Source organism: Haliotis rubra, unplaced genomic scaffold (genome assembly GCF_003918875.1).
Source record: "Haliotis rubra isolate DU_JTF1 unplaced genomic scaffold, ASM391887v1 Scf158, whole genome shotgun sequence".
Classification (NCBI taxonomy): domain Eukaryota; kingdom Metazoa; phylum Mollusca; class Gastropoda; order Lepetellida; family Haliotidae; genus Haliotis; species Haliotis rubra.
This window is the reverse complement of record NW_025765536.1, coordinates 165732-309910: the sequence shown is the minus strand read 5'-3', so window position 1 is coordinate 309910 and position 144179 is coordinate 165732. Positions and strand designations below refer to the sequence as shown.

At 39.5% G+C, this 144179-nt stretch overlaps 3 protein-coding genes across 4 annotated transcripts; 2 read left to right on the top strand and 1 right to left on the bottom strand.

Moving 5' to 3' along the window:
• Window positions 1–44423: 44423 nt before the first annotated feature.
• LOC124271143 (tigger transposable element-derived protein 4-like) lies at window positions 44424–45341 on the bottom strand. Its single transcript, XM_046706209.1, has one exon. It carries the CDS (start codon window positions 45327–45329, stop codon window positions 44424–44426), a length of 906 nt encoding a protein of 301 aa, XP_046562165.1. The 5' UTR covers window positions 45330–45341.
• A 9587-nt stretch (window positions 45342–54928) lies between these two features.
• LOC124271150 (gelsolin-like protein 2) lies at window positions 54929–92244 on the top strand. The gene is made up of 14 exons (XM_046706220.1): window positions 54929–55082; window positions 72493–72517; window positions 80274–80354; window positions 82815–82888; window positions 83079–83153; window positions 83789–83860; window positions 84812–84939; window positions 86044–86152; window positions 86556–86666; window positions 87717–87797; window positions 88999–89087; window positions 89831–89912; window positions 91198–91293; window positions 91506–92244. Exons 2-14 carry the CDS (start codon window positions 72511–72513, stop codon window positions 91608–91610), a joined length of 1110 nt encoding a protein of 369 aa, XP_046562176.1. The 5' UTR covers window positions 54929–55082; window positions 72493–72510; the 3' UTR covers window positions 91611–92244.
• An 11893-nt stretch (window positions 92245–104137) lies between these two features.
• On the top strand, window positions 104138–140191 carry LOC124271149 (gelsolin-like protein 2). 2 transcript variants are annotated; one of them, XM_046706218.1, is made up of 14 exons: window positions 104138–104271; window positions 122598–122619; window positions 122832–122912; window positions 124033–124106; window positions 124798–124872; window positions 125448–125519; window positions 125738–125865; window positions 126620–126728; window positions 127248–127358; window positions 128104–128190; window positions 131588–131670; window positions 132948–133026; window positions 135132–135227; window positions 136700–140191. In XM_046706218.1, exons 2-14 carry the CDS (start codon window positions 122613–122615, stop codon window positions 136793–136795), a joined length of 1098 nt encoding a protein of 365 aa, XP_046562174.1. In that variant the 5' UTR covers window positions 104138–104271; window positions 122598–122612; the 3' UTR covers window positions 136796–140191. The 2 variants fall into 2 exon arrangements, with proteins under 2 accessions (XP_046562174.1, XP_046562175.1); XM_046706219.1 differs by lacking the exon at window positions 104138–104271 and adding an exon at window positions 104468–104486.
• The last annotated feature ends 3988 nt before the right edge of the window (window positions 140192–144179 follow it).

Sequence of the window (144179 nt, the reverse complement as noted above, 5' to 3'; positions counted from 1 at the left end):
TTTGGTATGACGCGCCGGTGGATGGAACCATTGACCCTGCGCTATCTAGGAAGGCGTTCCATCTTCAAGACCAAGGAGGCAGTCACGCGTTCATATGAAAACAATTCAACTTAGGATGTGTTATTAATGACTAATTGCCAGATAACCTCACTTTGCATCATAACCTTTACTTTAGTTCATATGTCGTTAATTATAACCAGTTGGGTGCAATATAGAACGTCATAATTATTCGTGGATACAATATAGAACGTCATAATTATTCGTGGATACAATATAGAACGTCATAATTATTCGTGGATACAATGTAGAACGTCATAATTATTCGTGAATACAATGTAGAACGCCATAATTAATCGTGGATACAAGGTAGAACGTCATAATTATTCGTGGATACAATATAGAACGTCATAATTATTCGTGGATACAATGTACAACGTCAAAATTATTCATGGATACAATGTAGATGGTCATAATTATTCGTGGATACAATGTAGAAGGTCATAATTATTCGTGGATACAGTATAGAACGTCATAATTATTCGTGGATACAATGTAGAACGTCATAATTATTCGTGTTTACAATACAGAACGTACAATATATAACAAGTTTTATGGATACAACTTCTTTGAACGTCATTATTCGTCTAATTATACGTCATAATTACGTGGATACAATATAGAACGTCATAATTAATTATTCGTGGATACAATGTAGAACGTCATAATTATTCGTGGATACAATATAGAACGTCATAATTATTCGTGGATATAATGTAGAACGTCATAATTATTCGTGGATACAATGTAGAACGTCATAATTATTCGTGGATACAATGTAGAACGTCATAATTATTTAATATAGAACGTCATAATTATTCGTGGATAATGTATTCATAATTATTGGATACAATGTAGAACGTCATAATTATTCGTGGATACAATGTAGAACGTCATAATTATTCGTGGATACAATTATTATTGGATACAATATAGAACGTCATAATTATTCGTGGATACAATGTAGAACGTCATAATTATTCGTGGATACAATGTAGAACGTCATAATTATTCGTGGATACAATGTAGAACGTCATAATTATTCGTGGATACAATGTAGAACGTCATAATTATTCGTGGATACAATGTAGAACGTCATAATTATTCGTAGGATTATTCAATGTAGTACGTCATAATTATTCGTGGATACAATGTAGAACGTCATAATTATTCGTGGATACAATGTAGAACGTCATAATTATTCGTGGATACGTCATAATTATTCGTGGATGTAGAACGTCATAATTATTCGTGGATACAATGTAGAACGTCATAATTATTCGTGGATACAATGTAGAACGTCATAATTATGGATACAATGTAGAACGTCATAATTATTCGTGGATACAATGTAGAACGTCATAATTATTCGTGGATACAATATAGAACGTCATAATTATTCGTGGATACAATGTAGAACGTCATAATTATTCGTGGATACAATGTAGAACGTCATAATTATTCGTGGATACAATGTAGAACGTCATAATTATTCGTGGATATTAATGTAGAACGTCATAATTATTCGTGGATACAATGTAGAACGTCATAATTATTCGTGGATACAATGTAGAACGTCATAATTATTCGTGGATACAATGTAGAACGTCATAATTATTCGTGGATACAATGTAGAACGTCATAATTATTCATATTACGTCATAATTATTCGTGCAATATAGAACGTCATAATTATTCGTGGATACAATGTAGAACTTAAAAATTATTCGTGGATACAATGTAGAACGTCATGATTATTCGTGGATACAATATAGAACGTCATAATTATTCGTGGATACAATATAGAACGTCATAATTATTCGTGGATACAATGTAGAACGTCATAATTATTCGTGGATACAATGTAGAACGTCATAATTATTCGTGGATACAATATAGAACGTCATAATTATTCGTGGATACAATGTAGAACGTCATAATTATTCGTGGATACAATGTAGAACGTCATAATTATTCGTGGATACAATATGTAGAACGTCATAATTATTCGTGGATACAATATAGAACGTCATAATTATTCGTGGATACAATGTAGAACGTCATAATTATTCGTGGATACAATATAGAACGTCATAATTATTCGTGGATACAATGTAGAACGTCATAATTATTCGTGGATACAATGTAGAACGTCATAATTATTCGTGGATACAATGTAGAACGTCATAATTATTCGTGGATACAATGTAGAACGTCATAATTATTCGTGGATACAATATAGAACGTCATAATTATTCGTGGATACAATGTAGAACGTCATAATTATTCGTGGATACAATATAGAACGTCATAATTATTCGTGGATACAATGTAGAACGTCATAATTATTCGTGGATACAATGTAGAACGTCATAATTATTCGTGGATACAATATAGAACGTCATAATTATTCGTGGATACAATATAGAAGGTTATAATTATTCGTGGATACAATGTAGAACGTCATAATTATTCGTGGATACAGTATAGAACGTCATAATTATTCGTGGATACAACATAGAACGTCATACAGAATATGTGGATGAAATATAAAACGTCATAAAAATACGTGGATGCAAGACATCCCTTTGTGTTTTGTTAAAGAAATGAAAGGACTTTCCGTCAAATTATACGAAGGCAAACTGTTTGGAAAAGAGCTGTGATATCAGAAGGGACTTGACCAAATCCCTCCCATGTCTTATCAAGTGAATTATAAAATGGCCTTAGCGTTGATTTACTTTACAGAGCACAAGGTAATGCCTCAATCAGATTCTTGAAAAGATGCAGTTAGCGAGAATCTCTAAGAGAGTTCTAAGTATTTGTTCTCCCGCAAAATACGTTTGGTGCCTTGCTTGACAAATGCGGCGGTAAGACTGACTTATGGGCGAAAACCCTGTGGACTTATGATTGATCGAGGTTGTGCCTTTTTGCTATCTAGATGCACATTTCGACGTAACAAGTTAACAAAAATGGTTTTTCTTATTGATTGATATGAAAAGGTGTAAATGGAAGCTGTCCCGAGACGGTTTAGGCCCGAGTTGTGACGAATACATCGCTGTTTAGCGCTGCCCCAAGTAAATCTAGGGCTCGTAACGCGTCGCAAGGGACATCGGGGTAGGAGCGAAAATGCCAGTCCTAATTTGTGAGCACACACACTCGTGATCTGAGGGAGATGAAAATGATATAGCGATAGTAATTCTCATATGGGGCTTTGAAAGCTTTATGCTCAAACAAGCACTTTTACGATAACTGATTGGTTTATTTATCTTGTTTGAAACAGAGCAATCGCGCCTCGAGAGGGCACCGCCGGGAGAGGGCGCTTTATTCAACAGACTTCCGGCGCCAGCTTGCTGGCTTCGTAAAGCAGCAGACGACATCGAAACTGAAGAATATTTGCTCAAGTTGGTGCCACCTTTCATGGTAAAGCTACAAAGTGGTCAACATGCTTTGTCCAGGCCGTCAGGGATAACCTGGATTAAAGTCAATGAATAACAGATCAGGCCATTTCAACAAACAGCGGACGGAGAAGACAAACGAAGATCAAACAGTTCCACAGCTGTGTCTCCTTGTACATTTATGATTCAAATTCAAATATGACAATCCTGTGAATAATGTATCAGTGACTTTCTGCTGGTTTTTTATCCCGTTTGTGCTTATGCAGTACTTTTACTGAATAACCCCATGTTAATAATAGCAAAATAATAATAGTGATAATATAGACGATGATGATGATGATGATGATGATGATGATGATGATGATGATGATGATGATGACGACGAAACAAACTATGATGATATTATTAAACTCACCTTTACACTTTCGACATCAGAATGATTTTGTTTTATTTGTCTTAAATACATCTATGGGACTATAATTAATTGTGTCTCTACTCTGTAATTAATTCTTTTATAACTTCTGCTCCTTAAGTGCAGCATTAGAGACGGTTTCATCATATGACATGATGGGCCTTGAGGAGTGTTGCTAATAATTTTATCCATTTGTGGATCGTGAAGTTTATTTGAGCAATCTTAAGAAGCTTCAATTACCCACGCATATTTCAACCTTTATTGTCTTTTTCCTTCGTTTCATCTGTGCCCCAACAAAAGGTACGGAGATGAACTAGGCGCCCTTGAGTTTCTAAGATGATTATACACGTTTATGCACTAACAACATAATTATTGTTTCCTTTGTCTGCTTTTCTAAACACCACGGCTTTATACTTTCTTCTTTCTATCTGTTTTGTTCCTCTCCTTCAACATTCTCTCTCCCTCCTATCCCATCGGTTCTTCCTCTCGGCTCCTTGCACTGCACCTTCTAAATACATGCCTCATAAAAGACACCTCTCAGCCGCTAATGTGTGTTTTATAGAGCCTTTACCACAGCTAATGCTCCTAGCTTGTAATGTTCTTTTATTGAGGACGCCATCAAAGGAGACTTGTGAGAGCCCTAGTCCTTACCTTCCCCTTAAAGCACCCTTGTATAGTCGACACGAAAAACCTATCTCGCCAAACTTGCCCGGTATAATGACTGTTGAAAGATGTGCATCTGAAGAGCCCCATATGACGGTGAAATCCCCCAAGGAACAAAACGCCGTTTGTCCGCTCTGGTCTTTTGAGTGACACGGTGTGTACCTGTGTTAGACCTTAGCGAGTCATTGGAGTGGGAATCGGTAGTAACACACTGGCGCAATCAGGAGTTAAGCAGCGTAACAATCTCCACACAGGGAAATCAGACCCTGCTGAGAGTCGTTGTAGCCTTCTTAGGACCGAGATCGCTTTGTTTTCACGTTCAAACAAAACGGTAGAATTGATGGCGCTCACTTGCTTCGAGAGCGTGCACAAGTTGATGGTTTTTACGGACAAGGGTTAATAAAAGTGCATTAAAGACTAAATAGTTTATGGACATTGGAAGTGTACGTGAGGACTATGTTCGCCTTTACAACATCACCAGCGAACGTATGACCGCTTCCGGCGGCCTTTGGTACCGTGTGCAACAACCCTAAGATCCTGACATCTTCAAAGTTCGCATGGTGGCAAAACCATACACAATATGCCACAAGACAAAGGTGAAAATCGATACAACATAGATGGGACATATTTAATTGCCTGGAGCTTTCCCAGGTCCGCACATCAAGTAATTGTGACCTGAGCACGCCCACACTCGTGTGTTTTGCTCGCGCAGCTCGCTGAAGCACCTCTAAACTTAGCAATAGGTTATAAACTCGGATGGGTACTTAGGTTTCAAGTAGCGACATTGTACTTGTGTTTTCACTGTGTGACTCTGACTGTAAGACAAGCGGTCTCAGATCGGCCTCGCTTCCTTTCTCACCGTGACGGTTTGTGGTATTTGAAAAAGAGTATGGAAATGTTTATCGTAGATCGAAGGCATCTTGACACATCCATTAACCTGAGGACGGCTACAATGAAGGCAAAGCCGGCGGGTACTCCGAGAACGACATCATAACACGAGTGCCATAAGGTGGTATGGAGGGGGCAGTAAACGAAAACAACGCGCATCTAAAGACTATCAATTAGAAACAACTTTACCGTCCAAAACATCATAACGCCATAACCGCGCATTTGAAGATCCAGAAAGGCGAGTCTGGTTTGTCATCTTTTCTTGCTCAAGAAATATATTTTTTTTAATGCTTGAGTTCAGCGGCTACTTGAGGACACAGCAAATAGATTCAGGTTCTTCACTCTGTTTGAGAATTACATTCAAACTGGAAATATTCGCCACGTTTTACTCTGTTAGTGTTTTTTCAGTGCATTTGCCCAGACTTGTTTGAAAATCTGTTGCTAAAGGCCACGTCCAATAATACTCATTTACGGTCTCTAAATACATAATGATGCATAGGTTGATGTGCTGTAAACGCAATAGGCACCGAATAGTTTAATATTGGGTATGTAGGTGTGAAATATGACATGTATGTAAATCAGTGTGAAGACACGCAATTGGGCAATTACAAATCATATCTGTGCCATCGCTGTTTTCACACGCCTTTAAAAAGGATATTTGTGTTGTCTTGAAGAAAATCATAGTCATTTAACAACAATGAAAGTAAATAATAAAAATCTTAATCTCATCATGTATTTTGTATTCTCACTGAATATATGTAAAGTTATTTTATTAACAGATCAATGTTTGACATAATTTGATTGGCAACATCCACTTTTCATAGTAACAGTAAGTAGACAATCTTGTTGAATATTGAGTCAGTCGGAAAAAGTTGCAGATTATGCAGCAGAGGATGACGTTGGGTAAAGCACTGCACGGCCATGTAAGGCAGCCTGTTGTTGCCGTCGACACGTTACTGTGGTTGGTCTTGCCACGGGTTCGTAATGCGTTCAGGGAAGTTTCCGAGGGCAATTTGACCGATCCTGCTGGAGGTTCCGGTGTATTTAACAGTCTTAACGTCACTTCTGTCACTGAGAGGTCGATCCCTAGTGCTTTTGGTGGCATTAAATCTCGTCTACAGGGGATAGAGAGTAAAGAAAAACACATATAATGCGAAAGTCACGTTACGAACGTTTCCACCGCCAAAAAGCCGACCACTGGGTTTTCGTTGTCAAATGTCGTGTGATACGCGCATTATAGATTATAATGAGCCCTTAAATACATTACTTGGAAGTAGGTGTCGGGCATCTTGTGACCAATGAATATCATGCTGAAATATTTATAACATTTCAGTGCAATATTTGGAGTCCAGAGCAAGTAGTCTTTCACAATTAAGATTGTATCAGTAAACGGGACTATTTGAACGATTGGAAACAATTCTGAAAACCAAAATATACTTATATTATGTACCAACATGTATCATTTGCGTTTCTTTTGTCGTTCAGTATACTTGATACGTTTTCTGAATATCTCTTAATATAAAGCTTAATATACTCTGGTGTTGCATGTTGGTTCCGGACAAAGGTGACCCTGAAGTTGTTGGTACTGGTCTCTTGAAATGTGGATGGGATGGGTACAAAGTCTGGCCAAGTCAGTCAATCAATGATATTCTAATCCAGATTTCATACCTTACATATCCGTCGTCAAACACTGCACTATTCCTGACTGTGGACTGAAAACACGTTTCATTCAAACACATTTAACAATCAAAACCTGCTTCACATAAATACAACCACACTGTTTCCCTCGTTATCCCATGTTGTTTGTTTGTTGTTAATCCTGCACTCAGCAATATTCTCGTTTATAAGCTTTCAGTAGTTATAATGGCCATTTCCAAAATCTCTTCTTTTTCCCTGGAAACTAACCATAATTCATTTTAAATTGTATTTTTACTTCAGTTCCTCCTTCAAAATGTTATTTGAGAAGAAAAACATTTTGAGTTGTACCATCACAAATCTCTTTCGACAGATTTGCCTTACACGTGTTTGTTAGCTCTGATGATTTGTTTGTTTTGTTTGTTGTTTAACGCTGCATTCAGCTAAGCCACGACGAAAACCACACTTAATGTCTAAATGTCAGCTCCCTCAATGTATAGGACGACTACATTTTGAAAAGCTCAACATGTGATCAGGTCATACCCAGAATATGATGGAGTTTCTCCTTCCTTATCACACCCTACTATTATCCGCTACGAATATATACCAATCTTTTACTTTGTACCAAAAATGGCGCAGCCCACTCACTAACCCTAGACCTAGTGTATACCATACTACAGTGCTCCTGCCTTAATGACCACTCACGACCCAAAATATTAGATAATAGCGAACCAATACGCCCTCATTATGCGCTCCATCAAACTCAAAGTGATAGCAATAGCGCCACAAACGGGAGCCCTGTTCCGAGCTTCCCTATCGCTCGTAAACGGAAGTACTTCTCCTTTGGCCAAAAAGCATCTGTCCAAGGCGATGTTCAAATGCATTGTTTCCAAGCACAAATATTTAGTCTATCACCAACGTCCTCTTCTCATGCGCGTTCCGTGTTTTCCTTCATGCAAGACTCTCGTAAACCTCCATTTAGTGTCCATTATCTTATTAGCCGGGTAATGTTCCCGTCACTCTCGGCCTCGTTTTCGTTTCAGTCCGCCACGACACTTCCGAGCAGCGAGTCTAAATCAGCAAACTCCATGCAGTGCTTTTTTCTTCGGAGTTGTCATTGTTTGTATGGCTAATCGTCCGATTACGACATCCATTTCATGCCCCGGGGTCACAACACTTGTTTGTGGATGAGTTCCGTTCATATAAAGCTCAAGCAAGTTTATCTGTCAATTCGCAGACTAATCACTTCAGATAGAACATGCGGGCTCTGACACTGGGCCGACAACTTTGTCGGTGTAGGGAGTAAATTGACGGCACGCGAACACGAATGTCTGTAATCACCCAGCGATATTTTTAACACATGTCTGCGTAACTGTCTGTCAAAAATGGCTTTTGACAAGCGGGTTAGAAGCAGATAATTTCTAACTACATTTCCTGATCTGTACATCCACGGAAACACCGTGAATAAGCTGGCCTTTTATTTATCTGTCTGTTAAGACAAGACAGTAAATCTCCGCCATATCTTCATTATTTATTAGTATATGGCTGGAGCAGTGTACACATGACTGACTGACTGAGTTTGGTTTTACGCCGCTTTTAGCAATATTCCAGCAACATCACGGCGGGGGACACCAGAAATGGGCTTCACACTTTGTACCCACAGTGTACACATGCATCTTGATGGTTGAAATGTTGTTTTATGCCGCTATCACCAATATTGCAGCCGCATCTCAAGGACTTATCAGTGCCAGAGCTTGGACCAAACTAGTGGTTGATAGCATGAACAATCATACACGCTGCGGGGCACGATGACACACAATAATGCATCACGACCCAAGCCCCATTTAGTCGGTTCTTTCACGCATAGGACCCAGTTTGATGGGTTATCTATATTATGTATATATTTCCCTTGTGGTAAACGACGATTGAACTCAAAGCCTTCATTTCATAAACATACCAATTGACATACCAGAATCATGGGCGGTGGGGGTAGCCTAGTGATTAAAGCGTCCGCTCGTCGCGCCGAAGACCCGGGTTCGATTCTCCACATGGGTGCAATGTGTGAAAGCCCATTTCTGGTGTCGCCCGCCAAGATAGTGCTGGAATATTGCTGAAAGCGGCGTAAAGCCATACCCACTCACTCACTCACCAGAATCACCTGGTCGTGGGTTTGAATCCCAAATCCCAGAATTCTGGTTCCTGGTTTGTCAGCATTATACCCGACAAACTGTAGAGGTGAAAACGCTTTGCCTTTCCTCTCAAGTTAAACAGACATACCCTGTCTGTAGATATATATGTTCAAAACACCTTTAAAACAGACTCAGACATAAAACTCACTATTTCAGTGATTGTGATATGGGATATTTGCAAGGTGTTCGTATTGATCATTGCCATTTTGGTGTTGGAAACGCTATGGTTGTCGTGGCATCAAGTGAGGTGGACAGGTGAAATTGGGTTAAACGTCGTGCTTGAGAAATATTTCGCTCATATGACGACGTGCATGCGTGTGTATGTGTATGCGCGGCTGCTTGTACTAGCCCAGACTTAAGCTGGTTTTATAGTGCTAGCCCACTGACATACCATGCCGCAGTGAAGCATGAATACCCCACTCAGACACATTATACTGACTCCGAGCCGACCAGTCCTTGTTGTACCCATTAATGCCGAGCGCCAGGCAGGGACCAACAAGTACCATGTTTTAACGTCTTTTGGTATGACGCGGTCGGGGATCGAACCCGTGGCATCAATTAAACACCTCCGCGGGAGTAAAGGCAAGGTACGAGGCCCCCTAGTGCTACACCTACATCTCTCTTTATTTTAAAGCGATAATATGTGGTGTGTCATAATAGCAGCTGTTCAACCCACGTCGAAACACGTGGGGCCACATTGCCCTGACACACGAAGAGGTAGACGTTTACATATAAGTGTTGTTTAAATGCGAGCTGTCTTGTTGTCACATCTGCTATTTAGGATTTATTTAGAATAAATGTAAAAAATGACGCATCACTCGCTTACTCACTCACCCGCCCACTCACACTAAAGGATACCTGGACTCGCCACGATGTACTCATATACTTATACAAATCATGGATAGGTTTCATGGAATGGCAAATGAATGAATGAATGAATGAATGAATGAACGAATGAACGTTGATGCCAGAGTCCTTGCCCCACAAAATGTACGTACACAATCCAAAGAGTGTTCTTTGCAAATACAGAATTATATATATATATATACATGTATATATTCGACGTGGACTGCAGACTCATGTCTTGTCAATTCATCATGACACACATTATTTACATAACATGAACACATTATTTCATGCATATCTTGCGAAACTTTCTGCTTGGTGCAAAATACATCTCTCGGTGCATCTGGAGTGCATATATAATAATATCATATAAAAACAAATTCGTTCTCATTCCGTTAAGAGTCAGTTAACAAAAACGTAGCCCAAACTGCTATACAAACTATGAATACCACTTTATATTTTTATATCAGTTCAGCTGTAGTTCAGTTATTTATCTTTTAAATCCCATCCACTTTAAATAAAGACTCGGCGAAAAAATGTAAGTTTCGTGTGCGAGTAGAGTTTAATTGTGCCCTATATCATGAATATGTTGCTCAGATGAATATGTTGGTAGCATAAAACGCCAACTGATGAATGGGAGAAGGGTTTTGAACAAAACACAAGTGGCCTTTTCATCAAAATGCATGCATCTGATGTACCAGCCTTAGGGCAAATGGCCTGTGTTCTGGTGTACGGAGCTACCAGGCTGAAGTGATGAGTTTAATAGTGTCAATATTTGGCCACATATATGCCGCGTATACACAAATATTTTTCAAACCTGACAAAGTTTTTTCACGAGTTTCAATGTTTAAAGTAAAGTTTTGAAATGCAAGATCGTCATGCAGTAGGCGGATGATATTTTGTTTTGAAAGATGATGCTGTTTATACATTTATGTTTTTATATCTAGAAACGTAAAAACTTTAACATGATTGATGTGAGTGACGTTAAAAAAGGTCCGTAAAATATTAGACCAACAATTTCCGTTAATGTTATAAAATGTATGTTCTATATATTTTCTGAAACTTACATAGACCCCTAGGAACAAATGCTTTAATTATGGTCAGATACGTCAACCTGAGCGAGTAAGCTAGGACCTTGTGATCATCACATCGGTTCGAATTCCAGCTCTTGGTCCATATTCTCTCCGTACAAACTCCGTGACAATTGGTTTCGCTGAAATTTTGAATATTTCCAAACTCTGGTGTTTCCTCAAATTTAATTTAAAGCAGTTTCAAACTGACCAATCAGGGACGCGGTGTGATGAGGGAAATTAGTGTCAACTGTATCCGCGCAGTTTCAGGAATTATCAAAACGTTCTGTAAGCTTTGTGGCGTTTTCACATGACAGGGAGTAACTAAGACTTTGTTCAAATCAAAGCGTGCATGTTTTAATCTTATAAAAACTTTAAATGAGAAGACAATGCTGAAGGGGATATACAAGGACGATTTATGAAATTTTCAGAAAATATTTTGATAAATAATTGAGCATTAGCAAATCAGATAACGGACTTGGTCTCCAATAGAATTTGTCTTGAACTGCCTTTATCACACATTTTAGAAACCCATTCTTGATCATAACCATAAATCCCACACTTGCAAGTTTTTAAGGTAATATAGTCGTTTAATTTAATCTAGCCATCTTGCTAATGTGTCTGATTATTCATGGTATAGAAAAGTATTTCTGAATTCAAACTTAAACATTTGACATTTCCATCAGCAAAAATCGGATCGTTATCCCCGCTCGTCAGTTTGTTATCAACTGAGGTGCAAAAGAAAGTATATCGAATTTGTTAGTACTTGTAATATTGAAATTGAAAGTACTGTTGCTAACTTCGATGTTGTCTATGTAACTCATTAATACAAGAGTTTGTAAAAAGTAATCTGAAGCTGGTAATTTTGTGTAAACTAAGACAAAATGGTTCACTGAAGACTGAGAGAAGAAATATAACCGAGAGCATATGACACACACCATGCTTAAAATGTATATTTGCGCTAAAAAACAAATATAATGTTGCTTATGGTCAAAGGTACGATGTCTAAAATAACCCTCAGAAGTTCTGTAGCATGTGATTTTTATATTCTTAAAATAATAAGAATGGATGTATATAGCGCCTAGTATCCTTCAATAGGTGCTCACTGGCGCTTACAAATTGTTAAATCCAATTATATTGCAAAATTTAAAGCCATTTAAAAGTATTTGGGGTATGCTAAGTTTGATATACCATATAACTAACTTCAGATCAAAGTCTAGACATACCGTGAAATATTTTCATCTTAGGTTTATAAATGTTGATAGGGACATTTTCAAATTCCTAACTGATATCGCGTGAGACGGTTTAAATCAATCATGCATCTATCACTTTGATCGTTATCACCAAATAAATTACACCAATGCAAATAAATTTCACAGTCCGCCGAAACGCTTATCATGATCCTCCATAACGGGCAGAGATGGGCGTGCCCCGTCATGGAAACATTTCGCTGAGCCGGGAAGACAGAAGTCAGGTTTTGGGTAGCGACTGGGTCCCAGATTAGGGGATTGGAGATAATCGGGTAGCTCCGGGCTCTACTCGTACGGTTCCACTTAATGACGCCAGGCAACGTTAATCGGGCCAATTTAGATGTGGCAGGGATAACTTGTTCCGTGTAATCTAGCGACGGTTTCAGTTTATTTCTAGTCCTATAGAAAGAAAGGTCTCTTGTGAGCATTGTGCGAGACTTCGGGTACGGCCTTAGGCAGAAGGAAAAATTAAGGCTTTGCAATTCGTCTAACATTGGCTGTAAGAAACGGGGCTCTCAAATTAAAGACCAACCCTTCACTTATGAAAACGTTAAAGGCGAAAATTTCTAAAGTGTTGAGAATAGGAAACATCTCCACCGAAAAGGCTTAGAAATGTATTGAAAATATGAATAAGAATTTATTGCTCAAATTGGAGGCACGAGACCCCTGCCGTCTGCCATTATTGACGGACCGTTCACCTAAACACCATCGCGCTCCCAGCACTACTTCCTGCGAATGTTCTTTTCCGGCTATTTCTTGAGCATCGCTGTTGGTAACGTAATTACCGATTTTTAAGACACCCACTGCCTGGGGATGGGGCTGAGGGACGGAGGGGGGCGGGGTACACCTGAATCACGCACCTGTTTTGGCACCGAGCTGGCAACTGAATGTAGCCGACAGTTAATGACCAAGAATATAATGGCGCCTAAAGAAGCATGAGCATGGGCATGGTTAGATATTGTTGATGACGTCATCAATCTAGGTCACGCAGACTAATTTGGATGGAATATCAATACCTGTTCTGACCCTTGACCAATCAATCGATTTTCAAATGGTTTTCCCCGACATGATATCTTATCAATCATGCTTATCCCAACTCTTTTTTTATGAACTATGGGCGGGTGAGTGGGTACGCCGAACATGTGGGGGGTTGGGGTAGCCTAGTGGTTAAAGCGTTCGCTCGTCACACCGAAGTCCTGGGTTCGATTCCCCACATGGGAACAACGCGTGAAGCCCATTTCTGGTGTCCCCCACCGTGATATTGCTGGAATATTGCTAAGGTGGCGTAACACTAAATTCACTCACTCACTACGCGGAACATGTGGCATTGACAACGCCACATCTGGGTACGTTATCTCAAAACACCAAGTGTGTACTTTCTTTTATACGTCAGTTTAGATTGTTTTCTGTTAAGTATTTTTCAATATTGATCACCCAAACTGATCATTTTGATTTGTGTCGGTGCCACCGTTGTGACAGGATACGCTGACCTTCTCGCTGACTACAGTGGTTCTTAAACACGTGTTCATTATATAGTCGACCCGTGAAGATCCGCGTTAGAATTGATCTTCAGCAACCCATGCTTGTCGTAAAAGGCAACTAACGGGATCGGGTGGTCGGGCTCGCTGACTTGGTTGACACATGATCGATGCTCATGCTGTTGATCACTGGATTGTCTGGTCCAGACTCCATGATTTACAGACCGTCGTCATATAGCTGGAATATTGCTGAGTGCGTCGTAAAACTAAACTACTCACTCACTGTGATACAGTCGTGAATGTACGCATACTCATTGTAATGGGCAGGATTTTGTCGCTTTTATTTTAAAGGGGGACAGATGGTACTAGAACACATATTTTCGTATTTTCATTCACAAAGGGATACAACTCTCCTGCCGTTTAGTTTATTGAAACGATGTGTCAGAATTTAATTCCAGAATAAGTTGCGGTATAAAATTCGGACCGATGTTGACTCTCCCCTTCGACAGTTGAATGAAGTCAAGAGGCGCTGACCTCGATATTCTTTCGTAAATGCAGCGTGTCGGTAACGACAGACAACGTCTCTGAAAGAGGTGCACGGCGTTCTTCAACGTCGGCAGCTTCCCATCCAAGCATATCGAGACAAGGGCACAAGGTCTCGTCGTGACGCGATAAATCTAAAAGTGCTGTCAATTTTAATCCTCTTTCTGACCATCTCGTCAAATTTAGCATCAGCAAATTGTTGTTTTTGATCTCCGGAGTAATTTGAAATCGACACTACTTTCACCCGCTCCCTTCGGACCGGAGAACTCCTATCAGATGTGCGCGCATCCGAGCCAAGAAATCGCACATCCGGAACAAATTTACTGAAATAGGAATCAAGCATTTGGCCCGCTGAGTTTTCGGATCAGTTTTCAGTTTGCCCTTGTTTTATGAAATATTGGAATTCTTCTCTGGAATTATTAAAGGCAGTTTGGTAGAATCTTTTAGCTTCCCACTGAGAGGTGGTTCAGCTTAAAGTACTGACCCAAGCGCTTCAAAAAGTCGGCAACATGAACTTGTTGGCACACAGAATGTTTCGCGCCGTTAATTCGACTCGGACGAAATCTGGTTGTGACGTTTGTGTAGGATGTTCATCAAGCATCCTGTATTGTTGTTAAACCTTCACGCAACACTGTAGTAGACATGCTTCTCCTTACTGAACGGTAATACGTGCATTGGAGGTCATGGCACATTGATGAGTGAGTGAGTGATTGGGTTTTGACATGTTTTTCAGTAACAACCCTAAAATGGCCTCCATAGGAGCACCTGTGAAGGTCCGGGTTAGAATATTGATCTTCAGTAACCCGTGCTTGTCGTAAGAGGCGACTAACGGGATCGGGTGGTCAGGCTCGCTGACTTGGTTGACAAATGTCATCGGTTCCCAATTTGCAGAACGATGCTCATGCTGTTGATCATTGGATTATCTGGTCCAGACTCGATTATTTACAGACCGCCGCCATATAGCTGGAATATTGCTGAGTGCGGTGTAAAACTAAACTCACTCACTTCATAGGAGCTATCGCTTTGGTAGGATGAAGTAATATCTCTTCAGAGATCAGGCTGTCGGGGTTTGATGACACCGATCTACTAAGTTGCCTTGCACGGCAAGTACAGGTTGCTGGGGTCCAAATCGAGCTCAGAATCCCGAGTGGAGGTGGTGGGTGAGGTGGTAATAATTGTGGTGGTGTTGAGAAATAGTGGCAGCAGTAGTTGTTGTGGTATATCAGTTAGTAGTAGTAGTCGTAGTAGTAGTAGTAGTAGTCGTAGTAGTAGTAGTAGTCGTAGTAGTAGTAGTAGTAGTAGTAGTAGTAGTAGTAGTAGTAGTAGTAGTAGTAGTCGTCGTAGTAGTAGTAGTAGTAGTAGTGATGGTGGACTACTAGTATTTGTCGCAGGTGAAATATGATTAATTAATCCACCAGAACGGTTGCGATAGCAGGTTACCGAGTACATGTACAGATACCACCAACAGCAGCAGCAACAGCAACAGCAGAAGCAGTAGTCGTAGCAGCAGCAGGAACATAAGGAACACTTTGTTACTCTTGACTGGTTTTACGCCGCTTTAGTCAGTAGTAGTTTGTTGTGGTGGCGATAGTGGTGGCGGGAGCGGAAATGATCAAAGCAAATCTACTGCAACTACCATTTCATTAATTGTTTTGGTAAAATAAATATAAAAATCCATTCATAAAGGTGGCAGCAGTAACAGTAACACTGGCAGCCTTAAAACTTTAGTAGCAGCAGCAGACGCAACAATGGTAGTCCTAGCGACAGTATGAGCTTTACTGCCTTGGCAGTAGTAGCATCATCGGTAGCAGCAAAGGCAACACCAGACATGCCTTTAGCAGTAGTAGCAACAAACGTAGCAGCAGTAGGAGAAGTAGTACCAGCGGTCACAACATATTTTAAAGCAGTAGGAACATTGGTAATGGTAGCAACATTAGGAGCAGGTGGAACAATACCAGTAGGCACATTAACAATATCAGTGGGAACACAAGTAATAGCAGGAGGAACATTAGCGATAGGTACATTAACAATATCAGTAGGAACACTAGTAATAACAGGATGAACATTAGCAGTAGGTACATTAACAATATCAGCAGGAACACAAGTAATAGCAGGAGAACATTAGCAGTAGGTACAATAACAATATCAGTAGGAACACAAGTAATAGCAGGAGAACATTAGCAGTAGGTACAATAACAATATCAGCAGGAACACAAGTAATAGCAGGGGAACATTAGCAGTAGGTACAATAAAATATCAGCAGGAACACAAGTAATAGCAGGGGAACATTAGCAGTAGGTACAATAACAATATCAGTAGGAACACAAGTAATAGCAGGAGGAACATTAGCAGTAGGTACATTAACAATATCAGTAGGAACACTAGTAATAGCAGGAGGAACATTAGCAGTAGGTACATTAACAATATCAGTAGGAACACTAGTAATAACAGGAGGAACATTAGCAGTAGGTACATTAACAATATCAGTAGGAACACTAGTAATAACAACATGTAGGACAGAACATTAGCAGTAGGTACAATAACAATATCAGGAGGAACATTAGCAGTAAATAACAGGATCAACATTAACACAGGTACAGCATAACACACATCAGTAGGAACACAAGTAATAACAGGAGGAACATTAGCAGTAGGTACAATAACAATATCAGTAGGAACACAAGTAATAACAGGAGGAACATTAGCAGTAGGACACACAGTAGGAAACAGTAATAACAGGAGGAACATTAGCAGGTAACAATATCACAGGAACACAAGTAATAGCAGGAGGAACATTAGCAGTACAAGGAACACAATAACAAACATCAGTAGGAACACAAGTAATAACAGGAGGAACATTAGCAGTACACATTAACAATACACAGTAGGAACACTAGTAATAGCAGGAGGAACATTAGCAGTAGGAACACACATTAACAATATCAGTAGGAACACTAGTAATAACAGGAGGAACATTAGCAGTAAACACCCACACACACACAGCACAGGAACACACAGGAACACTAGTACATAACACACAGGAACATTAGCAGTACACACAGGAACACAGGAACACAAAGGAAATAGCAGTTGGCACACACACATTAACACACATTAGGAACACTAGTAGGAACAGGAGGAACATTAGCAGGGAACATTAACAGTAGGAACATTAACAGTATCAGTACACACTAGTAATAACCAGGGGAACATTAGCAGTAGGCACATTAACAATATCAGTAGGAACACTAGTAATAACAGGAGGAACATTAGCAGTAGGAACACATTAACAATATCAGTAGGAACACTAGTAATAACAGGAGGAACACAGTAGGCACATTAACAATATCAGTAGGAACACTAGTAATAGCAGGAGGAACATTAGCAGTAGGTACATTAACAATATCAGTACAATAACAGTAGGAACACAGGAACATAGTAATACAACAGGAGGAACATTACACATAGCAGTAGCAACACACAATATCAGTAGGAACAAGTAATAACAGGAGGAACATTAGCAGTAGGCACATTAACAATAACAGGAGGAACATTAGTAATAGCAGGAGGAACATTAACAGTAACACAACAATCAGTACACAGGAACACATTAGTAATAACAGGAGGAACATTAGCAGTAGGTGCATTAACAATATCAGTAGTAACAATATCAGTAGGAACACACAGTAATAACAGGAGGAACACATTAGCAGTAGGTACATTAACAATATCAGTAGGACACACAAGTAATAACAGGAGGAACATTAGCACACATTAACAATAATTAGCAGTAGGAACATTAGGAACACAGTAACAACATAACAGGACACATTACAGTAAGGTACACAACAATAGGAACATTAGCAGTAGGTACATTAACAATATCAGTAGGAACACTAGTAATAGCAGGTGGAACATTAGCAGTAGGTACATTAACAATATCAGTAGGAACACTAAATAACAGGAGGAACATTAGCAGTAGGTACATTAACAATATCAGTAGTAACATGGGAACACAAGTAATAACAGGAGGAACATTAGCAGTAGGTACATTAACAATATCAGTAGGAACACAAGTAATAACAGGAGGAACATTAGCAGTAGGTACATTAACAATATCAGTAGGAACACAAGTAATAACACAGGAGGAACATTAGCAGTAGGTACATTAACAATATCAGTAGGAACACTAGTAATAACAGGAGGAACATTAGCAGTAGGTACATTAACAATATCAGTAGGAACACAAGTAATAACAGGAGGAACATTAGCAGTAGGTACATTAACAATATCAGTAGGAACACTAGTAATAACAGGAGGAACATTAGCAGTAGGTACATTAACAATATCAGTAGGTAACACAAGTAATAACAGGAGGAACATTAGCAGTAGGTACATTAACAATATCAGTAGGAACACTAGTAATAACAGGAGGAACATTAGCAGTAGAACATTACATTAACAATATCAGTAGGAACACAAGTAATAACAGGAGGAACATTAGCAGTAGGTACATTAACAATATCAGTAGGAACACTAGTAATAACAGGAGGAACATTAGCAGTAGGGTACATTAACAATATCAGTAGGAAACACAAGTAATAACAGGAGGAACATTAGCAGTAGGTACATTAACAATATCAGTAGGAACACTAGTAATAACAGGAGGAACATTAGCAGTAGGTACATTAACAATATCAGTAGGAACACTAGTAATAACAGGAGGAACATTAGCAGTAGGTACATTAACAATATCAGTAGGAACACAAGTAATAACAGGAGGAACATTAGCAGTAGGTACATTAACAATATCAGTAGGAACACTAGTAATAACAGGAGGAACATTAGCAGTAGGAACACATTAACAATATCAGCAGAACACTAGATACAGGAGGAACTAGTAATAACAGGAGGAACATTAGCAGTAGGTACATTAACAATAACAGTAGGAACACTAGTAATAACAGGAGGAACATTAGCAGTAGGTACATTAACAATATCAGTAGGAACACTAGTAATAACAGGAGGAACATTAGTAGTAGGTACATTAACAATAACAGTAGGAACACTAGTAATAACAGGAGGAACATTAGCAGTAGGTACATTAACAATAACAGTAGGAACACTAGTAATAGCAGGAGGAACATTAGTAGTAGGTACATTAACAATAACAGTAGGAACACTAGTAATAACAGGAGGAACATTAGCAGTAGGTACATTAACAATATTAACAGTAGGAACACTAGTAATAACAGGAGGAACATTAGCAGTAGGTACATTAACAATAACAGTAGGAACACTAGTAATAACAGGAGGAACATTAGCAGTAGGTACATTAACAATAACAGTAGGAACACTAGTAATAACAGGAGGAACATTAGCAGTAGGTACATTAACAATAACAGTAGGAACACTAGTAATAACAGGAGGAACATTAGCAGTAGGTACATTAACAATATCAGTAGGAACACTAGTAATAACAGGAGGAACATTAGCAGTAGGTACATTAACAATAACAGTAGGAACACTAGTAATAACAGGAGGAACATTAGCAGTAGGTACATTAACAATAACAGTAGGAACACTAGTAATAACAGGAGGAACATTAGCAGTAGGTACATTAACAATAACAGTAGGAACACTAGTAATAACAGGAGGAACATTAGCAGTAGGTACATTAACAATAACAGTAGGAACACTAGTAATAACAGGAGGAACATTACAGCAGTAGGTACATTAACAATAACAGTAGGAACACTAGTAATAACAGGAGGAACATTAGCAGTACATTAACAATAACAGTAGGAACACTAGTAATAGCAGTAGTAACAGTAACAATAACAGTAGGAACACAAGTAATAACAGGAGGAACATTAGTAGCAGTAACAGTAGGAACACATTAAACAATAACAGTAGGAACACAATAAGGAACAATAACAGGAGGAACATTAGCAGTAGGTACATTAACAATAACAGTAGGAACACAAGTAACAGGAGGAACATTAGTAGTAGGTACATTAACAATATCAGTAACAGGTACACACTAGTAATAACAGTAGGAACACTAGTAATAACAATAGGAACTAGTAATAACAGGAGGAACATTAGCAGTACATTACATTAACATAACAGTAGGAACACTAGTAATAACAGGAGGAACATTAGCAGTAGGTACATTAACAATATCAGTAGGAACACTAGTAATAACAGGAGGAACATTAGCAGTAGGCACATTAACAATAACAGTAGGAACACTAGTAATAACAGGAGGAACATTAGCAGTAGGTACATTAACAATATCAGTAGGAACACTAGTAATAACAGGAGGAACATTAGCAGTAGGTACATTAACAATAACAGTAGGAACACTAGTAATAACAGGAGGAACATTAGCAGTAGGTACATTAACAATAACAGTAGGAACACTAGTAATAACAGGAGGAACATTAGCAGTAGGTACATTAACAATAACAGTAGGAACACTAGTAATAACAGGAGGAACATTAGCAGTAGGTACATTAACAATAATCAGTAGGAACACAAGTAATAACAGGAGGAACATTAGCAGTAGGTACATTAACAATAACAGTAGGAACACTAGTAATAACAGGAGGAACATTAGTAGTAGGTACATTAACAATATCAGTAGGAACACTAGTAATAACAGGAGGAACATTAGCAGTAGGTACATTAACAATAACAGTAGGAACACTAGTAATAACAGGAGGAACATTAGCAGTAGGTACATTAACAATAACAGTAGGAACACTAGTAATAACAGGAGGAACATTAGTAGTAGGTACATTCGTAATAAGATGAATGGCGGCAATATGAACATTTACAACAGTGGTAGTAATCTTAGTGTGAGGGGTAGCAACACTAGTAATAGTAGTACTAATGTTAGCAGTAGTAACAGCAGCAGTAGTTACAGTACTAGTAATCGTAGTGTGAGGGGTAGCAACACTAGTAATAGTAGTACTAATGTTAGCAGTAGTAACAGCAGCAGTAGTTACAGTACTAGTAATCGTAGCAAACGCAGTGATGACATAGCATTTCTTCCCCCTTTCAAAATAAATATTTGTTCAAATATATGTATCCTGAGCATTTTATTTGAATAACTGGGCTATGTTTAAATGAATAATCGAATCTCTGAAATACGATACCTAACCGCTTCAACAGCAAAACCCAAAACATCTGATTCTACAAGAGCGGGGATATGAAACTACCATTCTTTCTTTGGTAGGGCAAATGAACAATAGACTCGCAGCGCCCCCTCGCGGCAACTAATCCAGGTCGCAATAATGGACATTTGATTTGAGCTGATTAGGAAACGAAAAGATAGAGAGTCAAGCCTAATGCTCACACGAATCTGTTTGTTAGTTTACGTGATTTGTGTAGCGCCAGTCCAATTGGCGGGAAAACGTCCGTTACGGCGATTGTTTTCTCAACCCGTCGTCAGCTTCGCATGTGACCTTTGCAAGTCGCGCCGCACAATGCAGTAACCATTTAAGTAATTAGCATGTGAACACGTGTCCCCAGCCATAAGGAGCGAGCCAGTAGACCTCACGCTTTAAGGGCCATTATCTTATTAGAAAAGCCATTTTACGCTAAGTTGCTTCACTCGGGATACTAAACGCCGAGATAAAGTATTTCAATCCGAGTACTTTGCAACTCCGTCTTTGAACTAAATCTATTAGTATCCATATCCGGGGCACATCGCCAGATAAATCTCTTTGTCTCATATCAGTGCTCAGATATAACGATCATTGACTGCCTACAGGCTAATTAATTTTTTTCGATATTTATTTGTGACAATTTTCTCCCGTTTTAATTTGTTGCTATAAGACAGAGTTACTTGTACGTTGTGCGCAGATTTCCGGTAGAAGAGTGTTCGCGCATGCTTACTTCATATCTGGGAATTGTTTCCCAGAGTGTCACGTGACTCGCACGAGCCAAGAACTCGGGTACTTTTCCAATAAATCAAACGCCGTTCGTATTGATAATAACGGTTATTTGGCTGGTGGCGCGTCTGAGCCTTGCGGATGAATATCGCCCTCTCTCCTTTTCAACAAACGCTACATCCACCACGTAGAAAAACACCCCCCAACCCCCAATAATTTGAGCTCAAAATTTGAGTCCGGTCTACTATGGCTCTAAAACCCTTTTATAAACCAAGGGAGCATCGGTGTATAATTTAGTCTTGCATTTTGCTGCCGCTCCAGGCACGTACTGCTTTGTTCCTCACCGACTTGTTCCCCATATGCTATGGACGTCGCCTACACTGTCATCATGTGATCGAGATGCATTATGGGGCTTAGATGAAGCTGCCGAAAACTATTTGTGGTTTGACAGAGGTACAGCTGAGACAAAAGAAAAGAAAAAAACCAAAACATTTGAATTTGGCTTCATGGTAAAAGTAGAAGCTACTAAATTAGTTGACCCGCCGTCTAAGACTCTGTGATTCAATGTTGCGTACCTTCGTGGGTTCAAATCCTAGATTCTTCCTGACTGTTTTTCAAGTTCGTCAGCATCATGGTTTTCACCGAAATCACGCACCACGAATACGCTGTGACATTGGCGTAAAGGTTGGTGCACTGTTGGTATTGTTCATGTACTAGTGGTGTTGTCGACATGACACGGTGGCAATATGTTATTGTCGTTGTAGAAACATATTTCGACTTGACAGTGTGGCAGTATGGTATTGTCGTTGTAGACTGACTGACTGACTGAGTTTAGTTTTACGCCGCTTTTAGCAATATTCCAGCAATATCACACCGGGGACACCAGAAATGGGCTGTAGAAACATATTTGACTTGCCCATGTGGGGAATCGAACCCGGGTCTTCGGCGTGACGAGCGAACGCTTTAACCACTAGGCTACCCCACCGCCCCTTGTTGTAGAAACATATTTCTTCATGACATGGTGGGAGCAAGGTATTGTCGTTGTAGAAACAGATTACGACATGGCAATGTGGCATTGTCGTTGTAGAGTGAGTGAGTTTAGTTTTACACCGCAATCAGCAATATTCCAGCTCGATGGCGGCGGTCTGTAAACAATCGAGTCTGGACCAGACAATCCAGTAATCAATTGCATGAGCATCGATCTGTGCAATTGGGAACCGATGACACGTGTCAACCAAGTCAGCGAGCCTGACCAACCGATCCCGTTAGTCGCCACTTACAACAAGCATGGGTTACTGAAGATCAAACCTAACCCCGACCTTCACGGGTCTTATCGTTGTAGAAACAGATTTCGACTTGACAATGTGGCAGTATGGTATTGTCGTTGTAGGAACAGATTTCTACATGACACGGTGGCAGTATGGTATTGTCGTTGTAGAAACAGATTTCGACTTGACACGGTGGTAGTATGGTATTGTCGTAGTAGAAACAGATTTCTACATGACACGGTGGCAGTATGGTTTTGTCGTTGTAGAATCAGATTTCGACTTGACACGGTGGTAGTATGGTATTGTCGTTGTAGAAACAGATTTCGACATGACACGGTGGTAGTATGGTATTGTCGTTGTAGGAACAGATTTCTACATGACAATGTGGCAGTATGGCATTGTCGTTGTAGGAACAGATTTCGACTTGACAATGTGGTAGTATGGTATTATCGTTGTAGGAACAGATTTCGACTTGACACGGTGGCAGTATGGTATTGTCGTTGTAGAAACAGATTTCGACTTGACACGGTGGCAGATTTCGTATGGTATATTGTCGTTGTAGAACAGATTTCGACTTGATGTGGTAGTATGGTATTGTCGTTGTGAACAGATTTCGACTTGACACGGTGGCAGTATGGTATTGTCGTTGTAGGAACAGATTTCGACTTGACACGGTGGCATTGTCGTTGTAGTGGCATGGTATTGTCGTTGTAGGAACAGATTTCGACTTGACACGGTGGCAGTATGGTATTGTGGTTGTAGAATCAGATTACGACACGACACGGTGGCAGTATGGTATTGTCGTTGTAGGAACAGATTTTTACATGACACGGTGGCAGTATGGTATTGTCGTTGTAGGAACAGATTTCGACTTGACACGGTGGCAGTATGGTATTGTGGTTGTAGAATCAGATTACGACACGACACGGTGGCAGTATGGCGTTGTAGGAACAGATTGTCGTTGTGTGGTTGTAGGAACAGATTTCTACATGACACTGTGGCAGTATGGTATTGTCGTTGTAGGAACAGATTTCGACTTGACACGGTGGCAGTATGGTATTGTCGTTGTAGGAACAGATTTTTACTTGACACGGTGGCAGTATGGTATTGTGGTTGTAGAAACAGATTACGACACGACACGGTGGCAGTATGGTATTGTCGTTGTAGGAACAGATTTCGACATGACACGGTGGCAGTATGGTATTGTTGTTGTAGAAACAGATTTCGACACGACACGGTGGCAGTATGGTATTGTTGTTGTAGAAACAGATTTCAACATGAAACGGTGGTAGCATGGTACTGTCGTTGTCGAAACGCTGTTGTGGCGAAAACAGATTTCGACATGACACAAAATGGCAAACCGAAACATGAGTCTCATTAACCTATTCAGACAATGACCTACTTTTCAGCCGATCCGAATTTCTCGTGTGAAAGTGAAAATAGACATCACAAACAACTATGATTACACTGAATTCCAATTCCTGTTTCATAAGAAAATGGTATTTACAAATTAATTTTAATTTTAAACTTTAACAACATCGTATTTCTATATTTTATGGCGAGGTGTAGGCAGCATGACCTTAACTAAGACGTCACGGACTGCTCCAGTTTGATGAGGTCGTAAAATGATTCACAACGCATCTGGCTCACTGGTTACACCTGTTATGTGTTTTTTTGCACTTATTCAGTGTAGTTCTGTAACGCACAATATGATTGATATAATATCAAGTCCGTACCAGACCGCCAAACCTTTCTACCGGCAGAGCCTCGTTTTGAGATATCCACGATTTCCAGGTTTCATTTTGTCAGTGCTTGCTGTACGAGAGAGCACGCTGCACGACATGTTTGCAATGATAGAAAGGAGCGTAGTGTTACAATATACCAGTGCTTAGATGTATCAAACAATATTTACTGATTAATATTTATGTATCCAGTTAAATGAATTGGTCTCAAAATTCTGGACTGGTTATTGTATTAAGTTGCGCAATAGGACGGAACCCAGTCAACAGAAAACGAGACTGTAATCAATGTTTTGACTTGCATGAGTGTCTAACCTCAAGTGGTCAAGTGTCAAGCTGTAGGTACATACAGTATCAACGTTTGTAACCTCAAATGTTTTCAAAAAAGCCTCTGCTACGATCTGTATATTCGTAAACTGGTAAGATGTAAACTTGAATAGGTGCCCACGTGAAGCCGCAATAAACTTTGACCACTTCACTACGAAAACCAATGTAGGAACTAAATGGGCTTATATTTCCACGAACGCAGCAATCACGTGGAAGAAATAAATAAGAGGCAAGATTAACCCAAAATGGACAAACCGTGAAGCTATAATTTTGAACCAGAGGTCAAGGTCAAGGTCAAGCGCGGCCTCCGGAAACACCTTGAGCAGGTGCTCCCCTAACGAAGTCTGTAATAGCTGGGTTATACGTACATATGATTGCGGGCTGCCTAAACAACCTTGATCTATCGCTGACCACAATACAAGCCCAGTACACACGTACAAATTATTGCAGAGCCTGTGGTCAATTCGTCCCGAGGTTATATACAACCCGTATGCTTAATAAGGTGTAAGGATATAGGTCTGGATATTGTTTGCCAGGTCACGGTTTGAAGGGGCTGCGATTAGGGTTTCACTGCGGCTGTGCCTTTTCATAAATGGTGGTATGCTGTTTTTTACGACGTGTTGTAAGTATGGGATCAGTAACGGCGCCTTGTTACGGGTAGGAGGGGAGCGTTAACCTCAGGCTAGGTCGAGGGCTAGTAATTTGGGGTAGATATTATTGGTATAATTGAACGAGGTTTTCTGCCAAAATAAATGTCACAATTAATTTGGAAACTGCACTAATTGGAAATATTTTTTACACTGACGATGATTATAAAATATGGTTGACATATTATAAAATGATATGATTATAAAATATGGTTCACATATTTTCAAATTAAGATATGGTTATAAAATATACTTGTCAAGGCTGTAAGGAAAAGGAAAAGCCGTTCAGACGTTGTGAAATTTGGAAACAAACCCGATGTAATTACCGTTACCAAGCACTTATATTTGATTAAAGTATTATACGGGCTTCAAGCATGCTCGGCCCCTGTTATAGTCATAATGTTGTATCGTGTTCACCCGTTTCTTCTGTGTATTTGGGTGTAGAGATCTCAATGGCTTTTTCCGACAAAACCCTAGTAGGACTGTAAACATAATATTTCCTTTTGTTGATGATACATACCCTTGGTGCAACACCCTGGCATATATCTCCGCAGATTGTACAGTTCTGACTATATCATGAGTATGTGTTTGTTTGACGCCGTATTCGGCAATATTACAGCTGTAGACGCGGTATGCAAACAATCTGAACCAGACAATCCAGTGACTGACACCACGAAATACGATGACCGAGCCTGTGTTTATGAATCATGATCAAACAGTGATGATGCCAGGTGTTCGCGAAAGGTCACTTCATAAACAGACGTCAAGACTAGTCAACAGTTCACCTGAAAAACAAACAAACAAACAATCTGGAACGTATGGTACAAATCAAAATAGGGAATTGCATTGGACATCAGTTTTGTCACTGATGCATCAAATTTTGAAATGCCCTCCACATGTCCACCATAAGACGCTTTGAAAGCTTTAATGAGGCCTTGACTGTTGTAACTTTGATCCAACAACCTTTGAGCAAGAGTGATAAGACGCTCTTTAAAATGTCGGTAAACAGAGCATGCTCGATTGTATATTATAAGTTCTGAAATGTACACACCAAGAACTGAAGGAAAAATTCACTCTTGTAATGTTGAAATAATCCCTTCTTTGCCATACAACCTTGTGGGGAGTGGGTTTTTTATCACTCGGAATCTTTATGCATAGATCTAAATGTGAAACAGTTGAGGCGGTCTCACTTGTCTCCTTTGTTTCAAGTGGGTAAATCAGTGGAATGCAACTGGCTATTTGATGACGATATTAAATCATCGATACACCTGAAGCTGAAGTTAAACTTCCTGGCCAAATTACCTTGTTCTGATTTGATGCATGTGCATATTCAAGGAGGATTGGTGCCCATGGGGTTACCTGCTTCTTGTCTAAATGTTTTATCCCCGATGTTTTCAAAGAGGTCATCAAGTCCAGTATTTCACATATTGTTTTCTCAGTAAACTTCAAATGACATTTGCTTTCATTTTTGACATAGCTGTATTATTGAAGATAGGTATGTAGATGTATCTTTGTTCCCCATGTTTACGTGTATTTACAAATGACCCATAGATCAAGGAATGAAGTTTTCCCTTAACTTTGGAAACATTGGGACATTGGTGTACAGCATTGAAAATTGAAATGTTTTGACAGAACTGAACTCGGTCTGTTTCTGTGATGGTAAAAATTCAAGCATATTTTTGAGGTTTTGAGAATCCACATTTCATTAACACACACTCAGACTCAGACTCTTTACTATCGTAGATGATGGCCTATAGTACAATGACGTGCTTAATATGGGAAAATGATAATGACATGAGCGCCCGCTCATAGTTTCGCAGTGTAAACATTTTGGTCAGATAGATAGCAGTATTAAACAATACAGATTTATGAGTTTGCTCCAAACCTGTTACACTTTGTGCTTTCTACCAATGACGTCATCACACACTGACTTATCCCACTCTGAAAGACATTCTACAAGTTCCTCTTTTCTTTTGGCCCAAGAATCTCATCAGTAGTTGAAGCTGGGAGTAAATCACTTTATTGCTTTTGTTGTATTGGAATATGATAATCCCAAAGGCGACAATGTTGCATTTTTCTTGAATAATCTTGAACGCGATGAAAATCGCACGTAACCACTTCACCTCTGTTTCAACGAAACCGACCTTATACAGAATGGTTTTGGTTGGTTATTTAACACCGCACTCAGCAATATTCCAGCTCGATGGCGGTCGTCTGGAAATAATCGAGTCTGGACACACAATCCAGTGATCAACATCATGAGCATCGATGTACGTAATTGTTATACAATGATATGTGTCAACAACGTCAGCTAGCCTGACCACCCGATCCCGTTAGTCGCCTCATACGACAAGCATGGACTGTTGAAGAATTCTAGCCCGGATCTTCACGGGTCGTATACAGAATGAAAGACATTGGCATGCCACTACATCAGTACTATACATCACAGTTAAGGGTGAATCATTAACCATTTGCCGACTGAACCAACGTACTGAATTAGAGACATAAAATATAATAATAGAGATCTACACACTTTTACCGTTATCATTTTTTGGACCGAGCTAACAGGTTATTATAAGCTATTAGTTAATCAGCTATGATTAGCAAAGAACTGTGAACAAGAAATTAAATAAACCCAAGAGACTGACCATTTGATATTCTGGGGATTGGTCTGGGATTGAAACGAAAAGCAATGAAATAAATTTGCTTGAAAAAATAGTATGCTTCAGACTCTTGAAAAAGGAAATTACCAGCCCGAAATATACGTTGTTGCCAGATGTTACCAAAGCTTGGTATCTGGTTTTGCAGGCAAATCGACGTTTATATTCTCTTTCGATCGACATCCTTTCACATGCCATACAAAACGTCAGGTTACCATTTCTTCTGACACACTCCTCGACTCTTCTCTACCTCACTCCGAAGGGGCACGGTCAGTAATCTGATATTAGATAAAGCAAAAGAATAAGATTTTGATCATCAATCTGCTGTCCCAATACATTTCTCGAGTTTCAGAATATCCAGAAAAATAAGCGTATGCCCAGTTTATGATCCAAAACAATCTGCCTCATCAAGGAAACAAAACATGAAAAATATTTTTTGTTCACCACCATTGCAGTTTTATTGTCGTTATTTTGTTTTCTGATTTCGATACTTCTCTATATTTCACGTAAGGGATGAGTTGAGGCTACTCGTGTTACCCCTTTCAGAGTAATAACGCCATAATCTGGTGTGTGGTCAGTGTCACGCGAACAGGCAGAGTCACGCATCACTTCTTAGACATCAATCGTTCTCTTGATCATAACATTCAATAAAAGCTATAATATTTCACCAACAAGCGATGCGAACGAGGCATTTGGACAGCAGGTTCTCCATAACAGAAATTAATGAAAATGAAAATATATTTAACGAATTTTCCTGATAGGAAGTGATGTTGAATTAATGACTGGAGTATGGGTTCGAGATTATCTGATGCATAATGTGAAGAAACACGCCACCTAGCGACAGAGTTAGGATAGGGAGTGTGTACCATCCACCCATCGTCTTTGTCTAGCTATTCCCGCTGTGACAAGTAACCCCCACGTGACAAGATAGCAGCTGATTGGAGGGTCTCATCATATTTCACAAGCTTACATCTAACCGCACGATCTTCTAAGGGTGTTAAATTGTCGTAAAACCCGGGCTCATAAAACCCAGAGCGAGGCCATGCGAAGAGAAGCGCCCCCTAGGTGATGTCGAGGGGAGATAAATCATATAACTTGAACAAGTGTTGACACAATGTGGTTATACAGTTGATTATTGCTGACTCTATCGCCATCATTTAACACCGACTTATTACCTTCCTGTCTAAGACTCGTTCCACCGGAACTCTTTGGTGCCAAGGATAAAAGTCATACAAGATAATTCCTTCATGTGACATGAATCATGAGACAATTAATTCAACATTTGCAAATATCTTGTCTGCTTTACTTTAATAAAGCATGTTTTATGAATATATTAAAAACAACAGAAATTGTGCACAGTGTTTGATATCTGGCTTCAATCTTTTATACTAACCATCATGGTTGCGACTTGTATATCAAAGGTATTCTAGAATTACTGCCACGATGCAGTTGTTGGGCAAAACCCGTTTTACCGATTTGACGTATGAGAAATTTGTTGCTTTGTTGATGATTTAATTACATCACAAGTTCTCTTCTTTTTAAATTAAAATCTAACGCTATCGAAATTTAAAAATAAACTGAATCAGAAACGTCTTTCGTGGAGAGAAACCCCGTTAATCAGGACGATTCACCTTTTTATAATAAACGATGTATGCGTACGTGATGCACATAATCGACGACACTAGGAAAGGCACCTGGTAACTTTAAAAAAGCATTCTTTTGTGAGAATGTGCGATTAAAAGATTATAATTTTGTGTATACGTTAAATACCATGTGTTTTTGCTATTAATGTATCCTGTGGCTTAATTGCAGAATAGACTGTCTGTGTAACTTTTGGAGTGAGTGAGTGAGTATGGTTATACGCCGCTTTTAGAGATATTTCAGCAATATCACGGCGAGGGGCACCAGAAATTGACTTTACACATTGTACCCGTGTGGGGAATCGAACCCGAGCCGTCGGCGTGACGAACGAACGCTTTAACCACTTGGCTACCCCACCACCCCGTAACTTTTGGAACGTCGACGGTTGTAAAACAATTTAAAGTATGAATGTTATTGTTTCGAAGCTTGTTCTCATTTCCTGTTGATGTCATTTACAAGATTCTCAATCGTCATCACTCGATTCTTTTCGTACCGTTGACGAAGGCATTCGGCTTGTCTCGGAATGGTACGTGTTGGTCACGAATGCCATGCATCCTTGTCTTTACACGCATTAATTTCATATTTGAACCGGACCTTTAATACCAGTATAAAGTACGTTTAATGATAGAGGAGTAGTGTGTTATCATCGTGTCGTCGGGGGTTGGTCAGGAGGGGAACTGTTCATATCCAGGTACGGACGTTTAATGCCTACCTGTCATGATTCATCAAAGCACGATGTCACATGATTGAGCTAGTGACAATACAGGACTAAGAAGAAGACGATAAATCAAACTGACCGGAAAATAAATGATTTAACAAACAAATAAAGGGATTTTACCATGCAGTTGACCTGTTACACTGACGGTGGAATTAAAGCGTCTTCGCGATGACAGAGAATCCCCACACCCCCAGGGAAATGTGATACACGGGTATGGAGAGACACTGGGGCAGTTTACATGGGTGATTTAGCTCACGAGCGCGTCCCCCCAACCTAAGTCATAATTAGATGTCCAGATATGGCGCGTGCCAAGTCTTCACGCTTGTGCGAGCACGTGGCAGTCAGATAACATCTTTCACTAGCGGTGGTTACCGGCTCTGATACCTGTAATTATCTCCCTTTGCAAGCATCACCGTCCATTAGTGTCTCGGGATCTAATGAGGGGGGACTGTTAGTGAGCAGGAGGGTGGGGACAGGTCTGACAGATGAGCACAGGGGGACAAAAGGTGGGGGAGGGAGGCATGGGTGCCATGACATCGATGGACGCTCCCTATCATATCATACCCCGGGTCAGTTTCATTGGCAGTATTGGTGGCGTATGTGGGTGGCGGGGACGAGAAATATCATCCAAAACTCCTGCTGGGATGCATATTTCTATTTCCCAATTTGCCCCCAATACTCAGGGGTTTACGCCATATCTATTCCATGTCTCCTTGCGCAGAGTCCAATTTGGACATGAATTCGATATAGACTGTGGTTGGTTCGACCCAGTGGTACCTGAGGAATCAAGAAGTGACTTTGCGGGTGTCATATTTCTCTAAAATGAACAATTTACACCAACACTCACCACGTCATGTTGATAAACAGTATGGCGTACACCACCTAAATCTCCGGAGGTCGTTTCTGCAACTGACCTTGACCAAGGTCAAGGTAGCAAGAGACGTCATGAGTTTAAACACCCGTTGTTGACCAATGCGATGCGTTTTTTCGGAACACTTCGGAAAGTAGAACTTACTTGAGTAAGTTTGGGAAATTTTATATACAAGAACAAAATTATAAACCTAAAGAAATAAAATACCAAAAACACAATTTTAAATTTGCCTTTTTTGTTTTAAAGTGCGTATTTCTCATTATGTATGAAAGGAAAGACTGAATTCACGATTGTTGTCAATTAATCAGCAGACCGCAAGTAAAGCAATTGAAACCAATCCAGCTTACAAAATATGTCTGACTCAATGGTTGGAACAGGAACGAATACACATGTAAATGCATGGTTGAGGTGTACCTAAAAATGAAATCACTTTGAGTAAAATAGGGCAATACTATCGGACAAGGGAATTAACGTTTCCAGTGTTTGGGTGTAGGGTGGAAGTTAGGGGTTCTTCAGGAATTTGTATGGAGACTAGGTATTAATTTTGCAGGTACAGCGGCAAAGCAAGATATTTAGTTTTTCAAATAAGCGCTTTACTGAAAACATTGTATTTTTATGGTAGTTTGTCTTGTTTCTCAATATACTGAAGTATACTTATTTCAAGCATGTTCTGGTACAATTTACTTATTTATATAGTCCCCGCCCCCTCGATCCGCGCTGTCAGGGTACGGCTATACGCCATCAACCTAGTCAGTGAGTCTGACCACCCGACAAACTAGTGCATGAATTATTCGTTCCTATCTAATATGTCAATGAATATTTCACATCAAATAACGAAATGGCAGTACAGGTATCATATGCGGGTTACGAATCTTCAGTCTTGTGTACCTAGGGTTTGAGTGAGTACTGTTCTATATCACTCCCGGCCTTACCACAGATATAACACAGAAGCCGGAAATATGACCTAGCTAGGCAAACCAATGGTTGATAGGACGAGTCAAGGTCGACACCGTGTCATGATACATATTCAGTCAGGTACATACTGTAACCATCTAACCACATTTGTCGAGTCTAACCACCAGCGGTACTTCTTACTGGAATCCCACATGGGTTCATACGTGACAGGTCACGTGGTACTTATTCATAAAATTCATCATGGTTACCATATGACCTTTGACTAGCAATGTCGATTTGTCTGGCTCCAACACCCGATTGTGTTCACATATGACTGACGTCACACTGAGGTGGATTAGGACAAAACTGTAGGTTGGAAACCTATCCATGACTGCCTTAAGTCTGTGTGAAGGACTTGCATACAAACCAAAACAGATAATATCAACCGATCTTTTACTGAATCGTTGCTCAATACTCAAATCTGTTGATAACCGTAAATATTTGCATCAAGGGTAAAGCATCTACGCCCTCTTTGATACTGATTGATCTCTCATACAACCAAAATAGTTTGTATCAGTGTTTCATATGATGGTGTACAACTCGTCTTTCACTGACTCCTTTTCCAAATCTCAAATCTGTTAATAACCGTAAACCCAACAATAATCAGTACGAAGCAACCTTTGTTGGACTTGACAACCGCATAAGAAATACGTTAAAATATGTGAACGGATTGACAGTGGATTCATACACCACGACAGCTCGACTACAGAGCAGCCGACTCAGCAAATTTAAACATTGTCATCTTGAAGGCTCTGATATGAACCCAATGATGATGATTTGAATAACTTATATCAAGATTGAAACATAACATATTTAACAAATTTATAATTGCCCTCATTTAACCTTTGATGCAGTGGGGTAATGGTTAGGGCTCGTCCAGCCGAAGGTCTGAGTTCAGTTCTCCACATGGGAAGCATTGTTAAAACCTATTTCTGATGTCCCCTGACGTGATATTGTTATTTACGATGTGAAACCACACTCACCCACTCATGCTACTTACTTTCTGTTGTGGTTTGTTCTGTATGAATTAAACACTGGTCGCGCGAAAATTGAACAGAAAGTTTTCTTCTCTCGACACATTAAGTCCTGTACAAGATAACTAGATACAAAACATCAGATAATCCTCAATGTCTATTTACCGTAGACAATTCACAGAATCTACTTGACCTTAAATCGAGAAATCAACAACGTCGGTATCTGATGTTTTTTTAGAAAATAGTTATGGTGAATGTAATCTAGTCTATGTATCGGTACACAGACAAGCCCTCGTTGTGTACATTCTGTCTACATTAGCACGGTCAGCGTGGTGTAGACAAGCCTCATACTGTGTTAATATGTCCTGAGTGGTCGTATGCTGACCCGGACTGATAAACACGCGATAAGGTGTTTAGTACATCACTGGGAATAGCTACGAGTAAATGTCTATAGTGCTACTTGAGCTTTAACTTGTTTGTACAGTATACATTTATTTGATATATTAAGTTAATTTGAGGAATATTTGTATATTCTTTTTTCGTGTTTCCTACTTAACAAATAATGGCGTTTATAGAGATTACATTACTTCAGATGTAGGTGGATGAGGAAGGTTTAGAGACTGTAATTGTGGAAGCTGTGGAAAATAACAAAATCACAGTGTTATATGGTCATCACGAATAATGTATTTGAACAGTAACATTGTGCGTATATGCATATAATGCTTTGACAACCATCTCTCGTGAAGAGGCGAAATGACAAGAAGGTAGAGGCGAGGTCGAGCAAGTCTGAAAGGAGGAGATAAATCAGAGATAAAAAAGAGAAGGTAGAGCAGGGCTGAACAGAAAGAAGCGCATGGGTGTAAAGGAGAAGAAGTTAAAGGAGAAGGAAGAGCATGGTGAAAAGGGGAAGGTGGAGCAGGGATGAAAAGGAGAAAGTAGAGCAGGAGAAAAAGAAGGATAGGAGCAGGGATGAAAAGAGAAAGAGCAGGGATGTAAGAACAGGGATGAAAAAAGAAGGTAGAGCAGGGATGAAAAGGAGAAAGTAGAGCAGGGATGGAAAAGAGAAAGTAAAACAGGGATGAAAAAGAAGGTAGAGCAGGGATGAAAAAGAAGGTAGAGCAGGGATGAAAAAGAGAAAGTAGAGCAGGGATGAAAAAGAAAGTAGAGCAGGGATGGAAAGAAAGAGCAGGGAGAGAAGTAGGGATAGAACAGGGATGTAAAAAAAGAGAAAGTAGAGAACAGGGATGAAAAAAGAAAGTAGAGCAGGGATGAAAAAGAAAGTAGAGAGGAGGCAATGAAAAAGAAAGTAGAGCAGGGATGAAAAAGAACAAGGTAGAGCAGGGATGAAAAGGAGAAAGTAGAGCAGGGATGAAAAAGAAGGTAGAGCAGGGATGAAAAAGGGATGAAAGTAGAGCAGGGAAAGTAGAGCAGGGATAAAAAGAGAACAGGGATGAAAAAAAAAAAGTAGAGCAGGGATGAAAAAAGAGAAGGTAGAACAGGGATGAAAAAAGAAGATGAAAGAGAAGCAGGAGGGATGAAAGTAGAGCAGAGAAAAAAAAGATGAAAAAAGTAGAGCAGGGATGAAAAAAGAAGGTAGAGCAGGGATGAAAAAGAGAAAGTAGAGCAGGGATGAAAAAAAAAGCAGGAAAGGAGAGTAGAGGGGTGATGAAAAATAAGGTAGAGCAGGGATGAAAAAGAGAAAGTAGAGCAGGGATGGAAAAAGAAGGTAGAGCAGGGATGGAAAAGAGAAGGTAGAGCAGGGAGGAAAAAGAAAAAGCAGGGATGAAAAAGGTAGAGCAGGAGGAAAAAAAAGAAAGTAGAGCAGGGATGAAAAGAAGAAAGTAGAGCAGGGATGAAAAAGAAGGTAGAGCAGGGATGAAAAAGAAGGTAGAGCAGGGATGAAAAAGAGAAAGTAGAGCAGGGATGGAAATGAGAAAGTAGAGCAGGGATGGAAATGAGAAGGTAGAACAGGGATGAAAAAGAGAAAGTAGAGCAGAGATGGAAAAGAAAGTAGAGCAGGGATGGAAATGAGAAGGTAAAGCAAGGATGAAAAGGAGGTAGGATACTGGCGATTAGAGTAGAGCTATTTCCTTGACCATTTCACAGACATTGCAATAAAAACAGTGAAATCTTCTATCTTTTCTTATTTCCTTAAGCCTGTTTCTCTAGTTCTCTAGGTCTGTGTCTCAGGGTTGCTTCTACCTAATATGTGAACGAAATGTGCGGTATAATTTGGATATGAAATGTGAATTTATTAACGCTGGAAACGAGCACCTGTCTCATCATATCTATTACCCAGCGAGTAGATGCAGAATACATCCTTTGTGTGGATGTTCTGAAAAAATGTAATGTTTCATATAAAATATGACAAAAAATTGGTGTTATAGGTGTGTATTTTCTTGTTACAAACTTGCTGTAACTGCTCATTTTATGTGAAGAAAATACAAATAAAAACAAATATTATTTAAATATTTCATTCTGTATATATTTTAGTTAAAAGTGATAGGACTGGATATTTTTGCGTGAAATATACTTTCTCAAAACAAGACAGGTATATGATTTACTTTACTAGATTTGATTAAATAAAGATTAATAGTTGATAAATAAATGTCACTGTTCGTCTTACGCATGCTTACACCATGTAAAACACGTTATGCTTGGCGCACTTACACAAAGAGACCTTAGCGATAGGGCTGCTGTAAGTATTAAAGTAAGGGACGTACAATAGGCCAGTAAAAGCACTAAACACGCTTCATGCATATCGGCACTGGTTGTTTTAATGTTTTCTAAGACGATGAATTGTTCACCACCAACCACCACTTAAAACACCAACCTTGATTTATGTTAAATCATCAAGAGCCAAAATGCATTTCACTCACCCCCTCAAGATAAACTGCTTGTGTTCTCTTACCTGTACTCAGCTACACAATTACACCTGGAGTTTGAGAGGCTGGAGGGAGGGATGTTTTAAGAAACAACAAATACTTACTGGTTGACAATGAATGGTCGTACGCGTGGGGGATCAACACAAAACGACAAAAATTCATTTGAAGACACTTTTCAAAATAAATGCGGTACTTCTTTTTCTTCGGGCTAAGTGAATCGAAGAAGTGTTGGTTTAATAAGACCTGTCGTAAGAAATGTGTTAATGTTATATAAATGCGAAGTGCTATATGCCATCAGCTAGCAGTGTTGTTCTAATGGGACTTGAGAGGGTTTTGTTCAACAACAGAAGAAAGGAATGCTTGCTTTTCCGGCTCTTTGGTAAATGTGTATTCTTTGGTCTCATTCTAAAAGTTTCTGAAAGAAATGGACTTCGAGTATTCTAGACGAGCATGTGGTGCATTTGCAAGTACGGAAAGGTCTTTGCTTCACTTAACGCAGCACCACACAGAATATTTTAAGGATTGGATATGAAGATATATCCTTGAGAAATCGATAGAAACTCGGAATTGAGGTATTTGGTTTATGGTTGATTTTGTACAGATTATTAGTAATCGTAATGTTAAATATCGGTCTTTAACTGTTATGAAAACGACTAAACTGAGCCTAGAGTTTTGTCTCCTTTAGGGATGATACAAAACTCAGGTATTCAGAGAAATTATCTTGTGAATACGAAACTAATACGTTTCTACATCTTGGTAATTGGTTTTTGGTACATTTGAATTAGAGCTAATGTTACTGAAGTCCAATAAGCAAATTTGTTGCCGTTCAGGCACATGAATGGAAAATGTTTACAGCAGGTTGCATGAATGTTTGTCTCGTTTGTACATATCAGTAGCTACGTAAATGTTCGCTGTAAGTGGACATAATATCTAAGCTTAACAAAATCAAAATAATAAACAAATACTTCTCTGTATGGTCGACTGAATGAGGTGTATCAAATTACTAAGCATAACTCCACAACTCACATCCTTCGTTAACATCTGCCTTTACTCTCTGTAAATCGGGCATTTAGAAATACAGAGAATGTATACGAAAAGCAAGATTTATGGGTGTCAGCTTCTTTATTGTGAATAACACGACGTTTCGGAGTGTATGCTTGCGCCTTCATCAGGTGAAGTTGTCATAAAGAAGTTGACATTCATACATCTTGCTTTTCTTATGCATCGAACTTCTAAATGCCCTTCAAAGATTCACAGAGAATGTTCCCTTTTAGAGAAAAAGTACTCTCTTTCTCTCTCTCGCGTGCTGAAAACCCCCCCGAGCTGTTTATTCAGTAGAAGCTTACGCACAGTATATCTGCGTACACGCACAATGATAAATAATTAATAAATAAATTTGTGTATGTTAATCAAACTGAACATCGACTCGTCAATTCGGATATTACTGTTTGAACGGTTCAGATAAGTCATGTGTGACTTGATTCGCCATAGTTGAAATCAAAATGCTCGCTAACCACTGGATACACACACCGCTGTCACAACAACTTTCGTTTTTAAACACCCACCTTCAGATGAATTCAGTAAAATGCATTTTGATTAAAACGGCGATCTGCAATACATTGAGTGAATGAGTGAGTTGGGTTTAGCAACAGTCCAACAATATCATGACGGGGACACCAGAAATGGGCTTCATACATTGTACCCATGCGGGGAATCGAACCCGGGTCTTCGGTGTTACGAACGGACGCTTTAACCACCAGGGCACCCCACCGCCCCGGACCTGCAATGTAAAGTGTCGGGCACAAGAACGTATTCAGGAATATTTGAAATGATACAGACACGAATCTGTATTTGAAGGTGTATCATACGGGTATCATAGTTGTTTTTTTTACCTTAAATAAATGGAGCGGCGGGATAGCTCGTCACGCCGAAGACCCGGGTTCGATTCCCCACATGGGTACAATGGTGCGAAGCCCATTTCTGGTGTCCCCCGCCTTGATATTGCTGGAATATTGGTAAAATCGGGATAAAACCCAACTCACTCACTACTAGAGATAGACCACCGGAAACCACAGCATGCGTCTGGTCACACAGTCAGCGTATAGTGCCTTTCAACGAACACGGGGCATTCTCCCTGTTGAGTTGACAGTGTAAGGGAGACAACTCCCAGTACTAAAGCTTGACGTTAGATTCGTCCCTTTCATTGAGAACTTGCAAATGTTGATAAAGTCAAGGCTTCTCCATGACACATATATTTTAGGTTATTACAATTCTATCGACACGTGGATGATTATTCAGTCGAAATTAGTTACAGTATGACAAGTATGCTTTTCTTCGGTATTGTAAGCGCCTATTTTACACATCCCTAAATATTTCATATAAAATGTTGAATGAATATTTTTTATTATTTGTATCTTTTAAACAGAAAATATGATAAAACTGGATTTTATGCAGTTTTGAGTGCATCATTTCCGGTGTATATCCATCTTACAAATGGGTTGTTGAAAGCTTTTGTGTTATTTCTTAAACAGATTGATCATGGATAAACAATGGCATTCAGAAAGTGGTCAAATGTCATCGTATCCCAATTGCGTAGATAGGGTCACTTGCTTGTCTTAGTTACAGACCACCGCCATATAGCTGGAATATTGCTGAGTGCCGTTTTCAGAAGGGAAATAAAATCATTTCTAGTTTCATCAGCAATATGAGTAAAAGAGTTATGCCCCTTGTTATGTATTTCCCTTGCATTACTTTGGCAATCAATCACTGATAATTCAACTTTTAAATTTAATTTTGCACCAGTTAAAAGGCTCATGCAAGTAAATGACACCAGACACCTCAAACAGGTTGCCTCAAAAGGTCAAAAGGTCGGAACGTTCCTGCGGCAATTACCGGGAAGTTATGAGTTATGAGTTATGAGAGAAGTTTACTCAAAGGGTCATACATGTATTACTCAAATTATTAAAAAAATATATTCTCATTTTATTTAATGTCTCAGGATTCAGGATTCAATATTTCGTAAGCGTAGTGCGTGTGAGGTTTTTGTCATGAAGAGAATTAAAATTTAAAGCGCTGCCAATATCTCGGTTACAGTCATAAGACAAACAGATAAACATAAGCTTTCGCAAATTATCATATCTGTATTGTCATTAATGTTTTAAGGGGTTGCGAGTAGGGTGCTTGTGGGATGTCTGTAAATATGCTCGTTTTTTACTGTTCTACTCAAGTGTACATTTTTGCGCATTCCTTCAGTCTCATTTTGGAGATGATTAGTTAAACGGTGATTTGAGTTCGTAATGAAGAAATTGAAGGGCACGTAAAATATAACAATCGGCACGAACGAATATTAATCAATAGTTTTGTGCAAACACAGAATATGGCGCACAGAGTATCAGAACAGGCCATTCCATTTATAGAAGGGAAAATATATGATATTGCTTGTCAGTGTTTCTATCGACATCAAATCTATAATCTGTGTTTTGAAAACATAACAAATATACGACCGGTCTTGTTTACATTGAGTCTATTCGACTACTTGTTTTGTCGTCCCACGAGGGGCGAGTGATCATAGTATCCCGAGTTTATTGCTCATGATATCGCCCACTGGTTTCCTTGTCAAAACTCAGGCCATCATAACATGACTGTGCTACTGTTGACAGCGGCGCCAAATAACATTCACTCTTCGCGTATTCAAATTAATAAATTCACTGAAATGTACCAGTAGTGTTCACTCATAAAGTTGATATTCAAATTATCGTTACTTGAATATAATTATTTTTGTCACAATAAAATTCCATATAAGGAATTAATCTGCCGGCTGCAGAATGATAACATATGGTTTCTTAATTCCCCATGCATATCTTCATGTTGTAAATGTGACCTGTTTTACATTAAGTATATCCCGACTACAATAAGACCGACATGGTGATAAAGACTTGGTCAAGACGCTTTTGCAATAACTATTAAATATTTTGTTTTTCATCAGACTGCCCCCTAAACGTACGAAACCCGAACACACACCTCCCCTCCCCAAACAAACCCAATTCTCCCTGAGGAGCATTTTCCCCTAACCTTTGGACTTCATGTTTTATGTGCACCCCCTTTCTCCAAAATCCTGGATCCGCCCCTGAATCCCATTCATCCATATATCATAATAACAAAGAGATATACTCTAATAACCTTGACCTTAAATCTCATCCATGAACTAGCTAGCACCAGAACCTTTGTGAATCAAAGTGTTACAAATGTAAAGTCACTATACCTTTCTGTATATAGCCGACCCGTGAACATCCGGGGTAGAATAGGTCTTCAGCAGCCCATGCTTGCCACAAAAGGCGGCTATGCTTGTCGTAAGAGGCGACTAACGGGATCGGGTGGTCAGGCTCGCTGACTTGGTTGACAGCGCAATTGCGCAGATAGATGCTCATGCTGTTGATCACTGGATTGTCTGGTCCAGACTCGATTATTTACAGACCACCGCCATATAGCTGGAATATTGCTGAGTGCGACGTAAAACTAAACTCACTCACTCACTCTGTAAATAGTTAGTGTGCGAAATAGCCACTGGACCGCTAGACTGTGGCTAGTAAAAATTCAGTCGGGCCAGTAAATCTCCACAGTCACTGGCCCGACTGGGGTCATGGGGTTATTTTTAATATATCACTCTATCCGACTTCTTAAGTTATGATACACTTTTAAATCATGCATAAGCTGTAATACACTTTTGAATTATGGCCTGACAAATGATGGCATTTTACGTATTTGTTATCTTTTGCTTAATTTCTACATTCAAATTTCGGGCTAGTGAATTATTTTGTGGGCTTGTAACTTTCAAGCATAGCTAGACCGACTTGCTGGCAAAATTTGGAAACTATTTCGCACACTGTATATAGCCCCATTCATCCAGATACCATAATAACAAAGTTATATGCTCTGATAACCTTGACTTTCAATCTCACCCCTGAACTAACGCCAGAACTTTCTAAATCAAAATGGCGTTACAAAATGGAACGTCAGTATTACCATTTATAAATTTCAATCAGAAACATTCTAATAACAAGTGTTTCAAAACTGTGCATGTCCTCGACACGCGACATGTATCAATAATCAGTGAAAATATACGCTGTTTTCTGAAAAAAAACATTTCTGGGTTTTAGGCAGTTTTCAACATTATGCCTGGTGATCTTGACCTGTAAAAGCGAAATGTTAACTAATCTGAGCCTTGTATCGAAAGACCACGGTTTAAATGCGAGGAGATTTCTAAATGTATAGCTGCAAGCGCGTTGTGTTTCCATGCAGTTCTGCCCCTCCTATATCTCCAGGTTTCGCAGTACAGACATAATACACAGAACCCTGGTTCCCTGCCTGTGGAAGGATGGATCTGAAATTACCCGCCCTTGACTGATATCGTCATTTTTGCGGATCATTCATGTATCGATATAATTGGAAAGGGGGGTAACTCCTGTTGCCTAAAACCAAAGCCACTGCCAGTTCAACGGAAAACATCCATTCTATCTGAACTCTTTTGATGTCTTTATTTCGCGTGCCAGTCAGAGTTTAAACGTTAAATTACTTAATGAAAATCAAGGGCGGGTAATTTGTGAAAGCGAGTATCACACTACGGATCCTGGGGTTAGTGTCGACCATATTCTTTCTGAATCAATATAAAGAATAATGACAATTATTATGGATATACAACTTCTTTTATTCTGTGGAGGCGACGTCCACATAGGTTCTAATGTCGTTGTCAAGCAGCGATTAGAACCTATGTCGAAACGTCGCCTCCACAGAATAAAAGAAGTTGTATATCCATAATAATTGTCATTATTCTTCATCAACTCAACTTCTAAAATGCCCATCAAAGAAGTCAAATGAATCAATATGTTGCCACAAAAGGCGACTATGATTGTCGTAAGAGGCGACTAACGGGATCGGGTGGTCAGGCTCGCTGGCTAGGTTGACACATGTCATCGTATCCCAATTGCGCAGATCGATGCTCATGCTGTTGATCACTGGGTTTGTCTGGTTCAGACTCGATTATTTACAGACCGCCGCCATATAGCTGGAATATTGCTGAGTGCGGCGTAAAACTAAACTCACTCACTGAATCAATATGTACTTGCCAATGCTGTATTCATTGTCTGTTGTCAGGTACATATATGTTCATTTAGTTGTTTATGGTTTATCTTCAAATACGTTTTAGGACAAGGTTCTAAATCTTCAAACTGTGTAGCATATGGAGAATGTGGGAGAAACCCACTATGGACTGTATATATTTGCAAATGTGTAAAGTATTGGCTCCTTTTGATAACACTGCCTCCAAACAGATACCCATACCAGTTGTTTTTCGATATCAGCCCGGAGACGTAACAATTGGACAAACAACATACGGAATCTTCTATTTAGATACGGGTTCGGGCATGTATGGCTTGTCAAGAAGTAGGTAATGAAGAAATATTTATGAACATTTTCAAACAACGTTTATTAGATACCTCAGCTCAAATATGGCATGAACGTCTTGACAGCGATTCTCTAACATTTTACTCCTCTTTTAAATCCCTATTAGAGTGTAAACATTACAATATAACATGGCTAATGAGTTTTGAAATATTATATTTATTGCTTAAAAGGGGCCAACAAGCCAAAAGATTCCTTTCATTTCTGATTTGCAAAAGTAATATGTAGCTAAAAAATCAAAATGAGAATATAAATTATATTATGCTTACTTGAAGCTCTACACTTTTTGCACTACAAGTTCCAAATATAAACAGATAAATCGATTTCAATTAGATAAGGAAAATGATAATGTTATGGCATGGACATTTGAATGAAATGTTATGGTAGTGACACAACAACGGTAGTGACATTTTTAATAATAGCAAGTTTTATATGTTTACTTTAAATGATAATTTAATGAAATTTGTCAGTCAGGTATTTCAGGATGTTTGAAGAATATGTAATAGGCAAAAGATTTACTGATGGATGTCCCTGTCATGTAAAAAAAACAGGTAAAGACTGCATATTGACATTGACAGTGTGAAGGTATATAATGTCACTACCGTAACGGCCCTATCACAGCCGTTACACTACCCTGTCCTTACCGTAACAAAAGATCATACTTATAAAATCATGCTTATTGATATATATACAGTATAAACCTGATAAGTAAAATTTCAAGGGACTCGTCAAAATTGTTTACTTATCAGGTATTTTACTTATCCAAACTTATCAAAACCCGGAAATGACAACCATATGCATGTACAATGTATATGTATTCAGCAGAACAACAGACAACATTTGTAAGTAATATGACATGTTTTATTCCCTAACATTTCATTGCGTTAAGTAATACATTTATAATACAAAGTAATAAAAATCAAACATAATGAAACAAAATATTTTAGCCTAACAGTCTAACTTGATGTCATGAGGGATTGTCTCTTTGTGAAACATTTCTTCATTTCCTTTTCTGTAACATAGTTGGCCACCATGTTGTATCCTGTCATTACACTGTCTCCATCGTCTTGTGATATCACATAACGCCTGACGATTTCTAGGGCTGCTGTTGTGGCATCAAGAGTAGGTGGTAGAGGAGGGGGCACATCGTCTTCATCTTCGTCGTCACTGAGAAGCTGGGTCCTGGTCCTGGAATCAATAATGTTCTGGACGATGTCTTGCTCACTGGCAGGGCAGCTGGTTACTAAGTCATCATCCACACTGGCATACTGCGCAAGAGTGATGTTGTTGACAACTAGGGTGGCAAGGGGCACATCATCCTCAGGGTCGCTGTCAGCATTGGCTCGGGTGTTGGTCTGGTCTGAGATCTTGAAGCCTGCATGCAAGTAGCACTTGTTGATTGTCTGGGGTTGGACGCAGTCCCAAGCCTGTCGTAAATGTTGCATGGCATCAAGGACTGTTATGCTTACAGACTCCTTCTTGTCAATGGCCTTGATGAACTTGGTCATCAGCTGCTTTCTGTAGTGGACCTTTAAGTTGTTGATGATGCCTTGGTCCATCGGCTGAGTCTTGGATGTTGTGTTCGAAGGCAAAAACACAAGTCTGATGGCCTTCAGATTGTCTACATCAGGATGGGCTGGACAGTTGTCAACAATAAGCACAATTCGTCGCCGCTTCCGGTGCATTTTTTCGTCCAACTTAACTAGCCAATCTTGGAAAATGCTTGATGTCATCCAAGCCTTTTTATTTGCAGTGTACTCTGTGGGAAGAGACTTAACATTCTTGAAACAGCGAGGATTCATTGCTTTGCCTATTACAAGAAGTGGAAGTTTTTCTGTGCCTGTCATATTGGCTGCGACCATGTATGTCAACCTTTCTTTGCTACGTTTTCCCCGTGACAATGAGTATATGTGTATATATATATATATCATGTACCATATAATATACATAGATCTGATTCTTAGAGAGTCGGCTTCCGATAAACATACACTCTTCGGTTGACCTTTATAAGGGTGGGTGGCCTTCCGAATGTGAGCCTGGTTTAGTTTGGAAACACCCTCAGATAATTTTCCTCTTGCGATCCAGGATCTCCACGCAAACACCGTACTCTCACCAGGATAGCTGATTACACTACTTCGTTTATGGTAACAGTCGTGCTACAATCCCCCACTGTTGTTGACCAGGCCGGTATTGAGGTATCCTCTTCTGTAATGTATACATCCTGGCTTCATCGGTAATGATTCACAGACCACATGTCACGTGATTTCTTAAAAAACGTCACTAACAACCGACTTAGAGGAAGAGGAACAACATTGACAGAGCACGCTCTATACCCTGAATACCTTCTCTAAATAAGGTAAGTCAGTGCTGCTTCATGAGGGAAAGTCAAACATACAGTCGTGTGCTGTAAGTAACAGCACCCAGGTTACTATTTTTAACATGTGTCGAAATGAAGGACTGGCGCTTTAGCGTCAATGACGATGTTCAAAACCTTGCAAACAAACCTAGGTTTGCTGCGTACTCATGACGTCTGAAATTAACAAAATAGTGAGTGAGTTTATTTTTATATCCCAGTTATATGGCGGCGGTCTGTAAATAATCGAGTCTGGACAGGACAATCAAGTGATCAGCAGCAAGAGCATCGATCTGCGCGATTGGGAACCGATGACATGTGTCAACCAAGTCAGCGAGCCTGACCAACCGATCCCGTTAGTCGCCTCTTACGACAAGCATGGGTTACTGATATAACGGTAATGCTATTTTTCAGGGCATTATCATTTAAAGAAGCACGAGGTCTTCCATTAACTGCCCGACGAAGGAGGGCAGTTGAAAAAGACCGAGGGCTTCTGCAAATGATAATGCCCCCAAAAATAGCATTACCGTTATTATTGCTAAAATACATGGAATTTGTGTTGAAAAGAAAAAGGAAACAATGAAGGAATTTGACTGTAAGTTTACCCAAATCAACTTCTGACGGGGTTGACTGCCCGACTGCAATTACGTCATCGAACAATTCAAGTGACGTCACAACAGAAAGTGACGATATTCGACCTTGGCCTTTGACAAGACCATAGCCTGCAACATGTCAAACTATGTCAGTGTTCGGTTTTGGTCCATCAACAGCCTTAATAGTGCAATTGTTAAGGTTAGCACCAATAAGAAAGCCAATATTACCGCTAATTAAAGCGGGAATTCGGGTTGCTTTGACTTGTTTGGCCCAGAATATCTGCCTGTCGAAAGCCAATTAATGTCGAAGGAACCGTGAGCCCAACCACCTACTATGACGTCAGTTGACAACAGAACTGATAGTGGCCCGTCGTTAAGGTTGAGCGGTCCAATATCATTTGCAGCGGCCCGCAAATTTCTGATAATGGGAGGGCCGTTTCATGATACTTCCATGTATTTTAGCTATAAAGATCAATATTCTAACCCGGACATTCACGGGTATTAACAAAATAAGGTACAACACATGATATTGTATAACGTCGCAGTTAGCGATGTTGAGCCTGGCCAACTGCCATAGTGCCTGAACAACTGCCGTAGAATCTGGTTAATCGTCATAGATACTTGGCAGCCGCCATAGAGTCTGGCCAACCGACATAGAGCCAAGCCAAACGTCACAGAGCCGCACAACCTGTACAGAGACTGGTTAACCGTCCTAGAGTCTGGCTAACCACCACAGACCCTCACAGCCTCTAAAGAGACTCTTTAACCGTCCTAGAGTCTAAAGAGACTTGTTAATCATCACGGCGCATGACCAGCCGACCCGGGTCTTATGATACACGTTGTTTGTAAAAACATGTTTGGTACAATAAAATATCTTAAATATTTATCCCTTATCACTGGTGCATTGTGTTGACCTCGTGTCATCCAATATTCTCAACAAACAACACTTTCATAAATATTCCTTTCAGATGCGTTAGCTGTAGCAATTAATCTATTTCAGCGTACAATACATGGCATATGAAAGTATTCTGGAGAAAACTATAACATCAGATCAAATGAGGGTGTTTAAACAAGCTTCAAAGCAACAGTATTTACATTATGGCTTATAATCACGTAATTATTCTATAACCAGCCAACAACAATCGCAAAGGTTTGAATAGACCACGCGCCTATATTGTATGTTTTGGGTGAATTTGGATAGAATGTTTTGGGTGTAACTGCCTTAAGAATTCCATAACCTATGTTTACTCATCGTGCGAATTCACACAGCTATTTGCATGCATCGCGCATCATTTCCCCGAGGCCTCCTTCAAGTGGCAGCTGAAACTGCAGACGTTGTAGTAGAAGAAGTAACTGCAGCAGCTGTAGATTCAGCAGAAGTAATTGTAAAATTAGTTAAAGGAACAGAAGTAAATGCAACAGATATAGAGGAACAGAAGTAAATGTAACAAATGAGGGTGTTTAAACAAGCTTCAAAGCAACAGTATTTACATTATGGCTTATAATCACGTAATTATTCTATAACCAGCCAACAACAATCGCAAAGGTTTGAATAGACCACGCGCCTATATTGTATGTTTTGGGTGAATTTGGATAGAATGTTTTGGGTGTAACTGCCTTAAGAATTCCATAACCTATGTTTACTCATCGTGCGAATTCACACAGCTATTTGCATGCATCGCGCATCATTTCCCCGAGGCCTCCTTCAAGTGGCAGCTGAAACTGCAGACGTTGTAGTAGAAGAAGTAACTGCAGCAGCTGTAGATTCAGCAGAAGTAATTGTAAAATTAGTTAAAGGAACAGAAGTAAATGCAACAGATATAGAGGAACAGAAGTAAATGTAACAGGTGTAGAAGGAACAGAAGTAAATGTAACATGTGGAGAAGGAACAGAAGTAAATGTAACAGATATAGAAGGAACAGAAGTAAATGTAACAGGTGCAGAAGGAACAGAAGTAAATGTAACATGTGGAGAAGGAACAGAAGTAAATGTAACAGATATAGAAGGAACAGAAGTAAATGTAACATGTGTAGAAGGAACAGAAGTAAATGTAACAGATGTAGAAGGAACAGAAGTAAATGTAACAGGTGCAGAAGGAACAGAAGTAAAATGAACAACATGTGGAGAAGGAACAGAAAGTAAATGTAACATGTGGAGAAGGAACGGAAGTAAATGTAACAGGTGTAGAAGGAACAGAAGTAAATGTAACAGGATATAGAAGGAACAGAAGTAAATGTAACATGTGTAGAAGGAACAGAAGTAAATGTAACAGATGTAGAAGGAACAGAAGTAAATGTAACAGGTGTAGAAGGAACAGAAGTAAATGTAACAGGTGTAGAAGGAACAGAAGTAAATGTAACAGGTGTAGAAGGAACAGAAGTAAATGTAACAGGTGTAGAAAGGAACAGTAAAATGTAAATGTGTAGAAGGTGTAGAAGGAACAGAACAGTAAAAAATGTAACAGGTGTAGAGAAGGAACAAAGTAAAAATGTAACAGAAGAAATGTAAAGATAGAAGGAACAGAAGTAAATGTAACAGGTGTAGAAGGAACAGAAGTAAATGTAACAGGTGTAGAAGGAACAGAAGTAAATGTAACAGGTGTAGAAGGAACAGAAGTAAATGTAACAGATGTAGAAGGAACAGAAGTAAATGTAACAGATGTAGAAGGAACAGAGTAGATGCAACAGAAGAACTGAACTGAACTTGTAAGATGTAAGGAAGGAACAGAAGGAAATGTAACAGCTTGTAAGGAGGTACAGAAGGAACAGAAGTAAATGTAAAGAGGTGTAGAAGGGAACAGTAAGTAAACAGATAAAGGTGAACATAGAAAGGAACAGAAGTAAATGTAACAGATGTAGAAGGAACAGAAGTAAATGTAAGAGGTGTAGAAGGGACAGAAGTAAATGTAACAGGTATAGAAGGGACAGAAGTAAATGTAACAGATGTAGAAGGAACAGAAGTAAATGTAACAGGTGTAGAAGGAACAGAAGTAAATGTAACAGGTGTAGAAGGAACAGAAGTAAATGTAACAGGTGTAGAAGGAACAGAAGTAAATGTAACAGGTATAGAAGGAACAGAAGTAAATGTAACAGGTGTAGAAGGAACAGAAGTAAATGTAACAGGTATAGAAGGAACAGAAGTAAATGTAACAGGTATAGAAGGAACAGAAGTAAATGTACAGGTATAGAAGGGACAGAAGTAAATGAAAATATGGACAGAAGTAAATGTAACAGATGTAGAAGGAACAGTAACTGCAGCAATGTGGAAAGTAGCTGTATGGGAACTGTAGCTTGTATGGGAAAGGTAAAAGTAAGGTAAAACTGTAGAATATAGAAACAGAACTGTAGCAGAAGTATGTGCATGAACCTTGTAGCTAAATGGGAACTGTAGCTAAAAAGGTAATTTCTTGTGGGAGGCGCAGAACAGTATAGTTATAGAAGCAGAACTGTAGCAGAAGTAATAGTAGCTGTTGTAGCATGATATTTCTTGTTGTGGACTGAACAGATAATACAGCGTGATGTGGCAAGAAATCCAGAGTTGATTGAACCTCAGTAGGGTGCTGACAAATTTTGGACCTTAAACGGGATGAATTTAGCCTTCTAGTCGGAACGGCTCAGTGAAACAACTCTCTACAACAAACGTTGTCGCCGTTGGGAGCAGAACAAACGTCGATGTTGGATCCAAATCGTAATTCCATTAGTTTGGGCGTTATGGGAAGGAGAGGGTTGACAACTCTGCAGGTCTATTCCTGCAACTAAATATATTCTACGCTACCCTGAACATGAACGGTACAACCATCGTAAACAAATATAAACGCCATGAGCGAAAAAACTCAACTTGGTATGTCAACTCCTTCCTCACTGAGAAGTAGGAATCGCTTGTCAAGACGATTTTTGTTCCTGAGCTTCCATCGTGGGTCATTTGTCCACCTGCTGTCCAAACTATCACTGTGTCGATAACATTGAAGGGCGCGAGGCAGCTAAATGGTTGAAGCGTTCGCTCGTCACGCTGAACACTCGGGTTCGATACCTCACTTGGGTAAAAAGTGTGAAGCTTATTTCGGGTATCCCCCGCCGTGATATTGCTAAAAGCGGCGTAAAATCATACTCACTCACTACTAAACACTGACATTGACAGGGCATTAGTACACAGTTCACGCCGGCCTCACCTGGACCTCGTCATCTTGCAAGACCCAGTATTTTTCACATCCTTTATTCAAAGTGGGTATAATACTTCGCTATGCTAGAAAGAACATATGTTCAAGGAAACGAATAAGGGAACACAAGAAAGTACAAGTGTTCCTTTATTCTTTTCCAGGTTTCTTCACAAGGTATGTATTACACTGTGGGTGAAATTCTGGAAATAGATAAAGGAACATTTGTACTGTCATGTGTTCCCTTATTCGTTTCCATGAGTATATTTAATTATGTTCGTTACTATCTTCCCAAGCTATCTATACACTGAAGTCACATGTATGCTTTAGTAACAGAGGAAAAAAATATTGTTTTTCGTCTTGCTATTGGAAACGCTAGGCTTATTGTCCGGAACACAATGACACACACTATAACAAACAACAGCCTTGACAAGGAGACATGTGACTAAACACTCTAATTGCTCTCCGCAATGGAGGATATTAAATATATATATATGTTGAACGAGGTAGACGTGACCTCCCTGCTGGTTTGAAGCGCATCACCAATCAGAGGGGCGTCTTTGGGCGAGTTTGTTTAGGTTAAACAGAAACATGTTCTTGCGTGTTCTCGTTTGATGTCGCCCAAACACCCAGCGTCTGTGTTACTGCAGTCTAACGCTTAGTCTCTGAATATATATCATTTTGATTGTAACAAATATAGCCTATTTAAATCGAAAAGGAGCCCCAGGGAGACCAGAGATTCATTGGGAAATTTAGACTTGCTTCATTCAGGGCTTTAGCATTGCAGGGAGGGCTAGGCAGTAGGGAAGATAATGTGATTCAGGGAATGTGAGACAGATTAGTGTTACTGGGACGACTATTAGGTTACCTAAGCCGCCGATGAATGGTCTCATTAAAAATAATAATTCACTACAAAGTATAGACTAACATGGAATACGCTCCTCAAGTTTTAATGTTATATACAATTGCCTACTTATATATTTTCCTTGAAATCTGTAATACTACAATGATGTTTTCACGCCATTTCAACTGAATAAAAAAATTTAACAACATAAATTAATATTCATAGTCATTTTCATTGTGAAAAATAAATCACAATTCAATATGAATAAAGAGCACACATTGTGTTGAAGATAATAGTTCTGGGCTGATATTTCCAGCATGAAGAAAATCTTATAAACCTTTTTCTTTTGTGTCTATATTTATCATACCTTATATCAGCAGAACTTCACATACCATGTTAATTCTCTTAGTATATTAATTCAATTCTTGTTAGCTTGAAGTATTTATCAATGTAAGAAAATTTACACAAATACACAAAAAGACAAAATGATTGGGAAATATTTATGTACAGAGAACGTAACTTCTAACTTCCTCTCAAACAAGTCATCCATATATTGTTATCCTTCCTTAGACAGGGTGTGTGTGAGTTGAGTGTGTGTGTGTGTGTGTGTGAGAGAGAGTGTGTGTGTGTGTGTGTGTGTGTGTGTGTGTGTGTGTGAGAGTGAGAGTGTGTGTGTGAGTGTGAGTGTGTGTGAGTGTGTGTGTGTGTGTGTGTGTGTGTGTGTGTGTGTGTGTGTGTGTGTGTGTGTGTGTGTGTGTGTGTGTGTGTGTGTGTGTGTGTGTGTGTGTGTGTGTGTGTGTGTGTGTTTAAGCCTTGTGGTTAAAGCGTTGGCTCGTCTCACCGAAGTCCCGGGTTTGTTTCCTTCCCCACATGGGTACAGTGTGTGACTCCCATTTCTGGTGTCCCCCGCCGTGATATTGGTGGAATGTTGCTAAAAGCGGCGTAAAATTAAACTCACTCACTCACTCACTCACTCACTCACTGTTAACTACGACGCTCAACAACATTCACGCAGTGTTGAGAAATGTTTTAACCAAAACATATTCTGTTGTCGTAAAACGTCTTTGAGCTTGATAGTGTAGATGGCTTCTTACGTTAACAGTATATGTAATACAATCAAGAAACAATGCACATGATAATAATCATTTTATATCTTCACTAAGATATTAAGGGCTAGGCAGGGGCTAGGCCCCGTTCTACAAAACAATCTCAGCGCTAAGACACTCATAACTACCAAGCTCTCACATAGACTTAAGGCGGCTTAGTTTCTCATACGTTAAGCCCTATTCAACTTACACTAAGTATATGCGCTCAGTACGAACAGGAGCCATGCAGGGTTCATATCGCGGGGTTATCGATTTCCCTTTATCGATTTAAATCATTCACGTCTGTTTAAAAGCTAGTCAGAGACTCTTTACTGGTCTAAAGCCAGGATTATCCTCGATGTAAACTTTATCGCATAGACTTAAGTGGGTTATTCCACAGCTTCACCAACTCTCATAGGTTCTTTAAGTGGCGTTTAGAAGCTTGAATGATGAAGAGCAATTTTTAGAGATTGACTACTTTTATATTGCAACAGATGCGACGTTTCACTGTAGATGCTTACACCTTTATCAAGCAATTGATCAAGCAAGCGCTTGCTTGATGTCGGTAAAACTCTGATAAGTAACAAAGGTATAATACACAGTAAAACCTCACTATTCCGAACATCGTGAGTCCGGACACCTCTTCTATAGACACCTACTGTTGTGTTATATACATTTATTGTCATGGGGGCGGTGGGGTAGCCTAATGGTTAAAGCGTTCGCTCGTCACACCGAAGACCCGGGTTCGATTCCCCACATGGGTACAATGTGTGAAGCCCATTTATGGTGTTCCCCGCTTGATATTGCTAGAATATTGCTAAAAGCGGCGTAAAACTAAACTCACTCACTACAGTCAGGAGGACAATACAATAAACGTTCATATAAGCAAGGACATTCAGTGACTCGTTATGCCGACCTCTCTGTCACGTCAGTTGGGGCAAATGGCTATACAACAAGATTACAAACGATGAATACGACGCCCCTTTCAATAAAATTAGTATATCTAAAAGCGGCGTAAGATTAAACTCACTCACATCGATGTTGTCACTGAATCGCATACACGTATTAGGCTATATTTGTATGTACGATTACAAGTGACAACTTTATATAATAAGGACATATACATGTATATGACACATAACTATATACAAACAAATATGTTTCTATTTACCTATTCCACTACTTAATTCAGTCATACGTATGCGTGTATAACAATGAGAGTGAGACAGGAATAATTCAAGATTCAATTAAGAGGAGCGAGGAATCTGATGATAATCCCGTAAAGGGAGGTAACTCTTGATATTTAATACTGTGTGGACTGAAAGATTGTTAGTGTATCAGTAGTGAGTGAGTGAGTGACTGAATGATTGAGTGAGTGAGTTTAGTTTTACGCCACACTCAGCAATATAGTGTTTCAGTAGAATTCCGTCACGTTAAGAGAACTTATCTATGAGTTACATGTTGGCGGACAACACATTGAATTCCAAAGGATTTGAAAAAAATGTCTACTTTAGGTTGCATATTGCAGTATTTCAGCAATATGACGGCGGTCTGTAAATAATCGAGTGTGGACCGGTCAATCCAGTGATTGATGTAATGAGCAGCTACACAATGAGAATTCGATGAAATGCGCAAACAAAATCGGAGAGACAGAAAACCCGATCTCATTGACGGCATTATGACAATGTTATATATGTGCTCCAGAATCTATCTCAGATAGGTATGATTTAGCGGACATGTTGATGTTATAAACACTTTATTGGCACCCTCTCATGTCCAAAGAACGTATACACCCTGCGTCACAGTGACTAAACATGAAACATACAAGAAGGATGTACTCGATGATGATGTATTGGTACAGGTGTCACGGTTGTGTATTGACGTAGTCAGCCTGGTAACGTGCTGATAACGTTTGTTATTTCTTGGTCAATGGTAACTTTTGTGTGTATTCTTTCTTTACGCGACCGTTCATGTTTTGGTTATGAAGTTGAATAGTTTGAATTGAATAATAATAAGAATTGAATAATGATAATAATAATAAGAAGAATCAAAAAGAAAAAATAATAAGAATGTAAGAATAATAATAATAATAAGGGTAATAAAAAGAATTTATGGATAATGATTCAAAGTTAATAATACATATAATTTGATTATAATAATAATAATTCAAAGATAATAATATGAATTCTGTTCCGCGTTCACGTTTATATTTAACAACATATCCATAAAAGGTTGTAGCTATGCTGGGGTCAATGTGATCATACATGCTTATTAAAGAAGGAAGTACATCCCACCCTATAGCTATACACGAAGATATAACACGTCACTTATGCCTTCCCTCGGGTAATAGGTTAGACCAACTGTGACCCACACCTCAACAGACAGACCGTTGTTGCATTTGAATGGGGGGTTATCGCAAACATTTGCACTGCTGTTGAAATACTCAAGCTTCCGCCCTCCCACAGCATACCACGTGGCCGGAGGTCGATCATCTGTGACGTCACGTGACCAGTTCTGAAATCTACATCTATCAGAAACGGGTACACTGCACACGACTCCGTCACACACCTGTCATTCCCCCGAATTGGTAAGTAATCTTATATCGGCTTCTGTTTGACGCTGTCGGTTGTCCTTATCATCTAATGTTCGTGATAATCTTTCTAGCTGCAGCTCTTAGGACCATACAGAAATATATTGATTGAGAGTTGCATTCTTTCCATCCACCGACTACCGAGAGACTGCAGCGGTCATAACATTTCGTCTCCATAGTATCTATGTGTTTGACCGGCGATCGTTTCTCTGTACACCGAGACAGAAAACCTGTTTCGTCAATTATTAATATCAACTACAGTCATGCATATAACGCTGTCTATGTCATTGCCACTTCCAGACAGGGCGATAGATTATATATTACACGTTATATCGAGGAACATTGGTAGAGAAATAGACGAGGGGTGCATATACATTTCCTGGGATGATTGGGGTAAGGTGACCTCAAATTGAGGTGTGTGTGTGTTAGGGATAGTGTGGAACATATTATATGTCGATGACATGACTCCTACGGTTTTCGTATGACCAAACACAACATATATTCTACACGGATCTAGAATCACACGAGCACGCCCCATCCGTAGGTATGGGGTGCGACTTGTTTGCAGATGTCTCACGAAGCCAGGAAAGCAGGTTCTGTATAATACCCTAAAGTGGAGTGTTGTTGCTCACTCAAGCTTGAAGCTTAGCCAGCAAGTTGCCTTCAACATATCGACCGCCACAATAGACTGAACAGAGTTTGAGGAGTAATAGCCCCGGGGCTGGCTGTACAAGATGATTGTGTTGAGAATGCACAGACCATTAAATACTGAGCATTAAGCAATGTTACCTCGCTTCGCGTTATGTCACAGTCAAACTCTAAAGACATCGGACCATGAATGTAGAACGCTTAGGGTGGGGTTATGGTAAGGGAAGGGGAAGCAGTATGTGTGGGTATATGATTTGGGGTTTGGGAGGGTCATGATAACCTTCAAGCACTTAAACAAAAAAGTTCGACCTGTCTATTTCGACAGTACTGTATATAACAGTCACCCCTAATAGTTTACTCCGGGGGATCGGGTAGCTGTGTTTGTAAATGATGTCGCGCATGCAGTACATGTTGTCCTCAAGGATGTGGAGACAGCTGTTGGTTTCTTTGACGCCGAGGCGAATAATAACCAACGTTCAGTCAACAGATGTGGCGAATCAAATTTTACTGTTATGCCGTTTCTGTGAAGTCACATGATCATTCCATTGAAATACTGTTTCGTGTTAAATGTAAACTTTACGGATCGACTAAGGCAAACGGACTTTTAGCATTGATCCACTGTGGCACGTTGACACACTAAATCGTCCAGGGCAGAGTGTAGCATCGGTCGATTTTCAACCATTGGAGACATCTGATCCACTTTCAATGTCTTGCAAGTAAAATGGATGCAACGCAGTCTTGTAGAAGTAGCGATTGAGTATGCTTTGACGCCGCTTTGTGCAATATTCCAGCGATATAACGGCGTTGGACACCAGAAATGGGCTTGGCACACTGTAACCATCACGGGTGTCAAACACGGTGTTTTGTCATGACGAACGAACACTTTATCCACACCGTTACACCACCTCCCCAAGTAAATGTAAGCCTTCTACAAACAATTGCAAGTTCAATGTTTTCACCGCGGTTCACACACGATCGGGTTAGAATTGATCTTCAGCAACCCATGCTTATCATAAGAGGCGAGTCACGGGATCGGATGGTCAGGCTCGCTGACTTGGTTGACACATGCCATCGTGCCCCATATGCGTAGATCGATTCTTATGCTGTTGATCACTGGGTTCAACATCGATTATTTACAGTCATCGAGTTAAGTTTTACGCCGCTTTTAGCAATATGCGTGCGGAGTTAAATAGCAAACGAACAAAATTCACATAGGTCAGCTTGGTTAATGACCTCTACACAATATATTCATGGAATATTTCTATCAAGTGCCAATGCTTTTTAGGATAAGTTTTTTCCTCAATATTATATTAGAGCGATGAGTCACATCCCAACTTGTGTTGCTGTCAGTCTTAGTTTGTATCTCTTCCGTCAACCTAGGTGCATGTGTCGTTCTCGGGCTGCACAGCGAGGAGCGTGATGGGGCTTGTCTAGTAGCAGGCCATATTATGTCAGAGAGAGCCAACTACATGTACTCTAAAAAAACACAGGCGTTGTGTAAGAGATTAGGATACGATGTAACCTTCTTCGTATTACCAATATGGACAGGAAGGTCAAGGGCATCTTTTCTGAAACCATGCAGTTTTTTCTGGTTTCTGACTGGCTATAATGTAGCTGTTTTGTCAATTTTCTCGACAGAATTATAATTTTACTCGACGGAGGTCTTTTCATCTATTGAATATTACGTTGTAGACTGGCAAAGTTACGTCATGCGTCAATTACGTCAAATGTAGTCGTAACATTTTGTCTATAAAGATCTTTTGAAGTAGATCCAAACCTAATTGCAGTTCTCAGTAATGGCTTATTTGGAACTCTCTCAAGCATGGTGTCCCCCGTTGTGATAGTGCTGGAATATTGCTAAAAGGCGTAAAACTAAACTCACTCACTCACTCTCACAATCACTATGTTTTCGTTTTCTTTGTTGTTTAACGCCGTTATCAGCAGTATTCCAGGTATATGGCGGCGGTCTGTAAACAATCGATTCTAGACCAGACAATCCAGTAATCAACATCATGAGTATCGATCTGCTCATTTGGGATACGATGACATCTGTCAACCAAGTCAGCAAGCCTGACCACCCGATCTCGTTAGCCGCCTTTTACGTCAAGCATGGGTTGTTGAGGGACTCTGACTCCGGATCTCCACGGGTCTGAAGCACATGAGTGTTTGCATGCGATAGCCCAACGCTGAAATAATGACTCGAATATTGAAAAAATGGCATGTGACCCTTTATCAGTTGGACTCGTAAACATAATATTAAGACGTGTTTTCTCTTTGAGAATATTAAGCTGAAGTGCAGATATTAAAATTGGAATAAGAAAATATGATTATTGGGGAAAGGAATTATGTTTGTAATCTTGTCGATTTCAACCGTCATGCCTTTTTAGTTATTATGTAATCAGATTTAAGATAATCCAGATAAAGCTCAATCTGAAATGTCTCTGGATATATGTCTTGTAATTGCGTTACAGAAAACGTGATATGATATTGATTAATTGTAATACATTCAAGCCAAAAACCCTCATAAATATGTTTGTTTCTTCCGGGTTTTTTTCCCATAACGTATACTTGATTCAGCTTCATGCGAGATTAAGCTCGCTATAATTTCTGGCTGAGATACGATTCTGACGTCATGGAGAGTGGAGTGATTGAGTGACGTGTTTGTTCGTTAGTCTTTCCTCAGGAAAACATTGTCCAAGGACAGGGAAGTAATAGAACTGTCGCAACGGTCTGTCGCAAAACGTAAATGTTTCTTCACGCCCAAATACGGCAGGTGTCAAATTGAAAACGACGTCAGTACACAAGTGGAAAACTACGACCAGGAAGACTTATGCTTGTTTAGGGTTCACCTTTTGAAATATGATAATACTCGCTCGGGATGTTTACTTTTTATGTTGCTTCTAAAAGCAGCACAAACTATGGAATACTAGAAGGGACATAAAACGTTGTCGAGTTGTCGCCCCTTTTGTAGAATAAAGACCATTATTCAAAGCGTGACTATGAGATATATGGCCAAACTGTTACGCTGTTGCATTATCCGTGTTGGTTCATTTCTGCAATTTCTGCTTGTTTTTGTTAGGCGATAACGCGACAATGTCCCTTCTGGGATTCCATAACATCTAGGCGTACGAGGCCACCGCCTTCGTTATATTGACGTAATCTCTTTCACAACACACACGTGTGTATTTGCATTTATTATAGTGAGAATATGTAGAGGTTCGGTTGTAAACGGGTTGACAAGTATGCAATTCATATTGAATACACTATGAATATAACCAAAGCCGGATACTAAAAGAGTTATGGCGTCATATTGGAGCAATACTTTATGACGTCATGAGTAGTTCATGACGTGACAAACTTATAATGTCCTTTTGCCTTTTTAGAATAACAGTGGCTCATATGTATTTAAAATTATCTGAGTGTGCTTCCGTATCATAAATATCTTTTATTATGAATATATATTTTTATTCTCAATAATGGGCAAGCATAATGTATATTTTGTTATTCCTTGTATTTGGTATTCACGATACTGAAACATAGGAAAGTAAATATCATTTCATATGATGTGATTCTTGAAATAAAATAAACTTTTAAGAGGTAATTTTCGATCATTGTAGTAACTTTTAGAAACACTACTTGAATACAGTGCTTGAATACAGTGCTTGAATACAGTGCTTGAATACAGTGCTTGAATGCACAGCCTCATTTATCAAATATTTTAACATTATTTGGAGATTCAAATGATCCACAGAATCGAAAATACTAAAATTATTGGTAACATGAGACAAAGGTTCACATGTACAGCTTAAAACGTCTATATCTTCTCATCCCTTTCTCTGTCTACATTGCGTAAAAATTTCTTTGCTTTCGGATACGTAACTCCATGTCTAAAGAATAATCTGTATGAATTATTGTTGATTACAACATAGAAATGTTTACCCTTAAATAAGCAACAAAGAGTTTTTTGAATCAATATAAACTTGATGAATGAAACAGTTCATTTTATTTTCCAAGGAGACAGATTTTATAGTCATATAGTTTCACTGCGACTTAGAAGGGCAATGTTGAACTTGCATTTATCATTTGGGAAAACAAAATCTGTGTGCGACAAATCAATTTGACTCATCATCAGAGGCAAGGTAACCATAAGATTCGACACAACCGAGACTTCGACATATCAGAGTTCGACACATTGGTTTTAGCTGTAAAGAGAAGGAGAGACCGAATATCCTTTCTCTAGTAAACACCGCACATCCGTCTGTAAGGAACAAGCTGACTATTGACGCAGGTATTTGATACAGGGGACACAAAAGCCGAAAATTGTTACCACCTGTACCCCGTACTGCGCCTATTCAAACGGGATTATTTATTATCATATTCCTTTCGGGTATTCTGTGTAGATATGTTATAATGCTCCTTATGCCGAGTCGCCTTCACAAAGGTCTACTTTCATATCGGCCTTGAAAAGGAATTCACATGCATAGCAATGATAAGACAATGGTGACAGTCCCGAGCGATGTGGGCATGGCGAGTTGATGGGCGTCATAGGTTAGTGCTTGTTTGTGTTTTGTGGTGCAAACATCGTTGTGTTAAACATTGATGAGTCGAACCTACGGTAGTCTCGAACTAAAGTTTTCTCGCTGCGCATTTCTAATTTAATTATACATTTTCTGTTGTGTCTAACCTCGGATAACTTGAAGTATCTATGAATGTGACTTCAACTTCGACACAACCGCATTGGACTGCATCTGTTGTAACCAACCAACTACTCCATGAGGCGGTGGGGTAGCCTAATGGTTAAAGCGTCCGCTCGTCACGCTGAACACCCGGGTTCGATTCCCCACATGGGTACAATGTGTGAAGCCCATTTCTGGTGTCCCCCGCCGTGATATTGCTATAATATTGCGAAAAGCGGCCTGAAATCTTACTCACTCACACACTCATTATCTAAAGCCGACAAAAATATAAAAATAGTAGTTGACTAATGTGAAGTTGGTAATTTTCCTGCAACTCCAAATGACATTGATCGCTGTCTGTTTCTCTTGATTTATCTGATTCAAATTCAATTATTTTAGGACCACCGTGAGTGTAGCATCCAAGCTAAACTGACACTGAAAAGAAAGTATACACCCATGTTTGATGGTGACTAAACTATCAACAAACAAAAATGCACCTGTTGCATGTAGACAGCTAACCATACAATAACCTGGGAAGTCAAACCTAGGGATACGTGTAAAATTCGTTTAATCGGCGTAGAGGCGGGCGGTTACAAGTCAAAACATTGATTACACAACAGTCTCGTTTCCTGCTGACTGGGTTCCGTCCTATTACGCAACTTAGTACAAACACCAGTCCAGAATTTTGAGACCAAATTCATTCAACTGGATATATATATGTTAATCAGTATTATTTGATACATCTAAGCACTTGTATATTGCACCACTACGCTCCTTCTTATCCTTGCAAACACGTCGTGCAGCGTGCTCTGTCGTACAGCGTGATCTGACAAATGGAAATCTGGAAATCGTGGAAACCTCAAAACGAGGCTCGGCCGCTAGAAAAGTTTGGCGTCTGGTACGGCTTGATATTATATCAATCACATTGTGCGTTACACAAATACATTAAATATGTGCAAAGAACACATAACAGGTGTAACCAGTGAGCCAGATGAATTGAATTGAATCATTTTACGACCTCATCAAACAGGGTCAGTCTGTGACGTCTTAGTTAAGGTCATGCTGCCTAAACCTCGCCATAAAATATAGAAATACGATTTTATTAAAGTTTAGAATAAAATTCATTTGTAAATACCATTTTCTTATGAAAAAAGGAATTGGAATCCAATGTAACCATAATTGTTTGTAGTGTCTCTTTTCACTTTCACATTCGGAAAATTCGGATCGGCTGAAAAGTAGGTCATTGTCGGAATTGGTTAATGAGACTCATGTTTCGGTTTGAGATTCACATTTACATTGCCATAAGTTAAATATCTAATTGATAAGAAAAACGGCAACAAAATCTCCTTAGCAGGTATGTCGACTTGTCAAAAGAACCCTAATTGATCGACAGTATGCCCGCAAGATGTCAAGCATGACTACACTAGGCAGACAAACTCTATATCGACTGTCATTGGTAACTTGGGTCATTCGGACTGATGTGAAATATGAAATGTCTGTGAATTCACTCCCACGCTTACTGTCGGTGGTAGGGTCTGTTTATCTCCACGATATTGCGTTTTAACAAAGTTGACCTTCATACGATATAACCGATGCACTTGTCCTCAACCGATCACGATACGCTGCTTTCATCATGAAACCTACATATCTAGCATCAGACCGTATCAGAGAATCTACAGGCGTATTACCTCGCCCGCAACAAAGTCTCGTTTCACGGATCAGTGACGACTAGCTGTGAAAAGACACAACCTGATGTGTACCTGGTGATTTCAAGACGTCGTCTCCCTTACGTCGATATATAGAGCACGACCGGACTTATATATACATATCCTTGTCCAGGGCTAGTGTCGTATTGACCTGAGCCCTTTAGGCGTTCTCAGTGTGGAAATGATTTATGAAGCTGAATTGCAAAAAAGCTGTTAGCCACTAACACTGATAATGTGTTTTTGACGTTATAGATAGTGTTTGGGCGAGTTTGATGGACGAGGAGGCGGTGGGTGTGGTTGACCACGTCGGGTATGAGCGTGCTTGCGTGCGTATGTACGTGTACGAGTTGGGGAAGAGGTGGGAAGGGCAGAATTTTGAGACTTAGTGTAGATAGATCTTGACATGACTCAGGAATCATCTTATCACATAAAAAAAGTGAAAATTGTGTTAGTGCATGTTACGACAAATCTGTCGATGGGAGCTTACGTTACACGACATATTATATAATCCAACGTCAGTAGTGTGAGAGGGTCGAGTCAGAGCTATGTGTCAACTACATCCAATTATATCGCACCAAATGTCGAGTCTGCATTCATCCCAGGCTAAATCATTAGACACGCCTCTCTGTACGATAACGTTTTGCAAAGCTACATTCTAATTCTAAAAATAATTCTAAGTCGATACGAAAACAGCTGCTTCGCTAAGAATTTTGCGCTACCATGAAGAAGAATGTTTAAAAAATATAAGAATTTCACATTCTTCTTCTCTGTCCCCTCCAGTTTGTATGTTGCGAGATCTAATTAACAGTCGCGCCTATCGACAGTGAAGATCGTTTTCGTCATAGAATTTACTGTACGCCGGTTTACACATCGGTGCTTGTGAATTGCCCTCGGGAAAATACAAATTTCGGATCACAGGCCATCTGGCTTTGATTTTTTAGGTAGGAGCAAATCAAATGAATTTGACATTTTACCATGTTTTGAAAATCTATAACAAATCACCCCAAACGCAGGTGTGTCAGATGTGATGGTGTGATAAGATACATGTGGAACACCCGATAATTAATAGGAGCATGTGGAATCATTAAACATGGTATATAATTAACATTATATCAAGGACGTATGGGTGATAACAAGCGTGTTGATGTGGAGATTCTCTATAAATGACTGGTGATGCCGGCCGCTGCACAGCATACCCTGAAGGACGGTTCGATCAGGCTACAACACGCGTTAACCATTGTTGGGTATGTCTTGGATGAGTGTAAGGAGATCGATGCGTCGCCATCTGGAGATCTGGTCTGGTCAAGGCAGACACTGATCTATATGTGTCTGGGCGGGAGGAGTTAGGAGAAAGATGTGGATGCCATGGAAGAATTTATTCCATGGGGAAAATCGATGTCCATTATCTACCTTTTTGACCGGATTTATCTGTCAGCTTCTCAGCCAGTCTGCTTGAGACCAACAGTGTTTTCTATAGTCCGTGTCTGGTCTGTTTACAGTCTGACCATTTCTGTCTGCATGTCTGTGGGCCAATACCCGATATTCCTTATGTCCGTGTGCGATGTATGTACTTGTCTGAATGTCTAAATGGCAGTCGGATTGACAAGACGAAAATCTATATTCTACGTGATTAGTTACTTCTGCTATGTCGGTCTTCATCTTCAGACATAGCCTGTGTGCCTGTCTGCTTCCATTATTGGATTCTGGATTTACCTTGCTTGGCTCAGGAGCCGAGTGAAGTAAGTAGTGGCTGGGGTTGATTTAAGTCATCGTAATCCGACGAGGTGGATCGTTGATGACGAAGAAAGCCAGTATTTTACCTGGCCAACATTCTGGTAGTTACATGTCACACAACCACTGACTTTCCTGGTCACAGAACCGAGAAGATCTAGGTTAAAATTGGTCTTCAGCAAACCATGCTTGTAAGAGACGACTAACTGAATCGGGTGGGCAGGCTCGTTGACTTGGTTGACACATGTCATCGTATCCCAATTGCGTAGATCGATGCTCATGCTGTTGATCATTGGGTTGTCTGGTCCAGACTCGATTATTTACAGACCGCCGCCATATAGCGGGAATAATGCTGAGTGCGGCGTTAAACAACACACAAACAAACATGGCCATGATTCCGATAGTTACACATCGAGTGATGGGGCTGGAAGATTTCTGCCTGAGGGTCAAATATTTGCTTTTGACTCACTTTCTATTTTCGTAAAATGATGTATCATCTTGAGCACCAGCAATCACAATCTCATGAACATACTCGTGATTAATGTGGACATTGTCTACTGGACACCTGTCCAAAATATCACAGCAAGCATTACTCTGATAGGTGCAATCCGCTTTAAACAAAGGTCGTGTACTTTACAGCCCCATGTCAATTAATATTAGATTGCATAAAGACATTAATTGTGAGAACGTCTTACCCGATAGAAGGTTTCGCTCAAGGAAATTTCATTTAAATCCCTATCATTGATGATCAAAATGGGTAGCTAAGGCTTTCGTCATCACTCCAACATCTGGGTTCTCCTCCCCATTGATGGTGACGTTAAGGATTCCTGTGGTTCGGCCAGAGGCGAACCACCATGCTGAGTGCATGCGCAATGTCGATGGTAATACGGGTCTGCATCATGAAACACATTTGAAATTTAAAGTAATTCCGATAATAATAACAAAAATGAATAATATTCTCACACAGAACCGAAAGCCTCGATATATTGTTAAAACGGTCATATCCAGCCTTCGACTACATTTAGTGATCACGGAACTAAGTTCCTGTCATCATTGTGATACAATATTTGTTGTTGGCCCTCAACTCTGAAACAAAATTGAAAAGAATACCGAGACACATTTGTCAGCGGTTTCACTACGCGACACGATCGCATAGAAATCATTCAATTACGAAATTAGCATGCACAGAATTGCAGGACTTTTCCTTTGTCCCGTGATACATGGCTTCTTAACGTATTAATTAGTTTACGGTTTCACTGACCTAATAATTCTTAGTCACTATACATTGGTGAGATTGGTCCAAAACTCAACCTAAACCACAAAGCGCATGGCACATGTATTTCAACCATGACGTGACGGAATGGACGCTATGGGAATTAATAAGAGCTCTGTGAGTGCTCATCCCATCCAACTCACAAGACCGTGTACTGATAAATTCAATATTTGTCCAATGTTGATTGCTGCGAAAACGCTTCTGAGAGATCTCCAAAACCTGCCAATTCTCCCAGACTCAGAAAACATGTCTGAAGCGAGATTCCTGTGTGCATCTGCAAGTGTGTTGACATTCTAGAGCATCGTGCCATAGGGTCTGTAGGGTTAGCACTCATTGATCAGGGATGGTTCTGTTCAGTACAACCTGACCACATTATAACGTCTTACGCAATATGGGAGCGGCTCTCAGGCAAATGTAGGTTCCTGTCGTAATAGTCGGGTCGAACTGTACATTCAGTGGATGCCCGGTCATTGACGGATTGAGCGATTGGTGTTGCTGGGTCACGACGTTAAAGTGTTTGTACCTGTTATGCCAACGGTACGGGTTCGAGTGAGTGAGTTTAGTTTTACGCCGCATTCAGCAATATTCCAGCTATATGGCGGCAGTCTGTAAATAATCGAGTCTGGATCAGACAGTCCAGTGATCAACAACATGAGCATCAATCTACACAAAATGGGATACGATGACATGTGTCAACTAAGTCAGCGAGCCTGACCATCCGATCCCGTTAGTCGCCTCTTACGACAAACATAGGTTATCAAAGATCAATTCTAACCTGGATCTTCACGGGTCGGTACGGGTTCGAAGCTCTATATTGGCTGCAATACCAGTTCACGCCTGCGTGTTGCTGAAACCTCGCTGAAGAGTTTTTTGGGTTCGTGTCTCTCGAATATTGGGTGAAGCGTAGTTTCTCGTTTCTCGTGTATATTGAATCTCAAATTATGTCCATTGCTTTGTGCTAGTGGGTTTAACCAAAATGATGTTCTCAGTCTGAAGCTTTGACACTTTGCTAAAAGGAATTTGATTGATTAATTAGATACTAAATAGTTCATTTCGTATATAATGACTATTAGAATTCTCGGGCCAGAACATGATGGCCAGAAAGATAACCCGAGAAGATGCGTGTTAGAACTGGTCTTCAGCAACCGATGCTTGTAAGAGGCGATTAATGGGCTCGCTGACGAGGTTGTGCATGCCATCGTATCCACATTTCGTGGATTCATGCTCATGATGTCAATCACTGGATTCTGTGACGTAGGCTCGATAGTTAACAGACTGCCATCATACAGCTGGAATATTGCTGAGCGTGGCATTAAACAACAAATAAACCTGACATATAGCTGATTTTGCATGTTAGAGTCTCTTGCCCTGTAAGCTGATATCTTAAGTACACAAGCGTGACTTCCGTGGTTTGCTGAGGAATATTACACTGATGGGCCTCCTCTAGGGTTTCCTGTGCAGATGTCATTTCTCTGAGATTTATAAAGAATATGTCCACTTTGTTCACTTCATGGTTATCCCATCTCTGCAAATGTACCTCTGTGGTATTTAATCGTAGAGGCTGTTTACAAACACTGATACGAGGCTGAAGTTTAGTATGTTTTGGGAAGTTGTTTAACGCCGTACGCAGCATTCACAGCAACAGGATATGGTGACATAGTCATAAACAGCAACAGGGTATGGTGATATAGTCATAAACAGCAACAGGGTATGGTGGTATACATTCATAAACAGCAACAGGGTATGGTGCTATATAGTCATAAACAGCAACAGGGTATGGTGATATAGTCATAAACAGCAACAGGGTATGGTGATATAGTCATAAACAGCAACAGGGTATGGTGGTATACAGTCATAAACAGCAACAGGGTATGGTGGTATATAGTCATAAACAGCTACAGGGTATGGTGATATAGTCATAAACAGCAACAGGGTTGGGTGATATAGTCATAAACAGCAACAGGGTACGGTGATATAGTCATAAACAGCAACAGGATATGGTGATATAGTCATAAACATCAACAGGGTATGGTGATATAGTCATAAACAGCAACAGGATATGGTGATATAGTCATAAACAGCAACAGGATATGGTGATATAGTCATATACAGCAACAGGATATGGTGATGTAGTCATAAACAGCAACAGGGTATGGTGACATAGTCATAAACAGCAACAGGATATGGTGATATAGTCATAAACAGCAACAGGATATGGTGATATATCGTCATAAACAGCAACAGGGTATGGTGGTATAGTCATAGACAGCAACAGGATATGGTGATACAGGGCATGGTGATAAGGTCATAAACAGCAACAGGGTAGGGTGATACATAGTCATAAACAGCAACAGGGTAGGGTGATACATAGTCATAAACAGCAACCGGGTATGGTGATATAGTCATAAACAGCAACAGGGTATGGTGGTATATAGTCATAAACAGCAACAGGATATTGTGATATAGTCATAAACAGCAACAGGATATGGTGATATATAGTCATAAACAGCAACAGGGTATGGTGATATATAGTCATAAACAGCAACCGGGTATGGTGATATAGTCATAAACAGCAACAGGGTATGGTGGTATATAGTCATAAACAGCAACAGGATATTGTGATATAGTCATAAACAGCAACATGGGATATGTATGGTGATATATAGTCATAAACAGCAACAGGGTATGGTGATATATAGTCATAAACAGCAACAGGATATGGTGATATAGTCATAAACAGCAACAGGCTATGGTGGTATATAGTCATAAACAGCAACATGGTATGGTGATATAGTCATAAACAGCAACAGGATATGGTGATATAGTCATAAACAGCAACAGGGTATGGTGATATATAGTCATAAACAGAAACAGGGTATGGTGATATAGTCATAAATAGCAACAGGTCATGGTGATACATAGTCATAAACAGCAACAGGGTATGGTGATACATAGTCATAAACAGCAACAGGATATGGTGATACATAGTCATAAACAGCAACAGGGTATGGTGATATAGTCATAAACAGCAACAGGATATGGTGATATAGTAATAAACAGCAACAGGGCATGGTGATATATAGTCATAAACAGCAACAGGGTATGGTGATATAGTCACAAACAGAAACAGGATATGGTGATATAGTCATAAACAGCAACAGGGTATGGTGGTATATAGTCATAAACAGCAACAGGATATTGTGATATAGTCATAAACAGCAACAGGATATGGTGATATATAGTCATAAACAGCAACAGGGTATGGTGATATATAGTCATAAACAGCAACAGGATATGGTGATATAGTCATAAACAGCAACAGGCTATGGTGATATATAGTCATAAACAGCAACAGGGTATGGTGATACATAGTCATAAACAGCAACAGGATATGGTGATACATAGTCATAAACAGCAACAGGGTATGGTGTGATATATAGTCATAAACAGCAACAGGGTATGGTGATATAGTCATAAACAGCAACATGGTGATATATAGTCATAAACAGCAACAGGGTATGGTGATATAGTCATAAACAGCAACAGGGTATGGTGATATAGTCATAAACAGAAACAGGATATGGTGATATAGTCATAAACAGCAACAGGGTATGGTGATATAGTCATAAACAGCAACAGGGTATGGTGATATAGTCGTAAACAGCAACAGGGTATGGTGATATATAGTCATAAACAGCAACAGGATATGGTGGATATAGTAATAAACAGCAACAGGACAGGGCATGGTGATATAGTCATAAACAGCAACAGTATGGTGGTCATGGTGATATAGTCATTGTGATAAACAGCAACAACAGGGTCATAAACAGCAACAGGGCATGGTGATATAGTCATAAACAGCAACAGGGCATGGTGATAAAGTCATAAACAGCAACAGGGTATGGTGATACATAGTCATAAACAGCAACAGCGTATGGTGATATAATCATAAACAGCAACAGGATGTGGCGGTATATAGTCATAAACAGCAACAGGGTAGGGTGATACATAGTCATAAACAGCAACAGGGTATGGTGATACACAGTCATAAACAGCAACAGGGTATGGTGATACACAGTCATAAACAGCAACAGGGTATGGTGATACATAGTCATAAACAGCAACAGGATATGGTGATATAGTCATTAACAGCAACAGGGTATGGTGATACGTAGTCATAAACAGCAACAGGATATGGTGATATATAGTCATACACAGCAACAGGGTATGGTGGTATAAAGTCATAAACAGCAACAGGGTATTGTGACATGCAGTTTTTCACAATAACAGGGGATGGTGATATAAGTCGTTCACATCAACATACAAACTTTTTGCATACATTACCAGAAATTACCTGTCCTCATATTTTATCGGATTCCTTATAATTACGTGCGAGATAATTGTTCCACAAAAAAAATGATAAAATTTGAATTGGATTTAATTTACCATTGCCTATTTCGTTGTAATCATCAATAATCTTTAATCCATTTACTGTGAACAAACTGAAAGCAGTATCCCGGGGGAATTACGAAAATGATTAATTTCAGCAAATATAGCCCTGACTAACTATTTTAGTTGAATATTCAGTCGTGTAGTTTTAATATATTATATGTTCAATTGATTAATGTAAAATGGGAATCGCACTGCCTTAGAAACGTACGTGTATACCACACGTTAAGCTGGCTATACAAACGCCCTCTATTGTCTAGACCGATCGATATATTGTACATATTTGTATCAATGAAGACTTCTATAGATTTTCTCCACCAGCATAGACAGGGTACTAGGCGTGTCGAAGTGAGTCAGTAATGTGTAGTGTAAGGTGGATAGAGGTTGTATCGTTACACCTTGTGGCTCGTAAGTCATCAACAACGCCTTTGATGACAAGACTGTTTATTGTTTGTGAATGATAAGTATCCCTAGTCCGGGCTGTATTTTATTATTTCCAGGCATGAATATGACATATGTCATCATGACATACGATTCAGCATTCGTCATAATCTAGAAACTATGTAACCTACTTTACACTGTAGGCTTGACTTATCGTTCTGTTCCTCTGATTAAAGGAACACATTTGACCATAAGCTGGTGGGTAAGTTGATCATTAGGTTTTTCACTCGGTTTTCTACCTTGGCCATTTCTCTGACCCTTAAAAGCCCGCCCGTCCCCGGAAACCAAACTTATCTGCTGGTTGTTTTAAAATACCTGCGTCGGACAGAAGCTTATCGTTGAGCACTGTAATGAGTTGACCTTTAAAAACAGCCATGTTTCAGTTTTCTGCTGCTCCGGTTTGTGGTGGAAGTTGTAATATCATGTTTTATGCTAAAAATGCTAACAACAGCAGCTCCGATCAGTAGTGAATGTTGTCATACCATGACTTATACATAGACTGTTACCAACTGCAGCTCCGAACAGTAGTGTATGTTGTCATACCATGCCTTATACATAGACTTTTACCAACTGCAGCTCCGATCAGTAGTGAATGTTGTCATACCATGACTTATACATAGACTGTTACCAACTGCAGCTCCGATCAGAAGTGAATGTTGTCATACCATGACTTATACATAGACTGTTACCAACTGCAGCTCCGATCAGTAGTGAATGTTGTCATACCATGACTTATACATAGACTGTTACCAACTGCAGCTCCGATCAGAAGTGAATGTTGTCCTGTAACATATTCTTAGTAGACTGTCATCCACTGCAGCTCATGTTTGTTGTGATCCTTGTCATATCATACCATATAATGAGGCTGTTATCCACTGCAGCTCATGTTTGTTGTTATCCTTGTCATATCATACCTTATAATGAGGCTGTTATCCACTGCAGCTCATGTTTGTTGTTATCCTTGTCATATCATACCTTATAATGAGGCTGTTATCCACTGCAGCTCATGTTTGTTGTTATCCTTGTCATATCATACCTTATAATGAGGCTGTTATCCACTGCAGCTCATGTTTGTTGTGAGGCTTGTCATATCATACCTTATAATGAGGCTGTTATCCACTGCAGCTCATGTTTGTTGTGAGGCTTGTCATATCATACCTTATAATGAGGCTGTTATCCACTGCAGCTCATGTTTGTTGTGATCCTTGTCATATCATACCTTATAATGAGGCTGTTATCCACTGCAGCTCATGTTTGTTGTGATCCTTGTCATATCATACCTTATAATGAGGCTGTTATCCACTGCAGCTCATGTTTGTTGTTATCCTTGTCATATCATACCTTATAATGAGGCTGTTATCCACTGCAGCTCATGTTTGTTGTGATCCTTGTCATATCATACCTTATAATGAGGCTGTTATCCACTGCAGCTCATGTTTGTTGTGATCCTTGTCATATCATACCTTATAATGAGGCTGTTATCCACTGCAGCTCATGTTTGTTGTGATCCTTGTCATATCATACCTTATAATGAGGCTGTTATCCACTGCAGCTCATGTTTGTTGTTATCCTTGTCATATCATACCTTATAATGAGGCTGTTATCCACTGCAGCTCATGTTTGTTGTGAGGCTTGTCATATCATACCTTATAATGAGGCTGTTATCCACTGCAGCTCATGTTTGTTGTGAGGCTTGTCATATCATACCATATATTGAGGCTGTTATCCACTGCAGCTCATGTTTGTTGTTATCCTTGTCATATCATACCTTATAATGAGGCTGTTATCCACTGCAGCTCATGTTTGTTGTGAGGCTTGTCATATCATACCTTATAATGAGGCTGTTATCCACTGCAGCTCATGTTTGTTGTTATCCTTGTCATATCATGCCTTATAATGAGGCTGTTATCCACTGCAGCTCATGTTTGTTGTGAGGCTTGTCATATCATACCTTATAATGAGCCTGTTATCAACTTCATCTCATATTTGTTGTGAGACTTGTCATATCATACCTTATAATGAGGCTGTTATCAACTTCATCTCATATTTGTTGTGATCCTTGTCATACCATATCTTATAATGAGGCTGTTATCAACTTCATCTCATATTTGTTGTGAGACTTGTCATACTATGAATAGTGTCAAGTCAATTCCTTTCAGAAGTGTAGGTTGCCATTATGTTATCAGCCCTGCCCCAAACCAAATTACATTTTCATATTGCTGTACAACACCCATTACCTAATATTATGCCCGTAATTCTCAGATTTGGATCCCTGATTCATCTGTCACCAACACCTCACACAACACACCACCCAATATTACACACACGCATGCCTCACCCACACCCACGTGTTTCATTCATAACACCACACCACCCCACGCTGTCAGCCGTATCCCACACAGTCACGCCTTCCCTTGTTATCTGTGGGCCAGCTATTACACCCACCCTCTCGGTGTTGCTGATCTATGTGTTTTGTGTTGCAGGTTTTCTAGGCTGTTATCATGTCGGGTGAGTACACATCTTGAACCTTGTACTGTCTTATACATTACCATTGTATTTACTTACCAGTGTTTTATAACACAGCACTTGAAATCTGTACATGGTTATTGTGTATGCTCTAAAATGTGATCATGCTTACCTCTTCAATATTATAAAATATTCATAATTGTTTCACCGGCATTCTATGAGTTGACCAGTTACGAAACTTACACAGTTATTGATAGTTCTATGCAATAACTAAGAAACTATCTATAAAGCTGTATCTCCCCATTATCTGCCTAGTTAGGTATCTTCCGGAAGATCCGGGTTCGATGCCTCACATGGGTACAATGTGTGAAGCCTATTGCTTGTGTCCCCCGCCGTGGTAACGTTGGAATATTGCTAAAAGCGGCGTAAAACCTTAATCACTCACTCACTCACTATGTATCTTCACATGGATACATTCTGTCCTATGTAGAAAACCTTTTTGACTTAATATTGGGCAAATATTTTCATGTCTCATGGAGGGTGTTATTTTGTGTTTAGAATGTTATTTTGTAATTATTTCAGTAACTGAATATATTAACCCTAGCTGACATTATCTCCTGTCGAATATTGGTATTGTTTTGACCAAAGTGGAATGTTATGGCGCTCTTAAGATTTGTGCTCTGTCTAGGGGAATTATTGTTACATAGATTTTCATCTCATGTAGTTTTTTAATAGTGTTTGTTAAGTCCATGTATAGGACATCTTTCAATGTCATGAAAAGTGATATAATTCCTCAAGGACAATGAAACTGTTTGTCGTCAAAGTGCTCTCATACCTACTGCTAAAGAAACAATTATTTATGTCTCATCACGCACCCATGTCAATTGTCAATGGTATGTTCAGTCACCCCTTCAAACCTTTGTATTGCGAAATGTACTCCGAATCGTGGGTGTGTACAACATGCTAGACTGACTTGGAAACAAACCCGCTTGAGGAATTTGTTTCTAAGGAATTCAGCGACGCAGTGTGTCTGTCTATACTCCATTCAAAAGCCTGTACGTTGCATGTGTCGTGAATAAAACTTTGACATGCACATAAATAACATACTTTATATGCATGAAATGCACACAAGTGCATGTTCTGAGGACTGCATGCCTTCAAATCAATGTATGCACTGTTCAACCTGGTGCGTCATACACACTTTGAAGATGTGATTGTGCCTGCTTAATATTACAGGATATATTATAAATGTTTCTATATACTATGATATGTTTTATATTTGCAAACTGAAAATCCAGAAGGATACACAGTTGCACATAATGTTGTAAATTTGTGTAAATATAGCGATTTAGTTTTTTTCAAGGACAACATGGTTATGACTCATTAGCAGGAGAGGTAGTTTCATTTGTGCCTCTGTATTGTCTGGCGGCGTTAAACGACAACAAACAACAACAATGACGACAGCCACGTCACTACTACTACTACCACCACTACCACTACTACTACTACTACTACTACTACTACTACTACTACTACTACTACTACTACTACTACTACTACTACTACTACTACTACAACTACTACTACCACCACTACAACTACCACTACCACTACCACTGCTACTACTACTGCTACTACTACTTCTACTAATTGGCCGTGTTTGTCTGTTGCTCCCAGTGTTGACCCGGTTCAAATCAATTCACCAGTATTCTCAATGCGTGTCATTAGACTGAGAAAATTGTATGGCTTGTCAAGCTCAGTGACTTGTATGATTGCATACCTTCGCACTGTGCCACCGGCTTGTCCGTCAAGACTATTTTATCTTACCTCACACTTAAAGGTCGTTTTCTGATTGGCTGAGGGCGCTTCTATTATTTTCAATGTTCCCCAAGCGAGTAACATTTTTTATGTTCCCGCTGGGCATGCCGAACTGTGGGAATTCATTTGGTACTTTGTGTTAGTAATGTTTTATCTCGAATAATTGAGTCACATATGGTGCAAGGAAATTAACGAATGTTTTGCGAATGCAAATCGATTAAAGGGAGATAACTCTAAATTTGCTCCTTTTTTGTCGTCATCTGAAAATCTAGTATTGGCTAATTGCCTAACACTAATACGCCTTATTACGACCCGATACTCGTGCTTCAAACAGTTCAAAATTAACATTGAGGTGTTCGGTAAGATAAAAACATTAATCGCCGGTCCCTCGGAGCCCATGGATTGATGTACCCTCTATGTCTGTCTATTTTCCCCTCGCCCTTCGGGCTCATAAAACATAAACAAACATAGAGGGTACATCAACCCATGGGCCCCGAGGGACCATTGAACAACTTATGTTATGGACGCGCTGGCATAGCTGTCATACTGTTGACTGTGGCCGTAGACAAAACTACTAATAACATCTTTGGTACTTCTAACATTTGGTAGTTACTTTAAAAGTACTGCAGTGATTTTGCAACTTTGAAAGTTTCTATTAACCCTGTACAAAACTCAGACGTCCAGTCTATCGACCATATTTCAACGGTTTGGCATTCACTCAGATACCCTGTGTTTATCGCAGTTTACACAAATCCGTCAGGAGATGATAATTGTCAATGGACTCCATCTTCTTCAGAAACAATTAAACGTTATATATGTTGTCAGTAATATTGTGATTTGTTCCCCCATCATAATATTTTCTTTAAGTTTCTTTCTTGTTTTCTTTTATTCATTCATTCATTTCCTTTAACCTGGACCTGCCATTCATTCATTCTTTCATTTATTCATTCCTCGACCTATCACGTATGTGCATCCCATCGTGATAACTCTTGTAAGTTACAATATAAGCCCAAAGTCACGCATAAACTGTGAAGATATAAATTAAATTCGTTTAAATATATATCAAAACCGTGAAGATCCGGGTTATAATTGATCTTCAGCAACCCATGCTTGTCTTAAGAGGCGACTAACAGGATCGGGTGATCAGACTCGCTGACTTGGTTGACATATGTCATCGTATCCCAAAATGCGTAGTATTTGCTCATACTGTTGATCACTGGATTCTGTGGTCCAGACTTAATTATTTTCAGACCGCCGCCATATAGCTTGAATATTGCTGTGCCTGAGTACTGCGTTAAACAACAAGCCAAAAAGAAGTTCAAAGTTCCCGATCGCCTAACTAGGTTTCAGTTTCACTGGCATGTACTTGTCTAAATACATTCTGGGTTTATCGAGTACATGTGGCTATTCAGTGTCTATTCAGGCCACCGTATGACCAGAGAGAGTACGACGACTCCAGGCATTGACCGTGTTTGCCGATAAACAGCCGATATTTCAAAAGGTTACTTCTTTCAATAGGCTCACCTGGAGACAGATTGTACAATGATATATTTGAACTGGCTGTTTGTACAGCTCATGGCGTGTTGCTGGTCAGGGATTGTATTCATGGGTATTTAAACTTCTGGGAGTATGAATAACATAGTTCTATTTCCAACAACCCCGTATCTATATGCTTGTCGTAAGAGGCAACTAACGGGATCGGATGGCCAGGCTCGCTGACACGTCATAGTATCCCTATTGCGTAGATCGATGCTCATGATGTTGATCACTGGATTGTCTGGTCCATTATTTACCGCCGCTATATAGATGGAATATTGCTGAGTGCGATATCAACACATCAAACAAAGAAACCCTCTCTACATACTCTCTATATAAGCATACGTAAGTGATATCCTTGTGGTGTTGTAAGTACTGGGTAATCAAAGAAACCCTCTCTACATCCTCTCTATATAGGCATACGTAAGTGATATCCTTGTGGTGTTGTAAGTACTTTGTAACAGCATATCTCTCCTTTGTCAAACATGTGATATCTTTACAAATCCTTTTATACTGAGGAAACAAATGAGTTACCCAAATTATGAAATACTTCCTCTAATATAGAGGTATCAATATCCGTGTGTAACTATTTTAATCAATACTATAAATCATGGTCCGTGGTAATTATGCATAAATCCTAACAATTTTATGATCTTCGATACATATCATATTGACAATTATTTTCTGCATGTGTAGTCGGTATGTAGTAGATACTGCCATGATATGAACGGCTAGAGCGAAATCATCTCGGTAAAGAGATATCGGTTGCAATTCCCGATTTTGATTTGTACCATATGCTCTCGTGATGTTTTAAAAGAGGAAAATTGATAGCGTTGGCCTGTGTTTGTCGCGGTTGCCCCCAGTGTGGCAGCTAGGATACGCTGACCATTTCGTTAACACCTGGGGCCGGCACTATTTCATTGATAAACAGATGCTTATGATAGAGTAAGAATTGTACAATGAATTCTTTTCCGGCAGATATTCTTGTGATTACTGAAATTGGTTTGCCCATTATATATATATTTGGTAATGTAACCTGTTAAGCTGATGACTTCGTCGTTATGTAGTAGCTATAGAAATCTAGTCTATTTGGAGTCAGGATGCACCAACCAAGTCAGCCAGTCTAACCACCCGATCCTGTTAGTCGCATGTTACGACAAACATGGGTTGATGAAGACCAATTCTAACCCGGATCTTCACGAGTAGTAGTACGATGATATGCAATCAGTCAAGTCAGCCAGTCTAACCACCCGATCCTGTTAGTCGCATGTTACGACAAGCATGGGTTGATGAAGACCAATTCTAACCCGGATCTTCACGGGTAGTAGTACGATGATATGCAATCAGTCAAGCTAGGCTTGACAAGCCACACAATTTAATCAGTCTAATGACACGCATTGAGAATACTGGCGAATTGTTTTCAACCGGGTCAACACTGGAGCAACTGAGCAACTGATAAACACGGTCGTGACTGTCGTCGTCATTGTTGTTTTTGTTTTGTTTTTGTTGTTTTGTGTTGTTGGGGGTTTTGGTGGGGTGGGTGGGGGTTTAGTTTGCAGCAGCAGCAGTTTTAGTATTAGTAGTGGTAGTAGTAGTAGTAGTAGTAGTAGTAGTAGTAGTAGTAGTAGTAGTAGTAGTAGTAGTAGTGGAAGCAGCAGCAGTAGTAGTTTTAGTAGTAGTAGTGTCGTGGCTGTCGTCGTCATTGTTGTTTGTTTGGGGGTAGGGGGGGATTCAGTTTGCAGCAGCACTAGTAGTAGTAGTGGTAGTGGTAGTAGTAGTAGCAGTAGTAGTAGTAGTAGTAGTAGTGGTAGTGGTAGTGGTAGTGGTAGTGGTAGTGGTAGTAGTAGTAGTAGTAGTAGTAGTAGCAGTAGTTGAAGAGTTACAGTAGTATTTATGGACGTAAACAGCGGTAGAGAACAGTTCGTATTTCTTTACGGTAATTGTACAGATTGACAGACAGTCTGCGGGAGTCGATAGACATACGCCTTATCATTGTCCACACAGTATGTCAGGCATGGAGGCGGACTCGCGCCACTTTATCGCTATTGACACGGCGTTCACAAATGCCAAGCATATACAATATACGTACAACAGCCGCCACATCGATCATTCAACATTAACTGGTGTTGGGTAGACAGTCGATGACAGGTGAACGTCACGCATGCTGTCTAGAGACAAGAATAACAATAGATTGTGGTAATATTAGTAATCACAGTAATGAAAGGTGACAGCATATTTTGTTAAGATAGAATATAGAATGTTTAAGAGTGAGTATGGTTTTACACCGCTTTTAGCAATATTCCAGCAATATCACTGCGTGGGACTGAAAAATGGGCTTCAGATATTGTACCCACGTGGGGAATCGAACTCGGGTGTTCAGCGTGACGAGCGAACGCTTTAACCACTAGGCTACCCCACCGCCCCTGAAATGTTAATAACAGAAGTTCAAGTGTACAATACAGTAGTTATAGTTAGAACAGCTATTCTGGTAACCATAGTGACCACAGAAACCGTCCGTGTATGGTTGGCTAAGTACCATTACCAATTAATTAATTATTCAAAAACTTACTGAGGTATCATAACTTCCAATATCAGACAGACCGTTATAATTTAGACGTTCCAGTTATAATTATATAAAAACAAACCTTACCGTTCGATATTCTAGCAACTACAATAGGGTGATTAGTTGAAATGATCTGCACCAGCTCTGGACTGGGTGTCAATATCCTAATATCAGCCACTACTAATGTAATAACGGGATCGGTTAGTCAGGCTCGCTGTCTTCGTTGATGCATGTTATTGTATCCCAGCTGTGTACATTGATGCCCATGGTGTCAAACATACGACTGTCTGGTCCAGACTAGACTGCATTTTGCTGGAATACTGCTGAGTGCACAGATGAGGTGAGGTGAAATTGGGTTTATCGTCGTGCTTGAGAATATTTCGCTCATATGACGACGTGCATGCGTGTGTATGTGTATGTGCGGCTGCTTGTACTAGCCCAGACTTCAGCTGGTTTTATAGTGCGAGCCCACTGAGATACCATGCCGCAGTGAAGCATGAATACCCCACTCAGACACATTATACTGACTCCGAGCCGACCAGTCCTTCTTGTACCCATTAATGCCGAGCGCCAGGCAGGGACCAACAAGTACCATATTTTAACGTCTTTTGGTATGACGCGGTTGGGGATCGAACCCGCGACCTTCCGCTCTCCGGGCGGACGCTCTAACCACTACACCACGGAGGCGGTTGCTGAGTGCACAGATAGCTGGATAGGATAGTTGAACAGACAGTAGACAAGGTAGTTGTACAGGCAGTGGATAGAACAGGAAGTTGTACAGACAGTGGATAATAGTTAGACGGACAATAGACAGGGAAGTTGTACAGATAGTGGATAGGATAGATGGACGGACAATAGACAGGGTAGTTGTGCAGATAGTGGATAGGATAGATGGACGGACAATAGACAGGGAAGTTGTACAGATAGTGGATAGGATAGATTGACGGACAATAGACAGGGAAGTTGTACAGATAGTGGATAGGATAGATTGACGGACAATAGACAGGGAAGTTGTACAGATAGTGGATAGGATAGATTGACGGACAATAGACAGGGAAGTTGTACAGATAGTGGATAGGATAGTAAGACGGACAATGGACAGGGAAGTTGTACAGACAAAAAAATAGGATTGTGTTTCAGACAGTGAATGGTTGTGGTAAACATGCGGTACTGCTCACATGGTGCAAAAACAAAATATCTTTTCCAAAATGATACCTACGTTGTTCTGAAGAAACCGAAAATGGCAGTACATTGACAAAGAATAAGCTATGTTGGCGAACAGTTCATGTTATGGAACGTTGTGGGGAGTCTCCATTAGCTACTGACCTACATGTTACCACATATATGCATAGGCTATATTAAATTAAAGTTCCCAGCCTATTCAACACACTTAGAACAAGTTCGTTGTGTTTGTGTTCATATCCAACAGCTGTTCACATCCATTTCACTAGTTGTAATGCAATACCAGGTCATCAGTCACTTGCTTGTGAATAAATGTCGAGAAAGCGGTGCAACTGTGTGCTTCACCTCCAACTGCATGGTATGTGATTATTGTCATTATAATTATGATATCATCGATTTAATGTTATCATGATTATCATCAGAACAATTAATTCATATGTCGCATACCGTGATAGCTTAAATAGAGCGTATAATTTTTATCAGCGCAGTGAGACCATCACGTAGACTAGTTCAATTTGTTACTGCAGTGGCTGACGTCAGGGTAGTTGTTCAGTCAGTGGATAGGATATTTGGAAACTGAGTCTTGGAACGCATTTTGACAAGATAATCTTACAATGAACCTTGTGAGTGACCATAACGCTGTGGTATTGTTGATTATTAAACTGTGTATTCACGTGTACATGTTTTATTGTGTTTCAGGTCTGAGAAAAGCTAAGCAGTATGATTGGAAGGATTCCAATTTGGCTATGTTTGGTTCTGATACGGAAAAACAGGTCAAGAGTACGTATTGAACCATTTATTTATTTCGTTGTTGATTGTGTTCTGTTGGTTTGTGCTGAGAACAAATATAACACGTACACACCCGTACAACAAACAGATACAGAAGACCCCATCCTAATAGTGACTTTTCATGAAAAGCTGAGTTATCCCTTCTATCAATTTACCTTTTTCTAAACTGTTCGCTGTGTTGATTGTCCTACATGCTAAATTTCAGATGCAGTAGGAAGGATTGTGGTGAATGCCAGTTTTTACTCTTTTCTTACATGTTCTGTTGATTGTGCTACATCAACAGCTGATGCGAAGATTCAGGGCCCCGTTCCACAAAGCGATCGTAGCACTAAGGTGATCGTAACTCCCATACCGTAACATAGACTTACGACAGTCGTAGCGCTACGATCGCTTTGTGAACGGGGCCCCTGATGCAGTAGTAAGTATATTAGTGAATGTAAATTTGTACACTTCTCTAAATTACTTGCTCTGTTGAATGTCTTATATGAACAGGTGATGCTAAGATTTAGATGCAGTAGGACTTTTGGTGAATGGCACTTTCAGTCTAGCGTACATTTCAGGCTTAATAGGAGATTGTGAATATTCCCAGGGTATATTCCATATTGGCGACTACTGGTTGCAGACAAGGACAAAGTGACCTGCTATAGCAGCAATCTGAAATTTGTCCCATCGTACTTCCTGACCTGGCTTGTATATTTATTTGCTGTTTCGTCTCGTCGTGTGTCCATAGCCATTGGTTATATGTATTGATTAGGTCCTCTACGTACTGCATCAATTCCGGTAGCTGTCGTCAAATATTTGCTGTTAATTTTCCCGATTGTTGTAAGAGCACCTCGACAAACGTCACTGGTATCTAGGTGGTATGAAAACATCCAGTTACATATATGTGACTAGGTAGATTTAAACAAACCTGCACCCTGGTTGAATCCCTGCATCACTGATGATGAGAATTAAACAAGGTCAGGTCGGCTTGGATTCGGTTCCATGTGTTTTAGTGGTGTGTCCGTATTAAGTGGGTTCGGGTGGCCCACAAATTGCTCTGTAGAGTTGCGTCTGTTGAGCACCCCGAAACTTTTGCTTGCTGGTTGGAATCCCGGGTGCCCGAAGACCCGCCGTGATGTTGCTGGAATATTGCTAAAAGCGGCGTAAAACCCAGCTCACTCACTCACTCCCCCGAAGAGGTTTCTAGATACTTACGGCTCTTTGTCCTTGATTGTAGGTTTCACTTGTAGCACATCGGGCCTTCGTTCCACATCAAAATTAAAATCCGTAATTTTCAAGTAATACTGTTCAAAACGGCGGTAAACCTAACACACTCACTCACTCTTTACCACTAAACTTGGACATGGTTTTCAAGCGCACTAGCGCTTTAAAAAGCATAATACATCTAGACTTTTCTAACTAGACAAACACACGTGCATGCAACTCGCTGATTTAATCTTTGTCGTTAAACGCCATTTTACACTGCCACACCTACACACATGCATTATTGTTTCGCTCCATGAAACATATATGGACAATTATATAACAGGACAATTAAGCCAGTTGTCATTGTCCTCTGTTTGCGCATCTCTTTGTTTTCGCTGCATATGTTTTATACAGGTAGACAACACTCGTCGACCGAGAACATCGATTTTTCTTGCATTGCAACCAGTGATTTAGTCAAGCGTACATTACCTAACCAGAATCCTCGTTGTATTCTGGCTTGACGTAATTGCCTATTAACACAGTTGTCACCTAGCAGCCGTCCAAATTATCATCAATTAGTCACGTGATCATGGCTGCAAGTAAACATTGTGTCACGTGATTACGCAGATGTTGTTCCAGCGCCTGAATTGCATTTAAGTGAAAGCTGCGAAGCTGTGCATTGAGCGCCCGTCAGCATTATTTTTGTGATAATAATAATAAATGATGGAGATACGGACTTGTGGCATTGTGCATCCCAGTTAACAATTTCCCATAGTCACAACGTTATAGAAAACGTACTTAAAACAGCGATCACTGCCTTGATTGCGGAGTGTAGACCGCCTTTAAGAGGGTTTGCCCTGTAGGTATTTTAGGTAGGTAGGAATTCATCCCAGTACTATGTCCTAGTTGTAGTGCCCATTATGGGGGATCGGGTGGTGAGGCTTTTTTAGATTTGGTCTTCGGCAACGCATGCTTGTCGTAAGACGCGACAAACCTGATCAGTTGGTCAGTCTTGCTGACTTCGATGACGCATGTCATCGTATCCCTCTTGCGCAGATCGATGTTCAGGATGTCAATCATTGGATTGTCTGGTCCGGACTCGATTATTGACAGACCACCGTCATTTAGTTCAAAAAGTGCTGACTGCAGTGTTAAACGAAACCTTCAATATGGTTCTCTGTCCTTCTCTTCCTCCTTCACTTTCTTCGTCCTCTTCTTCCCCGATCCTCTTCTTATCGTATTAATTATTAATAACAATTTCAGAGGAGTCAGCAGAATCCGAGCCGGCGTGGAAGGGGTCGGGCAAGGAGGTTGGCCTGCAAATATGGAGGATAGAGGTGAGAGCCCTTCACTAGATTCACCGCAATCTGAGCGTAATTAAATTGTGACGATCAGATTAAGATCAGTCGAACAAACAGTAATGTAATATTGGCTTTTTCTTTCAAACTGTAACGTGTTATTGGCATTTCCTTTCAATCAATCATTTAAACCAGGATATTTTTAAACGAGTATGACAATTTTTTTCAGAAATTCAAAGTAGTCCACTTACCAAAGGAAGACTACGGTAATTTCTACAGCGGGGATTCCTACATTGTTCTTAACGTGAGTATAATGAGGTATTTTATAGTATGGCGTGAACTAAATACTGTAACCCAATATGAAAAAAGTTACAGGAATATCTCATTATTTTTCACGTGCAACATTGCCCAGATATGTAAAAGGTGCTCATATTTGAAAATAAACTGGAAACATATTTTAACCCTGGTCCTTCCACGCTCCTTCCTTAAAAGGGATCTAACAGGAATTTGACAGTCACAAAAATAAAGGTCAGACAGTGTTTGGCTGTATAGTTGAAAACCGAGATGTACTCATGGTCATCCGGCACGGAAATCCTACCAAAATCTACAGATGTATATCAGATCATTATAGCTAACATGTTACCTTTTCCCCGATGGTATATCTGGTCAGAATTGGTCCCCTGTAGCCTATGGTTGTCGTAAGACGCAATTTTATGGGTCGGGTGGTCAGGACGTGCGGACTTGTGGGAAGCTGCTCATAACATTGATCACTGTTTTTTCTGGCCCAGACTATAACAAGCCGACGTCATATGGGTCCTACATTTCGGAATGTGACGTCATATGACCAATACTTACTCATAACGTTTTACATTTAATCATTACGCACAATAAGATCTATTTATTATCACTACGCATAATATGATGTATGTTTTATCACAGACATACAAAGAGCAAGATTCTAAGGAGCTCAAATTTGATGTACACTTCTGGATTGGAAAAGAAAGTACACAGGTAAGGGGGCGAATCATTTTGACCAGTAGTGTACATTTGGACAGACCGTACAACACAGCTCATCAGTAGTATTTTGCGACACAGAATTTTTTTTTATTGTAACTCAGCTTGTAGTTACAAGGCACCTACCTGCTTTTATCTCAGAGCCTCGCTTCTCAAGCGCAAATGTTGTCGTAACTTTGATACTAACGACACAAATAGCCGAGTGGATAAAGGTCTTGCTCACGCCTCGTAACAAGCGTCTGATTCCCCACGTGGACACAATGTTTTCAGCAGTTGATATTCTCTTTTTCATATTTCTTCTATTTGCTTTTGGACAGTTTATTGGATTAGACATAAATCCATCCGCTCTTAACGTGAAAGGTCCGGGTTCGATTCTCTTTGGGGCGATACTGCTAGAATATTGTCATATACGGCTCAAAATCCAACACATTCACCCTCTTATGTTAGGCAATACTAAAACATGTCTCACACATTCTTCATTACGAGTAGGGCACAAAATCCAACACACTCACCCTCTTATGTTAGGCAATACTAAAACATGTCTCGCACATTCTTCATTACGAGTAGGGCACAAAATCCAACACACTCACCCTCTTATGTTAGGCAATACTAAAACATGTCTCACACATTCTTCATTACGAGTAGGGCACAAAATCCAACACATTCACCCTCTTATGTTAGGCAATACTAAAACATGTCTCGCACATTCTTCATTACGAGTAGGGCACAAAATCCAACACACTCACCCTCTTATGTTAGGCAATACTAAAACATGTCTCACACATTCTTCATTACGAGTAGGGCACAAAATCCAACACACTCACCCTCTTATGTTAGGCAATACTAAAACATGTCTCACACATTCTTCATTACGAGTAGGGCACAAAATCCAACACATTCACCCTCTTATGTTAGGCAATACTAAAACATGTCTCACACATTCTTCAGGACGAGTACGGCACAGCAGCCTATAAGACAGTGGAGTTAGATACCTTTCTCAACGACGCACCTGTCCAACACCGAGAGGTGGAACGGCACGAATCCACAATGTTTAAAAGTTACTTCGAGAGGATCACGTGAGTACTGATTTATTGTCTGGTTAGTTATCGATGCGTCACCACGGTTTAGTTATTAACTGGGAACTCTGATTGCAAAAGGTTTTTAAAATAATTTTATCACTGCTTCAATCACTTTTCCTGAAAATATATGCTTTACTAAAATTGTATTATTTGTCATCGTATATCTATGTGTCTTTACTGGGAATTCTGACTGCAAAAGGTTGGGTTTTTTTATATCCCTATCATTGATTTAACCATTTCTCGTCAAAATATATGCTTTACTAAGATAATATTAGTTGTCATCGTATATCCATCATGGTTTAGGTCTTGACGGAGAATTCTGATCGCAAAATAGTTTGTTGATTTTTTCATGTCTGTCATTGCTTTGATCGTTGTTTTTATTAATCTGAAATGTGTTTTAAAAATATATTAGTTCTCATCGTATATCCATTTGTCATTCTGTCTGCAATTTTTTAAAGTATTTATGTCATTGCTTCGATCGTTTTTCTCCAAAACATATGCTGTGCTAAACTTGCAATAGTTCTCATCGTAAGTGGTCGTTATGGTTTACTACTTCAAGGAGAATTCTGATTGCAAAAGGTTTTTTATCCCCCGCAATCCGTCCGTGCAAATTCGTCTTTTCAGGAGCAGAACTTAAAAACCGTTTAATACACTTTGCACATGGATAGGCCTGGTGATGAATTGGTGCCTTTTGGTAGTTTTGGATTTGAGAATAAAATATTTTTGGCCTTTCCATGGCAACAAGTTTGACTTTGACTGAAATTGGTGATTGTACTCCTTTCCAGATCAGAACTTAAAAACCTTTCAATACTCTCCTTCCACTTTGTGGGTATTCAAGAACCTAATGACATAACTCAACAGTATCACTCTGTTTCCAGTATCAACATTACTGAGGTACATCAAACCGTGGAGTCACTCACACAGTCTGTTGGTGATACAAGCATGCTAGTATATGAATAGTTTACATATGTATGTTTTCGTTAGATAAATGTGAAGAACAATGTAACATTTGATATAGTCGTGACTACTTGACATATTCATGAAGAGTATTTAACCATTGCGGGGATATTGATGACTTTGTATTCTTGTTAAAACTTGCAGCTACTTGAAAGGTGGAATCGCAACAGGCTTCCGTCATGTTAAACCAGAGGAGTACAAGACGCGACTCTTGCAGTTCAAGGGAAACAAAAAGAAGGTTCAAGTTACAGAGGTGGGCGTGGTTTCTTCATGCCGACCTGTGGAAATAGATAATAATTAAACTTACTACAACAGCATAACATAGTATCCGTTACATCAACAGCATCTTTTACAGATGAAGTAATTGTCCATCATTTGTAAACATTCACATTTAGCCAAGATTCACAACCTGCACCTCGTTTAACTCAATCATAATGTAGCATGTTTTATTTATATATGCAATATATTTTCTTCCTCAACTTATGTGATGATCAGCTAATTCAGAAAGGGAACTTTCTGGAGGGGACAAAAGACATGTTTTGTATAAGTTCACATAATGAGGTGAAATTTAGAATCAAATTACGTTTTCTTCTCGAATCGATGCTGTGCAAAGAAGTCGGTATTTCATAAAACATTTGATCATTTTTCACTTTTAGATGTCGGTAGTAGCGTCCAAATTAAACCCGAACGATGTCTTCATACTCGACGCGGGCAGGATGCTTTACCAATGGAACGGAAAGGACTGCAACAAAGACGAGAAATTAAGGGTTAGATTATTTTTATTGAGTGAGTGAGTGAGTTTAGTTTTACGAAGCATTCAACAATAATCTGGCAATATCACGGCAGGGGACACCAGAAATGGGCTTCACACATAATATCCATGTGGGAAAACGAACGGTCTTCAGCGTAACGAGTGAACGCTTTAACCACTAGGCTACCCCACCGCCCCTCAGAATGACATGTCACTATATCGATACTATACATCAAACTTAAGGGTTAAGCTTCATCTTAGATTTGGGTGGAATTTATCACTCTACCAGGCTGTTTGATATTTGACCAGGAAGATTAATTTAGATATATCCTACTCAAGAATTTACTATGAATGTCAGCGGATGTTTAACCAACAAAATTTATGAGTTTACATGTTTTAGAACAATTCTTTACGAATACAAGTGTTTGACTAGAAATTTCATGAACAGTTTCAATAATATGCTTATATATTTTCAATGCATATACGAATAAGCAGTTTAGAAAAACATGATATATAGGAAGTGCATCATGATCAGTTTGAATACAATACATTCCCTACCGACAAAGAGTTCTGTGACGTACTTAGCATCGTGCGACCTCCTTTCCATTTTTCCCTATGCATCATGCGGTTATGTTCGTATGGGTCGCAAGATTCCAACCAGTAATAAACATAATGTGTCTTGAGGTATACCCTTCAGCCTGATAATGTACCGTATGTAAGGAAAGTTACCTGCTGTTTTCTCGAAATGAAAGGGAGATAACTAGTCTTTCGCTACCGTCATCTTCAGACAAGAAATATTGACGGCCAGAATCGGGTGTAATCAAAGTAATTTCGTTCTTCACACAAACGATGGAATCTTTTGCCAATTTGAAATGCAAATGATGCCTTGTAACCGACTTTTCGCTGTATCCCACATTCATAACCGAGTTTTCGCTGTACCCAATGTACGCTGACCTTTGGTTGTATCAAACTTGTACGACCGACCTTTGGTTGTATCACACTTGTACGACCGACTTTTGGTTGTATCATACTTGTATGACCGACTTTTATCCTTTATTTATTCCAGGCGGTGCAATACATGCAGAAACTAAAGTCCGACAGGCATGGCAAGGCTTCCAGTGAGTCTGTCGAGCAGGGTGATGAAGATGTAAGTGAAGTGGGAGGGGTGGGGACAGTTCATACAAAGTATTTTTAAAGTTTAACGTTTCTTCTGCACATTCAGTGACTGACTCTATATATCACTGAAAACAAAAATGTTGAGGGAGGAATTCTTTTTGGTATTTTTTCCACGCTAAAAATTTAAAAGTCACAATTGATCATATATTGAACTCACCAGTTTAATACGATATCATTTGTCAAGCTTGTAATTTTTTGGATAAGGGGGAAATTTAGAAAATATTTTTGATATTGAGGTTTCAAAATCACTGTCACCGGATTTGCCTGTTTCTTGTGTATTTGATTGCAATTTAATGCGTCAAGTGACATTATGTTTTATTCAGCCTGCTGACAGCGTCAAGGTGATGACATGTTTTTGTGTGTTGATATGAGATTTGTTCTGTATTGCGATTTGATCAAACAGGGAGCCTTTTATATGTCAGCAGCATATACCGCAGCAGTGGAAACTAAATAAAGGTTATCTTGTTCTTAAAACGTGTGATTAATGGCATGCGACTTAGATAATATTAAGTCTTGGTGTGTTAATGAACATGAAAGTGGCTGTACCCTAACGGGACTTTGAAGCTGTTTTGAATATTGAAAAGGAGGATAAATTTCTTCAAACCTTTTTCTGAGGCATAAGACTGTATATTTTGGCATTTCCGTATCAGTGTACATGAGTACATTAGGCGCTGCAAAATATACCATTTGCAATCTTAATTTATGATTACAGTAAAACACCTTTATAACGAACTCCAAGGGACCACTGAAATTAGTTCGTTATATCCGTAGTTCGCTATTCACTTATTTATGTGATAATATAAGGTTTGTTCATGACTTCGGAAAACAGTTCGCTATAGCCGTCAGTTCGTTATATCCGTGTTCGTTATAAAAGTATTCTTGATGTGATTGTAAGAGTAGTCTGGAAGCCTCCAACAGTGAGTGAGTTTAGTTTTACACCGCTTTTAGCAATATTCAAGCAATATCAGGGCGGGGGACACCAGAAATGGGCTTCACACGTTGTGCCCATATGTGGAATCGAGCCCGGGTCTTCGGCGTGACAAACGGACGCTTTAACCACCAGACTACCCCACTGCCCCTCAAGCGTACAATAGTTACCCCTTCCTTGATGTAATTGTTGCAGTAGCAAGTAGGGCTCGAAAAGTTACACCTTACTGATGTGATTGTTGCAGGAGGACTTCTGGAAACACTTCACCGACGACGATGACGACGATGCGGATGAGGAAGATGCAACAGAAGACGGTGTCAAAAAACTTTACCGGTGAGAACAGAAATAATTAGGATTATCATATAGCAGCCTGGTCTCCACGGAGTAAATGACTATATCCCTTGTGGTTAGAAGGAAGTCAGCTCCTGCTACTTTCAGTGTTTACAACCAAACATTGCCTCTCGGGAGTTTCCCAAATGTGTTAGTTTTTATCAGAATAATAGACACTAAATCAAGATACAGAAAACCTGAGTCTAACAATGCGTTTCCTAGGATCTATGCTACTCAAGAAAAGTTAAGGACCACCCGATTCTTTGATGGCATGGCATGGTAACTATAAAAATACGAATGAATTGAGTTGTCCTTAACTTTTGTACAGTAGTATATATAGCTTGTTGACACTGTTCGGCTAATCCTTTAAAGGAATAAACACTAACGTGTGTAGTTCTTTACGACGAACAAACGTTTGTTCAAAATAGAGAATTTATTTCATCCCAAATCGTGAAAGCTTGCTAAACTCTATTTAACCTTTATCATTAAAATGCTCAAACTTGATTTTGATCACAACCCCTGGAATTTGCAAGCATTATGAGTTATGTCTCCATTAACTGTCAATCACAACAAACTGTACTTTTTGTTGTTCACCGGCGCTCGCGTGCTATCTTGCCAGTGGGAAGATGCACTTCTGCCTCTTCCTGGCGCGAAAGGGACGTATCTGTATGCATACAATGTTAACGTAAAACTGAAGTTATCTCCCCTTACCGACCTTGATGGTAGTTTTGTCCTTTTCATTCCAGAGTCACAGATGAGGGAGGTTCCATGAAAACGATTCTCGAGAAGGAAGGTCAGATCTTCAACAAAGGCATGTTGGATGCAAAGGTAAATTCACAACAGATTGTTAACGTACAGTACTGCTCAGAATGCAGTTTCCCTCCAACGCAAAGGAGACGTATAACTTGATTGGTTAGTCAATGCAACATCCTCACTGTCTAGTGCTGTTGATTCGTCATGTTCAATTACAAGGAAAGTTCACATGATTTACACTTATATCCTCAAGTGTCTAAACTGAATTACATACATCCTTTGTGAGCAGTATGTGGCCAATTTCGTTTGCAGAGTGGTACTCTTTAGGCGTTCCAGAAAACTCAGGTTCGAATCCCATATTCTTTCTGATTATGTCTCTTTAGGCGTATTTTCGTGAGTCCCTTCAACTTTGCCAGAACGGTGTTTGTAAATAGTTCCAGGACACAGGGAAGCAAACTGAACAGACTGTTGGTCACTGGATTGTCTGGTCTAGACTCGGTTATTTACAGACCGCCGCCATATACAGTCAGCTCTCGTTAATCCGACACTCATTAATCCGACAAAAAAATTAGGGAACCATTTAAAACAGTGATAATTACTCTCGTTAATCCGACATTCTCGCATTCCGACTCCGACACACCAATCTAGCAACTGATTATTGTAAATACATTGTAAAAACATTCGTTAATCCGACAATCAACACAGCCGGTCGGATGATCCGACCGTATACAAACAATCACACGTGAGTGGTAATTAGCGTGTGCCTTACTGGCTGCTTGACACCGGCGTCAGTGAACATCACACTTGTTAATTAGGAACACAGGATAATTAATTGAGACGATTTAATCAAGAAATAACAGTAGAGCGAGCTGTATAAAATGTTTACAACCGACATGAGTTTTCATCACAAGATGTTTGTCACGAGTACACCACCTGCTAAGCGACCCCTTGTAGAAATTACGCCATTGATCAAGAAAGAAATCTCCTTTTGAAGAAAGACAAACCCCAGACAACACAACAAGAAGTCATCACTTTTGCTGAGCAGAAGTTTGATGTGAAGATTGGACGATCAACCGTATCTGACATCCTGAAGCAGTCTGCTTAGTGGTTGAGCGTCTCTACGACTGATTCCAATGCTTCAAGCTATCTGAGGCCAAAACATCGTTGAACACTTTGCAAACATTTCTGACACACCACTTAGACGTGTTTGATGTTCATGACCATCAAAAGACTTTTTCAAGTTATAAATTATATATGTTAAGTGTCGGATTAACGAGAGTTGACTGTAGCTGGAATATTGCTCAGTGCAGCGTAAAACTAAAGTCACTCACTGAACAGACTGTATGTTTTTGGCTTTCAGGACGTGTTTATCCTGGATACTACGAAGGAAGTGTTCCTGTGGGTCGGCAGGAGGGCGTCTACTAACGAGAAGAAGAATGGCATGGGATATGCTCATGTAAGTAGACTATGTGGCTTCGGTACCTCCTTTACTCATAACCTTCAAATCCGTTCTTCTAGTCCGCCTTTCATACCATGCAGTAAATGCATTAAATATAAAGTGTCTTTCTCCAATCATGTTTTTTGTTAGCATACTAGCATGCGCAATGAATATGCTTAATGATTGGATTTGTTCTGCAACAGATGTTATCCAAGACTTGTTTGTTTCAGCGTTACCTGCAATCGACGTGTCACCCTCTGGTCCCTGTCACAGTTATCAAGGAAGGACAAGCATCACAGGGAGCATTTAACAGCCACTTCTCAGCCGCAGCATAAAATGTAATAACAACCTGAATCGCCCGCAAGATGAGGACCTGATGTGTTAGATACTTCAGATGAACGTAGCACTGTGGTATTTACTTCAAGGATTTCCATAATTTTAAAATGACCTTGACCTATTGACCTATATCTGTACATGACCTTGGTATGATAGACATGCAGGTCAAGGTCATTAATGGAATCATATTCCATGACTTGGTCTTCGATTTTGTTTCATATCCTGAAACTATTTCAAGCCCTTGTTATGGAAGTTAGAGATCCGTTTCATAAGGAATGCAGCTTTTAGTGACATATAGACTTAGAACTTCTTTAGTGCAATACTTTTTTTTATTTTGCTGTGTTTAAATCAGTACACTTGTAATGGTATTCACTGTTATCTCAGTTCACACAGAATATACACAAGTGTATATCACAAGTGGAAATAATATTTATAGGATCTTGTTGAAACAAAGGCACATTCAATGAAATATACCACTTTTTATCTTTCTATTTTAATAGTGACAGTTTATTTGTTTTTCGTTTTAATGGATATGGAATTAGCTGAGTCATTGTAATAGTATCACATATCACATCGCAATGTATCATAATGAGCGAGTTATATCACAAAGGAATTAAAACTGTAGTAAACAAACTACAACTTCGTGTTTCCTCACATCAGCTATGGGTCGATTCGAAAGTTCAAAACAAGGAATCTAATAGCATAACTCTGTAGAGACACCAAACGACGCAGTTCTGTTTTCTCTATTTTCATAAGAATTTCCAAGAAAGCCAAAAGTTTGAAAATAATTAAAAGAATTGACCCTCTTGAAAATAAGCTTTTGACCATGTTTGGCGTGATGGGGTAGCCTAGTGCTTCAAGCCTTCGCTCTTCACGCCAAAGACCCAGGTACGATTCCCCACATGCATACAATGTGTGAAGCCCATTTCTCGTGTCCCCTGCCCTGATATCTGCTGGAGTTTTGCTAAATGCGGCGTAAAACCACATTCACTGTTTACTAACATGATTTGTCTTCGTCACTTCGAATTCATTTGTGTATTGTCTTAAAATAGTATAGATGTGGCTTATTTCATCTTGCAACGATGTAACATTGCTGCAGCTACGTAGATTAACCGACTGTCAACGACGAGTCTGTTACTATGGATACTTGTAGTACATGTTGCACGTGCTGCAGTAATGTAATGGTGTGTATAAGATGATAACATATATGATATATATGATAACATATGCATTAACATGCGAGCCATTTGATTGTATAGGCAATAGAGAAAATTTCACACACACATATATATACATTACAATGGTGCATGCGCTTACAAAATGATATTTTTTTCAAATGTTTACTAAAATGTGAGCATATTTTGGGTCAGTAGGGATTGTGTCAAAGGTTACTTTGGATAAGGGACTTCGTATGAACATTCCAATATCAACTCTCCATGTTTATGCTTTTGATACACCCCCTAACAATTCTTTGTTATTGTGTTATACATGTACATTCTTGTTCACGTGGTTTGATAATTAACTGCCTTAAGATTATAGAGCTGTGATATGATATGGGTCTCAATATAATAAATGTAGTTAATTACACTTATCTATTATTTTATATTTCTTTGCGGTGTGATGAATCAGAAAGTAAAGCTTTTTTCGTGATCAGTAAACGAAGACTAAGCTGCACTGCCATGGATTTCGGTTCTAAGAATTTACTGTTACTCGTCCTTGACATTGCTATTAATGTTATTAAAAAACATTTCTTGGCAATATGTCTTGCTTGTATCACTAAATATTTTATTCAATTTTATTAAAAATATGATCGTTTTGTTTTTTGCCCTGTCGGTGAATTCGTTGTGTATTTTTGTCCATAAAATACTTTACCTGTTTCGATTCAGGTGCATTTTGATAAGAATGCCAGGACGAGCAATATGAGTTTATTTTGTGGAGATTTACGTGATGTTTATATAGTTTATCTGTTTATTGCAATTAACACCAAATAAGTCATGTAATCAGCATATTTTCATATATCTACTCAATGATTTCTCATCAATAAAAACATTAAACGGTTACATTTGTTTTATTTTCTGTTGTTGGAACACGTAAAGCGACGGTGTTTTGAAATGTTAAAGTGGTTTTTTAGGGGACAACAGTCCAGCACTGCGTCCGTGTTGAAAGACTGACCTGTGGTTCTGGGGGTTGTTGCTCTTGCAGTCAGCCACAGGTTGATACTTCTCCAGGCTCCACAGTTTACAAGCCAACTTGATACAGATGTGATACATTGCTGATTGCGGCTTAAACAATTTCACCAAGTCAAAAGAACAACGCGCCACGCTACAATTCAGAACTATATCGGGTGTGTAGAGTTTTGTCCCATAACAATATGAGGATGATTCCGACTCCTTGGGTTGGAATACCAGTTTCGCCACGAGTAGTGAGTGAGTGAGTTGGGTTTTGCGCCGCTTTTAGCAATGTTCCAGCAATATCACGACGGGGGACACCAGAAATGGGCTTCACACATTGTACCCATGTGGGGAATCGAACCCGGGTCTTCGGCGTGACGAGCGAACGCTTAACCACTAGGCTACCCCACCGCCCCTCGCCACGAGTATCACCCAGTCTTACTGGGTCACTCATTCACTCTTAGTTTTGCCTCCATGGGTTATTAGTCTACGACCGCTGACCGCCGTGATTTTACCTAACACATGTCCCAACTACGCTTTTCCCTTTGGAGATATGGTATGCATTTGATAATTGATTACGTGTATGTCCATTTTATAACAAGGGAATTGAAAATTAATATATATTTTTTCTTAATTTATAACTTGTTTAATGACTGAAAACTTTCCACACTGTTTGTTTAAGAACGATGAATTGCAAAATAACTCATAACTCGGGAATCGTCTAGTAAATGTCAATATGGTACGTGGCAGTGAATACCCTGTATCAACATTATCTGCTGTTTGTTATTTTTGTACCCATAACTGGAAAAACTTGTTTAGTTGTTGTTATTTGCTTTATTTAACGTCGGACGCACAACTAAGGTATTTCGGCGACGGTTAGTTAAGAAATTATCGTGTTGTTTTGTATACTAGTTGATATCTTTAACGGAGGGGGGCAAAACAGTAGGTGGAACGGCGCTTACGCGCACGTGATTCAGATCAGCGCGATAAGTTACGTCGCTCATGTTACAGCGGTGAGCCCACGTCGTTGGGATCACTGGTGTTACTGCTGATCATAGATGGTCACTTATACAGGTGGGACTGTCGCTTCCTGAGTCCATCACCTGACTAGTATCTTGACGCTATCAAGTTGACGACCTATGGAGACGAATGGACTGTATTCAGTGGGTCTATCCGTCTGTCCATGTAAGCTCTCAAGGATCGATACATCGTGACGTTTCACTTCAATGTGGAAAGAAAATTCGAAGCGATGCAGTTCTCAGACGTTTACCACTTTGGTTAAATCAAACAGAACGAGTTTGGTGCTGAAAAATCCTGGAAACAAAGTTGGTGCGAACTGGGATTCGAAACCACAATGAATACGTTTCCGGCATGTCGCAACTAGGCACAACACATTGCGGCTCCTCAGAAGTTGGGGCTAGGGCTTCAACGAGTCCATTTTCTTGGGCTCGAGTACTCGAGGGGCGAGACTCGACTCGGACCCGAGTACTCGAAATTCATACCTTTCAAGTAAACGATAACGTAACCGGCATCACGTGTTCCGGTCACAAAGTGAACACTTACATCATTCCGACTATATCGTCGTGTGACTGAAATTTCCTGTTGGTCAGAATCAGTACTTGGATGTTTACTTGCCAAATGTTGTTGTTTTTCATCGTACTGGTTGTACTGCCTGCATAACGCAGTGATATACTGCACAGGCGGCATTTGGTTATTTTTCTCTTTTCACTGTCCAGATCAAGATACGCCCATACATTTGATTTTTTATCGTACGTTCTACATGTCTATTAAGATAGTTACCTAATCATTTTAAGAAGTGAAATCTCACACGATGCATAATATTTACTCTCATCTGCAGACTTGTAACAACTAATACCATACAGCCACACCGTGTGAGGGGTAAACTATTTATTCTAGGCGTTAATAAAAACATTATCAGATGGGTTAAAGAATTCAGGGTACATAGAACTCAGTATGTCAGTGTCAATGGCTATCAATCTACTTTTCTCTCAACGTCTACTGGAGCTCCACAGGGCTGTGTTCCTTCATCCGTACTTTTCGTTTTGTATACCAATGATTGTTACTTGTCAATAAATGACTTGTTTACTGTGAAATTCGCAGATGACGCCACTGTTACTGGCCTTATTTCCCATTCTGAACATTATTATCGTCAAGGCATTGGCAAAACCGTAATGACAGTTTTTTATCAAATCTTTATTCAAAGTGTGTTGAGCTACAATTTTCTATGTTGGTATGGGGGTCTGTCTGATCGCAACAAAAACAAATTTTTCAAAATTGTTAATACTGCCAGCAAAATTGCTTGAGTGTCTTTCGAGTATATTCCCTTTATCTATGAGCGCCAGATTGTCAAAAACGCAACTAAAATTAGATTTGATAGTTAACACATTTTATCTCACCATTTTGAACTACTTCTTTCTGGACGCTGCTGTCGATTACCTTTCCTCAGAACAGAGCTCGACAGTCTTTCATACTATCAAGTATTCGTGAATGCAACAAATATTTTGAATTGTCATTATGTGATTACAACTAGAATTATTCAGCTTCTTTACCTTCATGGTTAATTGAATTATATCATGTCAGTTTAATTGTGTAAATAGCTTTCGTTTTGTGCATGTAATTATTGTGTATATTTTTGTGAACTGTGTACATATTCATTTTGAGACAGTTTGGATGTATAAGATTTCCTTCGGGATAATAAAGTTATATCTTATCTAATATCAGACGTTAACGGCCGCTCATGCTTTGCACATGGCAGACAGACTATCTCTCAACGTAACCCAATAATTCGAGTTATCTCCCCTTTTCGAGTCCTCGAGTCCTAGAAAATGGACTCGAGTCCAGCTAAACCCGACTCGTCCTCGAGTACTCGAGTACCCGTGGAAGCCCTAGTTGGGGCCACGTGTTAGGTTGACGCATGGATGACTTCTAAGGGACATTTAAAGTTTTGGTTCGAGACTCTTTTGCGGCATACTTTCCGAAAAATTGTGAATCATTCATTTGAGTATTATGATGAAAATTGGATCCGTCTTTTTCAAGATCAACTATACTGAGACGTTAACGTTGGATCAGGAGAACAAATACTTGACAACCAACTGTCCATTCTTGAAATTAATAAGAGAGTATAGTTTTACGCCGCCTTGAGCAACATTCCAGCAATATTACGGCCGGGGATACCAGAAATGGGCTTCGCACATTGCCCTCATGTGTGGAATCGAACCAGGCTATTGGGCGTGACGAGTGAACGCTTTAACGTCTAGGCTACCCCATGCACAGCCCCGGAACTTAACAGCAGAATGCCTTCACGCATGTGTTTTAACTGTAGGAAATTCTCATCTTCAGCAGAATCAACTAGGCACGAAGACGTGAATTGATGTTCATGCTATCGCCCACTAGTTTGTCTGGTCAGGATTCGATCATTTACAGGCAGCTCTGATATGGTTGGACTGGCCGAGTAGTAACACACACAGCTATCACTACTGGATAAAGGGAATGTTCACATTTTAAATTGAAAGTGGGACGCTGTTGCAATTATAATGAAGGTAAAGATTCATGTGACTAACCCCTGCTCACGTTTAGTTTAAATTTTGAATTGTCCATCCTCTTAGCTTCTTTCTTTCTTTGAATCTGCTGTTTGTCATAATGTTATATATTGTCATGAGAGACAAATTTTGAATTTAAACAACATTACACTCCCCTCACCCCCCAAAAATAAAACAAAACACCCCCATTAAAAAAATAAAAATAAATAAAAATACAACAACAAAACAAATAAACAAGCAAAAACGTCATGAACAAATTCGTCGCAATATATCGCCCACAGCATAGTGTTCAAACATATCGGATAGCTGTTGCTATGGCGATATTTTATGAACGTTTTTTGTACTTGACAGAGAAAAATTCAACATTTTATGCATTTCAAAATATATCCTCATGCATTTTACCTGAATCAGCATCTTTTATACATATTATACATCCACGAAAATGATCAATATAATAACCACAATCATTATCATATTATAACCCCTGTGTTGACTGTCATCTGTTCAAAGATATGTTACACGTATACTGGCCACATAAAGAAACGGTGCACACAGAAAATATAAAGATAGGCAGACAGCGTCTTTATACATAAATATAGGTGTGAACATAGCAAGTATTGGAGACAATCAAACGCTCATGCAGATGCCAGGCGACGTGACGTCATTGATGGTGGCCTATGGACTTGCAATGTGTTACTGCACGTGCAGCCTGTGCAGCTGCACACAACATGTGAAACTCAGAAATTGCTGTCACTGTCGACAGCTTGATCTTTGGTCATTCAAACGTTCACAAATTCACATGAAAAGTCACATGCACATCATGCCAAGATTAACATCTGCTCAACGTCATGAAGCCATTGGAATGGTTCGAGCAGGCATGAGCCAACAACAGGTGGCAGCACATTTCCAATGTCATCGTAATGTGGCAGTAACAGATTTTGTATATTTTAACATGTTGTAAATTGATTAGAATTCATGTAAATAAATGCTTTAAATTTCATTGCACAGCTTTAGTCATTTTATTTTATCATGATACTTAGCCTGCCTTAACTAACTATCACTCACAGCCAGTTCACTGAACATGCTTACCGCATGTTCACCACACAGCACAATAACATAAGCCCTTCCCCACCTACGTTCTTTTGTCTTTATAGCCAGCTTGGGCAATCAGCTAAGCTTTACACTTTTACACATTACAAGGTTTGTGGTCACTCCACATTCAATCTTCAGTGTGTCAACATGTCTTGTTCATTTTCTGGACATACCTTTGGATCATATCTTTGGATCATATTCTAAGGTAATTTGGATATTTTATCTATTTATTGTTCATGTATATCATTTGTAGATATAACTTGTAGTTGTATCAGTGTGTGTTAGTCTTAAATTAGTACTGTGAAGTTGGTGATAAATACTCTACATTCATTATAATGTAATATTAGTAACATGATTATTAAAAGGCAAGGTCAACCACGTGAGCATGTGATGAATGGATGAACACAAGTATAGCTTTGTAATCATAAATGGGTGAATGAAAATAAGCACGAATGAATGAATGAATGAATGAGGTCTTATTTTGCATTGTTTTATATCTTGCTCAGCTACAGCCAAATTTGTGTTTGATTACTGTATCAGTGCTGAGAATGCTTTTGTATATGTTCATCATTAGCATGTCTGTATATATTATTGTTATTTTCTCTACAGGCAAACATTGAATACAGATACAGCAGCGTCCCCAGGTGTGAAATAAACCTAGGCCCACACACCTGGTAGGTTTATATATTGTATATATGTCATGTATATCAAATGAAATACATTTTGTACACAGTAATTGTTTACTGAAGCAACTATTTTGTAATGTTATAACATATGTACGAATTATATGTGTATATCTGTGTTTGGATATGTGTATATTGCTGCATTTATTATATTGTACACCTGATTGTTTCAGGGTTGTCGTTTTCACCTATACCATATCTCCAATAAATCATCGGCCATTGAAGAACAACAAAAGTAGCGTCTGTTGTCTGTGCGTGACTGACGCAGTCCTGCTACAGTAACACGATATGTGCATTGGTCAGGCGTTATGGAAACAGTTATGATTTGCCGACAACCCACGTTCTGGGCGTCCCCGAGTAACGACGCCAAGACAGGACAGATGGATTCGGGTGACTCATCTCAGACACAGGTTCCAGACGGCAGTGACCACGTCCCAAACCATTCCCCAGGCCTTCAATGCTCATTTGGTAGCCTATGCGTCGTCGATGCACTGCTGTGCTTCACGCGCATGATCGTCATACCCGTGACATACTTTGTGACTTCGACGTGTGACCCCCGACTCAATTTTGAACTTCTGACGTCATCGTTACGGATATTGTTCATGTTCTTTTGACATGTTGTTGTGGCCCGATACTTCAGCTTATAAAGTGTCCACATCACTTCGTCTTTTCTGTGTTGTATTCCAATTCTGAAGGAATTTTCTGTGTGCACAGTTTCTTTATGTGGCTAGTATATTTTCAGTGGTTGTACACAGACAAAATCCCGATGTACATTTACAAGCGGACATAAAATGTGCTCTAGATAACAAACAATCACGTGACTATGTTCTCAATGCAGTGCGTGATCCTGTTGATGTAACAATAACAGGCAAACAAACCATCATATCTTTATCTTGTAATTAGTGCTGGTCGATGTACTTCTATTACAGTGGCAACATAAGTGACTACAACCAACTTTCACCAGCGGGGTGTTCTCGGTTTCCCAACATTAGGGACCGTAGAACAACAAGATAAGGTTTAAGTGGGTCCTATTATTGCAAAAGGGGTGGCAGGTTTCCCGATGTTGGGGAACTTAGTCAATTGTATAGTATAGGGGTGGTAAGCTTTATCAAGGTTTATCACCATCACGCAAAACAGTACAAATTGAACCAGAGTTGAATTATATTTTCATTTTTTTTATTAATATAAGAAATGCATGCATAGCAGCACTTTTACACATAGCAACACTTTTGTATCACACTTTGTAATACATTATTCATGTATGGTTGAATTTTTATTTTCACATCATATGATAAACCATACAGCATTCATTTAGAGTTGCACTTTTGTTTTCATACAATAATTGACCGGGCAAGCTTCCCTGAGACTGCTACCCACTGTGATAAGTGAGTTCATCTCAGGACTCGCGTGCCTGACACCCCTAAAATTGGAATGCTCCAACTAATCCTCCTATTGTTCTCCGCCTAACTGAACTTGTTGTTTTAAGAAATGTTGGGAAACTGGGGGTAAACCTCACCAGCAAGTGAACCAAGACCAGCTCAGTGTCAGTGAGTCGGGGTGGTCGGTTATCTCGGTTATCTCCCAGCTTGTTTGAGGAGTGAGTGAGTTGGGTTTTACGCCGGTTTTAGCAATATTCCAAGCAATATCATGGCGGGAGACTCCAGAAATGGGCTTCACACATTGTGCCCATTTGGGGAGTCGAACCCGGGCCTTCGGCGTGACGAGCGGACGCTATAACCACTAGGCTACCCCATCGCCCCTGTTTGGGGAATTGAAATAGATCGGTGTAGGCAACCTTGTACCGTTATATAGATTAACGCTTAGCCTCTGAAAAATATGTTGTTTTAACATATAACTTCGTTGACCTGAAAAGGTGTTCAGTGAGATGGAAATTCGGAACCTGATGGAAATAATTTTATTTTTGGCTTTTTATATTCATGGCAGAAATATATCGACCATGTTAAGACAGTTGAGGAACAATACTAGCGCCCTCGAGAGAACAACAGTCCAACCAGTCGTTGTAGATGATGAGGGGGCGGTGGGGTAGCCTAGTGGTTAAAGCGTTCGCTCGTCACGCCGACTGAGATCTGGGTACGATTCCCCACATGGTTCCAATGCGTGAAGCCCATTTCTGGTGTTCCCCGCCGTGATATTGCTGGGATATTGCTAAAGGCGGCATAAAACATACTCACTCACTCATAGATGATGATGACGCTGAATTAGGAATCTTTGATGAAGGTGAATCCACTAAATGAACAGGATAAAGGTGAATTGCATATTTAGCGCCTTTGTTTTCACTAATAGGGCTATTGACCACCAACTTGAGCAATGCATGAAAATATTGTCACATCTGCTTTTTAATCGACTGCAGACCAGATGGTTTATCGTGCACCCATGTAGCATGTTTAACACGCATTCTGTCAGTATAAACAGACATTCTATCATCTGCTGTTACCCCCTATGACGGTGACGCGATCCTTGTCATGAAATTACAGGACAGCAATGAAGAAAAACAAACTTCACTGTGGGATGACAAACTGTAATTTTTCTGATTAACTGATTTTTCTCATTAGATCAAAGGTTACAACTAGCATGTCTGACATTCATCATGTACAAATATACTCAGGTAAATCAAATCGCTCAACACTGCGTAGCATGGATGACGGACAGCAACAGTTACTGTTACACTGTCCAGCGACAACTCTTAAAGCAATTTCGGTGCCTCACACCTTACCTATAGAAGGTGAGTCAAGGAATTGGTCAAATTCAGATTGCCATCTTCATCATCACATAAACTATTGGTTTCCCCGCTTTATCATATCATTGATTCTTATAACGTCGTATGTTAGATAACAATAAACAATAAATACGCTTACGAATTGTGATATCTAAAAGTGATTTAGGGATAACGAATAAAACGAATGTGTCATATCAATAATTCGTATTTATATAATTTAGGCAACTATGAACGGCTTTTGAACTTTACTTAGTAAATATACCCTGATTCAAAATATATTTTAATACATTTTACGTGAATCATTATCATCCATTTACATCCATCATAAATATGTTAATCATAATCATACTGATATCTTTAGGTATTCTTACATATTGATATCTAAAAATCAAATGGGCGTATTAATAAAACGTATGCATTTAATTTTCATATAAAATCGAATTATGAAATTAATATATTACTTATTCAATTTGACATCACACTTAAATAGCCAATGCAAAGCAAACGGCGCCTCAAATCCGGCACGGATTCTTTGGATTCATGTGGAGAATCGAACCCACACAGACTTTACTAGTTATAGGTTACGGCGCTGCCAAGCCAGCATTGGTATTCCTAGGACAGGATGATAGATTGACGACTATAAAGATTGAGAAGTCATCTGTAGATAGGAGCAGTCCTGGCATGTGTGACGTTACTATGGCGACGAAAGACGTCCATCGTTGCCATGCAATGGATACGGCAGAAATGCTTTGCTGACTCAGCGCCTTTCGGAATATCTCGTCCTCGTTATAGAGCGGTACAGAACACTCTGTCTTATATTTGGCACCGTTTTCTTTGGCAAAACTGCTTCTTTTCTTTCCTGTGTAGTGTTTATGCGTGTTTTGATATTAAGTATCAAGAAACGTCAGACCATTCTGATATATATGCTGCTAGACGATGACACTCGTTCTCACGGTTTGGGGGCTGTGGGGTTAGCCAAGTGGTTAAAGCGTTCGCTCGTCACGCCGAAGACCCGGGTTCGAATCCCCACATGGGCACAATGTGTGAAGCCCATTTCTGATGTCCCCCGCCGGGATATTGCTTGAATATTGCTAAAGGTGTCGTAAAACCATACTCACTCACTCTCACGCTTTTTTAATCTGTGCACTGTAGAACCTCGCCAATGCGACCATTTGTTTTGTTCGTTGTTTAAAGCCGCACTCACCAATATTCCAGCTATATATGTGACTGTGGTCTGGAAATATTAAAGTTTGGTTCTAACAACCCAGTGTTTGACACCATGAGGATCGTTCTACACAATCTATATATTCATGTTGGTTTACGTCGCCTTCAGAAACACTGTGTAGCCTACTGGTGAACATGGTCCTGTGGTGTATATCGCCAACCTCATCATGAGGAGTTCCCTTCCTTTGATGTACCCGGATCCGCTGCTCACGATTTTGCATGCCAGGCTCGTGACCTGATTTTAATCATCTGTTCGAAAGCATCATATCTTGTATGGTAGTTGTTATATTGAACAAAATCTACTGTCATAGAGAATACTATTAACGAGGTGTATATGGAATACCGAGCGAAAGTCCTTCAGATAACATCTGACCGAGCGAAAGCGAGGTCAGATAACATAGGAAGGTCACGAGTTTCGTATAATTCGTATGTAATGAGACCGAGTGTGGTATTTTATTTATTACCCACGTCTTACATGCATTAAATTGACAAAATAACGTAGTTTTGTTAATATTTTGGTTTCAAACCGAAACCGGTTTCATAAAGAGGTTGCGGAAGAGTTTTGTACTGTAGTACAATATTTGCATGACGTCACTGTAATGACGTCACTGCCTTGGTAACCGACGTCACGATGCATGTCAGTTGTCTTCGCCTCGTACAGCCTCCTACAGTAAACTACTCCGTAGCACCCCGTTTCTTGGTTTGCAGTTGCTTCATTCGGCTAACATCACTGGTGGAAACATTGCGTTTACGTTTTTCGACGGGTATAATGTCTCAGTTCGACTCACAATAAAACAGCGACACGGCAACGTTCGCGATGTTTACATTCCCACAATGCATTTAGTTGTAGAATGAATGGATCCACGTGTTTGTTATGAATGAAAAAGTAGTTCCGTCACAACATGACCTAACTGAGAGGTCATCGGTTATCCAATCAAATCGTTAGAATCTCAGGTCAAGTCGTTACGACACAGGTCAACGCGATACGACACACGTGTGACGTACGAGATTAGTATGCAACTCCCATACGTTGACCACGTGGGTAATAAAGCCTAGCCTAGCAGGAAGTATTTCGACATCGGCGCAAGCGTCCCGAGAACATCGTGCAGCTGTCTACAGTACAGCGTTTCACTTGGGTGGTTACTTCCTCGTTACATCGACACCTATACAGACGTGTTACAATCTTCTCATCTGTAAGTAGCTGTGCAAACTGTAATTGACACGTTTACTTTGTAATTGTAAAATGGAGGCTTATGTTTACATAATATATGTTATGTTTGACAATCCAGCTTCTGAAACTCTCGGCGTTATAAAGCCACGCTCGGCCCATTTCTGTACGGCACTGTGTCAAGCGCTGATTATTGACAAGTTATGCTTTCCACGAAGTGCATGTCGAGTTAAAATATCAGTAAGAAATTAAGCTGTTATTCTCTACACTACATTACTGGGTTTTTTAAATTATTTTTAAAATATTGATTTTCATGATTATTGTTGTTTTTCATGATAATCTTTAACGCTAACGTGTATGTATGCGTTCCATGGTATTAAAACTGTCCACTCAAAATTTTATGAGCTTTCTTAAGCTTGCTGCTCTAGTTTTTTTAAAAGTCTGTATATATTTTTTATATTCTGTATTCATAATAAAATGTCAGTTTATGTGTTATAATATAGGTCAGTGGTGGAGTATGTAATTTTGCTCTTTGATTTTCAGCATTGTTTAGTCTATGTTAGATCTGTAAGGCATTCATCATCATCATCTTTTAATGCTAATCCCGTAAGTCAGTCCAGGAAATACTTTCTGCTATATTCTCCACAGTACATGTCTGATGAAGTCTTGTACTATTTACCCAGAATTAATGCCTTTGATGTGTCAAAAGCTTGTTGGTGGTCTTTCCACAAAATTTGTTCTACTGGACCTTGATTATGACTACGAGTAAGAGGAAGAAAAATTTCAATCAAGTTTCATTTTCTATCTGGTTTGGGGATAGTATTTCAGCAGGTAGCTTGGTGATTAAAGCGGTTGTTCACGCCAAAGACCTGGTTCAGATCCCCTCATGGATTTAAGTGTGGAGCACATTTCAGGTGCTTTGGTATTGTGGAATATTGCTAACAGCAATATAGAACCATATGCCCTCACTCACTGTCATCGACATGGTGCTGCCAGTGTAGATCATTGCTCATGCTGTCAGCCTCTGATTTGTCGACAGTCATATGAGTTGTATTAAACACTAGTCTGTATTGTCCTGACATCAGCTGTGCATGCTTTGCATACCTGTAGGGACATGAAAATGTCAAGAGCTGAATGTAGTGCAACTACAGAATGCTATAGTCTGTTTGCAGTGAAAACGTACCGATGGATGTCACTTTAAACCAAAAGTAAAACAAATAAAGTGAAATTAAGACTGTGAATCCTCATGGTTTTACCTTGCCAATTGAACATTTAAATCTCAGAATTCTATTCGACTTAGGATAAAAGTTGTTTAACAAACTGCCTAGCCCCCCCTGCAATGCTAATGCCCCAAATGAAGCAAGTCTCGATTTCATCAATCTTCTATTGGGGCGGTGGGGTACCCTAATGGTTCAACTTCAAGTGTCTGCTCATCATGCTGAACCCCCTGGCTTCGATTCCCCACATGGGTACAATGTGGAAAGCACATTTCTTGTGTCCCCCGCCATGATATTGCTGGAATATTGCTAAGAGAGCGTAAAACCATACTCTCACTCACTCACTCACCCATCTCACTGGGGTTCTTTTTCAATTTAAATGGGTTCATGTGTTACAACAAAATTATACATATTAAGAGACGAAGCACTAGTCTACTTATAGCGCTCTTCTGGTGTTCCCCGTCGTGATATTGATGGAATATTGCTAAAAGCAGCGTTAAACTAAACTCACTCACTTGTATCCCTCTCCTGCTAGATATCAGACCCCATAACATTTGTCTTCCTTCCAGGACCCTTCCCTTACCTCCTCCCCAGCCCCCGGTCTACACCCCCTTCCCTGCCATATCCTGTTGACAGTCTTTGTCTAGGAGACTGGGTCATAAAGACCCAGTACAGCAGCTACATTGTATCAAGGAGATATCCCATACATAATTGCCATTGTTCAAGTAATGCTGCACAAGCATGTATAGGCATATCATCAACCACTTAGCTTTTTCAGCGCTATGTTGAACAATGAACACTACTGCAAAGTCAGTACATCATTACCACTGTGGTTTATAATATGAGCAAGTGAGCTGGTACTTTTTCTTGCTTATGGCCTGAGGGCATTGTTGAGAGCTACATTGTTGAAATTTGTTTCATTTGGCCTTTTAAGGATAATTTCAGCAACATTGTCCTTGTTTTTATCAGCATATATTGCACAAAACTATACAGAGTACCTTTTTACTTCCCTAGGATATACTGTTTAGCTGTTGACTAATGCGTCACTGCTCGGAAACTCTGAATGTTATCAGTTTCAGGAAAGGGAGTCGAGACATTTATAATCACAACACATACACAGTGACGCAAAGCATGACTAAATGCTTGATCATTATCATGATTATATACTACCTTAAGGAGGAAGTATATTGGAAATTGAAAAGGCAAGTTGCTTTGTACATGTATGGCAGTGTAAATTTGTGTAAAACGTGCAAAAAGTATCTAAAAATCATATTAGTGTCCTGTTGAACAATACAAAGTTATTTCTGCAACCATTTTGTGTGTGTGTGTGTGTGATTAAAGATTTTGTGCCTCAACTAACACTAAAATTCAAGGCCAGGTATCACTGAACAAAATTGATATATGCTTCTATAGACAAAATATCTTGACAAAATAATGGAAATGTAACAGAAAAATCACAATTTATAGTACAGTAATATATAATGGCTATGTCAGTTACAAGAACTTTATCTTTCCTTTCAAGAATTTGAAACAGTGAATATTATTCTGTGTCTGGACCATGACATATAATTTTTCTACTGTATATTTGTGATAACTGGATGCAAATTTCTGCATTACATTAGAACCTCAAGTATTCAACATATGTCAAGTACTTGAGATCAGTACACAGTGGATTTGTACACTTAGATGTTGAGGATTCAATATATTGGTATACTTAGATGTTGAGTACTTAATATATTGGTACACTTAGATAATGAGTACACTGTAGATGTCAAGTACTTGATGAATACACTATGGATCGGTACACTTTATGTGTCAAGTACACAATAGATTGGTACACTATATATGTCAAGTATGCAATAGATTGGTACACTATATATGTCAAGTACACAATAGATTTGTACACTATATATGTCAAGTACACAATAGATTTGTACACTATATATGTCAAGTACACAATAGATTGGTACACTATATATGTCAAGTATACAATAGATTGGTACACTATATATGTCAAGTACACAATAGTTTGGTACACTTTATATGTCAAGTACACAATAGATTGGTAAACTTTATATGTCAAGTACACAATAGATTGGTACACTATATATGTCAAGTACACAATAGATTGGTACACTTTAAATGTCAAGTATGCAATAGATTGGTACACTTTATATGTCAAGTACACAATAGATTGGTACACTTTATATGTCAAGTACACAATAGATTGGTACACTTTATATGTCAAGTACACAATAGATTGGTACACTATATATGTCAAGTACACAATAGATTGGTACACTTTAAATGTCAAGTACACAATAGATTGGTACACTTTATATGTCAAGTACACAATAGATTGGTACACTATATATGTCAAGTACACAATAGATTGGTACACTTTATATGTCAAGTACACAATAGATTGGTACACTATATATGTCAAGTACACAATAGATTGGTACACTTTAAATGTCAAGTATGCAATAGATTGGTACACTATATATGTCAAGTACACAATAGATTGGTACACTTTATATGTCAAGTACACAATAGATTGGTACACTTTATATGTCAAGTATGCAATAGATTAGTACACTATATATGTCAAGTACACAATAGATTGGTACACTTTAAATGTCAAGTATGCAATAGATTGGTACACTATATATGTCAAGTACACAATAGATTGGTACACTATATATGTCAAGTACACAATATATTGGTACACTTTATATGTCAAGTATGCAATAGATTGGTACACTATATATGTCAAGTACACAATAGATTGGTACACTTTATATGTCAAGTACACAATAGATTGGTACACTATATATGTCAAGTACCCAATAGATTGGTACACTTTAAATGTCAAGTATGCAATAGATTGGTACACTTTATATGTCAAGTACACAATAGATTGGTACACTTTATATGTCAAGTACACAATAGATTGGTACACTTTATATGTCAAGTACACAATATATTGGTACACTTTATATGTCAAGTATACAATAGATTGGTACACTTTATATGTCAAGTACACAATAGATTGGTACACTATATATGTCAAGTACACAATAGATTGGTACACTTTATATGTCAAGTACACAATAGATTGGTACACTTTATATGTCAAGTACACAATATATTGGTACACTTTATATGTCAAGTATACAATAGATTGGTACACTATATATGTCAAGTATGCAATAGATTGGTACACTATATATGTCAAGTACACAATAGATTGGTACACTATATATGTCAAGTACACAATAGATTGGTACACTTTATATGTCAAGTACACAATAGATTGGTACACTTTATATGTCAAGTATACAATAGATTGGTACACTATATATGTCAAGTACACAATAGATTGGTACACTATATATATGTCGAAATTACACAATAGATTGGTACACTATATATGTCAAGTACACAATAGATTGGTACACTATATATGTCAAGTACACCATAGATTGGTACACTTTATATGTCAAGTACACAATAGATTGGTACACTTTATATGTCAAGTACACAATAGATTGGTACACTATATATGTCAAGTACACAATATATTGGTACACTATATATGTCAAGTACACAATAGATTGGTACACTTTATATGTCAAGTACACAATAGATTGGTACACTATATATGTCAAGTACACAATAGATTGGTACACTTTATATGTCAAGTACACAATAGATTGGCCAGAGCTCTAGATAAGCTTTCTACAATCTGGGTATTTTACCCATGGTGTATGTTATAAATGGGTACTACTGATCTTCAGTGGGTACTCAAATTTTCCGATACCCACCCTTTTTTTAAAATGTGGGTATTTTCTATGTCTGTAATTTACAAAATGTTATAAAAGATAACTATAGCCAGTTGTTTGTACTTCAGACATTAACATGGTCGATGTTTAAAGGTAAATACCCCCAAAAATGTGAAGTTTTAAGTTACTTTATTATTTGACTTGTGCAGTGACTAAATTGAAATACATGTCGGCATGAATGTTATTTTCAACTGGTTAACTGTTCGAACTCTCACAATAATATTGAATAAATGGAAGCAGGTATGGTTCACTTGATGGAACACTTGCTAATTGTCATTCAGTGTCACACGTTTTAGCCAATTTAGGAGGTCTGGGCTGGTGATCACAGAAGAGTCTGCCCTTTCTTCTTCTTTTTCTGAGCCAGTGTTTGATTGCAGGACGGGAATCAAACTGCAGAGAGGGACCCAGCATACTGAGTTTGAGGAGTAAATCCAGTTTTTCAGAACCAAGTGATGCTCTAAACTTATTCTTCAGTCGATTTTGTGTGCTGAAGCTCCGCTCGCATTCAACACTTGTAAGCTGCATGCACAGAGCAATAGAAGCAAGCTTGGCACAGTTCGGCATTGAATCTTTGTGAAGCAGAATGACCCTTTTGCAGAGTTGTTCAGGTAGAAGTTTTGAATATGTTCCATTGATCATTCCTCTAAGCCTGGGCCATTCGTCAAGAAGTTTGTCAGGTTGTAGCAGGGGTCCCACCAGTTTAATGTGTTCTTCCAGACCTTGGTGTAGATCCCCTTCTATCACTTTGACCTCCTTCTGTGCACCATAGAGAGCACCAAGATGTGCGACAGCATCACCAGACTCCTCTCCAGAGACAGTGTTTACTGTAAGTGGTTCCAGAGCCATACTCATATCTGTGAAAATGGCACTGTCTTCCTCCTTGAATCAGTTCTTGATATTCTTCATGAGGTTCTTCAGGTATTCTGCTCTGAGGGTCTCAAACTGTCCATTCATTGTTTTAGCAAATAGCAACTTCTCTCCACCTACAAATGTTTCTTCATTCTTTGTTTCAATTCTGGTCTTCATTTCCTTCAAGCTTTGCCCATCATGAGCTTTCATGGTATCGACTTTATTGAGTGTCCCTTCAATGAGAGGCCGGAGTTCACTAAAGAGAAGGTTTTTCTTCTGGAGGCTACAGCTTAACACTGCCAACTCTGTGTGGACATCAAGACGGAAAGCTATTACCAGTGCCACTTTATAGCTAGCAAAGTACTTGTACAAACCTTTTGCAACTGCATTTTTCTCAGCTGCAAATTTTGACAGTGTTGATAGGACAGATTCAAAACTTTCAAAAACTGCTTCAACTGCATTTTTCAAGCCTAGCCATCGAATAGAATGTGGTTCCTTGATTGTCAGTTCTGGCTCTTCTAGAAGTGTTTGAATTCTTCTAAGAGCAAGTATTAGATCTACTTGATGCAGATATAAAGTTGTAGAGTGAATTGAACTTGTCTCTGAACTTAACCATGAATTCAATTTTCTTAATTGAATCAATGCAAGCAAGGTTTAGTCTGTGAGCTACACAGTGGGTCTGGATGCAGAAAGGAGAATACTTGGCTTGCATTTGTTTTCCTACACCTGTGCGCTTACCCATCATAGCAGCAGCGCCGTCAGTTGAGAGAGAAACACATTTTGTTAAGTCAATGCCTAACTTTTCAAATTCTGCTGCTACACAGTTAACAATGGTGTGAGCACAACCATCATCAATAGGATGATTGCATAAGAAACTAGTCACAGGTTCTCCAGCTTTCACATATCTGACACATATGCTCAACCTTTTTTCAACAGTCACATCAGTGCTTTCATCAAGCATTATTGAAAATACTTCAGATAAATTAATCTCATTGACAAGTGTCTTTGTCAGGACATGGCAAATAGATTTTTGAATCTCTGTTACAGTTGACCAACTCAAGTTCTTGTACTTGACATCCATACCATTCATTTTCTGTAATGACAACAGACCATTCACATGTTCAGATGGGCATTCTGATTTGGCAGCAAAATAAACAGTATTAAACAATATGGTGTCATCATTAGAACAAACGTAACCAACATCATCGCCTAATTCCTCTTGTATTATATCTGCCCCCTTGTCTCTCTCCATTTTATCAGAAGCATGTTTGTGATCTTCACTGTTGTTATGCCTGATCAGGCTCGACATCTGAATACTTGGTGTACCATCACTAGCCCACACACTTGTAAGGGACAAACTTATCTTTGCCGACTGACAATAAGTGCAGCATAGTCTCATTTCATCAGATTGTTTATTGAAAGATAACCATGGAAACTTCATTTTCCATGCATCCTGAGTTTTTTTCGAAAGTTTATTCCCGTCATGTTTCTTTGCCGGGTGCGTGTGTGACAGTGGTGAGCAAATCTGCCAATATTCTATCGACAGCAACCTCCGATTCAAAACAATTTCCAATAAGTTCAGCAATAATTTCTTTTCGCGATGGCAGAAGTTTCAAATGATCGATTTCGAACCGTGACAAATGCGAAATCTTACTTTGAGATGATGTTTTAGGCGATGAATGAACACGCGACTTCCGTGGAGGCAATCGTTGATAAACAATGAGTGTCAGACTTTCTAACAATACGGCGATTTCATTGGTCGGTATTTTTAGCAGAACTAATCAAGACGAAAGTGTTACATACATAACTAACTGCGTTTGCACGATTGTTTCTTTCTGTAGTTCATAATACGAAGAGAAACATAGTGAAATTCAATCGATAATCTACCCTATCCGATCATAACATTTGACAGTTAGCTACTTTCTGTTACGCACTTGTTTTTTGCCGGTAAGTCAGCGTACGCAGGTAAGCAAGTAACCAAAGAGTTTCTGTAATTTCCTTTGCGTATTTGAGACGCTACAAATATATTTCTGTGCGTATTTTGGAAACTTAAATGCGTATTTTACGCAGATACGCAGCTTATCTAGACTTCTGGATTGGTACACTTTATATGTCAAGTACACAATAGATTGGTGCACTTAGAAGAGTACACAATAGATAAGAACCAGGAAACAAAGAATATTCAAGGCCAAGTCTAACCAGTGGCAAGGCATGTGATGCAGAATGGCAGGCCAGTGTTATCTGAATCTGGCAGACTTGGGTTACAGAGTTGCCAGTGTTTATAGAACATGATAAACATGATAGAGGATGGAAAGGCTACCACTGTGGTTTCCTGAAGAAACTCTCCATGGCAGGAAACACTCACTCAGGGCATTCAGTGTGAATAAGATAGAGATATTCCTAATTTTAACAGAGAAATGAAGACTGGAGCCCTGTCTGTTGTCTGAAGTGGGTTAGGATCAGTGCAGGAGACATTTGTATGTTGCAAGAATGCGTCTTTGGGTGACGTGGGTTTAATGTTTTCTGGCAATGTTTTAGCTCTATGGCAGAGGTCTGCTTCAGTCATAGGCTCTTGAGCAGAGAGATCAGTTGCAGGGTTTTATGTCCAATACACATAAACACTGAGGATGGCTCAAATATTGTTCACTGTAAGCCCCATGGTAGCCTTGCTCCAAGGCTGTACTGAATGCTGAGCTCATGGATAAATAGTAATTCTATCCTTCCAAGAGGCAAGTCTAGATAGGCAGACAGTACATAAGGACCCCAGTGGACTATTTATTATTCTTTCAGAAATTATCATTTGAACTATTGTTTTTTACCTTTGAGACTTGTGCAAGTCTAGCCTCAGGGGATTCAGATTGTATGTCTGTTTTAAGACCCATCACAACATACAGAAATATTACATGGCAAATTGTCTTCGCACAGTCACTAAGTTTGTGTACACAGAGAAAATCTGATCAAGTCATCACATTAGGAATGGGTTTGGCAGAGGATTTTCATATTGCAATATATTGCGATGAGAAAGCATATATTGCGATGTATTGCAATATATTGCAAGAAGGTTTTTTTAACATCGAGTTAATGCTTTTTTAATCGAGTTAATGTTTGATTTATAAAGCAAAAACACAACACAATCACTATGCTTGATTAGGCTTTAATAAAAGCTTTTAATCATGACAAAATAAAAATGTAATTAGCGTTTGGCACAAATGAAGCAAGGAAAGGAGCAATTTAAAAAACGGAAATATCTGAAAATTTCCGGGTGTTACTAAGTTTTCTGAAAGCATGTCAAAATACCGGTTTTCGATCAGCGTATCGCAATGCGTATTGTTTTCATGCCTGAACCGGTAAATACCGGTAAACCGGTTTTATTGCGCAGCCCTACATCACATATTGTTGTTAACAGTAGTTTTCACTGCGACCCCTAACAAGGGCAGCTGTGAGTCCCTTGTGCTCACAAATAGAGAGGCCCAGATTAATCCTGATGATAATGATGTAGCTTGCATCATGTTGGGTAAAAGTTTACACCAGCTCAGCCAGGATTGACCTGCCACTTAACTGGTCTTTTTTTAGCTTCCAGTTTTCAGATGGGATGAAATTGTTCTAAAGGCCAGTCTGCCATTACCTGTGTCTGGTCCACATAGATTCTGACGTAATATTTCTGAACTAGCTGGGCCAATAGACTGAAGTAGAGATGTCACGATTCATACGTTTCATGAATTGATACGTATCACGATACCAATGTCACGATTCGATACGTATCACGATACCTATTTTCACGGCATTATTGCGTAAATTTAGTTAGTTTGAACATTAATATTTCATATTTTATAATTGTCCATGAAAAGATCAACATTTCTTATTCTCAGAGATTAAAAAGTTCTAAGTTCTCATCTTTGTGCATGAAAAATAATCATTTCTAACTCTCATAACATCAAAAAAACATGATACAATTGCAAAATGTAAATGATACATGAAGATATTTAAACCGATACTTTCAAAATAAAATGTCGATACAGTTTTGAATGTATCGATAATTGTATCGTGTTATAAAAAGTATCGATGTATCCCAATACTGAAGTAAAGGTTGTTGGAAAAACAGGCTTGAAAAGCAGATCTGTTGGTTACAAGGGTTGTCGAAGTGCATTGTCTGGGTGATTGTGAGTCATGAACACTGATAGTGTTGTTATATTAGTCACACTAGACACTTTTAGAAGCACCGATGATAAAGTGCTTTTGCTGTTATTGTTGAATTCAGTGCTGTTGAAAAATAATTTAGTCGATATTAAAGATGAAAGTTTTATGTGTTTCAAATTGCAGAAGTAATTTACCAATACATTCTTAGCATTGCATCTAATTGAGATACATAAACCGTAGCAAGCCTCTTCTTCACAATCAAATTTCAGGATATCCTGTGTTTGATAAGATCCAGAGCCTAGATTTTCTAAGCTCTCTTAGCGCTAAGATAGTCGTAAGTGCCATACATTAACATTAACTTACGACTATCTTAGCGCTGCAATGTCAACAAGGGTTACTTGATGTTGATGGTGTTCAGCAATATTTACTCACTCACTGACATTAAAAATATATTAAGTAACATGATTGTTGTGATGTATAAAGTTTAACTGAATCATCAAAAGATATGGGAGCACTTATTTTCACAAAGGCACAGCTAAATTTCAAAGGATTAACCAATAATACATGGTTGATTTGTCACTGATTGCATAGTGAGTTTGTCAAATGTTAGACTCAACTTAGAGTTTGTGTGCGTGGGTTTATTTACACAGTGACCTGATTACCCCCATAAGACTGGCCTTGCTCCAAGGCTTTAATGAGTGCTAAGTCCATGCATGTATAGTAATTCTATCCTTTAAAGAGGCATGTCTATAAGCGGACAGTACCTATAAATATTTTTTCTAAATAAATTATCATTTAAACTATTAATTATTACCTTGGAGACTTCTGCAAGTCTAAATTAAGCTATTCACATCAAGAGACTCCAACCAGCCATAAACCGAGACCAAGGTTATTACATCCCAACTGCCCATCAACTCATCACTGATCAATCTATTTAATCCCAGTATTCTCATTGTCCATCACGCAACTGGTTTCTTCTTTATCCCCTCCGTTGTTAATTCTGCTTTGTGTAAACATTATCCTTATTGTGTAAACATCCATCGCACTTTGTACATGAGCCGCCTCTATTGTGTATCCATCATCGACATATCAGCCAGTAAGTCCACTGTATAAACATTACTATACTCATGTATATAGTGCTTTACATACCATTTCTGTACATTGCTTGCTTGATAATGGTGTTAGCATCTACACAGATGTCACATTGTAATAAAGAAGTTGTATATCCATAAGATCAATCCCCCTTGTTCATCACACCAACTTCTAAATGCCGCTCAAAGAAGCTAAGTCACACAGAATTATTTCCTGATATTATTCATATGAGTTACCCCTGTATATAACAGACTGTCTAACTTTTTATGAGGTTCCAAAAAACACTTTAATAGATAAATTATGCTAGGATTTTAAGCGGGGTGGTGGGGTAGCCTAATAGTTGAAGTGTCTGCTTGTCATGCTGAACACCCGGGTTCGATTCCCCACATGGGTACAATGTGTGTAGATGATTTTTGGTGTCTTCAGCCATAATATTGCTGGAATATTGCTGAACACGGTGTAAACCCATTCTCACTCGCTAGTATTTCAAGCCCAAAACTATAAAGATGTTCATCAACTTCTGTTTCTTTCAATTCTAACCTTTTCACACACAGTAAGATGAAATTAAACTTCAAAATATTTGGAACTGGTGTCATGATAAACTAGACAGTTTGTAAAATAACTGAAACTTTATATTAAGGGGTCACCAAGATGACTTCTCTTTTCAACTGATTCCAAGAAGAGAATACATTTCATCTTTGCTGACTGATGTCTGGATGTTCCCTGACACAAAGTATCAGCTACTCTTACTGTTGGTACAGCATAGATCGTGACCGGTTGAGATGTCTTGGCTATCATCTGGGTATCCACTAGACAATAAGAATAATAAAGACACGAGCCAGTCACAGCGATGTTTTGGATATCAGTGTCCCTTTAAGCTGACATGCTGTGATACCGCTTCCATGGTGTAGTGGTTAGAGCGTCCGCCCAGAGAGCGGAAGGTCGCGGTTTCGATCCCCGACCGCATCATACCAAAAGACGTTAAAATATGGTACTTGTTGGTCCCTGCCTGGCGCTCGGCATTAATGGGTACAACAAGGACTGGTCGGCTCGGAGTCAGTATAATGTGTCTGAGTGGGGTATTCATGCTTCACTGCGGCATGGTATCTCAGTGGGCTAGCACTATAAAACGAGCTTCAGTCTGGGCTAGTACAAGCAGCCGCACATACACATACACGCATGCACGTCGTCATATGAGCGAAATATTCTCAAGCATGACGTTAAACCAAATTTCACCTCACCTCACCTCACATGCTGTGATATCACTAGAATACTATTCAAACCAATGTTAAAGTGAGTGAGTATGATTTTACGCCGCTTTTAGCAGTGTTCCAGCAATATCACGACGGGGAACACCAGAAATGGGTTTCACACATTGTACCCATGTGGGGAATGAACCTGGGTCTTCAGTATGACAAGACGATGCTTTAACCACTAGGCTACCCCACCACCCCTAAGACAATGTTAAAACCTACCCCACTCACTCAAACATTGGAGAGAGAATATCAGCAATGTGCGAAATTTGCACTGGTCCTTTGGTCCCTGGCTAGTAAAATTCATCAGAACCACTAAATGATACGTTTGCAATGGTCCTGGTGGCCAGTGAATTTTGTTTTAATAGTTAAGTAAATCTACGAATGTTATTTTGGACCAGTGAAGTACAGACAGGACCACTGAGTATTGTCCACTCACTGGTCCTGTAGTCTTGTAGGAAATTTTGAAAAGTTTCTTTCTCTGTATCAGAATGACAGAATTGCCCAAATCCAATAGCTACAAACCCTCTGAAAAACATTTTTGAACTGATTTAATATCTGTAGGTCAATTTGAATCCAATCTAGGTACAGCAGTGATTAGTTCTGCTGGAACAGTTTTGACTGATGATGTGATTCAGCAATGCACTTGGCATATTGCTGGTTGTTTGTGAGGGCAATCTGACCTGGACAACATGGTGTTTATTGTGCTTGGAGGAGGAATATTCTCAGCTGGAAAACAGAATGTTGTAATTCACTGCATCTGCGTATCTATGAACAAGTAAAAAAGACTATTTTGACACCAGTGTTATACTGACTGAAAGCGTTAACAGATGTTTTAGTGCAGATATTGATGCACATTGTACTGGCTGACATTTCACTACAGCAGACGGAGGTTTCTGATGTTGCACAATAATTAGTCAAGATTGCAACATTTTTACTGGTATGTTAGGAGTTGGAAATTTTTGTATTTTGAGCTGATCTTGCATAATAATTACTCATCAAGATTGCAACATTTTTACTCAAAGTAAAGTTTGATGCTGGAAAATTTATTTTGTGAGCTGATTTTGCACAATGATTTAATCAAGATAGTGACATTTATTCTGATATGTTTAATTGTGTGAATTCATTTTTGTAAACTCAGTAAGTTATTGAAGTTGTCAGTTAATCTGTGAAAACAGGAGGAGCATGTACGTTTAGCTTATCATTTTGATATTTTAGAAACATCCTGGCTTTAATGGTTTGATATGGTTTTCCGCTGCTGTGGAAATATATGCCCAGGTTTGATAGAAATAATTGCTGTTACCCTTGCACATTTAAACTCCATCTATCTATGTTTATTAAAAACATGTTTCCAATCAATGCAACTTAATATACATCATAAATGAATTTAGTATGCAAAATTTCATAAAATATTTACACAATTAGTGAGAAAAACGTTTTATTTCTTTGTTTATATTTATTTAGTTCTCCTGTCCTCTCTCTACAGAGATGAGAACGACATAAAGGAATATGGATTGCTTAATGTGAGGTTTGGTTGGTTATAGTTTCTTTTATATTTTGTTTTCTGCAGTCAAAACTTTTGTTTGTTGCTTAAATAGTTGAGTATCCATTTAATAATGCCATTTAGGGGCGGTGGGGTAGCCTAATGGTTAAAGCATTCACTCGTCACACCAAAGACCCGGGTTCGATTCCCCACATGGGTACAATGTATGAAGCCCAGTTCTGTGTCAACGGTCATGATATTGCTGGAATATTGCTAAAAGTGAAGTAAAACCTGACTCACTGATAATGCAAAGTTGTTGTAAATGAATAACTAAACATAGTTTTGTGTCACGTCTTTCTTGACTACTGGTTATACAACAACAAAAAGTAACAGTACTGGTCCAAGTAATTTTGAACCAGTACCTATTTCATAATACTAGATGATGAAAAACAGTATTCGTGATCGTTTGCCCTTGAGACCAGAGTGATCTCAACACCTACAACTTGAGCCTGTATGTCTACAGATAGAGCACCTGTTTGGATATCCCCTCACTTTGTGATATATCACATGTGATATCTCTCAGAACAGTAGAACCAACCTGAAAGTATAATAGCCTATGATAGTCCAGGAGACAGAGTGCCTGGAATTCCTCGTCCTAATTATGTTTGACCAGGCAGTAAACAGTAATTACTGTTAACCGAAAACACTGATTCTGTCAGTGGCTGGAGAGAGGATTGGTGCTAAACAGGCAGGTCAGGATTGTGACATGTTTTAGATATCGAACACTTCTGTTTTACATATCAGTTGAAGACATTTTTGTCCTGAAAGTGATGTTTTCTCCTGAAAGTGATGTTTTCTCAATATGTAAATCGTTGTTCAGTCAGTAAGTAGAAAGTACAGAGAGTCTGGGTCTATTGCAAACAGCTTCCCATGCAACATGAACAAACAATGCCAGGAAGGAATGTTTATTTGTTGACAGAATTGATATTTCTTGCTCCTGTACTTTTTTTTGTGGCTTGAAATTCAGCAAACCAGTGTTCCATTAGTGTGTGTGTGTGCATGCCTGCGTGCTTGTGTGCGTGCGTGCCTGCGTGCGTGCGTGCGTTTGAACCCCCTCCTCCCTTTTGAAAATGACTAAAGACCACTTTGAAGTTAATGTTTTACATTGGCGGAGCCAAGTGGGGGTTCGAAACCCCCCAACCCCAGGCCTTTTCAAAATTCCTGGATGCACCTCTGTGTTCTATTTGTAATCAATCTATCACTGTGATTCTGTTAATTTTGTTAACAAGCCATTGAATTATTTGTGACGGTTACGAAGAATTTTACAGTATAAACTTTCTTTTGCAGTAATATGGTATAGCTTACAGTGTTGCATGGTTAGTTCAGGAAATATTTGCACTTCAATCATATGGGTTTTTTTACCTTTGTTGTTTAAATCTAATGACATTCATGCTTATATTCATTCTTATACATGCCAGTAGTTTGTCTCTCAGTCCCTTAACCAGATCATTCAGTTCTGTCCAGCCTTACTGTAATGGAAAATCCCAAATGTTGTTCTAGATTTTTCTTAGGTTCAGGTTCTGAATGTCCAACATCACGGGGGCTTGTTTTCAGCATAAATAGAGTCCTTTGTGTCCATCAAAACAGTATATTTTCAGACTAAGTCAGTCCAACTCTCAAACAAAAAGTAATAAATATTTGAACAGGTTGCAAATTGGAACAGTGTATTTCAATAATTCTGGTCTTTTGTCTTCTACTTCACAATGCTATGAGGCATTTTGTATGTGTGATGGCGCTGAATAAAGACGGTCATGTCACAGTAGTTAATCAGACCCATATTACACCACCTGCAGAGCTGATGTGGCTTGTCAGTGTATGCTGAGAAGGCAATCAATAAATGTCTAGGTAGAAAGAACTTGGAGTTATGTCCCTTAGTGCTCATCTAGCTTACCCTTGACACTCTCTTCCAGATAAGATGAACATGTTTCATGTTCACTTGCAAATATTATAGATACGTTACAATCTGAGGTTGTGAATTGGCTCTCATGCTGATATGGGAGTTGATGGCTCAGATACGGGAGTCACATGTTGAGATGAGGGTCTGTGCTGATATGGGCATCTCATGCTGATATGAGTCACAGGCTGATATGGGGATCTTGGGCTGATATGGGCGGCTCATGCTGATAGGGGGTCTTGGACTGAAATGGGGGTCTCATGCAGATAGGGGGGGTCTTGGGCTGATATGGGCGGCTCATGCTGATAGGGGGTCTTGGACTGAAATGGGGGTCTCATGCAGATAGGGGATCTTGGGCTGATATGGGCGGCTCATGCAGATAGGGGGGTCTCGGACTGATATGGGGTCTCATGCTGATATGGCATCACAGGCTGATGTGGGGATCTTGGGCTGTTATGGGCGGCTCATGCTGATAGGGGGGTCTCGGACTGATATGGGGTCTCATGCTGATATGGCATTGTTATAGTGACTAATTCAGGACAGCCATCGTCCAAATATTTAAAAAGTCCAAAACTATGTTGTCAACACATGTGAGACTTCATTGTAAAATATATATGGCGCTAACCTGTATTCTTTATCACAACTGTACATCCTTATCACTACCTCATTGTAATTGACTTGTCAGACCATTAATTATTGTATAAGACATTTATAACCTTCATTGGTAATCCCCCTTGTCCGTGTCTGCCATCACATCAACTGGTCAAGGAAGTGCTATTGTTTTTCTGTCTGTCCATTGATGAGTCGTCGCCTGTCCATTGTTGTCAAAAACTGTATATATACTTAGTATGCTCACATCTAGACAGTAAAGGAGTACGAGTTCGGTATTTGGACTGTCTGTTGGGATGACCACGAGCAGGATAATGCCGCTCGTAGGAAACGCCCTGGGGTTGAGCAGGTACTCAGCTCACCTCGCTCATGTCTTGTGTATTTGTTTGTCATGTACTAAAGACATTTGAACTCAACTATGCCTTCGTCTTCATCAACGCACACTTCATCTTAATTATGAGCTAATTCCCCACTCGACGCATAAACCACGCGTTGACAGCATCACAGGCTGATGTGGGGATCTTGGGCTGTTATGGGCGGCTCATGCAGATAGGGGGGTCTCGGACTGATATGGGGTCTCATGCTGATATGGGGGCTCTTGGCGAGCGAGCGAGTTTAGTTTTAGCCACACTCGGCAATATTCCAACTATATGACGCCGTCCGGGGCTCTTGGACTGATATGGGGGTGTTGTGCTGATATTGGGGTCTTGGAATGATACATGGTCTCAGGCTGATGTGGTGTTTGATATGATAAGTGCCATATTTTACCCTCCAAATATCAGGCACTGCTTGTGTTTTGACTCTGTACAAGATAACAGCACACATAAAAGAAATACCTTAGTATACCACTTGACACATATCTTTGTTAGATGACCCTCTGAACTTCATACACTTAGTTGATGTCTAAGTGATGATTTCCTGTTCAGCTAGCCTTTACATATTCAGCTCTTGGGTTGTTGACAGGCACCAAATGTGATGAGGAGCCCTTAGTTTGTTTTGTTTGATAATTAGGAACTCCCTCTAGTCACATTTTCACTGGTCCCAAGCAATATCGGTTTAGAGGGAGTCCACTGTATGTAAATTAAAACAATGTCCAATTACCTTCTTTCTCCTCTGGCACCACATTGTTGTTGTTTGTTGTTTACAGTAGCGATTCCAGGTTAGTATAGGTCTAAAACAAACCTGTGGATCAGTTGGACGGACTCAATGATTTTATTGTATGTCATCTGCTGCAAGTCAGTTATGATTACCATCATTGGATTCTTTCTTGTCCTCAATACATTTTGGTTGTCTCTGGCCATGGGACAAGCATGAATTGCAAATGGTGTTGATAGGTCATGGTGGCAGTCAATGTTTTATTGAATGATTTTTTAAATGTTGCTTCAGTCAACAGCATGGGTCAGGAGTTGGCGACACATTTATTGTATCTTTGATTCAACAAATTCATCTTTGAATTAGTATGAGTCCGTTTGCATTGTTATCTATGTATTCAGTTTTTTTATGTACCTGTGAAGTTCCGGTTTAGAATATTGGGCCTAGATTTTTGAAGCTGTCTTAGCGCTAAGATAGTCATAAATTAATTTTAATGTATGGCACTTACGACTACCTTAGCGCTAAGAGAGCTTCGAAAATCTAGGCCCTGATCTTCAGTAACCCATGCTTGTCGGAAGAGGCGACTAACGGGATCGGCAGGTCAGGCTCACTGGCTTGGTTGACACATGTCATCGGTTCCCAATTGCGCATATCAATGCTAATGCTGTTGATCACTGGATTGTGTGGTCCAGACTCGATTATTTACAGACCGCGGCCATATAGCTGGAATATTGCTGAGTGCGGCGTAAAACTCAACTCAACTCACTCACTCAGTCCTTTGAATTATTCTGTTGCATAATCGTGTATTTTTCCATTGCAGACATAAAGAATCACAATGTCAGGTAAGTCATGTAACAAGTTGTCTTACTGACGATTCTAAAACTGTGGTTAAAGCAATTGCTTGTTTCACAGAAAATCCAAGTTCAATTGCCTTCAGGGGTACACTGTGAGAACTCCATTTATGGCATCACTGACATCTCGCTTGAATATTGCTAAAAGGAGTGTAAAACCATACTCACTCACTCACTCACTCACTCACTCTCTCTATGTTTAGGTTTGATCAAAGCAAAGAAGTATGACTGGAAGGACTCCAACTTGGCTCTGTTTGGATCTGACCTTGAGAAGAACGTCAAGAGTAAGTAGTATTCAGACCACAGAAAGTTAGCTGAGTCAGTTTTATTCTTCTAAGGTTCAAGGCTTAAACCTGTGTATGAAATAAGCCAAAACCCCAGCCAGACATCAGGGCTGGTAACTTGAAAATGTTACCAGCCCAAAACAGATTTAACCAGCCCAGACACCAAGCAATTATGGTGAATGTACTCAGATGTATGGAGCATCTAAAATTTGTACCAGACCATTGGGCTGGCTAGCTGTAAATCTAGACCGTCCGTCAGAAATCTAGCTGTTGGACGGTTGGACGATCCTTATTTCATACACTGCTTAAACACAATGGTTCAAGACTGGAGACATGTAGAACACCACTGTTTTTCAAGGATTTTACTGATGTCACATCACCACTCATTGAATTTTCAATTATGATCAGTTTGGAGTAACAAATATCAGGACTGATAAAAAGAAGATATGGCCAGACCAATTGTATTTCTTGTTTTACGGATTTTTGTCCTCAGAAAACCTCAGAAAGGCAGGAGGGAAAAAAATAAAAAATAAAAATCACCAGTCAAAGTAGTATTCCTTTTCAATACTAAAAGTATTTTACATTTGGCAATTTATTAAGTGTATATGGGGCAAAAAACAATCAAAAATCTTTTTTGTAAGTTTACATTTTTGGCAAATAAAAACCTGAGGATTTTATTTTATGAGTGGGTAAAATGAATTTTTTTTTTCTTATTCTTGAAAAAATCAGACTGTCAGATCCATAAAACAGGGAATAAAATTGGTCTGGCCTAATTATTATTTGTAATATTTTGTTATCCCGAAACACATGTTTGTCGGTATCACCAAATGGTACATATATGACATTTGTCTTCAAGAAGCTGACATACCATGATATGACTAAAGTTCTGTTGGTGTTAAACCTAACTCACTTACACTTGTCTTCTTATGGTTCATAAGGGGCAGGGAGGTATCCCAGCGGTTAAAGTGTTCATTCATCATATTGACCGACTGGGTTTGATTCCCAACATGGGTTCACTGGGGTGTGACCATTTCTGATATCCCCTGTTGTGATAAGGCTGGAATATTGCTTAAAATGAAGTAGACCCCAACTCACTCAGCCCATATGGTTTGTGTTCCAGAGGAATCTGCTGAGACTGAGGCTGCCTGGCAAGGGTGTGGCAAGTCGGTAGGCCTGAAGATATGGAGGATTGTGGTAGGTTGTCATAACACAATGAAGCTGGTCACACTTGTATATATACCAAGTTACATGATTTTCCTGTTTATAAATATATGAAATATGTATCAGGGATAGAAATGAATATTTTCAAAGTGTTACAAGACTCTCATAAAAATATTTTATGGTCCTGTGGAATTTAGCTGCAGATGAAGGCGGTAAAAAGCAATTACTAGTATATATTTTATTAGTCCCCAAAGTCACATTCACCTATTTTAATATGATGAGATTGTAGTAACCCCCACCTTTGATGAAAAAAACATTAAGTGCTTGGGTTGAACACACCCATGTCTGATGTCTGCATGGTAAAGATACTGCATGGACGTGCAGGGACATTTAATGATGGGAGAGAGTGGCCAGAGCATGATTCATTCATTCTTTGAAACTGGACACCCTGAATTAAGTGCTGGCTGACCAGATCGTATGACCTTGTGTATATCTGGTAAGCCAACACATTTCCACTTGGCCAAGCTATCAGACATGTCTTGTTAGCCATTATTTATCATGTTCAACTAACCATAACGAATTATGATGGCATCTCCTCATGAATATTCTTGACTTAAGTAACAATTTGCAGGTTTTGAGTTACCTGTTTTAATATATTTCACATGTTGATTTGTCGTTCAAACAGCAAAAGTCCTGATTTTTGTGTCTCGTGTACTCTTTGTAGAAATTTCAAGTAAAGAGCTGGCCTCAGGCTGACTATGGCAAGTTTTATGATGGAGATTCATACATCATCTTGAACGTAAGTTCTACAATTTGTTCAGACTACATTACTTTGAATGTATCTCTTGAACCTCAGCTTACTTGTCATTAGCCAAGAAATTAATTGAGATTGATTTCAGTTTTAATCTTGTGCCAAAAGTAGTTGCATTTTGAATTGCATTTTGGTTAAAATATTGAGACCTGTTTTGTACACCAGTTTGTTTTTCCATAATTTTCAACCAGAAGGGTAAGTGATAATTGAACATTACTTTTGTTTTTGAAACTGATCACACAGTATGAACTGACTCAAATGATTTCAAGGAAGATTACTCATGGTCTCAACCTCTTGTTTCTTTGATCCTGACCTTGTTTCCTGGAATGTTGTATTTGAAGTGACAAAATTAGACTAACACTTAGTCTGTGAACATAAATAATTTTGACAGAAACCAACAATTCCTTTTAAATTGAAAAGGAGCCCCAGTGAGGAAATATAGACTTGTTTCATTTAGGTTATAGACTTGTAAAAACGGCTTGGCAGAGTCTGTAAACTGTAAATCAGATGTTTCAAAACAGTCAAGAATTGTAGATTAAAGGGAGACAACTCTTTCCACACAGACGTACAAGGAGGACGACTCTGAGGAGCTGCAGTATGATGTCCACTTCTGGATTGGACAACACAGCACTCAGGTACAGATGTAGCCAGTCAGAGCTGCTGGGTCTAGGTCACATACTTTGTTGGTTCACCACATGATGCATACAAGTCAGTTCTGTAAGTTTTATTACCTATTGTTGTGATGAGTACATTCGGAAGGACTTGTAATCTTTGTGGAATTACTTCTCCAATCTACAAAAGCTTGTATAAATGCCCCTAAACATGAAAATAAGTATAGTATAATGGTAAACAGGATGAGTACGGTACCGCTGCCTACAAGACTGTGGAGTTGGACACGTTCCTGAGCGATGCCCCAATCCAGCACAGGGAGGTTCAGGGCCATGAGTCAAGTCTCTTCAAGAGCTACTTCAAGACCATCACGTGAGTCTAGGAATCCATGGCTGTTTATGAAATGTAGTTATTAAAAATATTATGTGGTGTTGCAACAGGTTCTTACTAAGTCTACAAAACTTCAAGTTTACTTCCAAGTGTTTCACTCCTGCACCTGTCTGGGGCACCTGAGAGGATATTGAGTGATATCTGTGTACTGAGAGATCTCATTCAGTGAGTGATATCATGTACTGAGAGATGTCATTCACTGAGTGATGTCATTTGAGTGATGTCATGCAACTAGAGATGTCATTCACTGAGTGATGTTATGCACAAAAAGATGTCATTCACTGAGTGATGTCATGCACGTTGAGATGTCATTCACTGAGTGATGTCATGCACGTTGAGATGTCATTCACTGATTGATGTCATGCACCTTGATATGTCATTCACTGAGTGACGTCATGCTCAGATAGGCGTAATTCACTGAGTGATGTCATGCTCAGATAGGTGTCATTCACTGAGTGATGTCATGCTCAGATAGGTGTCATTCACTGAGTGATGTCATGCTCAGATAGGTGTCATTCACTGAGTGACGTCATGCTCAGATAGGTGTCATTCACTAAGTGATGTCATGCTCAGATAGGTGTCATTCACTAAGTGATGTCACATGCTGAAAGATGTCATGCTTTAAAAAGGTCATGTTTCGATACCAAGCTGGATAACGGTGATATGGTTTTGAGCACAGCAGGAAGGCAGGGTTACATGTACTGTCTGTCTAATGATGTTTCCCCATCCTGCTCAGTGTGATGCGTGGTGGCGCTGAGACAGGATTCCGCCATGTGAAACCGGAGGAATACACGCCACGTCTCCTCCATTTCTCAGGCACCAGGCGTAATGTGGAGGTCAGGGAGGTAGGTCTGACAGTACCTACCAAACAAGGATGTAACCAAGCAAATGTGATAAGGGAGATAACTGTATGATTACTTGTAGGCAAATATGATAAGGGAGATAACTCTGTTTACCTTTCAGGGAATTCAAATTCTGGATAGAAATGTGTTTCTTATGTAATAGTTTCCTCATCTCTGGTGGGAACGGTGGGGTAGCCTAGTGGTTAAAGCGTTGGCTTGTCACACCGAAGACCTGGGTTCGTTTCCCCACATGGGTACAATGTGTGTACATTTCTAGTGTCCCCTGCTGTGATATTGCTGGAATACTGCTAAAAGCAGCGTAAAACCAAACTCACTTGCTCGCTCATCTCTTGTGATAACAAAACAATGTGAAGTGTATATTGGGTAATGGCTTGTTTACAATGTTTTTGGAAATTATATTTTTTTATAAAATACCTTTGTCACTATGTTACTGATGCATTCTTCTTTATGTTGCTATGCAATTTAAGTATTTTACCAGTATTGTTATCTCATCTTATGCAGGTTCCCCTGTGCAAGTCAAGGGTAAATTCAGATGATGTGTTCATCCTTGATCTTGGAGCTAAGATCTTCCAATTCAATGGCAGTAAGAGCAGCAAGGATGAAAGATTTAAGGTAACAGTGCGGGCATCTCTACATAACATCTCTTCTCATCATTACAATTACATCATCATAGTTCGAGACCCCCCACACCCAAGACTCACCAGTACATGAGACCCCCCATGCCCTGAGACTCACCAGTTCATGAGACCCACCCACACCCTAGACTCACCAGTACATGAGACCCATCTGCACCCAAGACTCACCAGGACATGAGATCCACCCACACCTGAGACTCACCAGTACATGAGACCCACCCACACCCGAGACTCCCCAGTACATGAACACCCCCCACCCCCACCCCACCCCTGCCCAAGACTCACCAGTACATAAGACCCACCAACATTTGAAACTCACCAGAACGTGAGACCCATGTTTCCTGAGACTCACCAGTATATGAGACCCACCCACACCCAAGACTCGCCAGTACATGAGACTCACCCACACCCGAGACTCACCAGTACACGAGACCCACCCACACCCAAGACTCGCCAGTACACTAGACCCACCCACACCCAAGACTCGCCAGTACACGAGACCCACCCACACCCAAGACTCACCAGTACACTAGACCCACCAGTACACTAGACCCACCCACACCCAAGACTCACCAGTACACTAGACCCACCCACACCCAAGACTCGCCAGTACATGAGACCCACCCACACCCAAGACTCGCCAGTACATGAGACCCACCCACACCCAAGATTCACCACCTCATGAGACCCCAGCTTCATGAGATTCATGCTTCCTTCTTTAGGCAATGCAGTTCTGTCAGGAGCTGGAATCAGAGAGGAATGGCCGTGCTAAGGCTGAAGTCATCGAGGATGAGTCCACAGACCAGTCGGTGAGTCTTCATGATGTTTTAGACACCATATTTGTTAACACAATCACTATATAGTAAGTGGTATTCAGAGCTCCAGATAAGCTTTAGCTCATGTGGGTACTATACCAGAGCTCCAGATAAGCTTTAGCTCATGTGGGTACTATACCAGAGCTCCAGATAAGCTTTAGCTCACGTGGGTACTATACCAGAGCTCCAGATAAGCTTTAGCTCATGTGGGTACTATACCAGAGCTCCAGATAAGCTTTAGCTCACGTGGGTACTATACCAGAGCTCCAAATAAGCTTTAGCTCATGTGGGTACTATACCAGAGCTCCAGATAAGCTTTAGCTCACGTGGGTGCTACTATACCAGAGCTCCAGGGCTTTAGCTCATGTGGTACTATACCAGAGCTCCAGATAAGCTTTAGCTCACGTGGGTACTATACCAGAGCTCCAGATAAGCTTTAGCTCATGTGGGTACTATACCAGAGCTCCAGATAAGCTTTAGCTCATGTGGGTACTATACCAGAGCTCCAGATAAGCTTTAGCTCACGTGGGTACTATACCAGAGCTCCAGATAAGCTTTAGCTCACATGGGTACTATACCAGAGCTCCAGATAAGCTTTAGCTCATGTGGGTACTATACCAGAGCTCCAGATAAGCTTTAGCTCATGTGGGTACTATACCAGAGCTCCAGATAAGCTTTAGCTCATGTGGGTCTATACCAGAGCTCCAGCTCAAGATAAGCTTTAGCTCATGTGGGTACTATACCAGAGCTCCAGGTAAGCTTTAGCTCATGTGGGTACTATACCAGAGCACCAGATAAGCTTTAGCTCATGTGGGTACTATACCCAATGTATTTTTTTGGAGTAGGTATTATGAATGTTGAGTGGGTATTTCATTTTCCGTTACCCACTGCTTTCAAATATGTGCGTATTTCAATCATTTTTCTCACCTAAGTATTATGTCATTGAGTAAGTTTACTAAGCAGGTATGTCCTGCCTTATATCATATAATCAAAACCAACTTAAATATAATGGAAATGATTTCATAAAAACATCACTTATCCAATACTGACAGTACAACTTGATAGCAATTGATGTCTTTCTCATTACGCAAGCGATTTTTATAAATATATTAAGCGATTTTTATAAATATGTATCTAACATTTTTAATGAGTAATTGGTATGCAACAATTATTTTTCAATGCTTAATTGGAAATTTTCTATGCATATTTTATCCGGATACGTAGCTTATCTGGGCCTCTGGGTATTAGTCTTGCTCAAGACAAAACCTGTGGGTGGATTATCTGCTCCAAGCTGTACTAGCTTTAAATGTCATCTGTGACAGAATTGCTATAATTATGGCATATTCGGTTACTTCTTTTGACTATTTTAAACTAATGTTTAAAAAGCGATTAATTGATGGGCAAGCTCTGTTATCCTGGCTTCTAGATGCCGGAGTTTGTGTTTCTGCTTATTGAAGGGCCAAGTGGTGAATTTTCATTCAGTCTTAAAATATTATATATATATATAGGTTTTATTATCTCAATTTTCCCTACTACTGTGTAAGTTTGTGGCCCTGATATGACTGAACAAATACTCCTACCCTTGCACACTCAAAACCCTCAGGACATATTGATCATTCTTCTTCTACATTTATAGAATAATTGTTACCAAAACATTAGTGCCTTTAACATCATAAAATAATTTACTATTACCAAGTGATCTAAATATTAAAAATTCATAAAGTTTGTTATGCAATTATGGAAACAACTCCTTTTAATCTTTTTTTCACCTGCCGGCTCTCATGCTGGCCTTACAGAAAGAAACGGGGTGGTGGGGTAGCCTAATGGTTAAAGCGTTGGCTCGTCACGCCGAAGACCCGGGTTCGAATCCCCACATGGGTACAATGTGTGAAGCGCATTTCTGGTGTCCCCCGCCGTGGTGTTGCTGGAATATTGCTAAAAGCGGCGTAAAACCAAACTCAGTCAGTACAGAAAGAAACATCCTGATTAGAACAATTCAGACCTTTTCTGCCTGTATTATGTAGACAATAACTGGCTTTAGCATCCTACAGAGAGAAATGGAAATGTAGTGTAATGTTTGCTGTTTATTACTCTGTCTCACAGTCCCAGAATTACTTTTCCTTCCACCAGCCTGTTCTTCTTTGCTAAAACCCTAAATGATGCAAGTCTAGATTTCCTCAGGTTCTGAATCTTCAATCCGACTGGGTCTCCTTTTCAATTTAAAAAGGAATTATTTAATTCTGGTAACATTTTATATATTCCGAGACTAAACATTAGTCTAGCTGGTACTCAGAGATATGGAATGACATTAATGCTCCCCATCATAAAAGACTCGTGAAGATCAGGGGTAGAATAGGTCTTCAGCAACCCATTCTTGCCACAGAAGGCGACTAACGGGATTGGGTGGTCAGGCTTGCTGACTTGGTTGACACATGTCATCGGTTCCCAATTGCGCAGATCGATGCTCATGCTGTTGATCTCTGTATTGTCTGGTCCAGACTCGATTATTTACAGACCGCCACCATATACCTGGAATATTGCTGAGTGCCGCGTAAAACTAAACTCGCTCACTCCCAACATAATATTTCAGATGTGTAAATATTCATCACACAATGTCTGACGTATGGATTCTAGGTAAGATGGGGCGACATAGGTGAGGTGAGGTGAAATTTGGTTTAACGTCGTGCTTGAGAATATTTCGCTCATATGACGACGTGCATGCGTGTGTATGTGTATGTGCGGCTGCTTGTACTAGCTCAGACTAAAGCTGGTTTTATAGTGCTAGCCTACTGAGATACCATGCCACAGTAAAGCATGAATACCCCACTCAGAAACATTATACTGACTCCGAGCCGACCAGTCCTTGTTCCCATTAATGCCGAACGCCAGGCAGGGACCAACAAGTACCATATTTTAACGTCTTTTGGTATGACACGGTCGGGGATTGAACCCGCGACCTTCCGCTCTCCGGGCGGACGCTCTAACCACTACACCACGGAGGTGGTCAGGGGTGGTGGGGTAGCCTAGTGGTTATAGTGTTCACTCATCATGTAGAAGGCCAGGGTTCAATTCCCCACATGGGTACAACGTATGGAGCCCATTTCTGGTGTACCCTACCGTGATATTGCTGGAATATTGCTAAAAGCAGCATAAAACCCAGCTCACTCACTCTAGGTAAGGTGGGTGTGAAGCATTTCATGCTTGTTGCACAAGAATGGAGATGGGATTGGTTTGCCAGCGTCTTGGCGGAAGTGGTCACTGGACATCATGGGTTTGTCTGACAAGAGTTGATTAGTCAGCCATGTCATGCTTGAATATTGTTGGCTGTTGTTATTCATTCACTCATTGTTTGTGCTCATCCTAAGTGTATATATTTGTTGTTGTGACACAGCACGAGTTCTACAAGTCCCTGACTGGTGAGGATGATTCTGACGGACCATACACTGCAGCAGATCCTTCCAAGGAGCTTTATAGGTTCGTAGTAGACCAATACAGGTGGGCAGTTGTTCTTCAAACATTCATGAGTAGACTTACACAGGTTTGTAATGGACATTCACAGGTTTATAGACAATTACTGGGTCCCAGTAGACCTCCACAGGATCCACAGGTTCCGCACGCTTATATTTACAGGTTCCTGACGCTAATATTTACAGGTTCGTAACACTGTGACGTAAAACAACTCTCAGTTGTGTCCCTTTGCAGGACACTGTTTATCTAAATAGAGAAATGAACCAGCAGTTTGCAACTTTTCATGACATCTTTTCAGCAGAATTGGGTTCCAAGTAAACCTGTCATAAATCAGCATAGATGCCTTGCTGTTGTCATGGCAGACGCCACAAATCTGTGGTACTGGCAGATGCCTCGAATCAGTGGTACTGACAGACGCCATGAATCAGTGGTACCGGCAGAGACCAATCAGTGGTACTAGCAGATGCCACAAATCAGTAGTAATAATGGCAGACGCCACAAATCGTTGGTACTGACAGATGCCACGAATCAGTGGTACTGGCAGAGGCCACACATCAGTGGTACTCTCAAACGTCACAAATCAGTGGTACTGTCAGATGCCACAAATCAGATCAGTGGTACTGGCAGACGCCACAAATAAGTGTCACTGGCATTCTTCTTCCCAGGCATCGGCTTGATAGTTGGTCATTTACAACAAATTACCTCATTCATATAACCGCTGTTGTGTGTGGTCCAAATTTCACTATTTACACACTGTTACATACAACTGGACAAATGACTGCCATAAAATTTCCCACACGAGCACTGTCATTGTTGGTGCAAACTGCTAAGATATTGCTGGAAGAGGTGTCAAACTTCATGCCCCCCTTTCCTTCACTAAGTTACACTAGGGTCAACTTTATAGATTGACCATGCTTTACTGATAATGGCAAGGGACAGTAGGGTAGCCTAGATGTTAAGGTGTTTGCTCGTCATGCAGAAGACCTGGTTTCGATTCCCCACATGGGTACAATGTGTGAAGCCCATTTCTGGTGTCCCCCGGTGTGATATTGCTGGAATATTGCTTAAAGCTAAACTCACTCACTCACTGATAATGGCAAGGATTATATTGAATGAAAGATCCTTTTAATGAACATCCTATGATGACAAGAGAAGTATTAGCAGATACCGTTATGGTAATGAGCTGTACTAGTGTCATTTGATTTAAGCCCTGTATTAATATTATAGAGGGTGTGCCACACTGCCAATCTACATTGTCATGGTACCTACATTTCTGTTTACAGATTGTCTGATGCTAGTGGCACTATTCAGTTCAAACTGGAGAAGAAAGGAGACATCAGCAAGTCTGATCTGGACAGCAAGGTAAGCCGACAAGTCTTAATTTCAAAACACATTTCTACACCTGCAATCAGGTGCCACCCATTCTGTATTTTATATGTTCCAAACTTATGTTTTTCTCGTCTGTCTGTTGGAGAGAATGATAGCATTTTGAGAAGTGTCTAACAGCAGTTGGGTAGCTTACAGGTTAAAGTGTTTGTCAAAGTCATTCCAAAGACTCAGGTTCGATTCCCCACAATGGGTACAATGTGGCTCGCTCACACAATACAGTCAGCTCTCGTTAATCCGACAGTCATTAATCCGACAATCACGTTAATCCGACAAAAATTAGGGAACCATTTAAAACAGTGATAATTACTCTCGTTAATCCGACATTCTCGCATTCCGACTCCGACACACCAATCTAGCAACTGATTATTGTAAATACATTGTAAAAACATTCGTTAATCCGACAATCAACACAGCCGGTCGGATGATCCGACCGTATACAAACAATCACACGTGAGTGGTAATTAGCGTGTGCCTTACTGGCTACTTGACACTGACGTCGGTGAACATCACACTTGTTAATTAGGAACACAGGATAATTAATTGAGATGATTTAATGAAGAAATAACAGTAGAGCGAGCTGTATAAAATGTTTACAACCGACATGAGTTTTCATCACAAGATGTTTGTCACGAGTACACCACCTGCTAAGCGACCCCTTGTAGAAGTTACGCCCATTGATCAAGAGAGAAATCTCCTTTTGAAGAAAGACAAACCCCAGACAACACAACAAGAAGTCATCACTTTTGCTGAGCAGAAGTTTGATGTGAAGATTGGACGATCAACCGTATCTAACCTCCTGAAGCAGTCTGCTTAGTGGTTGAGCCTCTCTACGACTGATTCCAATGCTTCAAGCTATCTGAGGCCATCGTTGAACACTTTGCAAACATTTCTGACACACCACTTAGACGTGTTTGATGTTAATGACCATCAAAGACTTTTTCAAGTTATAAATTATATATGTTATGATACACACCTGATTGTACATTAGGCGTCCACATGTTATTATGGAATTAGTTGTATGGAAACTGTAACATATTCAACATCCAGGTCATAATGGCAGCTGATATGTGGTAAAAACAAACGTGAGTTTTGTGCCAATGTGGTCTTGAAATAGATATGAAACGGTTCGCTTATGTGATTATATATGTATGTTATGCCATCTACGAATGTTAATAAATGATAACAAGTATGTATTGTTAGTATTTTTTATTTCTGTGAATATTTTTACGTACGATGAAGATAACTAGATCTACCATTTGTGATATGCATGCAACAGTATGACGATCATGACATTTAGTAAACATTGATATTTTCACACAAATACATTAATCCGACATTTTCATTAATCCGACATTTCCGTTAATCCGACATATTTCTCTGCAACCACAAGTGTCGAATTAACGAGAGCTGACTGTACACATTTGACACATCTACTGAAAGGTTGTCACAAATAATTTTAGCTAGACTTGTACATTTAAACTTTGCTAACATGATGAAAAAAAATTAAGATTTTTAGAATCGCAGTGTCTCAGAATTTTCGAAACATATCGTGGTATATATTCATTAGTGTACCATATAATGGTAAACCAGTAGTATTACCACACCTCTGATACATACTTTTGTAACACTTTTCTTATTTTCATGCCATTTTTATAACTTTTCAATCTTACCTTATGTTGTGTTTGGGCACAGTGTTCAGATTTTGAATTGTCACTTCTATTTAGGCAGACAAATAAGAAATACAGCTTTGAATATATTTAATCAAACAGCCCATTGAACTACTTTTAAGTATAGGGTCCATGGTGTACTTTGTGTTGAAGGCGTTTGCTCATCACGCTGAAGACCCGGGTTTGATTCCCATCATGGGTACAATGTGTGAAGCCCATTTCTGGTGTCCCCCCCCTCCTGATATTGCTGGACTATTGCTAAGAGTGTTGTAAAACCCAACTCACTCACTCACCCTTCTAAGTATAACAAAGCTGTTGTACATATTCTAACACAGATGGACAAAAGAGAATTCATTCGTTTGGAAATTTGTTTGTAAACTCTGAGCACTACTAATGTTTCTTTATCATCAGGATGTGTTTATTCTGGACACGAAATCGGACCTGTTTGTGTGGATCGGTCAGGACACGTCCTGCAATGAGAAGAAGAAGGCTCTGGAGTTTGCTCATGTGAGTCAGTGTTTGGAGTTTCTTATACAGCAAAACCTGAAAGAGTTCAAAATATCTTGTATTACAGTGCTTGGACTAAGTTTTACCAGGGGTTCACAATAGTCCTGTTACTATTCACGCGTGTATTCAGTGAATCAAGTGGTATCTCTTCAAGAATTCAATTCGTTATTTGTGGTCAGTGGAACTAAATATTTACAAATATGTTTAAGCGAGTCTTTTTACTTGGAACTAGTTTTTTTATCTTAGTAAATATGCAACATGTAATATATCCAAGCCACGCAGTGTGATGATGGTTTTTATCGAGAAGCATGTACATGTACAATGTGAATGACCCCTCCTAAAATTTATGTACAAAGTAAGAGATCCACCCGTCATGTCCAAAATCAAAGACACTCCCTTCTTTCCCGTAATTTTTAAGCATGATGTTTTAATATTTTTATGTACAAAATTGCTGACACACCACCATTGAGGAGGGAACAACTATTGCGATAACGATAGTCTATTGTGACATACTATTGTGACAGCGATAGTCTATTGCGACCAACTATTGCAATAGTTTTTTCTCCTTGAATTGTCTCATTTGAAGTCATTTCCCAGAGGTCCAGATAAGCTGCGTATCTGGGTAAAATACGCATAGAAAATTTCCAATTACACATTGAAAAATATTTGTTGCGTACCAATTACGCATTTAAAATGTTAGATACGCAAAAAGTTTATAACAATTGCATACGGAATATATTTATAAAAATCGTAATGAAAAAGACATTGATTGCTATCAAGTTGTACTGTTAGTATAGGACAAGCGTTGTACTGTCAGTATAGGATGAGTGATTTTTTATGAAATCATTTCCATTATATTTAAGTTGGTTTTGATTAGGTATGACATAAGGCAGAACATACCTGCTTAGTAAACTTACTCAGTCACATAATACTTAGGTGAGTAAAATGACTGAAATACGCACATATTTGAAAGCAGTGGGTAACGGAAAATGAAATACCCACTCAACATTCATAATACCCACTCCAAAAAAATACAATGGGTACAGTACCTACATGAGTTTAATCTTATCTGGAGCTCTGATTTCCCATATGAATGTATAGTTTATATGAAATAAAAACAAGTTGAAGTAGTTTCTGTCTCTTTTAATAACTGACAAAAAACTTGAAACCTAGATCAAGTAAACAGTTAAAACATAAACTCAATAAAGCTGCAAGTCTGCACCCAAACATCCTGTACTTGCAGTTATCAACGGAAGACAATTACTAAACTATCGATAGTTACACATACTATTGATACATTGATAGTTTTTCGTTTCAACCATTGATTAATTGCTATTGGGGACCTAACAATTGCAATGCATCGATAGTTCAATGCATCGTTACAGCCCTAATATTTATGCATAAGTTTTTAACACTGAAAAATAGATTGTATACTCTTCTATTTGAGGCTTAGTATAACCTCTGTTTTCCAGAACTATCTCATGAAGACCGATCATCCTTTCATCTCCGTGACCGCCATCGCTGAACGTCAGAGATCGGCTTCTTTCAACACCGCAATCGCTGCCTAATGTGATAGGCCGACATGTCGTGAACTTCCTGTCACATGACTTGATGTTGCACATTAGCCACATGACCATAGACATTCTTCCACAAGTGCTGTCTGTTTTGATATACACTGTCCAGACAGCAGTTCTTTCTTATAGGACAATATACTTAAGAAATACTGTGCAGTTGATCCTGAAAGTGAGAGATCATTCGAAAATAATGAACAAATTGCCAACAGAACGAATTTAGCATAAATAAATGCTTTCCTCTGATTGGTTTATGCCACTGGTTGTATGTACATACCAAGGTTTTGATTCCTACAGTTAAGTATTTGTAATATAAATATTTCAGTGATATTTGGCTAAGGGCTAAGACTGTTTTCAGGATCTATTACATTATGCAGTGTTATGTAATTTCTTGAAAGAAATTCCAAATTTATAGTACATTTATTTACACCCACAAGTCCAGTAACAGAACAAGAGTTATGTCCCTTGGCTGTAATCATCAGCCCTGGTTTAGCAGCTACATACTTCTGCCATTGATGGTGGGACTGAAATGGTGTCTGTTTTGCTTGCATTAATATGACACACCTTGAAATATTTGAAACCAAATAAACAGCCTTATAATCACTCATATGGTCAAATTTCTGCACTGGCGTTCCTTAAGTATATTCAAGTGGAGTTTTTTATTGTTTCCTTTTTCCCCACAACGTAGGATTTCAGTTATGTTGATATGTTTACCAAAATCTTTTTTATATACTGAACAACATTAGAAACGCACCACCATATAATGCATTTTGTATTATACCCTGTCAGACTGAAATGTACCCATGATATCTGAGCATCGTCTGTACATTGTAGTGTGGTGCATTTCTAATGGTGTTCAGTATATATTGATATGTAGAATCTACAGGTATTTCTTTCCATCTTTGTCTATCATTATCATGTTTTCGAGATAGTAGAATTATCATGTGATCGGGTTTGTGTATTGTGTTCCTAAGTAAACAAGATGAGCAATCAATTTGTAATTTCAACAAAGACTGAAAAGGTTGGAAATGTCACATATCATTGGAAATCAAAAGTAATTCAATTTTATATCAGTCTTGAGATCACTGGGAAGAATAATGGTAAAGGTGTTCACTTAACTTTCAGGGTGCAACAAGTTTTTTCATTTGGTTATTGAGCAGAAAGCTAAGTTAAGAAGCCCTAGTTTCATATGTATTCAAAGCGCGATAGTTGTCTTGTTAAATAGGATCATCTTAATGTGCAGAGAACTAATACTAAAACTAGATGTTTCACCAGTCACTACCATAACACTTTGATTCCCCATAAGGAGAAATCCTTCACTTTATAGTTTTACAATGAACCACATGCTGATTAGAAACATAAAATTCAAATTATTGTAATGTAAGTAATTTGTCGGAAGTTTGGCCTGGGTTATTTGAAATGAGCTGTCACTTGTCCATGAACAAAACTTCCAGAGCCAAAGGGGTGGTGGGGTAGCCTAGTGGTTAAAGCGTTGGCTCGTCACGCGGAAGACCCGGGTTCGATTCCCCACATGGTCACAATGTGTGTGAAGCCCATTTCTGGTGTCCCCTGTCGTGGTATTGCTGGAATATTGCTAAAAGCGGCGTAAAACTAAACTCAGTCAGTCAGTCAGTCAGTCCAGAGCCAAAATATAAAATTGTCTGGCTACTGTAAGAACACAAGAATTTGTGGCACCCACCATGATATTTCCACACGACTGATAATATCTGAAGTCACACTAGTCGCTGTTGATGTTTTCCCTTTAGCTGACCACCAACCTTCCTTCAAGCACAGGGTACTGTTTGTCGATAAGCATTAAAACCATTCCCTTCATTTGGCCTAAACTGGCCAACATTACGTATGCCATGACAGTATTTTATATTAATTTCCAAGATAAACATTTCCAACCCCTTTACCATTTTAGGAAGGAAAATTAAAGAATATTGAAGAAATTGTAATTTTGAATCTATTTGATTTAAATTAATAACATTGAATTGTTAGCATATTTAATTAACTGCTAGTGAGTGCAGATTGTTGAACATTTACTTGACACTTTTTCAGGTAAGCCATTTTGTGCCTTCTTTTCCAAATTGCACTTTTTTGCAAAATGATTATTCAAGTTGTCTGTTATTGGTTTATTGTTATGTTCAATTTGATTTGTTTGGTGTATATTCTGAATAAAACATTATTCTAGTCCAACCAAGTAAGCTCAAAGTTTGCACCATTCCATGCTTCGGTAAATACCAGTAAAAGAGTAATATGTATGACAGCTTTACCAAACTATTAGGATGTTGCCCGCATAGAAATCTGAATTATTGATGGTGTTTTGAATATGAATTTTTTCATTCTTTTGTAATTGCGCAAGCTTTTGTGTCACATGCAATGCCATACATTGTTACAATAGTGTCAATCAAAATGAAGACTTTATCAATATTTATTTCTGCCTCTTGCAGGCCATACACATCTGAGGGTAAACAGAAATAAATATGGAAATATTGGAAATTGAAAACCCAAACAAAGGAATGCTATAGACGTTAAGAATGTGTTTTTTTGTTGGACTTTAATGAATATTTAGTCCGGAGATTGTATTTGTGTGCTATTGTAGACATTTTGTTTGAATAACATTTCACCTTCATTGGTACAATATTGTCTCAGATTTTACAGATTTGATTTATGTCTTGACATTTACACTTGATAGAATAAATGCCAAGATGCCTTTCTGGTTTTTTATTTAGAAAATACATGTTATTGAATCAGTTCGAAATTGAACTGTATGTTTGAATTGCACAGTTTGCGTTCGTGCGGGAGAGGTGCTAGGCCAGGAGAATAAGAGTTTGACCCTGAACAAATTGCAACAGAAATAAATCCAACTGTTTGGTTCTCAGACAACATCAGTGAATGACATACTAAAAGTCTTAGTAAATCCAAGGGGAATTATTTTAATTTGACATCTCTTTGAATCAATATGGTAAAAAAATTGCTTTTAACCCTTAAGTATTTTTTTGCTGTCAAAATTAAAAATATCATATTTATTCCATGTTAAAGATAAAATTATAGCAAAGTCAATAATTATCCTAAATTTTGATAATGTTCCCCACCTCGGATTTCTTAAGACATTTAGTATGTGATGTATAAGGTATGCCTGAATTAGAAACAAAACATTTAGTTTCTGTTGCAATTTGTTTTGGGTTCCCCCTTTTGGGGATCTACATCTCCTGGCCTATGCCTTCCTTGAGACATGGGATCAGGCCTTGATTTGATGGACAAAAACACATGTACAGCTTGGGACTGAAACACAAAGGGTATTTATGGTAAAGTACATGTTTGTACTGACAGAAACCCAGACACAGACTACATTGTATTTCCTGCAAATAAAACTACTGGTAAAATATTGACAATATTCTTTTTGTTCTATCACGAACAGAATGAGTGAGTGGTGTGTTTGGCTGTGGTCAGGCGTGTCCACTTGTATCGGTCAGTCTGTGGAAACAATATATCGGCACCAGGCAACCCAGTGACTGAAAACATGAACACTATCATGGCTCTCAGATCATAAAAAAAATAATAATTGGCCACTTATGTAGCGCTGAACTGGCTGTAGGGACATGCTCTAAGTGCATATGGAAATTATGCCTCTGAGGCGCTAGGTTAATAGTCACATGACTTATACCACCGGGTACCCATTTTCTGCTGTGTGAACACAGACAGTTTTGAACAAACTCACTTGCCTAAGGTTTGACCCTATAATATGCTTCGTTGTGGGGCAGAACAGAACTCTGCAGAAGGGTCCCCCATCCATGGACTCTCCTGACCAACGTTGCTTAACTTCACCTGATTTGTGACCTCCTCTATGCACAAGACCACACACCAACAGATGGAATGACATGGCACCAGTTAACAAAGTCAGTGAGCCTCTCCAAGCCAATACAGTATTAGCGGTCTTTCACGAGACCATTGGGTGCCGAGGACATGTGGTTCTGGTACTAACTCTGAGGATTTGAATGTCGAGACAGTTTTTGACATGTTTTACCCATCACGATCCCTGGCCCAACACATTGATGTTCATGTGCCACGAAGCACTGTTGGGGCGGTGGGGTAGCCTAGTGGTTAAAGCGTTCGCTCGTCACGCCGAACAATCGGGTTCGATTCCCCACATGGGTACAATGTGTGAAGCCCATTTCTGGTGTTCCCTGCCGTGATATTGCTGGAATATTGCTAAAATGGGCGTAAACCTCACTCACTCACTCACTCACTCACACTCACTCACTCACTCACTGTGCCAACAATGTATTAAGTTTTAATGTTAAAGTATCAGTCATTTCGTGTTGGCCATAACCTGTGAAGATCCATGTTAGAATTGATCTTCAGTAACCCATGCTTGTCGGAAGAGGCGACTAACAGGATCGGGTGGTCAGGCTCGATGGCTTGGTTGATACATGTCATCGGTTCCCAATTGCGCAGATCGATGCTCATGCTGTTGATCTCTGGATTGTCTGGTCCAGACTCGATTATCTACAGATCGCCGTCATATAGCTGGAATATTGCTGAGGGCGGTGTAAAACTAAACTCACTCGCTCACTCACCACTCGTCTTGGCCATAAACTTCAAGATGTTTTCTTGTCATTGATAGTTTCACAGCAGAGTTGTTTTGCTGTGATCAGTATTCCAGCTTGTGTCAACTAATTGTGAAATCAAAGCCCAAAGTATTAATGTACATTTTTACCACAAGTTTTTGCATGGTCCTGAATGCTTGATCCTCTCAATATATGTTAGCACAGATGACCCTTATATCTGAATCAGTCTGTGCTCATATTCCCACACAAGCTGACAGGCGGTGATATAACTCAGTCCCTGGCAGTTAAGGAAGGTGTATTCCTTACGAAAACCAGCCCGTGAAGATCCGGGTTAGAATCGGTCTTCAGTAACCCATGCTTGTCGTAAGAGGTCACGATAACGGGATCGGGTGGTCAGGCTCGCAGACTTGGTTGACACATGTTATCGTATCCCAACTGCGTAGATCGATGCTCATGTTGTTGATCACTGTATTGGCTGGTCCAGACTCAATTATTTACAGACCGCAGTATTTAGCTGGAATTGCTGAGTGCGGCGTTAAACAACAAACCGACCAACCTAATGAAGACCTGAAACAGAAACTGGCTCAGGGTCCAACGTTGCAGGCTTGTCTCACTGAGCTGTACAGCGGATTCTGACCTTGGCTGTATATCCCCACTGTACATGGATGTAAACGATGTAATGTTTCGATCCGTCACCTGTTTGGAGAACAGATGTTGCAGGGGCCTATTGGCTTGAATGACGTTAACACCGCATTACACCTGTTGACAAGACATTCGAAATGACCTATTGCATAATGGCTCAAGTTGTTCGATCTTCAGCAGCTGAAATGCTACTTGTCAATGATAAAAGCGATGTCAGCGGAATTTGTAGTCTCAACTTAACTCAACTCGCTATATACCGCTCAAACATTGCTAAGCGTCATCGTTTCAAGCGGGGGGCGGTGGGGTAGCCTAGTGGTTAAAGCGTGGCTCGTCACGCCGAAGACCCGGGTTCGAATCCCCACATGGGTACAATGTGTGAAGCCCATTTCTGGTGTCCCCCGCCGTGGTGTTGCTGGAATATTGCTAAAAGCGGCGTAAAACCAAACTCAGTCAGTCAGTCAGTTTCAAGCGGGCTTAAAATATTTGGTCACTTGTTTAGATAAAAAAGACGATATTACGTGAAGATATTTTAATGAACAAACAATATATTATGCTTCACATATTGCCAATAAACATGTAACCAGTAATAAGTCAGATCCCCATTGAACTGACCAAAACACAGACTTAAAAGAAATCACGGAAACCAAGTCCAAAAATGCAAGAATGCAAAATGCAAGTATGTGATGCATGTGGTACGATCACAGTGTGACGAATCATGTTGTACATCGCAGCGTGGGGGATCATGTTGTACGATTGCGGCGTGGTGAATTATGCTGTATGATCGCAGCGTGGTGAGTCATGTTGTACGATCACAGCGTGGTGAGTCATGTTGTACGATCACAGCGTGGTGAGTCATGTGCGATCACAGCGTGGTGAGTCATGTTGTACGATCACAGCGTGGTGAGTCATGTACGATCACAGCGTGGTGAATCATGTTGTACGATCGCAGCGTGGTGAATTATGCTGTACGATCACAGCATGGGGAATTTATGCTGTACGATCGCAGCGTGGTGAATTATGTTGTACGATCCCGTACAGCGTGGTGAATCATGTTCGATCGCAGCGTGATGAATAATGTTGTACGATCACAGCGTGGTGAATTATGTTGTACGATCCCGTACGGCGTGGTGAATCATGTTGTACGATTCCGTACGGCGTGGTGAATCATGTACGATCACAGCGTGATGAATCATGTTGTACGATCACAGCGTGGCACCGTCGTCACAGGCTTCCAGCATGTGTCTGTAGGGTTGCCATGGGAAGATTGTTCCACTCTTCAGCAAAAACATTGCCGAGTTCCTGTAGAGTTTCCTGAAGGACAAGACGTCGTGAGAGAGGGATCTGCAGGTCATTCTTCATGTGTTAGAGGGTCGAGGTCAGGTGAAAGGACAGAACGCTCCAAGCGCGCAATGGTCTGCTTAAAGTAAACAAAAGCGTTCCTGGGAAGATCGTGTGTTGTCTTTGGGACGGAGAAGTCCGGACCGACTGAACCAGCTAACGCTCCCGTCTTCTCATACAGAATATCACGCCTGTAGTGCACACCTGTCACCGTGCCCCGCTACTGGACATGTAGACCGGTTCAGCTCAACTGATCCAACATACCCGTGAAGATCCGTGTAAAAATTGGTCTTCAGTAACCCATGCTTGTCGTAGGTAGCGACTAACGGGATCGGGTGGTCAGGTTTTGCTGACTTGGCTGACACATGTTATCCCAAATGCGTAGAACGATGCTCATGCTATTGATCACCGGATTGTCTGGTTCAGAGTCAATTATTTACGCCATATAGGCCGAATGTTGTTGAGTGCGGCTTTTAACAACGAACCAAACCAGCCGAGACCAATCTCGCGTAGAGGAGTATTCACTGTCTGAATCGAAACGGTAACGCAAATGGCGTTAAGCAGGTCATTTCTAAGTATAATTCCTGTCACGAAATACACCCAATTATTGTGTTCCGGGATTTGTTGGGTACGAGTATTTTTGGTGATACCATCAAATACAGAGAACTGTATAAAGGTCCATTAACTACAGATATACTATTTGCTTAATCTTGCATATTAGTTCCAATTTTGAAACTGGGAGGTTAACCCCAAAATAGGTACGTGCAACGATATTATGAAACAGTACATAACCGACCGACATCAATGAATGATTAAATTATTCTGAT

Excerpts from the sequence above, each read along its gene's own strand:
- LOC124271149 (XM_046706218.1), top strand. Across the intron at positions 124,873-125,447 it reads ATTCATACATCATCTTGAAC|ACGTACAAGGAGGACGACTC; the intron begins GTAAGTTCTACA and ends CTTTCCACACAG. Across the intron at positions 126,729-127,247 it reads GTAATGTGGAGGTCAGGGAG|GTTCCCCTGTGCAAGTCAAG; the intron begins GTAGGTCTGACA and ends CATCTTATGCAG.
- LOC124271143 (XM_046706209.1), bottom strand. The coding sequence starts at position 45,329 with ATGGTCGCAGCCAATATGACAGGCACAGAAAAACTTCCACTTCTTGTA.
- LOC124271150 (XM_046706220.1), top strand. Across the intron at positions 87,798-88,998 it reads TCGAGCAGGGTGATGAAGAT|GAGGACTTCTGGAAACACTT; the intron begins GTAAGTGAAGTG and ends TGATTGTTGCAG. Across the intron at positions 89,913-91,197 it reads AAGGCATGTTGGATGCAAAG|GACGTGTTTATCCTGGATAC; the intron begins GTAAATTCACAA and ends TTTGGCTTTCAG.